The sequence below is a fragment of the Pan paniscus genome, chromosome 22 (assembly GCF_029289425.2).
Source record: "Pan paniscus chromosome 22, NHGRI_mPanPan1-v2.0_pri, whole genome shotgun sequence".
Classification (NCBI taxonomy): Eukaryota; Metazoa; Chordata; class Mammalia; order Primates; family Hominidae; genus Pan; species Pan paniscus.
The window spans coordinates 7,519,329-7,663,507 of NC_073271.2; positions in this window are offsets into that span (position 1 = coordinate 7,519,329).

Genomic DNA, 144,179 nt, shown 5'->3' on the forward strand with positions numbered 1-144,179 from the left:
TGTAAAGAAAATACCAAAAAGTACAGTAAATATATATTACACACCCTATGTAAAATATCACAAACTACACCAAATATATATTATATAATTTACATAAAATATCAAAAGGACACCAAATATACCTTATATACTGAACATGAAATATCAAAAAGTACAGTAAATATATTTCATATATTGTACATATAATATTAACTAAAAGTACACCAAATACATTTTATGTACTGTAAATAAAATATCAAAATACAGTAAATATATATTACATTCAGTACATAAAATATCAAAAAGTACACCAAATATGTGTTATATATACTGTAAAAAAACTATCAAAAACTGCAGTAATTATATTTAATATACTGCACATAAAATATCAAAAATTACACCAAATGTATATTATTTACTGTAAATAAAATATCAAAAAGTACAGTAAATATATCTTACACACCCTATGTAAAATATCACAAAGTACACCAAATATATATTATATAATTTACATAAAATATCAAAAGGACACCAAATATACCTTATATACTGAACATGAAATATCAAAATGTACAGTAAATATATTTCATATATTGTACATATAATATTAACTAAAAGTACACCAAATACATTTTATATACTGTAAATAAAATATCAAAAGTACAGTAAATATATCATACATTCTGTACATAAAATATCAAAAAGTACACCAAATATGTGTTATATATACTGTAAATAAACTATCAAAAACTGCAGTAATTATGTTTAATATACTGTACATAAAATATCAAAAATTACACCAAATGTATATTATTTACTGTAAATAAAATATCAAAAAGTACAGTAAATATATCTTACACACCCTATGTAAAATATCACAATCTACACCAAATATATATTATATAATTAACATAAAATATCAAAAGGACACCAAATATATCTTATATACTGTACATAAAATATCAAAATTACAGTAAATAGATTTCATATATTGTACATATAATGTTAACTAAAAGTACACCAAATACATTTTATATACTGTAAATAAATTATGAAAAATTACAGTAAATATATATTACATACTGTACATAAAATATCAAAAAGTACACAAAATATGTGTTATATATACTGTAAATAAACTATCAAAACTACACTAATTATATTTAATATACTGTACATAAAATATCAAAAATTACACCAAATATATATTATTTACTGTAAAGAAAATACCAAAAAGTACAGTAAATATATATTACACACCCTATGTAAAATATCACAAACTACACCAAATATATATTATATAATTTACATAAAATATCAAAAGGACACCAAATATATCTTATATACTGAACATGAAATATCAAAATGTACAGTAAATATATTTCATATATTGTACATATAATATTAACTAAAAGTACACCAAATACATTTTATATACTGTAAATTAAATATCAAAATGTACAGTAAATATATATTACATTCTGTTCATAAAATATCAAAAAGTACACCAAATTTGTGTTTTATATACTGTAAATAAACTATCAAAAACTGCAGTAATTATATTTAATATACTGTGCATAAAATATCAAAAATTAAACCAAATGTATATTATTTACTGTAAATAAAATATCAAAAAGTACAGTAAATATATCTTACACACCCTATGTAAAATATCACAATCTACACCAAATATATATTATATAATTTACATTAAATATCAAAAGGACACCAAATATATCTTATATACTGTACATAAAATATCAAAATTACAGTAAATATATTTCATATATTGTACATATAATGTTAACTAAAAGTACACCAAATATATTTTATATAGTGTAAATAAAATATCAAAATGTACAGTAAATATATATTACACACCCTATGTAAAATATCACAATCTACACCAAATTTATATTATGTAATTTACATAAAATATCAAAAGGACACCATATATACCTTATATGCTGAACATAAAATATCAAAATGTACCGTATATATATTTCATATATTGTACATATAATATTAACTAAAAGTACACCAAGTACATTTTATATACTGTAAATAAAATATCAAATAGTAGAGTAAATATATATTACATACTGTACATAAAATATCAAAAAGTACACCAAATATGTGTAATATATACTGTAAATAAACTATCAAATCCACAGTAATCATATTCAATGTACTGTATATAAAATATCAAAAATTACACCAAATATAAATTAAATACTGTAAATAAAATATCAAAAAGTACAGTAAATATATACTACACACCCTATGTAAAATATCAAAAATTACACCAAATATATATTATATAATTTACATAGAATATAAAAAGGACACCAAATATATCTTATATATTGTACATAAAATATCAAAAAGTACAGTATATATATTTCATACATTGTACATATATTATTAACTAAAAGTACACCAAATACATTTTGTATACTGAAAATAAAATATCAAAAAGTACAGTAAATCTATATTACATACTGTACATAAAATATCAAAAAGTACACCAAATATGTGTTATATATACTGTAAATAAACTATCAAAAACTACAGTAATTATATTTAATATACTGTACATAAAATATCAAAAATTACACCAAAGGAATGTTATTTACTGTAAATAAAATATCAAAAAGTACAGTAAATATATCTTACACTCCCTATGTAAAATATCACAATCTACACCAAATATATATTATATAATTTACATAAAATATCAAAAGGACACCAAATATATCTTATATAGTGTACATAAAATATCAAAATGTACAGTAAATATATTTCCTATATTGTACATATAATATTAACTGAAAGTACACCAAATACATTTTATATACTGTAAATAAAATATCAAAAATACAGTAAATATATATTACATACTGTACATAAAATATCAAAAAGTACACCAAATATGTGTAATATATACTGTAAATAAACTATCAAAACTACACTAATTATATTTAATATACTGTACATAAAATATCAAAAATTACACCAAATATATATTATTTACTGTAAAGAAAATACAAAAAGTACAGTAAATATATATTACACACCCTATGTAAAATATCACAAACTACACCAAATATATATTATATAATTTACATAAAATATCAAAAGGACACCAAATATACCTTATATACTGAACATGAAATATCAAAAAGTACAGTAAATATATTTCATATATTGTACATATAATATTAACTAAAATTACACCAAATACATTTTATATACTGTAAATAAAATATCAAAATTACAGTAAATATATTTTACTTTCAGTACATAAAATATCAAAAAGTACACCAAATATGTGTTATATATACTGTAAATAAACTATCAAAAACTGCAGTAATTATGTTTAATATACTGTACATAAAATATTAAAAATTACACCAAATGTATATTATTTACTGTAAATAAAATATCAAAAAGTACAGTAAATATATCTTACACACCCTATGTAAAATATCACAATCTACACCAAATATATATTATATAATTTACATAAAATATCAAAAGGACACCAAATATATCTTATATAGTGTACATAAAATATCAAAATGTACAGTAAATATATTTCATATATTGTACATATAATATTAACTAAAAGTACACCAAATACATTTTATATACAGTAAATAAAATATCAAAAAGTACAGTAAATATGTATTACATACTGTACATAAAATATCAAAAAGTACACCATATATGTGTAATATATACTGTAAATAAACTATCAAAAACTACTGTAATTATATTTAATATACTGTACATAAAATATCAAAAATTAAACCAAATGTATATTATATACTGTAAATAAAATATCATCAAGTACAGTAAATATATATTACACACCCTATGTAAAATATCACAAACTTCACCAAATATATATTATAAAATTTACATAAAATATCAAAAGGACACCACTTATATCTTCTATACTGTACATAAAATATCAAAATGTACAGTAAATATATTTCATATATTGTATATATAATATTAACTAAAAGTACACCAAATACATTTTATATACTGTAAATAAATTATCAAGAATTACAGTAAATATATATTACATACTGTATATAAAATATCAAAAAGTACACCATATATGTGTTATATATACTGTAAATAAACTATCAAAGACTACAGTAATTATATTTAATATACTGTACATAAAATATCAAAAATTACACCAAATGTATATTATTTACTGTAAATAAAATATCAAAAATTACAGTAAATATATATTACACACCCTATGTAAAATATCAAAAACTACACCAAATATCTATTATAAAATTCACATAAAATATCAAAAGGACACCAAATATTTATTATATACTGTACATAAAATATCAAAAAGTACAGTAAATATATTTCATATAGTGTACATATAATATTAACTAAAAGTACACCAAATACATTTCATATACTGTAAATAAATTATCAAAAAGTACAGTAAATATATATTACATACTGTACATAAAATATCAAAAAGTACACCAAATATGTGTTATATATACTGTGAATAAACTATCAAATATACAGTAATTATATATAATATACTGTACAAAAAATATCAAAAATTACACCAAATGTATATTATATACTGTAAATAAAATATCAAAAAGTACAGTAAATATATATGGCATACCCTATGTAAAATATCAAAAACTACACCAAATATATATTATATAATTTACAGAAAATATCAAAAGGACACCAAATATATATTCTATACTGTACACAAAATATCAAAAAGTACAGTAAATATATTTCATATATCTTACATATAATATTAACTAAAAGTACACCAAATGCATTTTATATACTGTAAATAAAATATCAAAAATACAGTAAACATATATTACATACTGTACATAAAATATCAAAAAGTACACCAAATATGTGTTATATATACTGTAAATATCAAAAACTACAGTAATCATATTCAATGTACTGTATATAAAATATCAAAAATTACACAAAATATAAATAAAATACTGTAAATAAAATATCAAAAAGGACAGTAAATATATACTACACACCCTATGTAAAATATCAAAAATTACACCAAATATATATTATATAATTTACATAGAATATAAAAAGGACACCAAATATATCTTATATATTGTACATAAAATATCAAAAAGTACAGTATATATATTTAATACATTGTACATATATTATTAACTAAAAGTACACCAAATACATTTTGTATACTGAAAATAAAATATCAAAAAGTACAGTAAATCTATATTACATACTGTACATAAAATATCAAAAAGTACACCAAATATGTGTTATATATACTGTAAATAAACTATCAAAAACTAGAGTAATTATATTTAATGTACTGTACATAAAATATCAAAAATTACACCAAAGGAATGTTATTTACTGTAAATAAAATATCAAAAAGTACAGTAAATATATCTTACACTCCCTATGTAAAATATCACAATCTACACCAAATATATATTATATAATTTACATAAAATATCAAAAGGACACCAAATATTTATTATATACTGTACATAAAATATCAAAATGTACAGTAAATATATTTCCTATATTGTACATATAATATTAACTGAAAGTACACCAAATACATTTTATATACTGTAAATAAAATATCAAAAATACAGTAAATATATATTACATACTGTACATAAAATATCAAAAAGTACACCAAATATGTGTTATATATACTGTGAATAAACTATCAAATATACAGTAATTATATATAATATACTGTACAAAAAATATCAAAAATTACACCAAATGTATATTATATACTGTAAATAAAATATCAAAAAGTACAGTAAATATATATGGCATACACTATGTAAAATATCAAAAACTACACCAAATATATATTATATAATTTACAGAAAATATCAAAAGGACACCAAATATATATTCTATACTGTACACAAAATATCAAAAAGTACAGTAAATATATTTCATATATCTTACATATAATATTAACTAAAAGTACACCAAATGCATTTTATATACTGTAAATAAAATATCAAAAAGTACAGTAAACATAAATTACATACTGTACATAAAATATCAAAAAGTACACCAAATATGTGTTATATATACTGTAAATATCAAAAACTACAGTAATCATATTCAATGTACTGTATATAAAATATCAAAAATTACACCAAATATAAATTAAATACTGTAAATAAAATATCAAAAAGGACAGTAAATATATACTACACACCCTATGTAAAATATCAAAAATTACACCAAATATATATTATATAATTTACATAGAATATAAAAAGGACACCAAATATATCTTATATATTGTACATAAAATATCAAAAAGTACAGTATATATATTTCATACATTGTACATATATTATTAACTAAAAGTACACCAAATACATTTTGTATACTGAAAATAAAATATCAAAAAGTACAGTAAATCTATATTACATAATGTACATAAAATATCAAAAAGCACACCAAATATGTGTTATATATACTGTAAATAAACTATCAAAAACTACAGTAATTATATTTAATATACTGTACATAAAATATCAAAAATTACACCAAAGGAATGTTATTTACTGTAAATAAAATATCAAAAATTACAGTAAATATATATTACACACACTATGTAAAATATCAAAAACTACACCAAATATCTATTATAAAATTCACATAAAATATCAAAAGTACACCAAATATTTATTATATACTGTACATAAAATATCAAAAAGTACAGTAAATATATATTACACACCCTATGTAAAATATCACAAACTACACCAAATATATATTATATAATTTACATAAAATATCAAAAGGAAACCTAATATATCTTCTATACTGTTCATAAAATATCAAAAATTACAGTAAATATATTTAATATATTGTACATATAATATTAACTAAAAGTACACCAAATACATTTTATATACTGTAAATAAATTATCAAAAATTACAGTAAACATATATTACATACTGTACATAAAATATCAAAAAGTACACCAAATATGTGTTATATATACTGTAAATAAACAATCAAAAACTACAGTAATTATATTTAATGTACTGTACATAAAATATCAAAAATTACACCAAATGTATATTATTTACTGTAAATAAAATATCAAAAATTACAGTAAATATATATTACACACCCTATGTAAAATATCAAAAACTACACCAAATATATATTACAAAATTCACATAAAATATCAAAAGGACACCAAATATATCTTATATACTGTACTTAAATTATCAAAAGTACAGTAAATATATTTCATATATTGTACATATAATATTAACTAAAAGTACACCAAATACATTTTATATAGTGTAACTAAAATATCAAAATGTACAGTAAATATATATTACACACGATATGTAAAATATCACAATCTACACCAAATATATATTATATAATTTACATAAAATATCAAAAGGACACCAAATATATCTTATATAGTGTACATAAAATATCAAAATGTACAGTAAATATGTTTCATATATTGTACATATAACATTAACTAAAAGTACACCAAATACATTTTATATACAGTAAATAAAATATCAAAAAGTACAGTAAATATATATTACATACTGTACATAAAATATCAAAAATACACCAAATATGTGTTATATATACTGTAAATATCAAAAACTACAGTAATCATATTCAATGTACTGTATATAAAATATCAAAAATTACACCAAATATAAATTAAATACTGTAAATGAAATATCAAAAAGGACAGTAAATATATACTACACACCCTATGTAAAATATCAAAAATTACACCAAATATATATTATATAATTTACATAGAATATAAAAAGGACACCAAATATATCTTATATATTGTACATAAAATATCAAAAAGTACAGTATATATATTTCATACATTGTACATATATTATTAACTAAAAGTACACCAAATACATTTTGTATACTGAAAATAAAATATCAAAAAGTACAGTAAATCTATATTACATACTGTACATAAAATATCAAAAAGTACACCAAATATGTGTTATATATACTGTAAATAAACTATCAAAAACTACAGTAATTATATTTAATATACTGTACATAAAATATCAAAAATTACACCAAAGGAATGTTATTTACTGTAAATAAAATATCAAAAAGTACAGTAAATATATCTTACACTCCCTATGTAAAATATCACAATCTACACCAAATATATATTATATAATTTACATAAAATATCAAAAGGACACCAAATATATCTTATATAGTGTACATAAAATATCAAAATGTACAGTAAATATATTTCCTATATTGTACATATAATATTAACTGAAAGTACACCAAATACATTTTATATACTGTAAATAAAATATCAAAAATACAATAAATATATATTACATACTGTACATAAAATATCAAAAAGTACACCAAATATGTGTAATATGTACTGTAAATAAACTATCAAAACTACACTAATTATATTTAATATACTGTACATAAAATATCAAAAATTAAACCAAATATATATTATTTACTGTAAAGAAAATACCAAAAAGTACAGTAAATATATATTACACACCCTATGTAAAATATCACAAATTACACCAAATATATATTATATAATTTACATAAAATATCAAAAGGACACCAAATATACCTTATATAGTGAACATGAAATATCAAAAAGTACAGTAAATATATTTCATATATTGTACATATAATATTAACTAAAAGTACACCAAATACATTTTATATACTGTAAATACAATATCAAAATTACAGTAAATATATATTACTTTCAGTACATAAAATATCAAAAAGTACATCAAATATGTGTTATATATACTGTAAATAAACTATCAAAAACTGCAGTAATTATGTTTAATATACTGTACATAAAATATTAAAAATTACACCAAATGTATATTATTTACTGTAAATAAAATATCAAAAAGTACAGTAAATATATCTTACACACCCTATGTAAAATATCACAATCTACACCAAATACATATTATATAATTTACATAAAATATCAAAAGGACACCAAATATATCTTATATAGTGTACATAAAATATCAAAATGTACAGTAAATATATTTCATATATTGTACATATAATATTAACTAAAAGTACACCAAATACATTTTATATACAGTAAATAAAATATCAAAAAGTACAGTAAATATGTATTACATACTGTACATAAAATATCAAAAAGTACACCATATATGTGTAATATATACTGTAAATAAACTATCAAAAACTACTGTAATTATATTTAATATACTGTACATAAAATATCAAAAATTAAACCAAATGTATATTATATACTGTAAATAAAATATCATCAAGTACAGTAAATATATATTACACACCCTATGTAAAATATCACAAACTTCACCAAATATATATTATAAAATTTACATAAAATATCAAAAGGACACCACTTATATCTTCTATACTGTACATAAAATATCAAAATGTACAGTAAATATATTTCATATATTGTATATATAATATTAACTAAAAGTACACCAAATACATTTTATATACTGTAAATAAATTATCAAAAATTACAGTAAATATATATTACATACTGTATATAAAATATCAAAAAGTACACCATATATGTGTTATATATACTGTAAATAAACTGTCAAAGACTACAGAAATTATATTTAATATACTGTACATAAAATATCAAAAATTACACCAAATGTATATTATTTACTGTAAATAAAATATCAAAAATTACAGTAAATATATATTACACACCCTATGTAAAATATCAAAAACTACACCAAATATCTATTATAAAATTCACATAAAATATCAAAAGGACACCAAATATTTATTATATACTGTACATAAAATATCAAAAAGTACAGTAAATATATTTCATATAGTGTACATATAATATTAACTAAAAGTACACCAAATACATTTCATATACTGTAAATAAAATATCAAAAAGTACAGTAAATATATATTACATACTGTACATAAAATATCAAAAAGTACACCAAATATGTGTTATATATACTGTGAATAAACTATCAAATATACAGTAATTATATATAATATACTGTACAAAAATATCAAAAATTACACCAAATGTATATTATATACTGTAAATAAAATATCAAAAAGTACAGTAAATATATATGGCATACACTATGTAAAATATCAAAAACTACACCAAATATATATTATATAATTTACAGAAAATATCAAAAGGACACCAAATATATATTCTATACTGTACACAAAATATCAAAAAGTACAGTAAATATATTTCATATATCTTACATATAATATTAACTAAAAGTACACCAAATGCATTTTATATACTGTAAATAAAATATCAAAAAGTACAGTAAACATAAATTACATACTGTACATAAAATATCAAAAAGTACACCAAATATGTGTTATATATACTGTAAATATCAAAAACTACAGTAATCATATTCAATGTACTGTATATAAAATATCAAAAATTACACCAAATATAAATTAAATACTGTAAATAAAATATCAAAAAGGACAGTAAATATATACTACACACCCTATGTAAAATATCAAAAATTACACCAAATATATATTATATAATTTACATAGAATATAAAAAGGACACCAAATATATCTTATATATTGTACATAAAATATCAAAAAGTACAGTATATATATTTCATACATTGTACATATATTATTAACTAAAAGTACACCAAATACATTTTGTATACTGAAAATAAAATATCAAAAAGTACAGTAAATCTATATTACATACTGTACATAAAATTTCAAAAAGTACACCAAATATGTGTTATATATACTGTAAATAAACTATCAAAAACTACAGTAATTATATTTAATATACTGTACATAAAATATCAAAAATTACACCAAAGGAATGTTATTTACTGTAAATAAAATATCAAAAAGTACAGTAAATATATCTTACACACCCTATGTAAAATATCACAATCTACACCAAATATCTATTATAAAATTCACATAAAATATCAAAAGGACACCAAATATTTATTATATACTGTACATAAAATATCAAAAAGTACAGTAAATATATTTCCTATATTGTACATATAATATTAACTGAAATTACACCAAATACATTTTATATACTGTAAATAAAATATCAAAAATACAGTAAATATATATTACATACTGTACATAAAATATCAAAAAGTACACCAAATATGTGTAATATATACTGTAAATAAACTGTCAAAACTACACTAATTATATTTAATATACTGTACATAAAATATCAAAAATTACACCAAATATATATTATTTACTGTAAAGAAAATACCAAAAAGTACAGTAAATATATCTTACACACCCTATGTAAAATATCACAAACTACACCAAATATATATTATATAATTTACATAAAATATCAAAAGGACACCAAATATACCTTATATACTGAACATGAAATATCAAAAAGTACAGTAAATATATTTCATATATTGTACATATAATATTAACTAAAAGTACACCAAATACATTTTATATACTGTAAATAAAATATCAAAAGTACAGTAAATATATATTACATTCAGTACATAAAATATCAAAAAGTACACCAAATATGTGTTATATATACTGTAAAAAAACTATCAAAAACTGCAGTAATTATATTTAATATACTGCACATAAAATATCAAAAATTACACCAAATGTATATTATTTACTGTAAATAAAATATCAAAAAGTACAGTAAATATATCTTACACACCCTATGTAAAATATCACAAAGTACACCAAATATATATTATATAATTTACATAAAATATCAAAAGGACACCAAATATACCTTATATACTGAACATGAAATATCAAAATGTACAGTAAATATATTTCATATATTGTACATATAATATTAACTAAAAGTACACCAAATACATTTTATATACTGTAAATAAAATATCAAAAATACAGTAAATATATCATACATTCTGTACATAAAATATCAAAAAGTACACCAAATATGTGTTATATATACTGTAAATAAACTATCAAAAACTGCAGTAATTATGTTTAATATACTGTACATAAAATATCAAAAATTACACCAAATGTATATTATTTACTGTAAATAAAATATCAAAAAGTACAGTAAATATATCTTACACACCCTATGTAAAATATCACAATCTACACCAAATATATATTATATAATTAACATAAAATATCAAAAGGACACCAAATATATCTTATATACTGTACATAAAATATCAAAATTACAGTAAATAGATTTCATATATTGTACATATAATGTTAACTAAAAGTACACCAAATACATTTTATATACTGTAAATAAAATATCAAAAAGTACAGTAAATATATATTACACAACCTATGTAAAATATCACAAACTTCACCAAATATATATTATATAATTTACATAAAATATCAAAAGGACACCAAATATATCTTCTATACTGTACATAAAATATCAAAAGGTACAGTAAATATATTTCATATATTGTATATATAATATTAACTAAAAGTACACCAAATACATTTTATATACTGTAAATAAATTATCAAAAATTACAGTAAATATATATTACATACTGTACATAAAATATCAAAAAGTACACAAAATATGTGTTATATATACTGTAAATAAACTATCAAAACTACACTAATTATATTTAATATACTGTACATAAAATATCAAAAATTACACCAAATATATATTATTTACTGTAAAGAAAATACCAAAAAGTACAGTAAATATATATTACACACCCTATGTAAAATATCACAAACTACACAAAATATATATTATATAATTTACATAAAATATCAAAAGGACACCAAATATATCTTATATACTGAACATGAAATATCAAAATGTACAGTAAATATATTTCATATATTGTACATATAATATTAACTAAAAGTACACCAAATACATTTTATATACTGTAAATTAAATATCAAAATGTACAGTAAATATATATTACATTCTGTTCATAAAATATCAAAAAGTACACCAAATTTGTGTTTTATATACTGTAAATAAACTATCAAAAACTGCAGTAATTATATTTAATATACTGTGCATAAAATATCAAAAATTAAACCAAATGTATATTATTTACTGTAAATAAACTATCAAAAAGTACAGTAAATATATCTTACACACCCTATGTAAAATATCACAATCTACACCAAATATATATTATATAATTTACATTAAATATCAAAAGGACACCAAATATATCTTATATACTGTACATAAAATATCAAAATTACAGTAAATATATTTCATATATTGTACATATAATGTTAACTAAAAGTACACCAAATATATTTTATATAGTGTAAATAAAATATCAAAATGTACAGTAAATATATATTACACACCCTATGTAAAATATCACAATCTACACCAAATTTATATTATGTAATTTACATAAAATATCAAAAGGACACCATATATACCTTATATGCTGAACATAAAATATCAAAATGTACCGTATATATATTTCATATATTGTACATATAATATTAACTAAAAGTACACCAAATACATTTTATATACTGTAAATAAAATATCAAATAGTAGAGTAAATATATATTACATACTGTACATAAAATATCAAAAAGTACACCAAATATGTGTAATATATACTGTAAATAAACTATCAAATCCACAGTAATCATATTCAATGTACTGTATATAAAATATCAAAAATTACACCAAATATAAATTAAATACTGTAAATAAAATATCAAAAAGTACAGTAAATATATACTACACACCCTATGTTAAATATCAAAAATTACACCAAATATATATTATATAATTTACATAGAATATAAAAAGGACACCAAATATATCTTATATATTGTACATAAAATATCAAAAAGTACAGTATATATATTTCATACATTGTACATATATTATTAACTAAAAGTACACCAAATACATTTTGTATACTGAAAATAAAATATCAAAAAGTACAGTAAATCTATATTACATACTGTACATAAAATATCAAAAAGTACACCAAATATGTGTTATATATACTGTAAATAAACTATCAAAAACTACAGTAATTATATTTAATATACTGTACATAAAATATCAAAAATTACACCAAAGGAATGTTATTTACTGTAAATAAAATATCAAAAAGTACAGTAAATATATCTTACACTCCCTATGTAAAATATCACAATCTACACCAAATATATATTATATAATTTACATAAAATATCAAAAGGACACCAAATATATCTTATATAGTGTACATAAAATATCAAAATGTACAGTAAATATATTTCCTATATTGTACATATAATATTAACTGAAAGTACACCAAATACATTTTATATACTGTAAATAAAATATCAAAAATACAGTAAATATATATTACATACTGTACATAAAATATCAAAAAGTACACCAAATATGTGTAATATATACTGTAAATTAACTATCAAAACTACATTAATTTTATTTAATATACTGTACATAAAATATCAAAAATTACACCAAATATATATTATTTACTGTAAAGAAAATACCAAAAAGTACAGTAAATATATATTACACACCCTATGTAAAATATCACAAACTACACCAAATATATATTATATAATTTACATAAAATATCAAAAGGACACCAAATATACCTTATATACTGAACATGAAATATCAAAAAGTACAGTAAATATATTTCATATATTGTACATATAATATTAACTAAAAGTACACCAAATACATTTTATATACTGTAAATAAAATATCAAAATTACAGTAAATATATTTTACTTTCAGTACATAAAATATCAAATGTACACCAAATATGTGTTATATATACTGTAAATAAACTATCAAAAACTGCAGTAATTATGTTTAATATACTGTACATAAAATATTAAAAATTACACCAAATGTATATTATTTACTGTAAATAAAATATCAAAAAGTACAGTAAATATATCTTACACACCCTATGTAAAATATCACAATCTACACCAAATATATATTATATAATTTACATAAAATATCAAAAGGACACCAAATATATCTTATATAGTGTACATAAAATATCAAAATGTACAGTAAATATATTTCATATATTGTACATATAATATTAACTAAAAGTACACCAAATACATTTTATATACAGTAAATAAAATATCAAAAAGTACAGTAAATATGTATTACATACTGTACATAAAATATCAAAAAGTACACCATATATGTGTAATATATACTGTAAATAAACTATCAAAAACTACTGTAATTATATTTAATATACTGTACATAAAATATCAAAAATTAAACCAAATGTATATTATATACTGTAAATAAAATATCATCAAGTACAGTAAATATATATTACACACCCTATGTAAAATATCACAAACTTCACCAAATATATATTATAAAATTTACATAAAATATCAAAAGGACACCACTTATATCTTCTATACTGTACATAAAATATCAAAACGTACAGTAAATATATTTCATATATTGTATATATAATATTAACTAAAAGTACACCAAATACATTTTATATACTGTAAATAAATTATCAAGAATTACAGTAAATATATATTACATACTGTATATAAAATATCAAAAAGTACACCATATATGTGTTATATATACTGTAAATAAACTATCAAAGACTACAGTAATTATATTTAATATACTGTACATAAAATATCAAAAATTACACCAAATGTATATTATTTTCTGTAAATAAAATATCAAAAATTACAGTAAATATATATTACACACCCTATGTAAAATATCAAAAACTACACCAAATATCTATTATAAAATTCACATAAAATATCAAAAGGACACCAAATATTTATTATATACTGTACATAAAATATCAAAAAGTACAGTAAATATATTTCATATAGTTTACATATAATATTAACTAAAAGTACACCAAATACATTTCATATACTGTAAATAAAATATCAAAAAGTACAGTAAATATATATTACATACTGTACATAAAATATCAAAAAGTACACCAAATATATGTTATATATACTGTGAATAAACTATCAAATATACAGTAATTATATATAATATACTGTACAAAAAATATCAAAAATTACACCAAATGTATATTATATACTGTAAATAAAATATCAAAAAGTACAGTAAATATATATGGCATACCCTATGTAAAATATCAAAAACTACACCAAATATATATTATATAATTTACAGAAAATATCAAAAGGACACCAAATATATATTCTATACTGTACACAAAATATCAAAAAGTACAGTAAATATATTTCATATATCTTACATATAATATTAACTAAAAGTACACCAAATGCATTTTATATACTGTAAATAAAATATCAAAAATACAGTAAACATATATTACATACTGTACATAAAATATCAAAAAGTACACCAAATATGTGTTATATATACTGTAAATATCAAAAACAACAGTAATCATATTCAATGTACTGTATATAAAATATCAAAAATTACACAAAATATAAATTAAATACTGTAAATAAAATATCAAAAAGGACAGTAAATATATACTACACACCCTATGTAAAATATCAAAAATTACACCAAATATATATTATATAATTTACATAGAATATAAAAAGGACACCAAATATATCTTATATATTGTACATAAAATATCAAAAAGTACAGTATATATATTTCATACATTGTACATATATTATTAACTAAAAGTACACCAAATACATTTTGTATACTGAAAATAAAATATCAAAAAGTACAGTAAATCTATATTACATACTGTACATAAAATATCAAAAAGTACACCAAATATGTGTTATATATACTGTAAATAAACTATCAAAAACTAGAGTAATTATATTTAATGTACTGTACATAAAATATCAAAAATTACACCAAAGGAATGTTATTTACTGTAAATAAAATATCAAAAAGTACAGTAAATATATCTTACACTCCCTATGTAAAATATCACAATCTACACCAAATATATATTATATAATTTACATAAAATATCAAAAGGACACCAAATATTTATTATATACTGTACATAAAATATCAAAATGTACAGTAAATATATTTCCTATATTGTACATATAATATTAACTGAAAGTACACCAAATACATTTTATATACTGTAAATAAAATATCAAAAATACAGTAAATATATATTACATACTGTACATAAAATATCAAAAAGTACACCAAATATGTGTTATATATACTGTGAATAAACTATCAAATATACAGTAATTATATATAATATACTGTACAAAAAATATCAAAAATTACACCAAATGTATATTATATACTGTAAATAAAATATCAAAAAGTACAGTAAATATATATGGCATACACTATGTAAAATATCAAAAACTACACCAAATATATATTATATAATTTACAGAAAATATCAAAAGGACACCAAATATATATTCTATACTGTACACAAAATATCAAAAAGTACAGTAAATATATTTCATATATCTTACATATAATATTAACTAAAAGTACACCAAATGCATTTTATATACTGTAAATAAAATATCAAAAAGTACAGTAAACATAAATTACATACTGTACATAAAATATCAAAAAGTACACCAAATATGTGTTATATATACTGTAAATATCAAAAACTACAGTAATCATATTCAATGTACTGTATATAAAATATCAAAAATTACACCAAATATAAATTAAATACTGTAAATAAAATATCAAAAAGGACAGTAAATATATACTACACACCCTATGTAAAATATCAAAAATTACACCAAATATATATTATATAATTTACATAGAATATAAAAAGGACACCAAATATATCTTATATATTGTACATAAAATATCAAAAAGTACAGTATATATATTTCATACATTGTACATATATTATTAACTAAAAGTACACCAAATACATTTTGTATACTGAAAATAAAATATCAAAAAGTACAGTAAATCTATATTACATACTGTACATAAAATATCAAAAAGTACACCAAATATGTGTTATATATACTGTAAATAAACTATCAAAAACTACAGTAATTATATTTAATATACTGTACATAAAATATCAAAAATTACACCAAAGGAATGTTATTTACTGTAAATAAAATATCAAAAATTACAGTAAATATATATTACACACACTATGTAAAATATCAAAAACTACACCAAATATCTATTATAAAATTCACATAAAATATCAAAAGTACACCAAATATTTATTATATACTGTACATAAAATATCAAAAAGTACAGTAAATATATATTACACACCCTATGTAAAATATCACAAACTACACCAAATATATATTATATAATTGACATAAAATATCAAAAGGAAACCTAATATATCTTCTATACTGTTCATAAAATATCAAAAATTACAGTAAATATATTTAATATATTGTACATATAATATTAACTAAAAGTACACCAAATACATTTTATATACTGTAAATAAATTATCAAAAATTACAGGAAACATATATTACATACTGTACATAAAATATCAAAAAGTACACCAAATATGTGTTATATATACTGTAAATAAACAATCAAAAACTACAGTAATTATATTTAATGTACTGTACATAAAATATCAAAAATTACACCAAATGTATATTATTTACTGTAAATAAAATATCAAAAATTACAGTAAATATATATTACACACCCTATGTAAAATATCAAAAACTACACCAAATATATATTACAAAATTCACATAAAATATCAAAAGGACACCAAATATATCTTATATACTGTACATAAATTATCAAAAGTACAGTAAATATATTTCATATATTGTACATATAATATTAACTAAAAGTACACCAAATACATTTTATATAGTGTAACTAAAATATCAAAATGTACAGTAAATATATATTACACACCATATGTAAAATATCACAATCTACACCAAATATATATTATATAATTTACATAAAATATCAAAAGGACACCAAATATATCTTATATAGTGTACATAAAATATCAAAATGTACAGTAAATATGTTTCATATATTGTACATATAACATTAACTAAAAGTACACCAAATACATTTTATATACAGTAAATAAAATATCAAAAAGTACAGTAAATATATATTACATACTGTACATAAAATATCAAAAATACACCAAATATGTGTTATATATACTGTAAATATCAAAAACTACAGTAATCATATTCAATGTACTGTATATAAAATATCAAAAATTACACCAAATATAAATTAAATACTGTAAATGAAATATCAAAAAGGACAGTAAATATATACTACACACCCTATGTAAAATATCAAAAATTACACCAAATATATATTATATAATTTACATAGAATATAAAAAGGACACCAAATATATCTTATATATTGTACATAAAATATCAAAAAGTACAGTATATATATTTCATACATTGTACATATATTATTAACTAAAAGTACACCAAATACATTTTGTATACTGAAAATAAAATATCAAAAAGTACAGTAAATCTATATTACATACTGTACATAAAATATCAAAAAGTACACCAAATATGTGTTATATATACTGTAAATAAACTATCAAAAACTACAGTAATTATATTTAATATACTGTACATAAAATATCAAAAATTACACCAAAGGAATGTTATTTACTGTAAATAAAATATCAAAAAGTACAGTAAATATATCTTACACTCCCTATGTAAAATATCACAATCTACACCAAATATATATTATATAATTTACATAAAATATCAAAAGGACACCAAATATATCTTATATAGTGTACATAAAATATCAAAATGTACAGTAAATATATTTCCTATATTGTACATATAATATTAACTGAAAGTACACCAAATACATTTTATATACTGTAAATAAAATATCAAAAATACAATAAATATATATTACATACTGTACATAAAATATCAAAAAGTACACCAAATATGTGTAATATATACTGTAAATAAACTATCAATACTACACTAATTATATTTAATATACTGTACATAAAATATCAAAAATTACACCAAATATATATTATTTACTCTAAAGAAAATACCAAAAAGTACAGTAAATATATATTACACACCCTATGTAAAATATCACAAACTACACCAAATATATATTATATAATTTACATAAAATATCAAAAGGACACCAAATATACCTTATATACTGAACATGAAATATCAAAAAGTACAGTAAATATATTTCATATATTGTACATATAATATTAACTAAAAGTACACCAAATACATTTTATATACTGTAAATAAAATATCAAAATTACAGTAAATATATATTACTTTCAGTACATAAAATATCAAAAAGTACACCAAATATGTGTTATATATACTGTAAATAAACTATCAAAAACTGCAGTAATTATGTTTAATATACTGTACATAAAATATTAAAAATTACACGAAATGTATATTATTTACTGTAAATAAAATATCAAAAAGTACAGTAAATATATCTTACACACCCTATGTAAAATATCACAATCTACACCAAATACATATTATATAATTTACATAAAATATCAAAAGGACACCAAATATATCTTATATAGTGTACATAAAATATCAAAATGTACAGTAAATATATTTCATATATTGTACATATAATATTAACTAAAAGTACACCAAATACATTTTATATACAGTAAATAAAATATCAAAAAGTACAGTAAATATGTATTACATACTGTACATAAAATATCAAAAAGTACACCATATATGTGTAATATATACTGTAAATAAACTATCAAAAACTACTGTAATTATATTTAATATACTGTACATAAAATATCAAAAATTAAACCAAATGTATATTATATACTGTAAATAAAATATCATCAAGTACAGTAAATATATATTACACACCCTATGTAAAATATCACAAACTTCACCTAATATATATTATAAAATTTACATAAAATATCAAAAGGACACCACTTATATCTTCTATACTGTACATAAAATATCAAAAAGTACAGTAAATATATTTCATATATTGTACATATAATATTAACTAAAAGTACACCAAATACATTTCATATACTGTAAATAAAATATCAAAAAGTACAGTAAATATATATTACATACTGTACATAAAATATCAAAAAGTACACCAAATATGTGTTATATATACTGTGAATAAACTATCAAATATACAGTAATTATATATAATATACTGTACAAAAAATATCAAAAATTACACCAAATGTATATTATATACTGTAAATAAAATATCAAAAAGTACAGTAAATATATATGGCATACACTATGTAAAATATCAAAAACTACACCAAATATATATTATATAATTTACAGAAAATATCAAAAGGACACCAAATATATATTCTATACTGTACACAAAATATCAAAAAGTACAGTAAATATATTTCATATATCTTACATATAATATTAACTAAAAGTACACCAAATGCATTTTATATACTGTAAATAAAATATCAAAAAGTACAGTAAACATAAATTACATACTGTACATAAAATATCAAAAAGTACACCAAATATGTGTTATATATACTGTAAATATCAAAAACTACAGTAATCATATTCAATGTACTGTATATAAAATATCAAAAATTACACCAAATATAAATTAAATACTGTAAATAAAATATCAAAAAGGACAGTAAATATATACTACACACCCTATGTAAAATATCAAAAATTACACCAAATATATATTATATAATTTACATAGAATATAAAAAGGACACCAAATATATCTTATATATTGTACATAAAATATCAAAAAGTACAGTATATATATTTCATACATTGTACATATATTATTAACTAAAAGTACACCAAATACATTTTGTATACTGAAAATAAAATATCAAAAAGTACAGTAAATCTATATTACATACTGTACATAAAATTTCAAAAAGTACACCAAATATGTGTTATATATACTGTAAATAAACTATCAAAAACTACAGTAATTATATTTAATATACTGTACATAAAATATCAAAAATTACACCAAAGGAATGTTATTTACTGTAAATAAAATATCAAAAAGTACAGTAAATATATCTTACACACCCTATGTAAAATATCACAATCTACACCAAATATCTATTATAAAATTCACATAAAATATCAAAAGGACACCAAATATTTATTATATACTGTACATAAAATATCAAAAAGTACAGTAAATATATTTCCTATATTGTACATATAATATTAACTGAAAGTACACCAAATACATTTTATATACTGTAAATAAAATATCAAAAATACAGTAAATATATATTACATACTGTACATAAAATATCAAAAAGTACACCAAATATGTGTAATATATACTGTAAATAAACTATCAAAACTACACTAATTATATTTAATATACTGTACATAAAATATCAAAAATTACACCAAATATATATTATTTACTGTAAAGAAAATACCAAAAAGTACAGTAAATATATATTACACACCCTATGTAAAATATCACAAACTACACCAAATATATATTATATAATTTACATAAAATATCAAAAGGACACCAAATATACCTTATATACTGAACATGAAATATCAAAAAGTACAGTAAATATATTTCATATATTGTACATATAATATTAACTAAAAGTACACCAAATACATTTTATATACTGTAAATAAAATATCAAAATTACAGTAAATATATATTACTTTCAGTACATAAAATATCAAAAAGTACACCAAATATGTGTTATATATACTGTAAATAAACTATCAAAAACTGCAGTAATTATGTTTAATATACTGTACATAAAATATTAAAAATTACACCAAATGTATATTATTTACTGTAAATAAAATATCAAAAAGTACAGTAAATATATCTTACACACCCTATGTAAAATATCACAATCTACACCAAATACATATTATATAATTTACATAAAATATCAAAAGGACACCAAATATATCTTATATAGTGTACATAAAATATCAAAATGTACAGTAAATATATTTCATATATTGTACATATAATATTAACTAAAAGTACACCAAATACATTTTATATACAGTAAATAAAATATCAAAAAGTACAGTAAATATGTATTACATACTGTACATAAAATATCAAAAAGTACACCATATATGTGTAATATATACTGTAAATAAACTATCAAAAACTACTGTAATTATATTTAATATACTGTACATAAAATATCAAAAATTAAACCAAATGTATATTATATACTGTAAATAAAATATCATCAAGTACAGTAAATATATATTACACACCCTATGTAAAATATCACAAACTTCACCAAATATATATTATAAAATTTACATAAAATATCAAAAGGACACCACTTATATCTTCTATACTGTACATAAAATATCAAAATGTACAGTAAATATATTTCATATATTGTATATATAATATTAACTAAAAGTACACCAAATACATTTTATATACTGTAAATAAATTATCAAAAATTACAGTAAATATATATTACATACTGTATATAAAATATCAAAAAGTACACCATATATGTGTTATATATACTGTAAATAAACTATCAAAGACTACATTAATTATATTTAATATACTGTACATAAAATATCAAAAATTACACCAAATGTATATTATTTACTGTAAATAAAATATCAAAAATTACAGTAAATATATATTACACACCCTATGTAAAATATCAAAAACTACACCAAATATCTATTATAAAATTCACATAAAATATGAAAAGGACACCAAATATTTATTATATACTGTACATAAAATATCAAAATGTACAGTAAATATATTTCATATAGTGTACATATAATATTAACTAAAAGTACACCAAATGCATTTTATATACTGTAAATAAAATATCAAAAAGTACAGTAAACATATATTACATACTGTACATAAAATATCAAAAAGTACACCAAATATGTGTTATATATACTGTAAATATCAAAAACTACAGTAATCATATTCAATGTACTGTATATAAAATATCAAAAATTACACCAAATATAAATTAAATACTGTAAATAAAATATCAAAAAGGACAGTAAATATATACTACACACCCTATGTAAAATATCAAAAATTACACCAAATATATATTATATAATTTACATAGAATATAAAAAGGACACCAAATATATCTTATATATTGTACATAAAATATCAAAAAGTACAGTATATATATTTCATACATTGTACATATATTATTAACTAAAAGTACACCAAATACATTTTGTATACTGAAAATAAAATATCAAAAAGTACAGTAAATCTATATTACATACTGTACATAAAATATCAAAAAGTACACCAAATATGTGTTATATATACTGTAAATAAACTATCAAAAACTACAGTAATTATATTTAATATACTGTACATAAAATATCAAAAATTACACCAAAGGAATGTTATTTACTGTAAATAAAATATCAAAAAGTACAGTAAATATATCTTACACTCCCTATGTAAAATATCACAATCTACACCAAATATATATTATATAATTTACATAAAATATCAAAAGGACACCAAATATATCTTATATAGTGTACATAAAATATCAAAATGTACAGTAAATATATTTCCTATATTGTACATATAATATTAACTGAAAGTACACCAAATACATTTTATATACTGTAAATAAAATATCAAAAATACAATAAATATATATTACATACTGTACATAAAATATCAAAAAGTACACCAAATATGTGTAATATATACTGTAAATAAACTATCAAAACTACACTAATTATATTTAATATACTGTACATAAAATATCAAAAATTACACCAAATATATATTATTTACTGTAAAGAAAATACCAAAAAGTACAGTAAATATATATTACACACCCTATGTAAAATATCACAAACTACACCAAATATATATTATATAATTTACATAAAATATCAAAAGGACACCAAATATACCTTATATACTGAACATGAAATATCAAAAAGTACAGTAAATATATTTCATATATTGTACATATAATATTAACTAAATGTACACCAAATACATTTTATATACTGTAAATAAAATATCAAAATTACAGTAAATATATATTACATTCAGTACATAAAATATCAAAAATTACACCAAATATGTGTTATATATACTGTAAATAAACTATCAAAAACTGCAGTAATTATGTTTAATATACTGTACATAAAATATCAAAAATTACACCAAATGTATATTATTTACTGTAAATAAAATATCAAAAAGTACAGTAAATATATCTTACACACCCTATGTAAAATATCACAATCTACACCAAATATATATTATATAATTTACATAAAATATCAAAAGGACACCAAATATATCTTATATAGTGTATATAAAATATCAAAATGTACAGTAAATATATTTCATATATTGTACATATAATATTAACTAAAAGTACACCAAATACATTTTATATACAGTAAATAAAATATCAAAAAGTACAGTAAATATGTATTACATACTGTACATAAAATATCAAAAAGTACACCATATATGTGTAATATATACTGTAAATAAACTATCAAAAACTACTGTAATTATATTTAATATACTGTACATAAAATATCAAAAATTAAACCAAATGTATATTATATACTGTAAATAAAATATCATCAAGTACAGTAAATATATATTACACACCCTATGTAAAATATCACAAACTTCACCAAATATATATTATAAAATTTACATAAAATATCAAAAGGACACCACTTATATCTTCTATACTGTACATAAAATATCAAAATGTACAGTAAATATATTTCATATATTGTATATATAATATTAACTAAAAGTACACCAAATACATTTTATATACTGTAAATAAATTATCAAAAATTACAGTAAATATATATTACATACTGTATATAAAATATCAAAAAGTACACCATATATGTGTTATATATACTGTAAATAAACTGTCAAAGACTACAGTAATTATATTTAATATACTGTACATAAAATATCAAAAATTACACCAAATGTATATTATTTACTGTAAATAAAATATCAAAAATTACAGTAAATATATATTACACACCCTATGTAAAATATCAAAAACTACACCAAATACCTATTATAAAATTCACATAAAATATCAAAAGGACACCAAATATTTATTATATACTGTACATAAAATATCAAAATGTACAGTAAATATATTTCATATAGTGTATATATAATATTAACTAAAAGTACACCAAATACATTTCATATACTGGAAATAAAATATCAAAAAGTACAGTAAATATATATTACATACTGTACATAAAATATCAAAAAGTACACCAAATATGTGTTATATATACTGTGAATAAACTATCAAATATACAGTAATTATATATAATATACTGTACAAAAAATATCAAAAATTACACCAAATGTATATTATATACTGTAAATAAAATATCAAAAAGTACAGTAAATATATATGGCATACCCTATGTAAAATATCAAAAACTACACCAAATATATATTATATAATTTACAGAAAATATCAAAAGGACACCAAATATATATTCTATACTGTACACAAAATATCAAAAAGTACAGTAAATATATTTCATATAGTGTACATATAATATTAACCAAAAGTACACCAAATGCATTTTATATACTGTAAATAAAATATCAAAAAGTACAGTAAACATATATTACATACTGTACATAAAATATCAAAAAGTACACCAAATATGTGTTATATATACTGTAAATATCAAAAACTACAGTAATCATATTCAATGTACTGTATATAAAATATCAAAAATTACACCAAATATAAATTAAATACTGTAAATAAAATATCAAAAAGGACAGTAAATATATACTACACACCCTATGTAAAATATCAAAAATTACACCAAATATATATTATATAATTTACATAGAATATAAAAAGGACACCAAATATATCTTATTGTACATAAAATATCAAAAAGTACAGTATATATATTTCATACATTGTACATATATTATTAACTAAAAGTACACCAAATACATTTTGTATACTGAAAATAAAATATCAAAAAGTACAGTAAATCTATATTACATACTGTACATAAAATTTCAAAAAGTACACCAAATATGTGTTATATATACTGTAAATAAACTATCAAAAACTACAGTAATTATATTTAATATACTGTACATAAAATATCAAAAATTACACCAAAGGAATGTTATTTACTGTAAATAAAATATCAAAAAGTACAGTAAATATATCTTACACTCCCTATGTAAAATATCACAATCTACACCAAATATATATTATATAATTTACATAAAATATCTAAAGGACACCAAATATATCTTATATAGTGTACATAAAATATCAAAATGTACAGTAAATATATTTCCTATATTGTACATATAATATTAACTGAAAGTACACCAAATACATTTTATATACTGTAAATAAAATATCAAAAATACAGTAAATATATATTACATACTGTACATAAAATATCAAAAAGTACACCAAATATGTGTAATATATACTGTAAATAAACTATCAAAACTACACTAACTATATTTAATATACTGTACATAAAATATCAAAAATTACACCAAATATATATTATTTACTGTAAAGAAAATACCAAAAAGTACAGTAAATATATATTACACACCCTATGTAAAATATCACAAACTACACCAAATATATATTATATAATTTACATAAAATATCAAAAGGACACCAAATATACCTTATATACTGAACATGAAATATCAAAAAGTACAGTAAATATATTTCATATATTGTACATATAATATTAACTAAAAGTACACCAAATACATTTTATATACTGTAAATAAAATATCAAAAGTACAGTAAATATATATTACATTCAGTACATAAAATATCAAAAAGTACACCAAATATGTGTTATATATACTGTAAAAAAACTATCAAAAACTGCAGTAATTATATTTAATATACTGCACATAAAATATCAAAAATTACACCAAATGTATATTATTTACTGTAAATAAAATATCAAAAACTACAGTAAATATATCTTACACACCCTATGTAAAATAACACAAAGTACACCAAATATATATTATATAATTTACATAAAATATCAAAAGGACACCAAATATACCTTATATACTGAACATGAAATATCAAAATGTACAGTAAATATATTTCATATATTGTACATATAATATTAACTAAAAGTACACCAAATACATTTTATATACTGTAAATAAAATATCAAAAGTACAGTAAATATATCATACATTCTGTACATAAAATATCAAAAAGTACACCAAATATGTGTTATATATACTGTAAATAAACTATCAAAAACTGCAGTAATTATGTTTAATATACTGTACATAAAATATCAAAAATTACACCAAATGTATATTATTTACTGTAAATAAAATATCAAAAAGTACAGTAAATATATCTTACACACCCTATGTAAAATATCACAATCTACACCAAATATATATTATATAATTAACATAAAATATCAAAAGGACACCAAATATATCTTATATACTGTACATAAAATATCAAAATTACAGTAAATAGATTTCATATATTGTACATATAATGTTAACTAAAAGTACACCAAATACATTTTATATACTGTAAATAAAATATCAAAAAGTACAGTAAATATATATTACACACCCTATGTAAAATATCACAAACTTCACCAAATATATATTATATAATTTACATAAAATATCAAAAGGACACCAAATATATCTTCTATACTGTACATAAAATATCAAAAGTTACAGTAAATATATTTCATATATTGTATATATAATATTAACTAAAAGTACACCAAATACATTTTATATACTGTAAATAAATTATCAAAAATTACAGTAAATATATATTACATACTGTACATAAAATATCAAAAAGTACACCAAATATGTGTTATATATACTGTAAATAAACTATCAAAACTACACTAATTATATTTAATATACTGTACATAAAATATCAAAAATTACACCAAATATATATTATTTACTGTAAAGAAAATACCAAAAAGTACAGTAAATATATATTACACACCCTATGTAAAATATCACAAACTACACCAAATATATATTATATAATTTACATAAAATATCAAAAGGACACCAAATATATCTTATATACTGAACATGAAATATCAAAATGTACAGTAAATATATTTCATATATTGTACATATAATATTAACTAAAAGGACACCAAATACATTTTATATACTGTAAATTAAATATCAAAATGTACAGTAAATATATATTACATTCTGTTCATAAAATATCAAAAAGTACACCAAATTTGTGTTTTATATACTGTAAATAAACTATCAAAAACTGCAGTAATTATATTTAATATACTGTACATAAAATATCAAAAATTAAACCAAATGTATATTATTTACTGTAAATAAAATATCAAAAAGTACAGTAAATATATCTTACACACCCTATGTAAAATATCACAAAGTACACCAAATATATATTATATAATTTACATAAAATATCAAAAGGACACCAAATATACCTTATATACTGAACATGAAATATCAAAATGTACAGTAAATATATTTCATATATTGTACATATAATATTAACTAAAAGTACAACAAATACATTTTATATACTGTAAATAAAATATCAAAAGTACAGTAAATATATCATACATTCTGTACATAAAATATCAAAAAGTACACCAAATATGTGTTATATATACTGTAAATAAACTATCAAAAACTGCAGTAATTATGTTTAATATACTGTACATAAAATATCAAAAATTACACCAAATGTATATTATTTATTGTAAATAAAATATCAAAAAGTACAGTAAATATATCTTACACACCCTATGTAAAATATCACAATCTACACCAAATATATATTATATAATTTACATAAAATATCAAAAGGACACCAAATATATCTTATATACTGTACATAAAATATCAAAATTACAGTAAATAGATTTCATATATTGTACATATAATGTTAACTAAAAGTACACCAAATACATTTTATATACTGTAAATAAAATATCAAAAAGTACAGTAAATATATATTACACACCCTATGTAAAATATCACAAACTTCACCAAATATATATTATATAATTTACATAAAATATCAAAAGGACACCAAATATATCTTCTATACTGTACATAAAATATCAAAATGTACAGTAAATATATTTCATATATTGTATATATAATATTAACTAAAAGTACACCAAATACATTTTATATACTGTAAATAAATTATCAAAAATTACAGTAAATATATATTACATACTGTACATAAAATATCAAAAAGTACACCAAATATGTGTTATATATACTGTAAATAAACTATCAAAACTACACTAATTATATTTAATATACTGTACATAAAATATCAAAAATTACACCAAATATATATTATTTACTGTAAAGAAAATACCAAAAAGTACAGTAAATATATATTACACATCCTATGTAAAATATCACAAACTACACCAAATATATATTATATAATTTACATAAAATATCAAAAGGACACCAAATATATCTTATATACTGAACATGAAATATCAAAATGTACAGTAAATATATTTCATATATTGTACATATAATATTAACTAAAAGTACACCAAATACATTTTATATACTGTAAATTAAATATCAAAATGTACAGTAAATATATATTACATTCTGTTCATAAAATATCAAAAAGTACACCAAATTTGTGTTTTATATACTGTAAATAAACTATCAAAAACTGCAGTAATTATATTTAATATACTGTACATAAAATATCAAAAATTAAATCAAATGTATATTATTTACTGTAAATAAAATATCAAAAAGTACAGTAAATATATCTTACACACCCTATGTAAAATATCACAATCTACACCAAATATATATTATATAATTTACATTAAATATCAAAAGGACACCAAATATATCTTATATACTGTACATAAAATATCAAAATTACAGTAAATATATTTCATATATTGTACATATAATGTTAACTAAAAGTACACCAAATATATTTTATATAGTGTAAATAAAATATCAAAATGTACAGTAAATATATATTACACACCCTATGTAAAATATCACAATCTACACCAAATTTATATTATGTAATTTCCATAAAATATCAAAAGGACACCATATATACCTTATATGCTGAACATAAAATATCAAAATGTACCGTATATATATTTCATATATTGTACATATAATATTAACTAAAAGTACACCAAATACATTTTATATACAGTAAATAAAATATCAAAAAGTACAGTAAATATGTATTACATACTGTACATAAAATATCAAAAAGTACACCATATATGTGTAATATATACTGTAAATAAACTATCAAAAACTACTGTAATTATATTTAATATACTGTACATAAACTATCAAAAATTAAACCAAATGTATATTATATACTGTAAATAAAATATCATCAAGTACAGTAAATATATATTACACACCCTATGTAAAATATCACAAACTTCACCAAATATATATTATAAAATTTACATAAAATATCAAAAGGACACCACTTATATCTTCTATACTGTACATAAAATACCAAAATGTACAGTAAATATATTTCATATATTGTATATATAATATTAACTAAAAGTACACCAAATACATTTTATATACTGTAAATAAATTATCAAAAATTACAGTAAATATATATTACATAATGTATATAAAATATCAAAAAGTACACCATATATGTGTTATATATACTGTAAATAAACTATCAAAGACTACAGTAAATATATTTAATATACTGTACATAAAATATCAAAAATTACACCAAATGTATATTATTTACTGTAAATAAAATATCAAAAATTACAGTAAATATATATTACACACCCTATGTAAAATATCAAAAACTACACCAAATATCTATTATAAAATTCACATAAAATATCAAAAGGACACCAAATATTTATTATATACTGTACATAAATATCAAAAAGTACAGTAAATATATTTCATATAGTGTACATATAATATTAACTAAAAGTACACCAAATACATTTCATATACTGTAAATAAAATATCAAAAAGTTCAGTAAATATATATTACATACTGTACATAAAATATCAAAAAGTACACCAAATATGTGTTATATATACTGTGAATAAACTATCAAATATACAGTAATTATATATAATATACTGTACAAAAAATATCAAAAATTACACCAAATGTATATTATATACTGTAAATAAAATATCAAAAAGTACAGTAAATATATATGGCATACCCTATGTAAAATATCAAAAACTACACCAAATATATATTATATAATTTACAGAAAATATCAAAAGGACACCAAATATATATTCTATACTGTACACAAAATATCAAAAAGTACAGTAAATATATTTCATATATCTTACATATAATATTAACTAAAAGTACACCAAATGCATTTTATATACTGTAAATAAAATATCAAAAAGTACAGTAAACATATATTACATACTGTACATAAAATATCAAAAAGTACACCAAATATGTGTTATATATACTGTAAATATCAAAAACTACAGTAATCATATTCAATGTACTGTATATAAAATATCAAAAATTACTCCAAATATAAATTAAATACTGTAAATAAAATATCAAAAAGGACAGTAAATATATACTACACACCCTATGTAAAATATCAAAAATTACACCAAATATATATTATATAATTTACATAGAATATAAAAAGGACACCAAATATATCTTATATATTGTACATAAAATATCAAAAAGTACAGTATATATATTTCATACATTGTACATATATTATTAATTAAAGTACACCAAATACATTTTGTATACTGAAAATAAAATATCAAAAAGTACAGTAAATCTATATTACCTACTGTACATAAAATATCAAAAAGTACACCAAATATGTGTTATATATACTGTAAATAAACTATCAAAAACTACAGTAATTATATTTAATATACTGTACATAAAATATCAAAAATTACACCAAAGGAATGTTATTTACTGTAAATAAAATATCAAAAAGTACAGTAAATATATCTTACACTCCCTATGTAAAATATCACAATCTACACCAAATATATATTATATAATTTACATAAAATATCAAAAGGACACCAAATATATCTTATATAGTGTACATAAAATATCAAAATGTACAGTAAACATATTTCCTATATTTTACATATAATATTAACTGAAAGTACACCAAATACATTTTATATACTGTAAATAAAATATCAAAAATACAGTAAATATATATTACATACTGTACATAAAATATCAAAAAGTACACCAAATATGTGTAATATATACTGTAAATAAACTATCAAAACTACACTAATTATATTTAATATACTGTACATAAAATATCAAAAATTACACCAAATATATATTATTTACTGTAAAGAAAATACCAAAAAGTACAGTAAATATATATTACACACCCTATGTAAAATATCACAAACTACACCAAATATATATTATATAATTTACATAAAATATCAAAAGGACACCAAATATACCTTATATACTGAACATGAAATATCAAAAAGTACAGTAAATATATTTCATATATTGTACATATAATATTAACTAAAAGTACACCAAATACATTTTATATACTGTAAATAAAATATCAAAAGTACAGTAAATATATATTACATTCAGTACATAAAATATCAAAAAGTACACCAAATATGTGTTATATATACTGTAAAAAAACTATCAAAAACTGCAGTAATTATATTTAATGTACTGTACATAAAATATCAAAAATTACACCAAATGTATATTATTTACTGTAAATAAAATATCAAAAAGTACAGTAAATATATCTTACACACCCTATGTAAAATATCACAAAGTACACCAAATATATATTATATAATTTACATAAAATATCAAAAGGACACCAAATATACCTTATATACTGAACATGAAATATCAAAATGTACAGTAAATATATTTCATATATTGTACATATAATATTAACTAAAAGTACACCAAATACATTTTATATACTGTAAATAAAATATCAAAAGTACAGTAAGTATATCATACATTCTGTACATAAAATAACAAAAAGTACACCAAATATGTGTTATATATACTGTAAATAAACTATCAAAAACTGCAGTAATTATGTTTAATATACTGTACATAAAATATCAAAAATTACACCAAATGTATATTATTTACTGTAAATAAAATATCAAAAAGTACAGTAAATATATCTTACACACCGTATGTAAAATATCACAATCTACACCAAATATATATTATATAATTTACATAAAATATCAAAAGGACACCAAATATATCTTATATACTGTACATAAAATATCAAAATTACAGTAAATAGATTTCATATATTGTACATATAATGTTAACTAAAAGTACACCAAATACATTTTATACTGTAAATAAAATATCAAAAAGTACAGTAAATATATATTACACACCCTATGTAAAATATCACAAACTTCACCAAATATATATTATATAATTTGCATAAAATATCAAAAGGACACCAAATATATCTTCTATACTGTACATAAAATATCAAAATGTACAGTAAATATATTTCATATATTGTATATATAATATTAACTAAAAGTACACCAAATACATTTTATATACTGTAAATAAATTATCAAAAATTACAGTAAATATATATTACATACTGTACATAAAATATCAAAAAGTACACCAAATATGTGTTATATATACTGTAAATAAACTATCAAAACTACACTAATTATATTTAATATACTGTACATAAAATATCAAAAATTACACCAAATATATATTATTTACTGTAAAGAAAATACGAAAAAGTACAGTAAATATATATTACACACCCTATGTAAAATATCACAAACTACACCAAATATATATTATATAATTTACATAAAATATCAAAAGGACACCAAATATATCTTATATACTGAACATGAAATATCAAAATGTACAGTAAATATATTTCATATATTGTACATATAATATTAACTAAAAGTACACCAAATACATTTTATATACTGTAAATTAAATATCAAAATGTACAGTAAATATATATTACATTCTGTTCATAAAATATCAAAAAGTACACCAAATTTGTGTTTTATATACTGTAAATAAACTATCAAAAACTGCAGTAATTATATTTAATATACTGTACATAAAATATCAAAAATTAAACCAAATGTATATTATTTACTGTAAATAAAATATCAAGAAGTACAGTAAATATATCTTACACACCCTATGTAAAATATCACAATCTACACCAAATATATATTATATAATTTACATTAAATATCAAAAGGACACCAAATATATCTTATATACTGTACATAAAATATCAAAATTACAGTAAATATATTTCATATATTGTACATATAATGTTAACTAAAAGTACACCAAATATATTTTATATAGTGTAAATAAAATATCAAAATGTACAGTAAATATATATTACACACCCTATGTAAAATATCACAATCTACACCAAATTTATATTATGTAATTTCCATAAAATATCAAAAGGACACCATATATACCTTATATGCTGAACATAAAATATCAAAATGTACCGTATATATATTTCATATATTGTACATATAATATTAACTAAAAGTACACCAAATACATTTTATATACTGTAAATAAAATATCAAATAGTAGAGTAAATATATATTACATACTGCACATAAAATATCAAAAAGTACACCAAATATGTGTAATATATACTGTAAATAAACTATCAAATCCACAGTAATTATATATAATATACTGTACATAAAATATCAAAAATTACACCAAATGTATATTATTTACTGTAAATAAAATATCAAAAAGTACAGTAAATATATCTTACACACCCTATGTAAAATATCACAATCTACACCAAATATATATTATATAATTTACATAAAATATCAAAAGGACACCAAATATACCTTATATACTGAACATGAAATATCAAAATGTACAGTAAATATATTTCCTATATTGTACATATAATATTAACTAAAAGTACACCAAATACATTTTATATACTGTAAATAAAATATCAAAAGTTCAGTAAATATATATTACATTCTGTACATAAAATATCAAAAAGTACACCAAATATGTGTTATATATACTGTAAATAAACTATCAAAAACTGCGGTAATTATGTTTAATATACTGTACATAAAATATCAAAAATTACACCAAATGTATACTATTTACTGTAAATAAAATATCAAAAAGTACAGTAAATATATCTTACACACCCTATGTAAAATATCACAATCTACACCAAATATATATTATATAATTTACATAAAATATCAAAAGGACACCAAATATATCTTATATACTGTACATAAAATATCAAAATTACAGTAAATATATTTCATATATTGTACATATAATGTTAACTAAAAGTACACCAAATACATTTTATATACTGTAAATAAAATATCAAAAAGTACAGTAAATATGTATTACACACCCTATGTAAAATATCACAATCTTCACCAAATATATATTATATAATTTACATAAAATATCAAAAGGACACCAAATATATCTTCTATACTGTACATAAAATATCAAAAGGTACAGTAAATATATTTCATATATTGTATATATAATATTAACTAAAAGTACACCAAATAAATTTTCTATACTGTAAATAAATTATCAAAAATTACAGTAAATATATATTACATACTGTACATAAAATATCAAAAAGTACACCAAATATGTGTTATATATACTGTAAATAAACTATCAAAACTACACTAATTATATTTAATATACTGTACATAAAATATCAAAAATTACACCAAATATATATTATTTACTGTAAAGAAAATACCAAAAAGTACAGTAAATATATATTACACACCCTATGTAAAATATCACAAACTACACCAAATATATATTATATGATTTACATAAAATATCAAAAGGACACCAAATATATCTTATATACTGAACATGAAATATCAAAATGTACAGTAAATATATTTCATATATTGTACATATAATATTAACTAAAAGTACACCAAAAACATTTTATATACTGTAAATAAAATATCAAAATGTACAGTAAATATATATTACATTCTGTACATAAAATATCAAAAAGTACACCAAATTTGTGTTTTATATACTGGAAATAAACTATCAAAAACTGCAGTAATTATATTTAATATACTGTACATAAAATATCAAAAATTACACCAAATGTATATTATTTACTGTAAATAAAATATCAAAAAGTACAGTAAATATATCTTACACACCCTATGTAAAATATCACAATCTACACCAAATATATATTATATAATTTACATAAAATATCAAAAGGACACCAAATATATCTTATATAGTGTACATAAAATATCAAAATGTACAGTAAATATATTTCATATATTGTACATATAATATTAACTAAAAGTACACCAAATACATTTTATATACAGTAAATAAAATATCAAAAAGTACAGTAAATATGTATTACATACTGTACATAAAATATCAAAAAGTACACCATATATGTGTAATATATACTGTAAATAAACTATCAAAAACTACTGTAATTATATTTAATATACTGTACATAAAATATCAAAAATTAAACCAAATGTATATTATATACTGTAAATAAAATATCATCAAGTACAGTAAATATATATTACACACCCTATGTAAAATATCACAAACTTCACCAAATATATATTATAAAATTTACATAAAATATCAAAAGGACACCACTTATATCTTCTATACTGTACATAAAATATCAAAATGTACAGTAAATATATTTCATATATTGTATATATAATATTAACTAAAAGTACACCAAATACATTTTATATACTGTAAATAAATTATCAAAAATTACAGTAAATATATATTACATACTGTATATAAAATATCAAAAAGTACACCATATATGTGTTATATATACTGTAAATAAACTATCAAAGACTATAGTAATTATATTTAATATACTGTACATAAAATATCAAAAATTACACCAAATGTATATTATTTACTGTAAATAAAATATCAAAAATTACAGTAAATATATATTACACACCCTATGTAAAATATCAAAAACTACACCAAATATCTATTATAAAATTCACATAAAATATCAAAAGGACACCAAATATTTATTATATACTGTACATAAAATATCAAAAAGTACAGTAAATATATTTCATATAGTGTATATATAATATTAACTAAAAGTACACCAAATACATTTCATATACTGGAAATAAAATATCAAAAAGTACAGTAAATATATATTACATACTGTACATAAAATATCAAAAAGTACACCAAATATGTGTTATATATACTGTGAATAAACTATCAAATATACAGTAATTATATATAATATACTGTACAAAAAATATCAAAAATTACACCAAATGTATATTATATACTGTAAATAAAATATCAAAAAGTACAGTAAATATATATGGCATACCCTATGTAAAATATCAAAAACTACACCAAATATATATTATATAATTTACAGAAAATATCAAAAGGACACCAAATATATATTCTATACTGTATCACAAAATATCAAAAAGTACAGTAAATATATTTCATATATCTTACATATAATATTAACTAAAAGTACACCAAATGCATTTTATATACTGTAAATAAAATATCAAAAAGTACAGTAAACATATATTACATACTGTACATAAAATATCAAGAAGTACACCAAATATGTGTTATATATACTGTAAATATCAAAAACTACAGTAATCATATTCAATGTACTGTATATAAAATATCAAAAATTACACCAAATATAAATTAAATACTGTAAATAAAATATCAAAAAGGACAGTAAATATATACTACACACCCTATGTAAAATATCAAAAATTACACCAAATATATATTATATAATTTACATAGAATATAAAAAGGACACCAAATATATCTTATATATTGTACATAAAATATCAAAAAGTACAGTATATATATTTCATACATTGTACATATATTATTAACTAAAAGTACACCAAATACATTTTGTATACTGAAAATAAAATATCAAAAATTACAGTAAATATATATTACATACTGTACATAAAATATCAAAAAGTACACCAAATATGTGTTATATATACTGTAAATAAACTATCAAAAACTACAGTAATTATATTTAATATACTGTACATAAAATATCAAAAATTACACCAAAGGAATGTTATTTACTGTAAATAAAATATCAAAAAGTACAGTAAATATATCTTACACTCCCTATGTAAAATATCACAATCTACACCAAATATATATTATATAATTTACATAAAATATCAAAAGGACACCAAATATATCTTATATAGTGTACATAAAATATCAAAATGTACAGTAAATATATTTCCTATATTGTACATATAATATTAACTGAAAGTACACCAAATACATTTTATATACTGTAAATAAAATATCAAAAATACAGTAAATATATATTACATACTGTACATAAAATATCAAAATGTACACCAAATATGTGTAATATATACTGTAAATAAACTATCAAAACTACACTAATTATATTTAATATACTGTACATAAAATATCAAAAATTACACCAAATATATATTATTTACTGTAAAGAAAATACCAAAAAGTACAGTAAATATATATTACACACCCTATGTAAAATATCACAAACTACACCAAATATATATTATATAATTTACATAAAATATCAAAAGGACACCAAATATACCTTATATACTGAACATGAAATATCAAAAAGTACAGTAAATATATTTCATATATTGTACATATAATATTAACTAAAAGTACACCAAATACATTTTATGTACTGTAAATAAAATATCAAATGTACAGTAAAAATATATTACATTCAGTACATAAAATATCAAAAAGTACACCAAATATGTGTTATATATACTGTAAATAAACTATCAAAAACTGCAGTAATTATGTTTAATATACTGTACATAAAATATCAAAAATTACACCAAATGTATATTATTTACTGTAAAAAAATATCAAAAAGTACAGTAAATATATCTTACACACCCTATGTAAAATATCACAATCTACACCAAATATATATTATATAATTTAGATAAAATATCAAAAGGACACCAAATATATCTTATATACTGTACATAAAATATCAAAATTACAGTAAATAGATTTCATACATTGTACATATAATGTTAACTAAAAGTACACCAAATACATTTTATATACTGTAAATAAAATATCAAAAAGTACAGTAAATATATATTTCACACCCTATGTAAAATATCACAACCTTCACCAAATATATATTATATAATTTACATAAAATATCAAAAGGACACCAAATATATCTTCTATACTGTACATAAAATATCAAAAGGTACAGTAAATATATTTCATATATTGTATATATAATATTAACTACAAGTACACCAAATACATTTTATATACTGTAAATAAATTATCAAAAATTACAGTAAATATATATTACATACTGTACATAAAATATCAAAAAGTACACCAAATATGTGTTATATATACTGTAAATAAACTATCAAAACTACACTAATTATATTTAATATACTGTACATAAAATATCAAAAATTACACCAAATGTATATTATTTACTGTAAAGAAAATACCAAAAAGTACAGTAAATATATATTACACACCCTATGTAAAATATCACAAACTACACCAAATATATATTATGTAATTTACATAAAATATCCAAAGGACACCAAATATATCTTATATACTGAACATGAAATATCAAAATGTACAGTAAATATATTTCATATATTGTACATATAATATTAACTAAAAGTACACCAAATACATTTTATATACTGTAAATTAAATATCAAAATGTACAGTAAATATATATTACATTCTGTTCATAAAATATCAAATAGTACAACAAATTTGTGTTTTATATAGTGTAAATAAACTATCAAAAACTGCAGTAATTATATTTAATATACTGTACATAAAATATCAAAAATTAAACCAAATGTATATTATTTACTGTAAATAAAATATCAAAAAGTACAGTAAATATATCTTACACACCCTATGTAAAATATCACAATCTACACCAAATATATATTATATAATTTACATTAAATATCAAAAGGACACCAAATATATCTTATATACTGTACATAAAATATCAAAATTACAGTAAATATATTTCATATATTGTACATATAATGTTAACTAAAAGTACACCAAATATATTTTATATAGTGTAAATAAAATGTCAAAATGTACAGTAAATATATATTACACACCCTATGTAAAATATCACAATCTACACCAAATTTATATTATGCAAATTACATAAAATATCAAAAGGACACCATATATACATTATATGCTGAACATAAAATACCAAAATGTACCGTATATATATTTCATATATTGTACATATAATATTAACTAAAAGTACACCAAATACATTTTATATACTGTAAATAAAATATCAAATTGTAGAGTAAATATATATTACATACTGTACATAAAATATCAAAAAGTACACCAAATATGTGTAATATATACTGTAAATAAACTATCAAATCCACAGTAATTATATATAATATACTGTACATAAAATATCAAAAATTACACCAAATGTATATTATTTACTGTAAATAAAATATCAAAAAGTACAGTAAATATATCTTACACACCCTATGTAAAGTATCACAATCTACACCAAATATATATTATATAATTTACATAAAATATGAAAAGGACACCAAATATACCTTATATACTGAACATGAAATATCAAAATGTACAGTAAATAGATTTCATATATTGTACATATAATGTTAACTAAAAGTACACCAAATACATTTTATATACTGTAAATAAAATATCAAAAAGTACAGTAAATATATATTACACACCCTATGTAAAATATCACAAACTTCACCAAATATATATTATATAATTTACAAAAAATATCAAAAGGACACCAAATATATCTTCTATACTGTACATAAAATATCAAAAGGTACAGTAAATATATTTCATATATTGTATATATAATATTAACTAAAAGTACACCAAATACATTTTATATACTGTAAATAAATTATCAAAAATTACAGTAAATATATATTACATACTGTACATAAAATATCAAAAAGTACACCAAATATGTGTTATATATACTGTAAATAAACTATCAAAACTACACTAATTATATTTAATATACTGTACATAAAATATCAAAAATTACACCAAATATATATTATTTACTGTCAGGAAAATACCAAAAAGTACAGTAAATATATATTACACACCCTATGTAAAATATCACAAACTACACCAAATATATATCATAAAATTTACTTAAAATATCAAAAGGACACCAAATATATCTTATATACTGAACATGAAATATCAAAATGTACAGTAAATATATTTCCTATATTGTACATATAATATTAACTAAAAGTACACCAAATACATTTTATATACTGTAAATAAAATATCAAAATGTACAGTAAATATATATTACATTCTGTACATAAAATATCAAAAAGTACACCAAATTTGTGTTTTATATACAGTAAATGAACTATCAAAAACTGCAGTAATTATATTTTATATACTGTATATAAAATATCAAAAATTAAACCAAATGTATATTATTTACTGTGAATAAAATATCAAAAAGTACAGTAAATATATCTTACACACCCTATGTAAAATATCACAATCTACACCAAATATATATTATATAATTTACATAAAATATCAAAAGGACACCAAATATATCTTATATAGTGTACATAAAATATCAAAATGTACAGTAAATATATTTCCTATATTGTACATATAACATTAACTAAAAGTACACCAAATACATTTTATATACTGTAAAAAAAATATCAAAAATACAGTAAATATAAATTACATACTGTACATAAAATATCAATAAGGACACCAAATATGTGTAATATATACTGTAAATAAACTATCAAAAACTACACTAATTATATTTAATATACTGTACATAAAATATCAAAAATTACAACAAATGTATATTATATACTGTAAATAAAATATCAAAAAGTACAGTAGATATATATTACACACCCTATGTAAAATATCACAAACTTCACCAAATATATATTATATAATTTACATAAAATATCAAAAGGACACCAAATATGTCTTCTATACTGTACATAAAATATCAAAATGTACAGTAAATATATTTCATATATTGTATATATAATATTAATTAAAGTACACCAAATACATTTTATATACTGTAAATAAATTATCAAAAATTACAGTAAATATATATTACATATTGTACATAAAATATCAAAAAGTACACCAAGTATGTGTTATATATACTGTAAATAAACAATCAAAACTACACTAATTATATTTAATATACTGTACATAAAATATCAAAAATTACACCAAATATATATTATTTACTGTACAGAAAATACCAAAAAGTACAGTAAATATATATTACACACCCTATGTAAAATATCACAAACTACACCAAATATATGTTATATAATTTACATAAAATATCAAAAGGACAACAAATATATCTTATATACTGAACATGAAATATCAAAATGTACAGTAAATATATTTCATATATTGTACATATAATATTGACTAAAAGTACACCAAATACATTTTATATACTGTAAATAAAATATCAAAAGTACAGTAAATATATATTACATTCTGTACATAAAATATCAAAAAGTACACCAAATTTGTGTTTTATATACTGTAAATAAACTATCAAAAACTGCAGTAATTATATTTAATATACTGTACATAAAATATCAAAAATTAAACCAAATGTATATTATTTACTGTGAATAAAATATCAAAAAGTACAGTAAATATATATTACACACCCTATGTAAAATATCACAATCTACAAGAAATATATATTATATAATTTACATAAAATATCAAAAGGACACCAAATATATATTATATACTGTACATAAAATATCAAAAGTACAGTAAATATATTTCATATATTGTACATATAATATTAACTAAAAGTACACCAAATACATTTTATATACAGTAAATAAGTTATCAAAAATTACAGTAAATATATATTGCATACTGTACATAAAATATCAAAAAGTACACCAAATATGTGTTATATATACTGTAAATAAACTATCAAAACTACACTAATTATATTTAATATACTGTACATAAAATATCAAAAATTACACCAAATATATATTATTTACTGTAAAGAAAATACCAAAAAGTACAGTAAATATATATTACACACGCTATGTAAAATATCACAAACTACACCAAATATATACTATATAATTTACATAAAATATCAAAAGGACACCAAATATATCTTATATACTGAACATGAAATATCAAAATGTACAGTAAATGTATTTCATATATTGTACATATAATATTAACTAAAAGTACACCAAATACATTTTATATACTGTAAATAAATTATCAAAATGTACAGTAAATATATATTACATTCTGTACATAAAATATCAAAAAGTACACCAAATTTGTGTTTTATATACAGTAAATAAACTATCAAAAACTGCAGTAATTATATTTAATATACTGTACATAAAATATCAAAAATTAAACCAAATGTATATTATTTACTGTAAATAAAATATCAAAAAGTACAGTAAATATATATTACACACCCTATGTAACATATCACAATCTACACCAAATATATATTATATAATTTACATAAAATATCAAAAGGACACCAAATATATCTTATATACTGTACATAAAATATCAAAAAGTACAGTAAATATATTTCATATATTGTACATATAATATTAACTAAAAGTACACCAAATACATTTTATATACTGTAAATAAATTATCAAAAATTACAGTAAATCTATATTACATACTGTACAAAAAATATCAAAAAGTACACCAAATATGTGTTATATATACTGTAAATAAACTATTAAAACTACACTAATTATATTAAATATACTGTACATAAAATATAAAAAATTACACCGAATGTATATTATATACTGTAAATAAAATATCAAAAAGTACAATAAATATATATTACACACCCTATGTGAAATATCACAAACTTCACCAAATATATGTTATATAATTTACATAAAATATCAAAAGGACACCAAATATATCTTCTATACTGTACATAAAATATCAAAATGTACAGTAAATATATTTCATATATTGTATATATAATATTAAGTAAAATTACACCAAATTCATTTTATATACTGTAAATAAATTATCAAAAATTACAGTAAATATATATTACATACTGTACATAAAATATCAAAAAGTACACCAAATATGTGTTATATATACTGTAAATAAACTATCAAAACTACACTAATTATATTTAATATACTGTACATTAAATATCAAAAATTACACCAAATATATATTATTTACTGTAAAGAAAATACCAAAAAGTACAGTAAATATATATTACACACCCTATGTAAAATATCACAAACTACACCCAATATATATTATATAATTTACATATAATATAAAAAGGACACCAAATATATCTTATATACTGAACATGAAATATCAAAATGTACAGTAAATATATTTCATATATTGTACATATACTATTAACTAAAAGTACACCAAATACATTTTATATACTGTAAATAAAATATCAAAATGTACAGTAAATATATATTACATTCTGTACATAAAATATCAAAAAGTACACCAAATTTGTGTTTTATATACTGTAAATAAATTATCAAAAACTGCAGTAATTATATTTAATATACTGTACATAAAATATCAAAAAATAAACCAAATGTATATTATTTACTGTAAATCAAATATCAAAAATTACAGTAAATATATCTTACACACCCTATGTAAAATATTACAATCTACACCAAATATATATTATATAATATACATAAAATATCAAAAGGACACCAAATATATCTTCTATACTGTACATAAAATATCAAAATGTACAGTAAATATATTTCATATATTGTACATATAATATTAACTAAAAGTACACCAAATACATTTTATATACTGTAAATAAAATATCAAAAATACAGTAAATGTATATTACATACTGTACATAAAATATCAAAAAGTACACAAAATATGTGTAATATATACTCTAAATAAACTATCAAAAACTACAGTAATTATATTTAATATACTGTACATAAAATATCAAAAATTACACCAAATGTATATTATATACTGTAAATAAAATATCAAAAAGTACAGTAAATATATATTACACACCCTATGTAAAATATCACAAACTTCACCAAATATATATTATATAATTTACATAAAATATCAAAAGGACACCAAATATATCTTCTATACTGTACATAAAATATCCAAATGTACAGTAAATATATTTCATATATTGTATATATAATATTAACTAAAAGTACACCAAATACATTTTATATACTGTATATGAATTATCAAAAATTACAGTAAATATATATTACATACTGTACATAAAATATCAAAAAGTACACCAAATATGTGTTATATATACTGTAAATAAACTATCAAAACTACACTAATTATATTTAATATACTGTACATAAAATATCAAAAATTACACCAAATATATATTATTTACTGTAAAGAAAATACCAAAAAGTACAGTAAATATATATGACACACCCTATGTAAAATATCACAAACTACACCAAATATATATTATATAATTTACGTAAAATATCAAAAGGACACCAAATATATCTTATGTACTGTACATAAAATATCAAAATGTACAGTAAATATATTTCGTATATTGTACATATAATATTAACTGAAAGTACACCAAATACATTTTATCTACTGTAAATAAAATATCAAAAATTACAGTAAATATGTATTACATACTGTACATAAATTATCAAAAAGTACACCAAATATGTGTTATATATACTGTAAATAAACAATCAAAAACTACAATAATTATATTTAATATACTGTACATAAAATATCAAAAATTACACCAAATGTATATTATTTACTGTAAATGAAATATCAAAAATTACAGTAAATATATATTACACACCCTATGGAAAATATCAAAAACTACATCAAATATATATTATAAAATTTACATAAAATATCAAAAGGACTCCAAATATATCTTATATACTGTACATAAAATAGCAAAAAGTACAGTAACTATATTTCATATATTGTACATATAATATTAACTAAAAGTACACCAAATACATTTTATATAGTGTAAATAAAATACCAAAAATTACAGTGAACATATATTACATACTGTACATAAAATATCAAAAAGTACACCAAATATGTGTTATATATACTGTAAGTAAACTATCAAACCTACAGTAATTATGTTTAATATACTGTACATAAAATATCAAAAATTACACCAAATATATAATTTACTGTAAAGAAAATACCAAAAAGTACAGTAAATATATATTACACACCCGATGTAAAATATGACAAACTACACCAAATATATATTATATAATTTACATAAAATATCAAAAGGACACCAAATATACCTTATATACTGAACAAGAAATATCAAAATGTACAGTAAATATATTTCATATATTGTACATATAATATTAACTAAAAGTACACCAAATACATTTCATATACTGTAAATAAAATATCAAAAAGTACAGTAAATATATATTATATTCTGTACATAAAATATCAAAAAATACACCAAATATGTGTTATATATACTGTAAATAAACTATCAAAAACTGCAGTAATTATATTTAATATACTGTACATAAAATATCAAAAATTACACCAAATGTATATTATTTACTGTAAATAAAATATCAAAAAGTACAGTAAATATATCTTACACACCCTATGTAAAATATCACAATCTACAGCAAATATATATCATATAATTTACATAAAATATCAAAAGGACACCAAATATGTGTTATATATACTGTAAATATCAAAAACTACAGTAATCATATTCAATGTACTGTATATAAAATATCAAAAATTACACCAAACATAAATTAAATACTGTAAATAAAATATCAAAAAGGACAGTAAATATATGCTACACACCCTATGTAAAATATCAAATATTACACCAAATATATATTATTTAATTTACATAGAATATAAAAAGACACCAAATATATCTTATATATTGTACATAAAATATCAAAAAGTACAGTAAATATACATTACATAGTTTACATAAAATATCAAAAAGTACACCAAATATGTGTTATATATACTGTAAATAAACTATCAAAAACTACAGTAATTATATTTACTTTACAGTACATAAAATATCAAAAATTACACCAAATGTATATTATATACTGTAAATAAAATATCAAAAAGTACAGTAAATATATATTACACACCCTATGTAAAATATCACAAACTACACCAAATATATATTATATAATTTACATAAAATATCAAAAGGACACCAAATATATCTTCTATACTGTACATAAAATATCAAAAAGTACAGTAAATATATTTCATATATTGTACATATAATATTAACTAAAAGTACACCAAATACATTTTATATACTGTAAATAAAATATCAAAAAGTACAGTAAATATATATTACATTCTGTACATAAAACATCAAAAAGTACACCCAATATGTGTTATATGTACTGTAAATAAACTATCAAAAACTGCAGTAATTATATTTAATATACTGTACATAAAATATCAAAAATTACACCAAATATATATTATTTACTGTCAGGAAAATACCAAAAAGTACAGTAAATATATATTACACACCCTATGTAAAATATCACAATCTACGCCAAATATATATCATATAATTTACAGAAAATATCAAAAGGACAACAAATATATCTTATATACTGTACATAAAATATTAAAATGTACAGTAAATATATTTCATATATTGTACATATAATATTAACTAAAAGTACACCAAATACATTTTATATACTGTAAATAAAATATCAAAAAGTACAGTAAATATATATTACATACTGCACAGAAAATATCAAAAAGTACACCAAATATGTGTTATATATACTGTAAATAAACTATCAAGAACTATAGTAATTATATTTAATATACTGTACATAAAATATCAAAAATTACACCAAATGTATATTATATACTGTAAATAAAATATCAAAAAGTACAGTAAATATACATTACACACCCTATGAAATATCACAAACTACACCAAATATATATTATCTAATTTACATAAAATATCAAGAGGACACCAAATATAACTTCTATACTGTACATAAAATATCAAAAAGTACAGTAAATATATTTCATATATTGTATATATAATATTAACTAAAAGTACACCAAATACATTTTATATACTGTAAATAAATTATCAAAAATTACAGTAAATATATATTACATACTGTACATAAAATATCAAAAAGTAGACCAAATATGTGTTATATATACTGTAAATAAACAATCAAAAACTTCAGTAATTATATTTAATATGCAGTACATAAAATATCAAAAATTACACCAAATGTATAATATTTACTGTAAATAAAATATCAAAAATTACAGTAAATATATATTACACACCCTATGGAAAATATCAAAAACTACACTAAATATATATTATAAAATTCACATAAAATATCAAAAGGACACCAAATATATATTATATACTGTACATAAAATATCAAAAAGAACAGTAAATATATTTCATATATTGTACATATAATATTAACTAAAAGTACACCAAATACATTTCATGTACTGTAAATAAAATATCAAAAAGTTCAGTAAATATATATTACATACTGTACATAAAATATCAAAAAGTACACCAAATATGTGTTATAAATACTGTAAATAAACTATAAAAAACTACAGTAATTATATTTAATATACTGTACATGAAATATCAAAAACTACACCAAATGTAAATTATTTACTGTAAATAAAATATCAAAAAGTACAGTAAATACATATGACATACCCTATGTAAAATATCAAAAGCTACACCAAATATATATTATATAATTTACGTAAAATATCAAAAGGACACAAATTCTATCTTCTATACTGTACAAAAAGTATGAAAAAGTACCGTACATATATTTCATATATTGTATATATAATATTAACGAAAAGAACACCAAATACATTTTATATACTGTAAGTAAATTATCAAAAATTACAGTAAATATATATTACATACTGTACATAAAATATCAAAAACTACACCAAATATGTGTTATATATACTGTAAATAAACTATCAAAAACTACAGTAATTATATTTACTATACTGTTCATAAAATATCAAAAATTACACCAAATGTATATTATATACTGTAAATAAAATATCAAAAAGTACAGTAAATATATATGACACACCCTATGTAAAATATCAAAAACTACACCAAATATATATTATATAATTTACATAAAATAACAAAAGGACACCAAATATATCTTCTATACTGTACACAAAATATCAAAAAGTACAGTAAATATATTTCATATATTGTACATATAATATTAACTAAAAGAACACCTAATACATTTTATATACTCTAAATAAAATATCAAAATTACAGTAAATTTATATTACATACTGTACATAAAACATCAAAAAGTACACCAAATATGTGTTATATATACTTTAAATATCAAAAACTACAGTAATCATATCCAATGTACTGTATATAAAATATCAAAAATTACACCAAATATACATTAAATACTGTAAATAAAATATCAAAAAGGACAGTAAATATATGCTACACACCCTATGTAAAATATCTAAAATTACACCAAATATATATTATATAATTTACATAGAATATAAAAAGGACACCAAATATATCTTATATATTGTACATAAAATATCAAAAAGTACAGTATATATATTTCATACATTGTATATATATTATTAACTAAAAGTACACCAAATACATTTTGTATACTGAAAATAAAATATCAAAAGTACAGTAAATATATATTACATACTGTACAGAAAATATCAAAAAGTACACTATATATGTGTTATATATACTGTAAATAAACTATCAAACACTACAGTAATTATATTTAATATACTGTACATTAAATATCAAAAATTACACCAAATATATATTATATACTGTAAATAAATTATCAAAAAGTACAGTAAGTACACATTACACACCCTATGAAATATCACAAACTACACCAAATATATATTATATAATTTACATAAAATATCAAAAGGACACCAAATATATCTTCTATACTGTACATAAAATATCAAAAAGTACAGTAAATATATTTCATATATTGTATATATAATATTAATTAAAAGTACACCAAACACATTTTATATACTGTAAATAAATTATCAAAAATTACAGTAAATATATATTACATACTGTACATAAAATATCAAAATGTACACCTAATATGTGTTATAAATACTGTAAATAAACAATCAAAAACTACAGTAATTATATTTAATATACTGTACATAAAATATCAAAAATTACACCAAATGTATATTATTTACTGTAAATGAAATATCAAAAATTACAGTAAATATATATTACACACCCTATGGAAAATATCAAAAACTACATCAAATATATATTATAAAATTCACAAAAATATCAAAAGGACACCAAATATATATTATATACTGTACATAAAATATCAAAAAGTACAGTAAATATATTTCATATATTGTACATGTAATATTAACTAAAAGTACACCAAATACATTTTATATACTGTAAATAAAATATCAAAAAGTACAGTAAATATATATTACATAGTGTACATAAAATATCAAAAAGTACTCCAAATATGTGTAATATATACTGTAAATAAACTATCAAAAACTACAGTAATTATATTTACTTTACTGTACATAAAATATCAAAAATTACACCAAATGTATATTATATACTGTAAATAAAATATCAAAAAGTACAGTAAATATATATTACACACCCTATGTAAAATATCACAAACTACACCAAATATATATTATATAATTTACATAAAATATCAAAAGGACACCAAATATATCTTCTATACTGTACAAAAAATATCAAAAAGTACAGTAAATATATTTCATATATTGTACATATAATATTAACTAAAAGTACACCAAATACATTTTATATACTGTAAATAAAATATCAAAAAGTACAGTAAATATATATTACATTCTGTACATAAATCATCAAAAAGTACACCCAATATGTGTTATATGTACTGTAAATAAACTATCAAAAACTGCAGTAATTATATTTAATATACTGTACATAAAATATCAAAAATTACACCAAATGTATACTATTTACTGTAAATAAAATATCAAAAAGTACAGTAAATATATCTTACACACCCTATGTAAAATATCACAATCTACGCCAAATATATATCATATAATTTACAGAAAATATCAAAAGGACAACAAATATATCTTATATACTGTACATAAAATATTAAAATGTACAGTAAATATATTTCATATATTGTACATATAATATTAATTAAAAGTGCACCAAATACATTTTATATACTGTAAATAAAATATCAAAAAGTACAGTAAATATATATTACATACTGTACAAAAATATCAAAAAGTACACCAAATATGTGTTATATATACTGTAAATAAACTATCAAAAACTACAGTAATGATATTTAATATACTGTACATAAAATATCAAAAATTACACCAAATGTATATTATTTACAGTAAATAAAATATCAAAAATTACAGTAAATATATATTACACACCCTATGTAAAATATCAAAAACTACACCAAATATATATTATAAAATTCACCTAAAATATCAAAAGGACACCAAATATATCTTATATACTGTACATAAATTATCAAAAGTACAGTAAATATATTTCATATATTGTACATATAATATTAACTAAAAGTACACCAAATACATTTTATATAGTGTAAATAAAATATCAAAATGTACAGTAAATATATATTACACACCATATGTAAAATATCACAATCTACACCAAATATATATTATATAATTTACATAAAATATCAAAAGGACACCAAATATATCTTATATAGTGTACATAAAATATCAAAATGTACAGTAAATATATTTCATATATTGTACATATAACATTAACTAAAAGTACACCAAATACATTTTATATACAGTAAATAAAATATCAAAAAGTACAGTAAATATATATTACATACTGTACATAAAATATCAAAAATACACCAAATATGTGTTATATATACTGTAAATATCAAAAACTACAGTAATCATATTCAATGTACTGTATATAAAATATCAAAAATTACACCAAATATAAATTAAATACTGTAAATGAAATATCAAAAAGGACAGTAAATATATACTACACACCCTATGTAAAATATCAAAAATTACACCAAATATATATTATATAATTTACATAGAATATAAAAAGGACACCAAATATATCTTATATATTGTACATAAAATATCAAAAAGTACAGTATATATATTTCATACATTGTACATATATTATTAACTAAAAGTACACCAAATACATTTTGTATACTGAAAATAAAATATCAAAAAGTACAGTAAATCTATATTACATACTGTACATAAAATATCAAAAAGTACACCAAATATGTGTTATATATACTGTAAATAAACTATCAAAAACTACAGTAATTATATTTAATATACTGTACATAAAATATCAAAAATTACACCAAAGGAATGTTATTTACTGTAAATAAAATATCAAAAAGTACAGTAAATATATCTTACACTCCCTATGTAAAATATCACAATCTACACCAAATATATATTATATAATTTACATAAAATATCAAAAGGACACCAAATATATCTTATATAGTGTACATAAAATATCAAAATGTACAGTAAATATATTTCCTATATTGTACATATAATATTAACTGAAAGTACACCAAATACATTTTATATACTGTAAATAAAATATCAAAAATACAGTAAATATATATTACATACTGTACATAAAATATCAAAATGTACACCAAATATGTGTAATATATACTGTAAATAAACTATCAAAACTACACTAATTATATTTAATATACTGTACATAAAATATCAAAAATTACACCAAATATATATTATTTACTGTAAAGAAAATACCAAAAAGTACAGTAAATATATATTACACACCCTATGTAAAATATCACAAACTACACCAAATATATATTATATAATTTACATAAAATATCAAAAGGACACCAAATATACCTTACATACTGAACATGAAATATCAAAAAGTACAGTAAATATATTTCATATATTGTACATATAATATTAACTAAAAGTACACCAAATACATTTTATATACTGTAAATAAAATATCAAAATTACAGTAAATATATATTACTTTCAGTACATAAAATATCAAAAAGTACACCAAATATGTGTTATATATACTGTAAATAAACTATCAAAAACTGCAGTAATTATGTTTAATATACTGTACATAAAATATCAAAAATTACACCAAATGTATATTATTTACTGTAAATAAAATATCAAAAAGTACTGTAAATATATCTTACACACCCTATGTAAAATATCACAATCTACACCAAATATATATTATATAATTTACATAAAATATCAAAAGGACACCAAATATATCTTATATAGTGTACATAAAATATCAAAATGTACAGTAAATATATTTCATATATTGTACATATAATATTAACTAAAAGTACACCAAATACATTTTATATACAGTAAATAAAATATCAAAAAGTACAGTAAATATGTATTACATACTGTACATAAAATATCAAGAAGTACACCATATATGTGTAATATATACTGTAAATAAACTATCAAAAACTACTGTAATTATATTTAATATACTGTACATAAAATATCAAAAATTAAACCAAATGTATATTATATACTGTAAATAAAATATCATCAAGTACAGTAAATATATATTACACACCCTATGTAAAATATCACAAACTTCACCAAATATATATTATAAAATTTACATAAAATATCAAAAGGACACCACTTATATCTTCTATACTGTACATAAAATATCAAAATGTACAGTAAATATATTTCATATATTGTATATATAATATTAACTAAAAGTACACCAAATACATTTTATATACTGTAAATAAATTATCAAAAATTACAGTAAATATATATTACATACTGTATATAAAATATCAAAAAGTACACCATATATGTGTTATATATACTGTAAATAAACTATCAAAGACTACAGTAATTATATTTAATATACTGTACATAAAATATCAAAAATTACACCAAATGTATATTATTTACTGTAAATAAAATATCAAAAATTACAGTAAATATATATTACACACCCTATGTAAAATATCAAAAACTACACCAAATATCTATTATAAAATTCACATAAAATATCAAAAGGACACCAAATATTTATTATATACTGTACATAAAATATCAAAAAGTACAGTAAATATATTTCATATAGTGTACATATAATATTAACTAAAAGTACACCAAATACATTTCATATACTGTAAATAAAATATCAAAAATACAGTAAATATATATTACATACTGTACATAAAATATCAAAAAGTACACCAAATATGTGTTATATATACTGTGAATAAACTATCAAATATACAGTAATTATATATAATATACTGTACAAAAAATATCAAAAATTACACCAAAATGTATATTATATACTGTAAATAAAATATCAAAAAGTACAGTAAATATATATGGCATACCCTATGTAAAATATCAAAAAATACACCAAATATATATTATATAATTTACAGAAAATATCAAAAGGACACCAAATATATATTCTATACTGTACACAAAATATCAAAAAGTACAGTAAATATATTTCATATATCTTAAATATAATATTAACTAAAAGTACACCAAATGCATTTTATATACTGTAAATAAAATATCAAAAAGTACAGTAAACATATATTACATACTGTACATAAAATATCAAAAAGTACACCAAATATGTGTTATATATACTGTAAATATCAAAAACTACAGTAATCATATTCAATGTACTGTATATAAAATATCAAAAATTACACCAAATATAAATTAAATACTGTAAATAAAATATCAAAAAGGACAGTAAATATATACTACACACCCTATGTAAAATATCAAAAATTACACCAAATATATATTATATAATTTACATAGAATATAAAAAGGACACCAAATATATCTTATATATTGTACATAAAATATCAAAAAGTACAGTATATATATTTCATACATTGTACATATATTATTAACTAAAAGTACACCAAATACATTTTGTATACTGAAAATAAAATATCAAAAAGTACAGTAAATCTATATTACATACTGTACATAAAATATCAAAAAGTACACCAAATATGTGTTATATATACTGTAAATAAACTATCAAAAACTACAGTAATTATATTTAATATACTGTACATAAAATATCAAAAATTACACCAAAGGAATATTATTTACTGTAAATAAAATATCAAAAAGTACAGTAAATATATCTTACACTCCCTATGTAAAATATCACAATCTACACCAAATATATATTATATAATTTACATAAAATATCAAAAGGACACCAAATATATCTTATATAGTGTACATAAAATATCAAAATGTACAGTAAATATATTTCCTATATTGTACATATAATATTAACTGAAAGTACACCAAATACATTTTATATACTGTAAATAAAATATCAAAAATACAGTAAATATATATTACATACTGTACATAAAATATCAAAATGTACACCAAATATGTGTAATATATACTGTAAATAAACTATCAAAACTACACTAATTATATTTAATATACTGTACATAAAATATCAAAAATTACACCAAATATATATTATTTACTGTAAAGAAAATACCAAAAAGTACAGTAAATATATATTACACACCCTATGTAAAATATCACAAACAACACCAAATATATATTATATAATTTACATAAAATATCAAAAGGACACCAAATATACCTTATATACTGAACATGAAATATCAAAAAGTACAGTAAATATATTTCATATATTGTACATATAATATTAACTAAAAGTACACCAAATACATTTTATATACTGTAAATAAAATATCAAAAGTACAGTAAATATATATTACATTCAGTACATAAAATATCAAAAAGTACACCAAATATGTGTTATATATACTGTAAAAAAACTATCAAAAACTGCAGTAATTATATTTAATATACTGCACATAAAATATCAAAAATTACACCAAATGTATATTATTTACTGTAAATAAAATATCAAAAAGTACACTAAATATATCTTACACACCCTATGTAAAATATCACAAAGTACACCAAATATATATTATATAATTTACATAAAATATCAATAGGACACCAAATATACCTTATATACTGAACATGAAATATCAAAATGTACAGTAAATATATTTCATATATTGTACATATAATATTAACTAAAAGTACACCAAATACATTTTATATACTGTAAATAAAATATCAAAAGTACAGTAAATATATCATACATTCTGTACATAAAATATCAAAAAGTACACCAAATATGTGTTATATATACTATAAATAAACTATCAAAAACTGCAGTAATTATGTTTAATATACTGTACATAAAATATCAAAAATTACACCAAATGTATATTATTTACTGTAAATAAAATATCAAAAAGTACAGTAAATATATCTTACACACCCTATGTAAAATATCACAATCTACACCAAATATATATTATATAATTTACATAAAATATCAAAAGGACACCAAATATATCTTATATACTGTACATAAAATATCAAAATTACAGTAAATAGATTTCATATATTGTACATATAATGTTAACGAAAAGTACACCAAATACATTTTATATACTGTAAATAAAATATCAAAAAGTACAGTAAATATATATTACACACCCTATGTAAAATATCACAAACTTCACCAAATATATATTATATAATTTACATAAAATATCAAAAGGACACCAAATATATCTTCTATACTGTACATAAAATATCAAAATGTACAGTAAATATATTTCATATATTGTATATATAATATTAACTAAAAGTACACCAAATACATTTTATATACTGTAAATAAATTATCAAAAATTACAGTAAATATATATTACATACTGTACATAAAATATCAAAAAGTACACCAAATATGTGTTATATATACTGTAAATAAACTATCAAAACTACACTAATTATATTTAATATACTGTACATAAAATATCAAAAATTACACCAAATATATATTATTTACTGTAAAGAAAATACCAAAAAGTACAGTAAATATATATTACACACCCTATGTAAAATATCACAAACTACACCAAATATATATCATATAATTTACATAAAATACCAAAAGGACACCAAATATATCTTATATACTGAACATGAAATATCAAAATGTACAGTAAATATATTTCATATATTGTACATATAATATTAACTAAAAGTACACCAAATACATTTTATATACTGTAAATTAAATATCAAAATGTACAGTAAATATATATTACATTCTGTTCATAAAATATCAAATAGTACACCAAATTTGTGTTTTATATACTGTAAATAAACTATCAAAAACTGCAGTAATTATATTTAATATACTGTACATAAAATATCAAAAATTAAACCAAATGTATATTATTTACTGTAAATAAAATATCAAAAAGTACAGTAAATATATCTTACACACCCTATGTAAAATATCACAATCTACACCAAATATATATTATATAATTTACATTAAATATCAAAAGGACACCAAATATATCTTATATACAGTACATAAAATATCAAAATTACAGTAAATATATTTCATATATTGTTCATATAATGTTAACTAAAAGTACACCAAATATATTTTATATAGTGTAAATAAAATATCAAAATGTACAGTAAATATATATTACACACCCTATGTAAAATATCACAATCTACACCAAATTTATATTATGTAATTTCCATAAAATATCAAAAGGACACCATATATACCTTATATGCTGAACATAAAATATCAAAATGTACCGTATATATATTTCATATATTGTACATATAATATTAACTAAAAGTACACCAAATACATTTTATATACTGTAAATAAAATATCAAATAGTAGACTAAATATATATTACATACTGTACATAAAATATCAAAAAGTACACCAAATATGTGTAATATATACTGTAAATAAACTATCAAATCCACAGTAATTATATATAATATACTGTACATAAAATATCAAAAATTACACCAAATGTATATTATTTACTGTAAATAAAATATCAAAAAGTACAGTAAATATATCTTACACACCCTATGTAAAATATCACAAAGTACACCAAATATATATTATATAATTTACATAAAATATCAAAAGGACACCAAATATACCTTATATACTGAACATGAAATATCAAAATGTACAGTAAATATATTTCCTATATTGTACATATAATATTAACTAAAAGTACACCAAATACATTTTATATACTGTAAATAAAATATCAAAATTTCAGTAAATATATATTACATTCTGTACATAAAATATCAAAAAGTACACCAAATATGTGTTATATATACTCTAAATAAACTATCAAAAACTGCAGTAATTATGTTTAATATACTGTACATAAAATATCAAAAATTACACCAAATGTATATTATTTACTGTAAATAAAATATCAAAAAGTACAGTAAATATATCTTACACACCCTATGTAAAATATCACAATCTACACCAAATATATATTATATAATTTACATAAAATATCAAAAGGACACCAAATATATCTTATATACTGTACATAAAATATCAAAATTACAGTAAATAGATTTCATATATTGTACATATAATGTTAACTAAAACTACACCAAATACATTTTATATACTGTAAATAAAATATCAAAAAGTACAGTAAATATGTATTACACACCCTATGTAAAATATCACAAACTTCACCAAATATATATTATATAATTTACATAAAATATCAAAAGGACACCAAATATATCTTCTATACTGTACATAAAATATCAAAATGTACAGTAAATATATTTCATATATTGTATGTATAATATTAACTAAAAGTACACCAAATAAATTTTATATACTGTAAAGAAATTATCAAAAATTACAGTAAATATATATTACATACTGTACATAAAATATCAAAAAGTACACCAAATATGTGTTATATATAATGTAAATAAACTATCAAAACTACACTAATTATATTTAATATACTGTACATAAAATATCAAAAATTACACCAAATATATATTATTTACTGTAAAGAAAATACCAAAAAGTACAGTAAATATATATTACACACCCTATGTAAAATATCACAAACTACACCAAATATATATTATATGATTTACATAAAATATCAAAAGGACACCAAATATATCTTATATACTGAACATGAAATATCAAAATGTACAGTAAATATATTTCATATATTGTACATATAATATTAACTAAAAGTACACCAAATACATTTTATATACTGTAAATAAAATATCAAAATGTACAGTAAATATATATTACATTCTGTACATAAAATATCAAAAAGTACACCAAATTTGTGTTTTATATACTGGAAATAAACTATCAAAAACTGCAGTAATTATATTTAATATACTGTACATAAAATATCAAAAATTACACCAAATGTATATTATTTACTGTAAATAAAATATCAAAAAGTACAGTAAATATATCTTACACACCCTATGTAAAATATCACAATCTACACCAAATATATATTATATAATTTACATAAAATATCAAAAGGACACCAAATATATCTTATATAGTGTACATAAAATATCAAAATGTACAGTAAATATATTTCATATATTGTACATATAATATTAACTAAAAGTACACCAAATACATTTTATATACAGTAAATAAAATATCAAAAAGTACAGTAAATATGTATTACATACTGTACATAAAATATCAAAAAGTACACCATATATGTGTAATATATACTGTAAATAAACTATCAAAAACTACTATAATTATATTTAATATACTGTACATAAAATATCAAAAATTAAACCAAATGTATATTATATACTGTAAATAAAATATCATCAAGTACAGTAAATATATATTACACACCCTATGTAAAATATCACAAACTTCACCAAATATATATTATAAAATTTACATAAAATATCAAAAGGACACCACTTATATCTTCTATACTGTACATAAAATATCAAAATGTACAGTAAATATATTTCATATATTGTATATATAATGTTAACTAAAAGTACACCAAATGCATTTTATATACTGTAAATAAATTATCAAAAATTACAGTAAATATATATTACATACTGTATATAAAATATCAAAAAGTACACCATATATGTGTTATATATACTGTAAATAAACTATCAAAGACTATAGTAATTATATTTAATATACTGTACATAAAATATCAAAAATTACACCAAATGTATATTATTTACTGTAAATAAAATATCAAAAATTACAGTAAATATATATTACACACCCTATGTAAAATATCAAAAACTACACCAAATATCTATTATAAAATTCACATAAAATATCAAAAGGACACCAAATATTTATTATATACTGTACATAAAATATCAAAAAGTACAGTAAATATATTTCATATAGTGTACATATAATATTAACTAAAAGTACACCAAATACATTTCATATACTGTAAATAAAATATCAAAAAGTACAGTAAATATATATTACATACTGTACATAAAATATCAAAAAGTACACCAAATATGTGTTATATATACTGTGAATAAACTATCAAATATACAGTAATTATATATAATATACTGTACAAAAAATATCAAAAATTACACCAAATGTATATTATATACTGTAAATAAAATATCAAAAAGTACAGTAAATATATATGGCATACCCTATGTAAAATATCAAAAACTACACCAAATATATATTATATAATTTACAGAAAATATCAAAAGGACACCAAATATATATTCTATACTGTACACAAAATATCAAAAAGTACAGTAAATATATTTCATATATCTTAAATATAATATTAACTAAAAGTACACCAAATGCATTTTATATACTGTAAATAAAATATCAAAAAGTACAGTAGACATATATTACATACTGTACATAAAATATCAAAAAGTACACCAAATATGTGTTATATATACTGTAAATATCAAAAACTACAGTAATCATATTCAATGTACTGTATATAAAATATCAAAAATTACACCAAATATAAATTAAATACTGTAAATAAAATATCAAAAAGGACAGTAAATATATACTACACACCCTATGTAAAATATCAAAAATTACACCAAATATATATTATATAATTTACATAGAATATAAAAAGGACACCAAATATATCTTATATATTGTACATAAAATATCAAAAAGTACAGTATATATATTTCATACATTGTACATATATTATTAACTAAAAGTACACCAAATACATTTTGTATACTGAAAATAAAATATCAAAAAGTACAGTAAATCTATATTACATACTGTACATAAAATATCAAAAAGTACACCAAATATGTGTTATATATACTGTAAATAAACTATCAAAAACTACAGTAATTATATTTAATATACTGTACATAAAATATCAAAAATTACACCAAAGGAATGTTATTTACTGTAAATAAAATATCAAAAAGTACAGTAAATATATCTTACACTCCCTATGTAAAATATCACAATCTACACCAAATATATATTATATAATTTACATAAAATATCAAAAGGACACCAAATATATCTTATATAGTGTACATAAAATATCAAAATGTACAGTAAATATATTTCCTATATTGTACATATAATATTAACTGAAAGTACACCAAATACATTTTATATACTGTAAATAAAATATCAAAAATACAGTAAATATATATTACATACTGTACATAAAATATCAAAAAGTACACCAAATATGTGTAATATATACTGTAAATAAACTATCAAAACTACACTAATTATATTTAATATACTGTACATAAAATATCAAAAATTACACCAAATATATATTATTTACTGTAAAGAAAATACCAAAAAGTACAGTAAATATATATTACACACCCTATGTAAAATATCACAAACAACACCAAATATATATTATATAATTTACATAAAATATCAAAAGGACACCAAATATACCTTATATACTGAACATGAAATATCAAAAAGTACAGTAAATATATTTCATATATTGTACATATAATATTAACTAAAAGTACACCAAATACATTTTATATACTGTAAATAAAATATCAAAAGTACAGTAATTATATATTACATTCAGTACATAAAATATCAAAAAGTACACCAAATATGTGTTATATATACTGTAAAAAAACTATCAAAAACTGCAGTAATTATATTTAATGTAGTGTACATAAAATATCAAAAATTACACCAAATGTATATTATTTACTGTAAATAAAATATCAAAAAGTACAGTAAATATATCTTACACACCCTATGTAAAATATCACAAAGTACACCAAATATATATTATATAATTTACATAAAATATCAAAAGGACACCAAATATACCTTATATACTGAACATGAAATATCAAAATGTACAGTAAATATATTTCATATATTGTACATATAATATTAACTAAAAGTACACCAAATACATTTTATATACTGTAAATAAAATATCAAAAGTACAGTAAGTATATCATACATTCTGTACATAAAATATCAAAAAGTACACCAAATATGTGTTATATATACTGTAAATAAACTATCAAAAACTGCAGTAATTATGTTTAATATACTGTACATAAAATATCAAAAATTACACCAAATGTATATTATTTACTGTAAATAAAATATCAAAAAGTACAGTAAATATATCTTACACACCCTATGTAAAATATCACAATCTACACCAAATATATATTATATAATTTACCTAAAATATCAAAAGGACACCAAATATATCTTATATACTGTACATAAAATATCAAAATTACAGTAAATAGATTTCATATATTGTACATATAATGTTAACGAAAAGTACACCAAATACATTTTATATACTGTAAATAAAATATCAAAAAGTACAGTAAATATATATTACACACCCTATGTAAAATATCACAAACTTCACCAAATATATATTATATAATTTACATAAAATATCAAAAGGACACCAAATATATCTTCTATACTGTACATAAAATATCAAAATGTACAGTAAATATATTTCATATATTGTATATATAATATTAACTAAAAGTACACCAAATACATTTTATATACTGTAAATAAATTATCAAAAATTACAGTAAATATATATTACATACTGTACATAAAATATCAAAAAGTACACCAAATATGTGTTATATATACTGTAAATAAACTATCAAAACTACACTAATTATATTTAATATACTGTACATAAAATATCAAAAATTACACCAAATATATATTATTTACTGTAAAGAAAATACCAAAAAGTACAGTAAATATATATTACACACCCTATGTAAAATATCACAAACTACACCAAATATATATTATATAATTTACATAAAATATCAAAAGGACACCAAATATATCTTATATACTGAACATGAAATATCAAAATGTACAGTAAATATATTTCATATATTGTACATATAATATTAACTAAAAGTACACCAAATACATTTTATATACTGTAAATTAAATATCAAAATGTACAGTAAATATATATTACATTCTGTTCATAAAATATCAAAAAGTACACCAAATTTGTGTTTCATATACTGTAAATAAACTATCAAAAACTGCAGTAATTATATTTAATATACTGTACATAAAATATCAAAAATTAAACCAAATGTATATTATTTACTGTAAATAAAATATCAAAAAGTACAGTAAATATATCTTACACACCCTATGTAAAATATCACAATCTACACCAAATATATGTTATATAATTTACATTAAATATCAAAAGGACACCAAATATATCTTATATACTGTACATAAAATATCAAAATTACAGTAAATATATTTCATATATTGTACATATAATGTTAACTAAAAGTACACCAAATATATTTTATATAGTGTAAATAAAATATCAAAATGTACAGTAAATATATATTACACACCCTATGTAAAATATCACAATCTACACCAAATTTATATTATGTAATTTCCATAAAATATCAAAAGGACACCATATATACCTTATATGCTGAACATAAAATATCAAAATGTACCGTATATATATTTCATATATTGTACATATAATATTAACTAAAAGTACACCAAATACATTTTATATACTGTAAATAAAATATCAAATAGTAGACTAAATATATATTACATACTGTACATAAAATATCAAAAAGTACACCAAATATGTGTAATATATACTGTAAATAAACTATCAAATCCACAGTAATTATATATAATATACTGTACATAAAATATCAAAAATTACACCAAATGTATATTATTTACTGTAAATAAAATATCAAAAAGTACAGTAAATATATCTTACACACCCTATGTAAAATATCACAAAGTACACCAAATATATATTATATAATTTACATAAAATATCAAAAGGACACCAAATATACCTTATATACTGAACATGAAATATCAAAATGTACAGTAAATATATTTCCTATATTGTACATATAATATTAACTAAAAGTACACCAAATACATTTTATATACTGTAAATAAAATATCAAAAGTTCAGTAAATATATATTACATTCTGTACATAAAATATCAAAAAGTACACCAAATATGTGTTATATATACTCTAAATAAACTATCAAAAACTGCAGTAATTATGTTTAATATACTGTACATAAAATATCAAAAATTACACCAAATGTATATTATTTACTGTAAATAAAATATCAAAAAGTACAGTAAATATATCTTACACACCCTATGTAAAATATCACAATCTACACCAAATATATATTATATAATTTACATAAAATATCAAAAGGACACCAAATATATCTTATATACTGTACATAAAATATCAAAATTACAGTAAATAGATTTCATATATTGTACATATAATGTTAACTAAAAGTACACCAAATACATTTTATATACTGTAAATAAAATATCAAAAAGTACAGTAAATATGTATTACACACCCTATGTAAAATATCACAAACTTCACCAAATATATATTATATAATTTACATAAAATATCAAAAGGACACCAAATATATCTTCTATACTGTACATAAAATATCAAAATGTACAGTAAATATATTTCATATATTGTATATATAATATTAACTAAAAGTACACCAAATAAATTTTATATACTGTAAATAAATTATCAAAAATTACAGTAAATATATATTACATACTGTACATAAAATATCAAAAAGTACACCAAATATGTGTTATATATACTGTAAATAAACTATCAAAACTACACTAATTATATTTAATATACTGTACATAAAATATCAAAAATTACACCAAATATATATTATTTACTGTAAAGAAAATACCAAAAAGTACAGTAAATATATATTACACACCCTATGTAAAATATCACAAACTACACCAAATATATATTATATGATTTACATAAAATATCAAAAGGACACCAAATATATCTTATATACTGAACATGAAATATCAAAATGTACAGTAAATATATTTCATATATTGTACATATAATATTAACTAAAAGTACACCAAATACATTTTATATACTGTAAATAAATTATCAAAATGTACAGTAAATATATATTACATTCTGTACATAAAATATCAAAAAGTACACCAAATTTGTGTTTTATATACTGGAAATAAACTATCAAAAACTGCAGTAATTATATTTAATATACTGTACATAAAATATCAAAAATTACACCAAATGTATATTATTTACTGTAAATAAAATATCAAAAAGTACAGTAAATATATCTTACACACCCTATGTAAAATATCACAATCTACACCAAATATATATTATATAATTTACATAAAATATCAAAAGGACACCAAATATATCTTATATAGTGTACATAAAATATCAAAATGTACAGTAAATATATTTCATATATTGTACATATAATATTAACTAAAAGTACACCAAATACATTTTATATACAGTAAATAAAATATCAAAAAGTACAGTAAATATGTATTACATACTGTACATAAAATATCAAAAAGTACACCATATATGTGTAATATATACTGTAAATAAACTATCAAAAACTACTATAATTATATTTAATATACTGTACATAAAATATCAAAAATTAAACCAAATGTATATTATATACTGTAAATAAAATATCATCAAGTACAGTAAATATATATTACACACCCTATGTAAAATATCACAAACTTCACCAAATATATATTATAAAATTTACATAAAATATCAAAAGGACACCACTTATATCTTCTATACTGTACATAAAATATCAAAATGTACAGTAAATATATTTCATATATTGTATATATAATGTTAACTAAAAGTACACCAAATGCATTTTATATACTGTAAATAAATTATCAAAAATTACAGTAAATATATATTACATACTGTATATAAAATATCAAAAAGTACACCATATATGTGTTATATATACTGTAAATAAACTATCAAAGACTATAGTAATTATATTTAATATACTGTACATAAAATATCAAAAATTACACCAAATGTATATTATTTACTGTAAATAAAATATCAAAAATTACAGTAAATATATATTACACACCCTATGTAAAATATCAAAAACTACACCAAATATCTATTATAAAATTCACATAAAATATCAAAAGGACACCAAATATTTATTATATACTGTACATAAAATATCAAAAAGTACAGTAAATATATTTCATATAGTGTACATATAATATTAACTAAAAGTACACCAAATACATTTCATATACTGTAAATAAAATATCAAAAAGTACAGTAAATATATATTACATACTGTACATAAAATATCAAAAAGTACACCAAATATGTGTTATATATACTGTGAATAAACTATCAAATATACAGTAATTATATATAATATACTGTACAAAAAATATCAAAAATTACACCAAATGTATATTATATACTGTAAATAAAATATCAAAAAGTACAGTAAATATATATGGCATACCCTATGTAAAATATCAAAAACTACACCAAATATATATTATATAATTTACAGAAAATATCAAAAGGACACCAAATATATATTCTATACTGTACACAAAATATCAAAAAGTACAGTAAATATATTTCATATATCTTAAATATAATATTAACTAAAAGTACACCAAATGCATTTTATATACTGTAAATAAAATATCAAAAAGTACAGTAGACATATATTACATACTGTACATAAAATATCAAAAAGTACACCAAATATGTGTTATATATACTGTAAATATCAAAAACTACAGTAATCATATTCAATGTACTGTATATAAAATATCAAAAATTACACCAAATATAAATTAAATACTGTAAATAAAATATCAAAAAGGACAGTAAATATATACTACACACCCTATGTAAAATATCAAAAATTACACCAAATATATATTATATAATTTACATAGAATATAAAAAGGACACCAAATATATCTTATATATTGTACATAAAATATCAAAAAGTACAGTATATATATTTAATACATTGTACATATATTATTAACTAAAAGTACACCAAATACATTTTGTATACTGAAAATAAAATATCAAAAAGTACAGTAAATCTATATTACATACTGTACATAAAATATCAAAAAGTACACCAAATATGTGTTATATATACTGTAAATAAACTATCAAAAACTACAGTAATTATATTTAATATACTGTACATAAAATATCAAAAATTACACCAAAGGAATGTTATTTACTGTAAATAAAATATCAAAAAGTACAGTAAATATATCTTACACTCCCTATGTAAAATATCACAATCTACACCAAATATATATTATATAATTTACATAAAATATCAAAAGGACACCAAATATATCTTATATAGTGTACATAAAATATCAAAATGTACAGTAAATATATTTCCTATATTGTACATATAATATTAACTGAAAGTACACCAAATACATTTTATATACTGTAAATAAAATATCAAAAATACAGTAAATATATATTACATACTGTACATAAAATATCAAAAAGTACACCAAATATGTGTAATATATACTGTAAATAAACTATCAAAACTACACTAATTATATTTAATATACTGTACATAAAATATCAAAAATTACACCAAATATATATTATTTACTGTAAAGAAAATACCAAAAAGTACAGTAAATATATATTACACACCCTATGTAAAATATCACAAACTACACCAAATATATATTATATAATTTACATAAAATATCAAAAGGACACCAAATATACCTTATATACTGAACATGAAATATCAAAAAGTACAGTAAATATATTTCATATATTGTACATATAATATTAACTAAAAGTACACCAAATACATTTTATATACTGTAAATAAAATATCAAAAGTGCAGTAAATATATATTACATTCAGTACATAAAATATCAAAAAGTACACCAAATATGTGTTATATATACTGTAAAAAAACTATCAAAAACTGCAGTAATTATATTTAATGTAGTGTACATAAAATATCAAAAATTACACCAAATGTATATTATTTACTGTAAATAAAATATCAAAAAGTACAGTAAATATATCTTACACACCCTATGTAAAATATCACAAAGTACACCAAATATATATTATATAATTTACATAAAATATCAAAAGGACACCAAATATACCTTATATACTGAACATGAAATATCAAAATGTACAGTAAATATATTTCATATATTGTACATATAATATTAACTAAAAGTACACCAAATACATTTTATATACTGTAAATAAAATATCAAAACTACAGTAAGTATATCATACATTCTGTACATAAAATATCAAAAAGTACACCAAATATGTGTTATATATACTGTAAATAAACTATCAAAAACTGCAGTAATTATGTTTAATATACTGTACATAAAATATCAAAAATTACACCAAATGTATATTATTTACTGTAAATAAAATATCAAAAAGTACAGTAAATATATCTTACACACCCTATGTAAAATATCACAATCTACACCAAATATATATTATATAATTTACCTAAAATATCAAAAGGACACCAAATATATCTTATATACTGTACATAAAATATCAAAATTACAGTAAATAGATTTCATATATTGTACATATAATGTTAACTAAAAGTACACCAAATACATTTTATATACTGTAAATAAAATATCAAAAAGTACAGTAAATATATATTACACACCCTATGTAAAATATCACAAACTTCACCAAATATATATTATATAATTTACATAAAATATCAAAAGGACACCAAATATATCTTCTATACTGTACATAAAATATCAAAATGTACAGTAAATATATTTCATATATTGTATATATAATATTAACTAAAAGTACACCAAATACATTTTATATACTGTAAATAAATTATCAAAAATTACAGTAAATATATATTACATACTGTACATAAAATATCAAAAAGTACACCAAATATGTGTTATATATACTGTAAATAAACTATCAAAACTACACTAATTATATTTAATATACTGTACATAAAATATCAAAAATTACACCAAATATATATTATTTACTGTAAAGAAAATACCAAAAAGTACAGTAAATATATATTACACACCCTATGTAAAATATCACAAACTACACCAAATATATATTATATAATTTACATAAAATATCAAAAGGACACCAAATATATCTTATATACTGAACATGAAATATCAAAATGTACAGTAAATATATTTCATATATTGTACATATAATATTAACTAAAAGTACACCAAATACATTTTATATACTGTAAATTAAATATCAAAATGTACAGTAAATATATATTACATTCTGTTCATAAAATATCAAAAAGTACACCAAATTTGTGTTTTATATACTGTAAATAAACTATCAAAAACTGCAGTAATTATATTTAATATACTGTACATAAAATATCAAAAATTAAACCAAATGTATATTATTTACTGTAAATAAAATATCAAAAAGTACAGTAAATATATCTTACACACCCTATGTAAAATATCACAATCTACACCAAATATATGTTATATAATTTACATTAAATATCAAAAGGACACCAAATATATCTTATGTACTGTACATAAAATATCAAAATTACAGTAAATATATTTCATATATTGTACATATAATGTTAACTAAAAGTACACCAAATATATTTTATATAGTGTAAATAAAATATCAAAATGTACAGTAAATATATATTACACACCCTATGTAAAATATCACAATCTACACCAAATTTATATTATGTAATTTACATAAAATATCAAAAGGACACCATATATACATTATATGCTGAACATAAAATATCAAAATGTACCGTATATATATTTCATATATTGTACATATAATATTAACTAAAAGTACACCAAATACATTTTATATACTGTAAATAAAATATCAAATAGTAGAGTAAATATATATTACATACTGTACATAAAATATCAAAAAGTACACCAAATATGTGTAATATATACTGTAAATAAACTATCAAATCCACAGTAATTATATATAATATACTGTACATAAAATATCAAAAATTACACCAAATGTATATTATTTACTGTAAATAAAATATCAAAAAGTACAGTAAATATATCTTACACACCCTATGTAAAATATCACAATCTACACCAAATATATATTATATAATTTACATAAAATATCAAAAGGACACCAAATATACCTTATATACTGAACATGAAATATCAAAATGTACAGTAAATATATTTCCTATATTGTACATATAATATTAACTAAAAGTACACCAAATACATTTTATATACTGTAAATAAAATATCAAAAGTTCAGTAAATATATATTACATTCTGTACATAAAATATCAAAAAGTACACCAAATATGTGTTATATATACTGTAAATAAACTATCAAAAACTGCAGTAATTATGTTTAATATACTGTACATAAAATATCAAAAATTACACCAAATGTATATTATTTACTGTAAATAAAATATCAAAAAGTACAGTAAATATATCTTACACACCCTATGTAAAATATCACAATCTACACCAAATATATATTATATAATTTACATAAAATATCACAAGGACACCAAATATATCTTATATACTGTACATAAAATATCAAAATTACAGTAAATATATTTCATATATTGTACATATAATGTTAACTAAAAGTACACCAAATACATTTTATATACTGTAAATAAAATATCAAAAAGTACAGTAAATATGTATTACACACCCTATGTAAAATATCACAAACTTCACCAAATATATATTATATAATTTACCTAAAATATCAAAAGGACACCAACTATATCTTCTATACTGTACATAAAATATCAAAATGTACAGTAAATATATTTCATATATTGTATATATAATATTAACTAAAAGTACACCAAATAAATTTTATATACTGTAAATAAATTATCAAAAATTACAGTAAATATATATTACATACTGTACATAAAATATCAAAATGTACACCAAATATGTGTTATATATACTGTAAATAAACAATCAAAACTACACTAATTATATTTAATATACTGTACATAAAATATCAAAAATTACACCAAATATATATTATTTACTGTAAAGAAAATACCAAAAAGTACAGTAAATATATATTACACACCCTATGTAAAATATCACAAACTACACCAAATATATATTATATGATTTACATAAAATATCAAAAGGACACCAAATATATCTTATATAATGAACATGAAATATCAAAATGTACAGTAAATATATTTCATATATTGTACATATAATATTAACTAAAAGTACACCAACTACATTTTATATACTGTAAATAAAATATCAAAATTACAGTAAATATCTATTACTTTCAGTACATAAAATATCAAAAATTACACCAAATATGTGTTATATATACTGTAAATAAACTATCAAAAACTGCAGTAATTATGTTTAATATACTGTACATAAAATATCAAAAATTACACCAAATGTATATTATTTACTGTAAATAAAATATCAAAAAGTACTGTAAATATATCTTACACACCCTATGTAAAATATCACAATCTACACCAAATATATATTATATAATTTACATAAAATATCAAAAGGACACCAAATATATCTTATATAGTGTACATAAAATATCAAAATGTACAGTAAATATATTTCATATATTGTACATATAATATTAACTAAAAGTACACCAAATACATTTTATATACAGTAAATAAAATATCAAAAAGTACAGTAAATATGTATTACATACTGTACATAAAATATCAAAAAGTACAACAAATATGTGTTATATATACTGTAAATAAACCATCAAAAACTACAGTAATTATATTTAATATACTGTACATAAAATATCAAAAATTACACCAAAGGAATGTTATTTACTGTAAATAAAATATCAAAAAGTACAGTAAATATATCTTACACTCCCTATGTAAAATATCACAATCTACACCAAATATATATTATATAATTTACATAAAATATCAAAAGGACACCAAATATATCTTATATAGTGTACATAAAATATCAAAATGTACAGTAAATATATTTCCTATATTGTACATATAATATTAACTGAAAGTACACCAAATACATTTTATATACTGTAAATAAAATATCAAAAATACAGTAAATATATATTACATACTGTACATAAAATATCAAAAAGTACACCAAATATGTGTAATATATACTGTAAATAAACTATCAAAACTACACTAATTATATTTAATATACTGTACATAAAATATCAAAAATTACACCAAATATATATTATTTACTGTAAAGAAAATACCAAAAAGTACAGTAAATATATATTACACACCCTATGTAAAATATCACAAACTACACCAAATATATATTATATAATTTACATAAAATATCAAAAGGACACCAAATATACCTTATATACGGAACATGAAATATCAAAAAGTACAGTAAATATATTTCATATATTGTACATATAATATTAACTAAAAGTACACCAAATACATTTTATGTACTGTAAATAAAATATCAAAAGTACAGTAAATATATATTACATTCAGTACATAAAATATCAGAAAGTACACCAAATATGTGTTATATATACTGTAAAAAAACTATCAAAAACTGCAGTAATTATATTTAATGTACTGTACATAAAATATCAAAAATTAAACCAAATGTATATTATTTACTGTAAATAAAATATCAAAAAGTACAGTAAATATATCTTACACACCCTATGTAAAATATCACAAAGTACACCAAATATATATTATATAATTTACATAAAATATCAAAAGGACACCAAATATACCTTATATACTGAACATGAAATATCAAAATGTACAGTAAATATATTTCATATATTGTACATATAATATTAACTAAAAGTACACCAAATACATTTTATATACTGTAAATAAAATATCAAAAGTACAGTAAGTATATCATACATTCTGTACATAAAATATCAAAAGTACACCAAATATGTGTTATATATACTGTAAATAAACTATCAAAAACTGCAGTAATTATGTTTAATATACTGTACATAAAATATCAAAAATTACACCAAATGTATATTATTTACTGTAAATAAAATATCAAAAAGTACAGTAAATATATCTTACACACCCTATGTAAAATATCACAATCTACACCAAATATATATTATATAATTTACATAAAATATCAAAAGGACACCAAATATATCTTATATACTGTACATAAAATATCAAAATTACAGTAAATAGATTTCATATATTGTACATATAATGTTAACTAAAAGTACACCAAATACATTTTATATACTGTAAATAAAATATCAAAAAGTACAGTAAATATATATTACATACTGTACATAAAATATCAAAAAGTACACCAAATATGTGTTATATATACTGTAAATAAACTATCAAAAACTACAGTAATGATATTTAATATACTGTACATAAAATATCAAAAATTACACCAAATGTATATTATTTACTGTAAATAATATATCAAAAATTACAGTAAATATATATTACACACCCTATGTAAAATATCAAAAACTACACCAAATATATATTATAAAATTCACATAAAATATCAAAAGGACACCAAATATATCTTATATACTGTACATAAATTATCAAAAGGACAGTAAATATATTTCATATATTGTACATATAATATTAACTAAAAGTACACCAAATACATTTTATATAGTGTAAATAAAATATCAAAATGTACAGTAAATATATATTACACACCATATGTAAAATATCACAATCTACACCAAATATATATTATATAATTTACATAAAATATCAAAAGGACACCAAATATATCTTATATAGTGTACATAAAATATCAAAATGTACAGTAAATATATTTCATATATTGTACATATAACATTAACTAAAAGTACACCAAATACATTTTATATACAGTAAATAAAATATCAAAAAGTACAGTAAATATATATTACATACTGTACATAAAATATCAAAAATACACCAAATATGTGTTATATATACTGTAAATATCAAAAACTACAGTAATCATATTCAATGTACTGTATATAAAATATCAAAAATTACACCAAATATAAATTAAATACTGTAAATGAAATATCAAAAAGGACAGTAAATATATACTACACACCCTATGTAAAATATGAAAAATTACACCAAATATATATTATATAATTTACATAGAATATAAAAAGGACACCAAATATATCTTATATATTGTACATAAAATATCAAAAAGTACAGTATATATATTTCATACATTGTACATATATTATTAACTAAAAGTACACCAAATACATTTTGTATACTGAAAATAAAATATCAAAAAGTACAGTAAATCTATATTACATACTGTACATAAAATATCAAAAAGTACACCAAATATGTGTTATATATACTGTAAATAAACTATCAAAAACTACAGTAATTATATTTAATATACTGTACATAAAATATCAAAAATTACACCAAAGGAATGTTATTTACTGTAAATAAAATATCAAAAAGTACAGTAAATATATCTTACACTCCCTATGTAAAATATCACAATCTACACCAAATATATATTATATAATTTACATAAAATATCAAAAGGACACCAAATATATCTTATATAGTGTACATAAAATATCAAAATGTACAGTAAATATATTTCCTATATTGTACATATAATATTAACTGAAAGTACACCAAATACATTTTATATACTGTAAATAAAATATCAAAAATACAGTAAATATATATTACATACTGTACATAAAATATCAAAAAGTACACCAAATATGTGTAATATATACTGTAAATAAACTATCAAAACTACACTAATTATATTTAATATACTGTACATAAAATATCAAAAATTACACCAAATATATATTATTTACTGTAAAGAAAACACCAAAAAGTACAGTAAATATATATTACACACCCTATGTAAAATATCACAAACTACACCAAATATATATTATATAATTTATATAAAATATCAAAAGGACACCAAATATACCTTATATACTGAACATGAAATATCAAAAAGTACAGTAAATATATTTCATATATTGTACATATAATATTAACTAAAAGTACACCAACTACATTTTATATACTGTAAATAAAATATCAAAATTACAGTAAATATATATTACTTTCAGTACATAAAATATCAAAAAGTACACCAAATATGTGTTATATATACTGTAAATAAACTATCAAAAACTGCAGTAATTATGTTTAATATACTGTACATAAAATATCAAAAATTACACCAAATGTATATTATTTACTGTAAATAAAATATCAAAAAGTACTGTAAATATATCTTACACACCCTAAGTAAAATATCACAATCTACACCAAATATATATTATATAATTTACATAAAATATCAAAAGGACACCAAATATATCTTATATAGTGTACATAAAATATCAAAATGTACAGTAAATATATTTCATATATTGTACATATAATATTAACTAAAAGTACACCAAATACATTTTATATACAGTAAATAAAATATCAAAAAGTACAGTAAATATGTATTACATACTGTACATAAAATATCAAGAAGTACACCATATATGTGTAATATATACTGTAAATAAACTATCAAAAACTACTGTAATTATATTTAATATACTGTACATAAAATATCAAAAATTAAACCAAATCTATATTATATACTGTAAATAAAATATCATCAAGTACAGTAAATATATATTACACACCCTATGTAAAATATCACAAACTTCACCAAATATATATTATAAAATTTACATAAAATATCAAAAGGACACCACTTATATCTTCTATACTGTACATAAAATATCAAAATGTACAGTAAATATATTTCATATATTGTATATATAATATTAACTAAAAGTACACCAAATACATTTTATATACTGTAAATAAATTATCAAAAATTACAGTAAATATATATTACATACTGTATATAAAATATCAAAAAGTACACCATATATGTGTTATATATTCTGTAAATAAACTATCAAAGACTACAGTAATTATATTTAATATACTGTACATAAAATATCAAAAATTACACCAAATGTATATTATTTACTGTAAATAAAATATCAAAAATTACAGTAAATATATATTACACACCCTATGTAAAATATCAAAAACTACACCAAATATCTATTATAAAATTCACATAAAATATCAAAAGGACACCAAATATTTATTATATACTGTACATAAAATATCAAAAAGTACAGTAAATATATTTCATATAGTGTACATATAATATTAACTAAAAGTACACCAAATACATTTCATATACTGTAAATAAAATATCAAAAATACAGTAAATATATATTACATACTGTACATAAAATATCAAAAAGTACACCAAATATGTGTTATATATACTGTGAATAAACTATCAAATATACAGTAATTATATATAATATACTGTACAAAAAATATCAAAAATTACACCAAAATGTATATTATATACTGTAAATAAAATATCAAAAAGTACAGTAAATATATATGGCATACCCTATGTAAAATATCAAAAAATACACCAAATATATATTATATAATTTACAGAAAATATCAAAAGGACACCAAATATATATTCTATACTGTACACAAAATATCAAAAAGTACAGTAAATATATTTCATATATCTTAAATATAATATTAACTAAAAGTACACCAAATGCATTTTATATACTGTAAATAAAATATCAAAAAGTACAGTAAACATATATTACATACTGTACATAAAATATCAAAAAGTACACCAAATATGTGTTATATATACTGTAAATATCAAAAACTACAGTAATCATATTCAATGTACTGTATATAAAATATCAAAAATTACACCAAATATAAATTAAATACTGTAAATAAAATATCAAAAAGGACAGTAAATATATACTACACACCCTATGTAAAATATCAAAAATTACACCAAATATATATTATATAATTTACATAGAATATAAAAAGGACACCAAATATATCTTATATATTGTACATAAAATATCAAAAAGTACAGTATATATATTTCATACATTGTACATATATTATTAACTAAAAGTACACCAAATACATTTTGTATACTGAAAATAAAATATCAAAAAGTACAGTAAATCTATATTACATACTGTACATAAAATATCAAAAAGTACACCAAATATGTGTTATATATACTGTAAATAAACTATCAAAAACTACAGTAATTATATTTAATATACTGTACATAAAATATCAAAAATTACACCAAAGGAATATTATTTACTGTAAATAAAATATCAAAAAGTACAGTAAATATATCTTACACTCCCTATGTAAAATATCACAATCTACACCAAATATATATTATATAATTTACATAAAATATCAAAAGGACACCAAATATATCTTATATAGTGTACATAAAATATCAAAATGTACAGTAAATATATTTCCTATATTGTACATATAATATTAACTGAAAGTACACCAAATACATTTTATATACTGTAAATAAAATATCAAAAATACAGTAAATATATATTACATACTGTACATAAAATATCAAAAAGTACACCAAATATGTGTAATATATACTGTAAATAAACTATCAAAACTACACTAATTATATTTAATATACTGTACATAAAATATCAAAAATTACACCAAATATATATTATTTACTGTAAAGAAAATACCAAAAAGTACAGTAAATATATATTACACACCCTATGTAAAATATCACAAACAACACCAAATATATATTATATAATTTACATAAAATATCAAAAGGACACCAAATATACCTTATATACTGAACATGAAATATCAAAAAGTACAGTAAATATATTTCATATATTGTACATATAATATTAACTAAAAGTACACCAAATACATTTTATATACTGTAAATAAAATATCAAAAGTACAGTAAATATATATTACATTCAGTACATAAAATATCAAAAAGTACACCAAATATGTGTTATATATACTGTAAAAAAACTATCAAAAACTGCAGTAATTATATTTAATATACTGCACATAAAATATCAAAAATTACACCAAATGTATATTATTTACTGTAAATAAAATATCAAAAAGTACACTAAATATATCTTACACACCCTATGTAAAATATCACAAAGTACACCAAATATATATTATATAATTTACATAAAATATCAATAGGACACCAAATATACCTTATATACTGAACATGAAATATCAAAATGTACAGTAAATATATTTCATATATTGTACATATAATATTAACTAAAAGTACACCAAATACATTTTATATACTGTAAATAAAATATCAAAAGTACAGTAAATATATCATACATTCTGTACATAAAATATCCAAAAATACACCAAATATGTGTTATATATACTATAAATAAACTATCAAAAACTGCAGTAATTATGTTTAATATACTGTACATAAAATATCAAAAATTACACCAAATGTATATTATTTACTGTAAATAAAATATCAAAAAGTACAGTAAATATATCTTACACACCCTATGTAAAATATCACAATCTACACCAAATATATATTATATAATTTACATAAAATATCAAAAGGACACCAAATATATCTTATATACTGTACATAAAATATCAAAATTACAGTAAATAGATTTCATATATTGTACATATAATGTTAACGAAAAGTACACCAAATACATTTTATATACTGTAAATAAAATATCAAAAAGTACAGTAAATATATATTACACACCCTATGTAAAATATCACAAACTTCACCAAATATATATTATATAATTTACATAAAATATCAAAAGGACACCAAATATATCTTCTATACTGTACATAAAATATCAAAATGTACAGTAAATATATTTCATATATTGTATATATAATATTAACTAAAAGTACACCAAATACATTTTATATACTGTAAATAAATTATCAAAAATTACAGTAAATATATATTACATACTGTACATAAAATATCAAAAAGTACACCAAATATGTGTTATATATACTGTAAATAAACTATCAAAACTACACTAATTATATTTAATATACTGCACATAAAATATCAAAAATTACACCAAATATATATTATTTACTGTAAAGAAAATACCAAAAAGTACAGTAAATATATATTACACACCCTATGTAAAATATCACAAACTACACCAAATATATATTATATAATTTACATAAAATACCAAAAGGACACCAAATATATCTTATATACTGAACATGAAATATCAAAATGTACAGTAAATATATTTCATATATTGTACATATAATATTAACTAAAAGTACACCAAATACATTTTATATACTGTAAATTAAATATCAAAATGTACAGTAAATATATATTACATTCTGTTCATAAAATATCAAAAAGTACACCAAATTTGTGTTTTATATACTGTAAATAAACTATCAAAAACTGCAGTAATTATATTTAATATACTGTACATAAAATATCAAAAATTAAACCAAATGTATATTATTTACTGTAAATAAAATATCAAAAAGTATAGTAAATATATCTTACACACCCTATGTAAAATATCACAATCTACACCAAATATATATTATATAATTTACATTAAATATCAAAAGGACACCAAATATATCTTATATACAGTACATAAAATATCAAAATTACAGTAAATATATTTCATATATTGTACATATAATGTTAACTAAAAGTACACCAAATATATTTTATATAGTGTAAATAAAATATCAAAATGTACAGTAAATATATATTACACACCCTATGTAAAATATCACAATCTACACCAAATTTATATTATGTAATTTCCATAAAATATCAAAAGGACACCATATATACCTTATATGCTGAACATAAAATATCAAAATGTACCGTATATATATTTCATATATTGTACATATAATATTAACTAAAAGTACACCAAATACATTTTATATACTGTAAATAAAATATCAAATAGTAGACTAAATATATATTACATACTGTACATAAAATATCAAAAAGTACACCAAATATGTGTAATATATACTGTAAATAAACTATCAAATCCACAGTAATTATATATAATATACTGTACATAAAATATCAAAAATTACACCAAATGTATATTATTTACTGTAAATAAAATATCAAAAAGTACAGTAAATATATCTTACACACCCTATGTAAAATATCACAAAGTACACCAAATATATATTATATAATTTACATAAAATATCAAAAGGACACCAAATATACCTTATATACTGAACATGAAATATCAAAATGTACAGTAAATATATTTCCTATATTGTACATATAATATTAACTAAAAGTACACCAAATACATTTTATATACTGTAAATAAAATATCAAAAGTTCAGTAAATATATATTACATTCTGTACATAAAATATCAAAAAGTACACCAAATATGTGTTATATATACTCTAAATAAACTATCAAAAACTGCAGTAATTATGTTTAATATACTGTACATAAAATATCAAAAATTACACCAAATGTATATTATTTACTGTAAATAAAATATCAAAAAGTACAGTAAATATATCTTACACACCCTATGTAAAATATCACAATCTACACCAAATATATATTATATAATTTACATAAAATATCAAAAGGACACCAAATATATCTTATATACTGTACATAAAATATCAAAATTACAGTAAATAGATTTCATATATTGTACATATAATGTTAACTAAAAGTACACCAAATACATTTTATATACTGTAAATAAAATATCAAAAAGTACAGTAAATATGTATTACACACCCTATGTAAAATATCACAAACTTCACCAAATATATATTATATAATTTACATAAAATATCAAAAGGACACCAAATATATCTTCTATACTGTACATAAAATATCAAAATGTACAGTAAATATATTTCATATATTGTATATATAATATTAACTAAAAGTACACCAAATAAATTTTATATACTGTAAATAAATTATCAAAAATTACAGTAAATATATATTACATACTGTACATAAAATATCAAAAAGTACACCAAATATGTGTTATATATACTGTAAATAAACTATCAAAACTACACTAATTATATTTAATATACTGTACATAAAATATCAAAAATTACACCAAATATATATTATTTACTGTAAAGAAAATACCAAAAAGTACAGTAAATATATATTACACACCCTATGTAAAATATCACAAACTACACCAAATATATATTATATGATTTACATAAAATATCAAAAGGACACCAAATATATCTTATATACTGAACATGAAATATCAAAATGTACAGTAAATATATTTCATATATTGTACATATAATATTAACTAAAAGTACACCAAATACATTTTATATACTGTAAATAAAATATCAAAATGTACAGTAAATATATATTACATTCTGTACATAAAATATCAAAAAGTACACCAAATTTGTGTTTTATATACTGGAAATAAACTATCAAAAACTGCAGTAATTATATTTAATATACTGTACATAAAATATCAAAAATTACACCAAATGTATATTATTTACTGTAAATAAAATATCAAAAAGTACAGTAAATATATCTTACACACCCTATGTAAAATATCACAATCTACACCAAATATATATTATATAATTTACATAAAATATCAAAAGGACACCAAATATATCTTATATAGTGTACATAAAATATCAAAATGTACAGTAAATATATTTCATATATTGTACATATAATATTAACTAAAAGTACACCAAATACATTTTATATACAGTAAATAAAATATCAAAAAGTACAGTAAATATGTATTACATACTGTACATAAAATATCAAAAAGTACACCATATATGTGTAATATATACTGTAAATAAACTATCAAAAACTACTATAATTATATTTAATATACTGTACATAAAATATCAAAAATTAAACCAAATGTATATTATATACTGTAAATAAAATATCATCAAGTACAGTAAATATATATTACACACCCTATGTAAAATATCACAAACTTCACCAAATATATATTATAAAATTTACATAAAATATCAAAAGGACACCACTTATATCTTCTATACTGTACATAAAATATCAAAATGTACAGTAAATATATTTCATATATTGTATATATAATGTTAACTAAAAGTACACCAAATGCATTTTATATACTGTAAATAAATTATCAAAAATTACAGTAAATATATATTACATACTGTATATAAAATATCAAAAAGTACACCATATATGTGTTATATATACTGTAAATAAACTATCAAAGACTATAGTAATTATATTTAATATACTGTACATAAAATATCAAAAATTACACCAAATGTATATTATTTACTGTAAATAAAATATCAAAAATTACAGTAAATATATATTACACACCCTATGTAAAATATCAAAAACTACACCAAATATCTATTATAAAATTCACATAAAATATCAAAAGGACACCAAATATTTATTATATACTGTACATAAAATATCAAAAAGTACAGTAAATATATTTCATATAGTGTACATATAATATTAACTAAAAGTACACCAAATACATTTCATATACTGTAAATAAAATATCAAAAAGTACAGTAAATATATATTACATACTGTACATAAAATATCAAAAAGTACACCAAATATGTGTTATATATACTGTGAATAAACTATCAAATATACAGTAATTATATATAATATACTGTACAAAAAATATCAAAAATTACACCAAATGTATATTATATACTGTAAATAAAATATCAAAAAGTACAGTAAATATATATGGCATACCCTATGTAAAATATCAAAAACTACACCAAATATATATTATATAATTTACAGAAAATATCAAAAGGACACCAAATATATATTCTATACTGTACACAAAATATCAAAAAGTACAGTAAATATATTTCATATATCTTAAATATAATATTAACTAAAAGTACACCAAATGCATTTTATATACTGTAAATAAAATATCAAAAAGTACAGTAGACATATATTACATACTGTACATAAAATATCAAAAAGTACACCAAATATGTGTTATATATACTGTAAATATCAAAAACTACAGTAATCATATTCAATGTACTGTATATAAAATATCAAAAATTACACCAAATATAAACTAAATACTGTAAATAAAATATCAAAAAGGACAGTAAATATATACTACACACCCTATGTAAAATATCAAAAATTACACCAAATATATATTATATAATTTACATAGAATATAAAAAGGACACCAAATATATCTTATATATTGTACATAAAATATCAAAAAGTACAGTATATATATTTCATACATTGTACATATATTATTAACTAAAAGTACACCAAATACATTTTGTATACTGAAAATAAAATATCAAAAAGTACAGTAAATCTATATTACATACTGTACATAAAATATCAAAAAGTACACCAAATATGTGTTATATATACTGTAAATAAACTATCAAAAACTACAGTAATTATATTTAATATACTGTACATAAAATATCAAAAATTACACCAAAGGAATGTTATTTACTGTAAATAAAATATCAAAAAGTACAGTAAATATATCTTACACTCCCTATGTAAAATATCACAATCTACACCAAATATATATTATATAATTTACATAAAATATCAAAAGGACACCAAATATATCTTATATAGTGTACATAAAATATCAAAATGTACAGTAAATATATTTCCTATATTGTACATATAATATTAACTGAAAGTACACCAAATACATTTTATATACTGTAAATAAAATATCAAAAATACAGTAAATATATATTACATACTGTACATAAAATATCAAAAAGTACACCAAATATGTGTAATATATACTGTAAATAAACTATCAAAACTACACTAATTATATTTAATATACTGTACATAAAATATCAAAAATTACACCAAATATATATTATTTACTGTAAAGAAAATACCAAAAAGTACAGTAAATATATATTACACACCCTATGTAAAATATCACAAACAACACCAAATATATATTATATAATTTACATAAAATATCAAAAGGACACCAAATATACCTTATATACTGAACATGAAATATCAAAATGTACAGTAAATATATTTCATATATTGTACATATAATATTAACTAAAAGTACACCAAATACATTTTATATACTGTAAATAAAATATCAAAAGTACAGTAAATATATATTACATTCAGTACATAAAATATCAAAAAGTACACCAAATATGTGTTATATATACTGTAAAAAAACTATCAAAAACTGCAGTAATTATATTTAATGTAGTGTACATAAAATATCAAAAATTACACCAAATGTATATTATTTACTGTAAATAAAATATCAAAAAGTACAGTAAATATATCTTACACACCCTATGTAAAATATCACAAAGTACACCAAATATATATTATATAATTTACATAAAATATCAAAAGGACACCAAATATACCTTATATACTGAACATGAAATATCAAAATGTACAGTAAATATATTTCATATATTGTACATATAATATTAACTAAAAGTACACCAAATACATTTTATATACTGTAAATAAAATATCAAAAGTACAGTAAGTATATCATACATTCTGTACATAAAATATCAAAAAGTACACCAAATATGTGTTATATATACTGTAAATAAACTATCAAAAACTGCAGTAATTATGTTTAATATACTGTACATAAAATATCAAAAATTACACCAAATGTATATTATTTACTGTAAATAAAATATCAAAAAGTACAGTAAATATATCTTACACACCCTATGTAAAATATCACAATCTACACCAAATATATATTTTATAATTTACCTAAAATATCAAAAGGACACCAAATATATCTTATATACTGTACATAAAATATCAAAATTACAGTAAATAGATTTCATATATTGTACATATAATGTTAACGAAAAGTACACCAAATACATTTTATATACTGTAAATAAAATATCAAAAAGTACAGTAAATATATATTACACACCCTATGTAAAATATCACAAACTTCACCAAATATATATTATATAATTTACATAAAATATCAAAAGGACACCAAATATATCTTCTATACTGTACATAAAATATCAAAATGTACAGTAAATATATTTCATATATTGTATATATAATATTAACTAAAAGTACACCAAATACATTTTATATACTGTAAATAAATTATCAAAAATTACAGTAAATATATATTACATACTGTACATAAAATATCAAAAAGTACACCAAATATGTGTTATATATACTGTAAATAAACTATCAAAACTACACTAATTTTATTTAATATACTGTACATAAAATATCAAAAATTACACCAAATATATATTATTTACTGTAAAGAAAATACCAAAAAGTACAGTAAATATATATTACACACCCTATGTAAAATATCACAAACTACACCAAATATATATTATATAATTTACATAAAATATCAAAAGGACACCAAATATATCTTATATACTGAACATGAAATATCAAAATGTACAGTAAATATATTTCATATATTGTACATATAATATTAACTAAAAGTACACCAAATACATTTTATTTACTGTAAATTAAATATCAAAATGTACAGTAAATATATATTACATTCTGTTCATAAAATATCAAAAAGTACACCAAATTTGTGTTTTATATACTGTAAATAAACTATCAAAAACTGCAGTAATTATATTTAATATACTGTACATAAAATATCAAAAATTAAACCAAATGTATATTATTTACTGTAAATAAAATATCAAAAAGTACAGTAAATATATCTTACACACCCTATGTAAAATATCACAATCTACACCAAATATATGTTATATAATTTACATTAAATATCAAAAGGACACCAAATATATCTTATATACTGTACATAAAATATCAAAATTACAGTAAATATATTTCATATATTGTACATATAATGTTAACTAAAAGTACACCAAATATATTTTATATAGTGTAAATAAAATATCAAAATGTACAGTAAATATATATTACACACCCTATGTAAAATATCACAATCTACACCAAATTTATATTATGTAATTTCCATAAAATATCAAAAGGACACCATATATACCTTATATGCTGAACATAAAATATCAAAATGTACCGTATATATATTTCATATATTGTACATATAATATTAACTAAAAGTACACCAAATACATTTTATATACTGTAAATAAAATATCAAATAGTAGACTAAATATATATTACATACTGTACATAAAATATCAAAAAGTACACCAAATATGTGTAATATATACTGTAAATAAACTATCAAATCCACAGTAATTATATATAATATACTGTACATAAAATATCAAAAATTACACCAAATGTATATTATTCACTGTAAATAAAATATCAAAAAGTACAGTAAATATATCTTACACACCCTATGTAACATATCACAAAGTACACCAAATATATATTATATAATTTACATAAAATATCAAAAGGACACCAAATATACCTTATATACTGAACATGAAATATCAAAATGTACAGTAAATATATTTCCTATATTGTACATATAATATTAACTAAAAGTACACCAAATACATTTTATATACTGTAAATAAAATATCAAAAGTTCAGTAAATATATATTACATTCTGTACATAAAATATCAAAAAGTACACCAAATATGTGTTATATATACTCTAAATAAACTATCAAAAACTGCAGTAATTATGTTTAATATACTGTACATAAAATATCAAAAATTACACCAAATGTATATTATTTACTGTAAATAAAATATCAAAAAGTACAGTAAATATATCTTACACACCCTATGTAAAATATCACAATCTACACCAAATATATATTATATAATTTACATAAAATATCAAAAGGACACCAAATATATCTTATATACTGTACATAAAATATCAAAATTACAGTAAATAGATTTCATATATTGTACATATAATGTTAACTAAAAGTACACCAAATACATTTTATATACTGTAAATAAAATATCAAAAAGTACAGTAAATATGTATTACACACCCTATGTAAAATATCACAAACTTCACCAAATATATATTATATAATTTACCTAAAATATCAAAAGGACACCAACTATATCTTCTATACTGTACATAAAATATCAAAATGTACAGTAAATATATTTCATATATTGTATATATAATATTAACTAAAAGTACACCAAATAAATTTTATATACTGTAAATAAATTATCAAAAATTACAGTAAATATATATTACATACTGTACATAAAATATCAAAAAGTACACCAAATATGTGTTATATATACTGTAAATAAACAATCAAAACTACACTAATTATATTTAATATACTGTACATAAAATATCAAAAATTACACCAAATATATATTATTTACTGTAAAGAAAATACCAAAAAGTACAGTAAATATATATTACACACCCTATGTAAAATATCACAAACTACACCAAATATATATTATATGATTTACATAAAATATCAAAAGGACACCAAATATATCTTATATACTGAACATGAAATATCAAAAAGTACAGTAAATATATTTCATATATTGTACATATAATATTAACTAAAAGTACACCAAATACATTTTATGTACTGTAAATAAAATATCAAAAGTACAGTAAATATATATTACATTCAGTACATAAAATATCAAAAAGTACACCAAATATGTGTTATATATACTGTAAAAAAACTATCAAAAACTGCAGTAATTATATTTAATGTACTGTACATAAAATATCAAAAATTAAACCAAATGTATATTATTTACTGTAAATAAAATATCAAAAAGTACAGTAAATATATCTTACACACCCTATGTAAAATATCACAAAGTACACCAAATATATATTATATAATTTACATAAAATATCAAAAGGACACCAAATATACCTTATATACTGAACATGAAATATCAAAATGTACAGTAAATATATTTCATATATTGTACATATAATATTAACTAAAAGTACACCAAATACATTTTATATACTGTAAATAAAATATCAAAAGTACAGTAAGTATATCATACATTCTCTACATAAAATATCAAAAAGTACACCAAATATGTGTTATATATACTGTAAATAAACTATCAAAAACTGCAGTAATTATGTTTAATATACTGTACATAAAATATCAAAAATTACACCAAATGTATATTATTTACTGTAAATAAAATATCAAAAAGTACAGTAAATATATCTTACACACCCTATGTAAAATATCACAATCTACACCAAATATATATTATATAATTTACATAAAATATCAAAAGGACACCAAATATATCTTATATACTGTACATAAAATATCAAAATTACAGTAAATAGATTTCATATATTGTACATATAATGTTAACTAAAAGTACACCAAATACATTTTATATACTGTAAATAAAATATCAAAAAGTACAGTAAATATATATTACACGCCCTATGTAAAATATCACAAACTTCACCAAATATATATTATATAATTTACATAAAATATCAAAAGGACACCAAATATATCTTCTATACTGTACATAAAATATCAAAATGTACAGTAAATATATTTCATATATTGTATATATAATATTAACTAAAAGTACACCAAATACATTTTATATACTGTAAATAAATTATCAAAAATTACAGTAAATATATATTACATACTGTACATAAAATATCAAAAATTACACCAAAGGAATGTTATTTACTGTAAATAAAATATCAAAAAGTACAGTAAATATATCTTACACTCCCTATGTAAAATATCACAATCTACACCAAATATATATTATATAATTTACATAAAATATCAAAAGGACACCAAATATATCTTATATAGTGTACATAAAATATCAAAATGTACAGTAAATATATTTCCTATATTGTACATATAATATTAACTGAAAGTACACCAAATACATTTTATATACTGTAAATAAAATATCAAAAATACAGTAAATATATATTACATACTGTACATAAAATATCAAAAAGTACACCAAATATGTGTAATATATACTGTAAATAAACTATCAAAACTACACTAATTATATTTAATATACTGTACATAAAATATCAAAAATTACACCAAATATATATTATTTACTGTAAAGAAAATACCAAAAAGTACAGTAAATATATATTACACACCCTATGTAAAATATCACAAACTACACCAAATATATATTATATAATTTACATAAAATATCAAAAGGACACCAAATATACCTTATATACTGAACATGAAATATCAAAAAGTACAGTAAATATATTTCATATATTGTACATATAATATTAACTAAAAGTACACCAAATACATTTTATGTACTGTAAATAAAATATCAAAAGTACAGTAAATATATATTACATTCAGTACATAAAATATCAAAAAGTACACCAAATATGTGTTATATATACTGTAAAAAAACTATCAAAAACTGCAGTAATTATATTTAATGTACTGTACATAAAATATCAAAAATTAAACCAAATGTATATTATTTACTGTAAATAAAATATCAAAAAGTACAGTAAATATATCTTACACACCCTATGTAAAATATCACAAAGTACACCAAATATATATTATATAATTTACATAAAATATCAAAAGGACACCAAATATACCTTATATACTGAACATGAAATATCAAAATGTACAGTAAATATATTTCATATATTGTACATATAATATTAACTAAAAGTACACCAAATACATTTTATATACTGTAAATAAAATATCAAAAGTACAGTAAGTATATCATACATTCTCTACATAAAATATCAAAAAGTACACCAAATATGTGTTATATATACTGTAAATAAACTATCAAAAACTGCAGTAATTATGTTTAATATACTGTAGATAAAATATCAAAAATTACACCAAATGTATATTATTTACTGTAAATAAAATATCAAAAAGTACAGTAAATATATCTTACACACCCTATGTAAAATATCACAATCTACACCAAATATATATTATATAATTTACATAAAATATCAAAAGGACACCAAATATATCTTATATACTGTACATAAAATATCAAAATTACAGTAAATAGATTTCATATATTGTACATATAATGTTAACTAAAAGTACACCAAATACATTTTATATACTGTAAATAAAATATCAAAAAGTACAGTAAATATATATTACACACCCTATGTAAAATATCACAAACTTCACCAAATATATATTATATAATTTACATAAAATATCAAAAGGACACCAAATATATCTTCTATACTGTACATAAAATATCAAAATGTACAGTAAATATATTTCATATATTGTATATATAATATTAACTAAAAGTACACCAAATACATTTTATATACTGTAAATAAATTATCAAAAATTACAGTAAATATATATTACATACTGTACATAAAATATCAAAAAGTACACCAAATATGTGTTATATATACTGTAAATAAACTATCAAAACTACACTAATTATATTTAATATACTGTACATAAAATATCAAAAATTACACCAAATATATATTATTTACTGTAAAGAAAATACCAAAAAGTACAGTAAATATATATTACACACCCTATGTAAAATATCACAAACTACACCAAATATATATTATATAATTTACATAAAATATCAAAAGGACACCAAATATATCTTATATAGTGAACATGAAATATCAAAATGTACAGTAAATATATTTCATATATTGTACATATAATATTAACTAAAAGGACACCAAATACATTTTATATACTGTAAATTAAATATCAAAATGTACAGTAAATATATATTACATTCTGTTCATAAAATATCAAAAAGTACACCAAATTTGTGTTTTATATACTGTAAATAAACTATCAAAAACTGCAGTAATTATATTTAATATACTGTACATAAAATATCAAAAATTAAACCAAATGTATATTATTTACTGTAAATAAAATATCAAAAAGTACAGTAAATATATCTTACACACCCTATGTAAAATATCACAAAGTACACCAAATATATATTATATAATTTACATAAAATGTCAAAAGGACACCAAATATACGTTATATACTGAACATGAAATATCAAAATGTACAGTAAATATATTTCATATATTGTACATATAATATTAACTAAAAGTACACCAAATACATTTTATATACTGTAAATAAAATATCAAAAGTACAGTAAATATATCATACATTCTGTACATAAAATATCAAAAAGTACACCAAATATGTGTTATATATACTGTAAATAAACTATCAAAAACTGCAGTAATTATGTTTAATATACTGTACATAAAATATCAAAAATTACACCAAATGTATATTATTTACTGTAAATAAAATATCAAAAAGTACAGTAAATATATCTTACACACCCTATGTATAAATATCACAATCTACACCAAATATATATTATATAAATTACATAAAATATCAAAAGGACACCAAATATATCTTATATACTGTACATAAAATATCAAAATTACAGTAAATAGATTTCATATATTGTACATATAATGTTAACTAAAAGTACACCAAATACATTTTATATACTGTAAATGAAATATCAAAAAGTACAGTAAATATATATTACACACCCTATGTAAAATATCTCAAACTTCACCAAATATATATTATATAATTTACATAAAATATCAAAAGGACACCAAATATATCTTCTATACTGTACATAAAATATCAAAATATACAGTAAATATATTTCATATATTGTATATATAATATTAACTAAAAGTACACCAAATACATTTTATATACTGTAAATAAATTATCAAAAATTATAGTAAATATATATTACATACTGTACATAAAATATCAAAAAGTACACCAAATATGTGTTATATATACTGTAAATAAACTATCAAAACTACACTAATTATATTTAATATACTGTACATAATATATCAAAAATTACACCAAATGTATATTATTTACTGTAAAGAAAATACCAAAAAGTATAGTAAATATATATTACACACCCTATGTAAAATATCACAAACTACACCAAATATATATTATATGATTTACATAAAATATCAAAAGGACACCAAATATATCTTATATACTGAACATGAAATATCAAAATGTACAGTAAATATATTTCATATATTGTACATATAATATTAACTAAAAGTACACCAAATACATTTTATATACTGTAAATTAAATATCAAAATGTACAGTAAATATATATTACATTCTGTTCATAAAATATCAAATAGTACAACAAATTTGTGTTTTATATACTGTAAATAAACTATCAAAAACTGCAGTAATTATATTTAATATACTGTACATAAAATATCAAAAATTAAACCAAATGTATATTATTTACTGTAAATAAAATATCAAAAAGTACAGTAAATATATCTTACACACCCTATGTAAAATATCACAATCTACACCAAATATATATTATATAATTTACATTAAATATCAAAAGGACACCAAATATATCTTATATACTGTACATAAAATATCAAAATTACAGTAAATATATTTCATATATTGTACATATAATGTTAACTAAAAGTACACCAAATATATTTTATATAGTGTAAATAAAATGTCAAAATGTACAGTAAATATATATTACACACCCTATGTAAAATATCACAATCTACACCAAATTTATATTATGCAATTTACATAAAATATCAAAAGGACACCATATATACCTTATATGCTGAACATAAAATATCAAAATGTACCGTATATATATTTCATATATTGTACATATAATATTAACTAAAAGTACACCAAATACATTTTATATACTGTAAATAAAATATCAAATAGTAGAGTAAATATATATTACATACTGTACATAAAATATCAAAAAGTACACCAAATATGTGTAATATATACTGTAAATAAACTATCAAATCCACAGTAATTATATATAATATACTGTACATAAAATATCAAAAATTACACCAAATGTATATTATTTACTGTAAATAAAATATCAAAAAGTACAGTAAATATATCTTACACACCCTATGTAAAGTATCACAATCTATACCAAATATATATTATATAATTTACATAAAATATCAAAAGGACACCAAATATACCTTATATACTAAACATGAAATATCAAAATGTACAGTAAATATATTTCCTATATTGTACATATAATATTAACTAAAAGTACACCAAATACATTTTATATACTGTAAATAAAATATCAAAATTTCAGTAAATATATATTACATTCTGTACATAAAATATCAAAAAGTACACCAAATATGTGTTATATATACTGTAAATAAACTATCAAAAACTGCAGTAATTATGTTTAATATACTGTACATAAAATATCAAAAATTACACCAAATGTATATTATTTACTGTAAATAAAATATCAAAAAGTACAGTAAATATATCTTACACACCCTATGTAAAATATCACAATCTACACCAAATATATATTATATAATTTACATAAAATATCAAAAGGACACCAAATATATCTTATATACTGTACATAAAATATCAAAATTACAGTAAATAGATTTCATATATTGTACATATAATGTTAACTAAAAGTACACCAAATACATTTTATATACTGTAAATAAAATATCAAAAAGTACAGTAAATATATATTACACACCCTATGTAAAATATCACAAACTTCACCAAATATATATTATATAATTTACATAAAATATCAAAAGGACACCAAATATATCTTCTATACTGTACATAAAATATCAAAAGGTACAGTAAATATATTTCATATATTGTATATATAATATTAACTAAAAGTACACCAAATAAATTTTATATACTGTAAATAAATTATCAAAAATTACAGTAAATATATATTACATACTGTACATAAAATATCAAAAAGTACACCAAATATGTGTTATATATACTGTAAATAAACTATCAAAACTACACTAATTATATTTAATATACTGTACATAAAATATCAAAAATTAAACCAAATATATATTATTTACTGTAAAGAAAATACCAAAAAGTACAGTAAATATATATTACACACCCTATGTAAAATATCACAAACTACACCAAATATATATTATATGATTTACATAAAATATCAAAAGGACACCAAATATATCTTATATACTGAACATGAAATATCAAAATGTACAGTAAATATATTTCATATATTGTACATATAATATTAACTAAAAGTACACCAAATACATTTTATATACTGTAAATAAAATATCAAAATGTACAGTAAATATATATTACATTCTGTACATAAAATATCAAAAAGTACACCAAATTTGTGTTTTATATACTAGAAATAAACTATCAAAACTGCAGTAATTATATTTAATATACTGTACATAAAATATCAAAAATTACACCAAATGTATACTATTTACCGTAAATAAAATATCAAAAAGTACAGTAAATATATTTTACACACCCTATGTAAAATATCACAATCTACACCAAATATATATTATATAATTTACATAAAATATCAAAAGGACACCAAATATATCTTATATACTGTACATAAAATATCAAAATTACAGTAAATGTATTTCATATATTGTACATATAATGTTAACTAAAAGTACACCAAATACATTTTATATACTGTAAATAAAATATCAAAAAGTACAGTAAATATATATTACACACCCTATGTAAAATATCACAAACTTCACCAAATATATATTATATAATTTACATAAAACATCAAAAGGACACCAAATATATCTTCTATACTGTGCATAAAGTATCAAAATGTACAGTAAATATATTTCATATATTGTATATATAATATTAACTAAAAGTACACCAAATACATTTTATATAGTGTAAATAAATTATCAAAAATTACAGTAAATATATATTACATACTGTACATAAAATATCAAAAAGTACACCAAATATGTGTTATATATACTGTAAATAAACTATCAAAACTACACTAATTATATTTAATATACTGTACATAAAATATCAAAAATTACACCAAATATATATTATTTACTGTAAAGAAAATACCAAAAAGTACAGCAAATATATATTACACACCCTATGTAAAATATCACAAACTACACCAAATATATATTATATAATTTACATAAAATATCAAAAGGACACCAAATATATCTTATATACTGAACATGAAATATCAAAATGTACAGTAAATATATTTCATAGATTGTACATATAATATTAACTAAAAGTACACCAAATACATTTTATATAGTGTAAATAAAATATCAAAATGTACAGTAAATATATATTACATTCTGTACATAAAATATAAAAAAGTACTCCAAATTTGTGTTTTATATACTGTAAATAAACTATCAAAAACTGCAGTAATTATATTTAATATACTGTACAGTAAATATCAAAAATTACACCAAATGTATATTATTTACTGTAAATAAAATATCAAAAAGTACAGTAAATATATCTTACACACCCTATGTAAAATATCACAATCTACACCAAATATATATTATATAATTTACATAAAATATCAAAAGGACACCAAGTATATCTTATATAGTGTAGGTAAAATATCAAAATGTACAGTAAATATATTAGCTATATTGTACATATAATATTAACTAAAAGTACACCAAATACATTTTATATACTGTAAATAAAATATCAAAAATACAGTAAATATATATTACATACTGTACATAAAATATCAAAATGTACACCAAATATGTGTAATATATAATGTAAATAAACTATCAAAAACTACAGTAAATATATTGAATTTACTGTATATAAAATATCAAAAATTACACCAAATGTATATTATATACTGTAAATAAAATATCAAAAAGTACAGTAAATATATATTACACACCCTATGTAAAATATCACAAACTTCACCAAATATATATTATATAATTTACAAAAAATATCAAAAAGACACCAAATATATCTTCTATACTGTACATAAAATATCAAAATGTACAGTAAATATATTTCATATATTGTATATATAATATTAACTAAAAGTACACCAAATACATTTTATATACTGTAAATAAATTATCAAAAATTACAGTAAATATATATTACATACTGTACATAAAATATCAAAAAGTACACCAAATATGTGTTATATATACTGTAAATAAACTATCAAAACTACACTAATTATATTTAATATACTGTACATAAAATATCAAAAATTACACCAAATATATATTATTTACTGTCAGGAAAATACCAAAAAGAACAGTAAATATATATTACACACCCTATGTAAAATATCACAAACTACACCAAATATATATCATATAATTTACTTAAAATATCAAAAGGACACCAAATATATCTTATATACTGAACATGAAATATCAAAATGTACAGTAAATATATTTCCTATATTGTACATATAATATTAACTAAAAGTACACCAAATACATTTTATATACTGTAAATAAAATATCAAAATGTACAGTAAATATATATTACATTCTGTACATAAAATATCAAAAAGTACACCAAATTTGTGTTTTATATACTGTAAATGAACTATCAAAAACTGCAGTAATTATATTTTATATACTGTATATAAAATATCAAAAATTAAACCAAATGTATATTATTTACTGTGAATAAAATATCAAAAAGTACAGTAAATATATCTTACACACCCTATGTAAAATATCACAATCTACACCAAATATATATTATATAATTTACATAAAATATCAAAAGGACACCAAATATATCTTATATAGTGTACATAAAATATCAAAATGTACAGTAAATATATTTCCTATATTGTACATATAACATTAACTAAAAGTACACCAAATACATTTTATATACTGTAAATAAAATATCAAAAATACAGTAAATATAAATTACATACTGTACATAAAATATCAATAAGTACACCAAATATGTGTAATATATACTGTAAATAAACTATCAAAAACTACAGTAATTATATTTAATATACTGTACATAAAATATCAAAAATTACACCAAATGTATATTATATACAGTAAATAAAATATCAAAAAGTACAGTAAATATATATTACACACCCTATGTAAAATATCACAAACTTCACCAAATATATATTATATAATTTACATAAAATATCAAAAGGACACCAAATATGTCTTCTATACTGTACATAAAATATCAAAATGTACAGTAAATATATTTCATATATTGTATATATAATATTAACTAAAAGTACACCAAATACATTTTATATACTGTAAATAAATTATCAAAAATTACAGTAAATATATATTACTTATTGTACATAAAATATCAAAAAGTACACCAAGTATGTGTTATATATAGTGTAAATAAACAATCAAAACTACACTAATTATATTTAATATACTGTACATAAAATATCAAAAATTACACCAAATATATATTATTTACTGTACAGAAAATACCAAAAAGTACAGTAAATATATATTACACACCCTATGTAAAATATCACAAACTACACCAAATATATGTTATATAATTTACATAAAATATCAAAAGGACAACAAATATATCTTATATACTGAACATGAAATATCAAAATGTACAGTAAATATATTTCATATATTGTATATATAATATTAACTAAAAGTACACCAAATACATTTTATATACTGTAAATAAAATATCAAAAGGACAGTAAATATATATTACATTCTGTACATAAAATATCAAAAGGTACACCAAATTTGTGTTTTATATAATGTAAATAAACTATCAAAAACTGCAGTAATTATATTTAATATACTGTACATAAAATATCAAAAATTAAACCAAATGTATATTATTTACTGTGAATAAAATATCAAAAAGTACAGTAAATATATATTACACACCCTATGTAAAATATCACAATCTACAAGAAATATATATTATATAATTTACATAAAATATCAAAAGGACACCAAATATATATTATATACTGTACATAAAATATCAAAAGTACAGTAAATATATTTCATATATTGTACATATAATATTAACTAAAAGTACACCAAATACATTTTATATACAGTAAATAAATTATCAAAAATTACAGTAAATATATATTGCATACTGTACATAAAATATCAAAAAGTACACCAAATATGTGTTATATATACTGTAAATAAACTATCAAAACTACACTAATTATATTTAATATACTGTACATAAAATATCAAAAATTACACCAAATATATATTATTTACTGTAAAGAAAATACCAAAAAGTACAGTAAATATATATTACACACCCTATGTAAAATATCACAAACTTCACCAAATATATATTATATAATTTACATAAAATATCAAAAGGACACCAAATATATCTTCTATACTGTACATAAAATATCAAAATGTACAGTAAATATATTTCATATATTGTATATATAATATTAACTAAAAGTACAACAAATACATTTTATATACTGTAAATAAATTATCAAAAATTACAGTAAATATATATTACATACTGTACATAAAATATCAAAAAGTACACCATATATGTGTAATATATACTGTAAATAAACTATCAAAAACTACTGTAATTATATTTAATATACTGTACATAAAATATCAAAAATTAAACCAAATGTATATTATATACTGTAAATAAAATATCATCAAGTACAGTAAATATATATTACACACCCTATGTAAAATATCACAAACTTCACCAAATATATATTATAAAATTTACATAAAATATCAAAAGGACACCACTTATATCTTCTATACTGTACATAAACTATCAAAATGTACAGTAAATATATTTCATATATTGTATATATAATATTAACTAAAAGTACACCAAATACATTTTATATACTGTAAATAAATTATCAAAAATTACAGTAAATATATATTACATACTGTATATAAAATATCAAAAAGTACACCATATATGTGTTATATATACTGTAAATAAACTATCAAAGACTACAGTAATTATATTTAATATACTGTACATAAAATATCAAAAATTACACCAAATGTATATTATTTACTGTAAATAAAATATCAAAAATTACAGTAAATATATATTACACACCCTATGTAAAATATCAAAAACTACACCAAATATCTATTATAAAATTCACATAAAATATCAAAAGGACACCAAATATATCTTATATACTGAACATGAAATATCAAAATGTACAGTAAATATATTTCATATATTGTACATATAATATTAACTAAAAGTACACCAAATACATTTTATATACTGTAAATTAAATATCAAAATGTACAGTAAATATATATTACATTCTGTTCATAAAATATCAAAAAGTACACCAAATTTGTGTTTTATATACTGTAAATAAACTATCAAAAACTGCAGTAATTATATTTAATATACTGTACATAAAATATCAAAAATTAAACCAAATGTATATTATTTACTGTAAATAAAATATCAAAAAGTACAGTAAATATATCTTACACACCCTATGTAAAATATCACAATCTACACCAAATATATATTATATAATTTACATAAAATATCAAAAGGACACCAAATATATCTTATATACTGTACATAAAATATCAAAATTACAGTAAATAGATTTCATATATTGTACATATAATGTTAACTAAAAGTACACCAAATACATTTTATATACTGTAAATAAAATATCAAAAAGTACAGTAAATATATATTACACACCCTATGAAAAATATCACAAACTTCACCAAATATATATTATATAATTTACATAAAATATCAAAAGGACACCAAATATATCTTCTATACTGTACATAAAATATCAAAATGTACAGTAAATATATTTCATATATTGTATATATAATATTAACTAAAAGTACACCAAATACATTTTATATACTGTAAATAAATTATCAAAAATTACAGTAAATATATATTACATACTGTACATAAAATATCAAAAAGTACACCAAATATGTGTTATATATACTGTAAATAAACTATCAAAAACTGCAGTAATTATATTTAATATACTGTACATAAAATATCAAAAATTAAACCAAATGTATGTTATTTACTGTAAATAAAATATCAAAAAGTACAGTAAATATATCTTACACACCCTATGTAAAATATCACAATCTACACCAAATATATATTATATAATTTACATTAAATATCAAAAGGACACCAAATATATCTTATATACAGTACATAAAATATCAAAATTACAGTAAATATATTTCATATATTGTACATATAATGTTAACTAAAAGTACACCAAATATATTTTATATAGTGTAAATAAAATATCAAAATGTACAGTAAATATATATTACACACCCTATGTAAAATATCACAATCTACACCAAATTTATATTATGTAATTTCAATAAAATATCAAAAGGACACCATATATACCTTATATGCTGAACATAAAATATCAAAATGTACCGTATATATATTTCATATATTGTACATATAATATTAACTAAAAGTACACCAAATACATTTTATATACTGTAAATAAAATATCAAATAGTAGAGTAAATATATATTACATACTGTACATAAAATATCAAAAAGTACACCAAATATGTGTAATATATACTGTAAATAAACTATCAAATCCACAGTAATTATATATAATATACTGTACATAAAATATCAAAAATTACACCAAATGTATATTATTTACTGTAAATAAAATATCAAAAAGTACAGTAAATATATCTTACACACCCTATGTAAAATATCACAATCTACACCAAATATATATTATATAATTTACATAAAATATCAAAAGGACACCAAATATATCTTATATACTGTACATAAATATCAAAATTACAGTAAATATATTTCATATATTGTACATATAATGTTAACTAAAAGTACACCAAATACATTTTATATACTGTAAATAAAATATCAAAAAGTACAGTAAATATGTATTACACACCATATGTAAAATATCACAAACTTCACCAAATATATATTATATAATTTACATAAAATATCAAAAGGACACCAAATATATCTTCTATACTGTACATAAAATATCAAAATGTACAGTAAATATATTTCATATGTTGTATATATAATATTAACTAAAAGTACACCAAATAAATTTTATATACTGTAAATAAATTATCAAAAATTACAGTAAATATATATTACATACTGTACATAAAATATCAAAAAGTACACCAAATATGTGTTATATATACTGTAAATAAACTATCAAAACTACACTAATTATATTTAATATACTGTACATAAAATATCAAAAATTACACCAAATATATATTATTTACTGTAAAGAAAATACCAAAAAGTACAGTAAATATATATTACACACCCTATGTAAAATATCACAAACTACACCAAATATATATTATATGATTTACATAAAATATCAAAAGGACACCAAATATATCTTATATACTGAACATGAAATATCAAAATGTACAGTAAATATATTTCATATATTGTACATATAATATTAACTAAAAGTACACCAAATACATTTTATATACTGTAAATAAAATATCAAAATGTACAGTAAATATATATTACATTCTGTACATAAAATATCAAAAAGTACACCAAATTTGTGTTTTATATACTGGAAATAAACTATCAAAAACTGCAGTAATTACATTTAATATACTGTACATAAAATATCAAAAATTACACCAAATGTATATTATTTACTGTAAATAAAATATCAAAAAGTACAGTAAATATATCTTACACACCCTATGTAAAATATCACAATCTACACCAAATATATATTATATAATTTACATAAAATATCAAAAGGACACCAAATATATCTTATATAGTGTACATAAAATATCAAAATGTACAGTAAATATATTTCATATATTGTACATATAATATTAACTAAAAGTACACCAAATACATTTTATATACAGTAAATAAAATACCAAAAAGTACAGTAAATATGTATTACATACTGTACATAAAATATCAAAAAGTACACCATATATGTGTAATATATACTGTAAATAAACTATCAAAAACTACTGTAATTATATTTAATATACTGTACATAAAATATCAAAAATTAAACCAAATGTATACTATATACTGTAAATAAAATATCATCAAGTACAGTAAATATATATTACACACCCTATGTAAAATATCACAAACTTCACCAAATATATATTATAAAATTTACATAAAATATCAAAAGGACACCACTTATATCTTCTATACTGTACATAAAATATCAAAATGTACAGTAAATATATTTCATATATTGTATATATAATGTTAACTAAAAGTACACCAAATACATTTTATATACTGTAAATAAATTATCAAAAATTACAGTAAATATATATTACATACTGTGTATAAAATATCAAAAAGTACACCATATATGTGTTATATATACTGTAAATAAACTATCAAAGACTATAGTAATTATATTTAATATACTGTACATAAAATATCAAAAATTACAGCAAATGTATATTATTTACTGTAAATAAAATATCAAAAATTACAGTAAATATATATTACACACCCTATGTAAAATATCAAAAACTACACCAAATATCTATTATAAAATTCACATAAAATATCAAAAGGACACCAAATATTTATTATATACTGTACATAAAATATCAAAATGTACAGTAAATATATTTCATATAGTGTACATATAATATTAACTAAAAGTACACCAAATACATTTCATATACTGTAAATAAAATATCAAAAAGTACAGTAAATATATATTACATACTGTACATAAAATATCAAAAAGTACACCAAATATGTGTTATATATACTGTGAATAAACTATCAAATATACAGTAATTATATATAATATACTGTACAAAAAATATCAAAAATTACACCAAATGTATATTATATACTGTAAATAAAATATCAAAAAGTACAGTAAATATATATGGCATACCCTATGTAAAATATCAAAAACTACACCAAATATATATTATATAATTTACAGAAAATATCAAAAGGACACCAAATATATATTCTATACTGTACACAAAATATCAAAAAGTACAGTAAATATATTTCATATATCTTACATATAATATTAACTAAAAGTACACCAAATGCATTTTATATACTGTAAATAAAATATCAAAAAGTACAGTAAACATATATTACATACTGTACATAAAATATCAAAAAGTACACCAAATATGTGTTATATATACTGTAAATATCAAAAACTACAGTAATCATATTCAATGTACTGTATATAAAATATCAAAAATTACACCAAATATAAATTAAATACTGTAAATAAAATATCAAAAAGGACAGTAAATATATACTACACACCCTATGTAAAATATCAAAAATTACACCAAATATATATTATATAATTTACATAGAATATAAAAAGGACACCAAATATATCTTATATATTGTACATAAAATATCAAAAAGTACAGTATATATATTTCATACATTGTACATATATTATTAACTAAAAGTACACCAAATACATTTTGTATACTGAAAATAAAATATCAAAAATACAGTAAATCTATATTACATACTGTACATAAAATATCAAAAAGTACACCAAATATGTGTTATATATACTGTAAATAAACTATCAAAAACTACAGTAATTATATTTAATATACTGTACATAAAATATCAAAAATTACACCAAAGGAATGTTATTTACTGTAAATAAAATATCAAAAAGTACAGTAAATATATCTTACACTCCCTATGTAAAATATCACAATCTACACCAAATACATATTATATAATTTACATAAAATATCAAAAGGACACCAAATATATCTTATATAGTGTACATAAAATATCAAAATGTACAGTAAATATATTTCCTATATTGTACATATAATATTAACTGAAAGTACACCAAATACATTTTATATACTGTAAATAAAATATCAAAAATACAGTAAATATATATTACATACTGTACATAAAATATCAAAAAGTAGACCAAATATGTGTAATATATACTGTAAATAAACTATCAAAACTACACTAATTATATTTAATATACTGTACATAAAATATCAAAAATTACACCAAATATATATTATTTACTGTAAAGAAAATACCAAAAAGTACAGTAAATATATATTACACACCCTATGTAAAATATCACAAACTACACCAAATATATATTATATAATTTACATAAAATATCAAAAGGACACCAAATATACCTTATATACTGAACATGAAATATCAAAAAGTACAGTAAATATATTTCATATATTGTACATATAATATTAACTAAAAGTACACCAAATACATTTTATGTACGGTAAATAAAATATCAAAAGTACAGTAAATATATATTACATTCAGTACATAAAATATCAAAAAGTACACCAAATATGTGTTATATATACTGTAAAAAAACTATCAAAAACTGCAGTAATTATATTTAATGTACTGTACATAAAATATCAAAAATTACACCAAATGTATATTATTTACTGTAAATAAAATATCAAAAAGTACAGTAAATATATCTTACACACCCTATGTAAAATATCACAAAGTACACCAAATATATATTATATAATTTACATAAAATATCAAAAGGACACCAAATATACCTTATATACTGAACATGAAATATCAAAATGTACAGTAAATATATTTCATATATTGTACATATAATATTAACTAAAAGTACACCAAATACATTTTATATACTGTAAATAAAATATCAAAAGTACAGTAAGTATATCATACATTCTGTACATAAAATATCAAAAAGTACACCAAATATGTGTTATATATACTGTAAATAAACTATCAAAAACTGCAGTAATTATGTTTAATATACTGTACATAAAATATCAAAAATTACACCAAATGTATATTATTTACTGTAAATAAAATATCAAAAAGTACAGTAAATATATCTTACACACCCTATGTAAAATATCACAATCTACACCAAATATATATTATATAATTTACATAAAATATCAAAAGGACACCAAATATATCTTATATACTGTACATAAAATATCAAAATTACAGTAAATAGATTTCATATATTGTACATATAATGTTAACTAAAAGTACACCAAATACATTTTATATACTGGAAATAAAATATCAAAAAGTACAGTAAATATATATTACACACCCTATGTAAAATATCACAAACTTCACCAAATATATATTATATAATTTACATAAAATATCAAAAGGACACCAAATATATCTTCTATACTGTACATAAAATATCAAAATGTACAGTAAATATATTTCATATATTGTATATATAATATTAACTAAAAGTACACCAAATACATTTTATATACTGTAAATAAAATATCAAAAATTACAGTAAATATATATTACATACTGTACATAAAATATCAAAAAGTACACCAAATATGTGTTATATATACTGTAAATAAACTATCAAAACTACACTAATTATATTTAATATACTGTACATAAAATATCAAAAATTACACCAAATATATATTATTTACTGTAAAGAAAATAGCAAAAAGTACAGTAAATATATATTACACACCCTATGTAAAATATCACAAACTACACCAAATATATATTATATAATTTACATAAAATATCAAAAGGACACCAAATATATCTTATATACTGAACATGAAATATCAAAATGTACAGTAAATATATTTCATATATTGTACATATAATATTAACTAAAAGTACACCAAATACATTTTATATACTGTAAATAAAATATCAAAATGTATAGTAAATATATATTACATTCTGTACATAAAATATCAAAAAGTACACCAAATTTGTGTTTTATATACTGGAAATAAACTATCAAAAACTGCAGTAATTATATTTAATATACTGTACATAAAATATCAAAAATTACACCAAATGTATATTATTTACTGTAAATAAAATATCAAAAAGTACAGTAAATATATCTTACACACCCTATGTAAAATATCACAATCTACACCAAATATATATTATATAATTTACATAAAATATCAAAAGGACACCAAATATATCTTATATAGTGTACATAAAATATCAAAATGTACAGTAAATATATTTCATATATTGTACATATAATATTAACTAAAAGTACACCAAATACATTTTATATACAGTAAATAAAATACCAAAAAGTACAGTAAATATGTATTACATACTGTACATAAAATATCAAAAAGTACACCATATATCTGTAATATATACTGTAAATAAACTATCAAAAACTACTGTAATTATATTTAATATACTGTACATAAAATATCAAAAATTAAACCAAATGTATATTATATACTGTAAATAAAATATCATCAAGTACAGTAAATATATATTACACACCCTATGTAAAATATCACAAACTTCACCAAATATATATTATAAAATTTACATAAAATATCAAAAGGACACCACTTATATCTTCTATACTGTACATAAAATATCAAAATGTACAGTAAATATATTTCATATATTGTATATATAATGTTAACTAAAAGTACACCAAATACATTTTATATACTGTAAATAAATTATTAAAAATTACAGTAAATATATATTACATACTGTGTATAAAATATCAAAAAGTACACCATATATGTGTTATATATACTGTAAATAAACTATCAAAGACTATAGTAATTATATTTAATATACTGTACATAAAATATCAAAAATTACACCAAATGTATATTATTTACTGTAAATAAAATATCAAAAATTACAGTAAATATATATTACACACCCTATGTAAAATATCAAAAACTACACCAAATATCTATTATAAAATTCACATAAAATATCAAAAGGACACCAAATATTTATTATATACTGTACATAAAATATCAAAAAGTACAGTAAATATATTTCATATAGTGTACATATAATATTAACTAAAAGTACACCAAATACATTTCATATACTGTAAATAAAATATCAAAAATTACAGTAAATATATATTACATACTGTACATAAAATATCAAAAAGTACACCAAATATGTGTTATATATACTGTGAATAAACTATCAAATATACAGTAATTATATATAATATACTGTACAAAAAATATCAAAAATTACACCAAATGTATATTATATACTGTAAATAAAATATCAAAAAGTACAGTAAATATATATGGCATACCCTATGTAAAATATCAAAAACTACACCAAATATATATTATATAATTTACAGAAAATATCAAAAGGACACCAAATATATATTCTATACTGTACACAAAATATCAAAAAGTACAGTAAATATATTTCATATATCTTACATATAATATTAACTAAAAGTACACCAAATGCATTTTATATACTGTAAATAAAATATCAAAAAGTACAGTAAACATATATTACATACTGTACATAAAATATCAAAAAGTACACCAAATATGTGTTATATATACTGTAAATATCAAAAACTACAGTAATCATATTCAATGTACTGTATATAAAATATCAAAAATTACACCAAATATAAATTAAATACTGTAAATAAAATATCAAAAAGGACAGTAAATATATACTACACACCCTATGTAAAATATCAAAAATTACACCAAATATATATTATATAATTTACATAGAATATAAAAAGGACACCAAATATATCTTATATATTGTACATAAAATATCAAAAAGTACAGTATATATATTTCATACATTGTACATATATTATTAACTAAAAGTACACCAAATACATTTTGTATACTGAAAATAAAATATCAAAAAGTACAGTAAATCTATATCACATACTGTACATAAAATATCAAAAAGTACACCAAATATGTGTTATATATACTGTAAATAAACTATCAAAAACTACAGTAATTATATTTAATATACTGTACATAAAATATCAAAAATTACACGAAAGGAATGTTATTTACTGTAAATAAAATATCAAAAAGTACAGTAAATATATCTTACACTCCCTATGTAAAATATCACAATCTACACCAAATATATATTATATAATTTACATAAAATATCAAAAGGACACCAAATATATCTTATATAATGTACATAAAATATCAAAATGTACAGTAAATATATTTCCTATATTGTACATATAATATTAACTGAAAGTACACCAAATACATTTTATATACTGTAAATAAAATATCAAAAATACAGTAAATATATATTACATACTGTACATAAAATATCAAAAAGTACACCAAATATGTGTAATATATACTGTAAATAAACTATCAAAACTACACTAATTATATTTAATATACTGTACATAAAATATCAAAAATTACACCAAATATATATTATTTACTGTAAAGAAAATACCAAAAAGTACAGTAAATATATATTACACACCCTATGTAAAATATCACAAACTACACCAAATATATATTATATAATTTACATAAAATATCAAAAGGACACCAAATATACCTTATATACTGAACATGAAATATCAAAAAGTACAGTAAATATATTTCATATATTGTACATATAATATTAACTAAAAGTACACCAAATACATTTTATATACTGTAAATAAAATATCAAAAGTGCAGTAAATATATATTACATTCAGTACATAAAATATCAAAAAGTACACCAAATATGTGTTATATATACTGTAAAAAAACTATCAAAAACTGCAGTAATTATATTTAATGTAGTGTACATAAAATATCAAAAATTACACCAAATGTATATTATTTACTGTAAATAAAATATCAAAAAGTACAGTAAATATATCTTACACACCCTATGTAAAATATCACAAAGTACACCAAATATATATTATATAATTTACATAAAATATCAAAAGGACACCAAATATACCTTATATACTGAACATGAAATATCAAAATGTACAGTAAATATATTTCATATATTGTACATATAATATTAACTAAAAGTACACCAAATACATTTTATATACTGTAAATAAAATATCAAAAGTACAGTAAGTATATCATACATTCTGTACATAAAATATCAAAAAGTACACCAAATATGTGTTATATATACTGTAAATAAACTATCAAAAACTGCAGTAATTATGTTTAATATACTGTACATAAAATATCAAAAATTACACCAAATGTATATTATTTACTGTAAATAAAATATCAAAAAGTACAGTAAATATATCTTACACACCCTATGTAAAATATCACAATCTACACCAAATATATATTATATAATTTACATAAAATATCAAAAGGACACCAAATATATCTTATATACTGTACATAAAATATCAAAATTACAGTAAATAGATTTCATATATTGTACATATAATGTTAACTAAAAGTACACCAAATACATTTTATATACTGTAAATAAAATATCAAAAAGTACAGTAAATATATATTACACACCCTATGTAAAATATCACAAACTTCACCAAATATATATTATATAATTTACATAAAATATCAAAAGGACACCAAATATATCTTCTATACTGTACATAAAATATCAAAATGTACAGTAAATATATTTCATATATTGTATATATAATATTAACTAAAAGTACACCAAATACATTTTATATACTGTAAATAAAATATCAAAAATTACAGTAAATATATATTACATACTGTACATAAAATATCAAAAAGTACACCAAATATGTGTTATATATACTGTAAATAAACTATCAAAACTACACTAATTATATTTAATATACTGTACATAAAATATCAAAAATTACACCAAATATATACTATTTACTGTAAAGAAAATACCAAAAAGTACAGTAAATATATATTACACACCCTATGTAAAATATCACAAACTACACCAAATATATATTATATAATTTACATAAAATATCAAAAGGACACCAAATATATCTTATATACTGAACATGAAATATCAAAATGTACAGTAAATATATTTCATATATTGTACATATAATATTAACTAAAAGTACACCAAATACATTTTATATACTGTAAATTAAATATCAAAATGTACATTAAATATATATTACATTCTGTTCATAAAATATCAAAAAGTACACCAAATTTGTGTTTTATATGCTGTAAATAAACTATCAAAAACTGCAGTAATTATATTTAATATACTGTACATAAAATATCAAAAATTAAACCAAATGTATATTATTTACTGTAAATAAAATATCAAAAATACAGTAAATATATCTTACACACCCTATGTAATATATCACAATCTACACCAAATATATATTATATAATTTACATTAAATATCAAAAGGACACCAAATATATCTTATATACTGTACATAAAATATCAAAATTACAGTAAATATATTTCATATATTGTACATATAATGTTAACTAAAAGTACACCAAATATATTTTATATAGTGTAAATAAAATATCAAAATGTACAGTAAATATATATTACACACCCTATGTAAAATATCACAATCTACACCAAATTTATATTATGTAATTTACATAAAATATCAAAAGGACACCATATATACATTATATGCTGAACATAAAATATCAAAATGTACCGTATATATATTTCATATATTGTACATATAATATTAACTAAAAGTACACCAAATACATTTTATATACTGTAAATAAAATATCAAATAGTAGAGTAAATATATATTACATACTGTACATAAAATATCAAAAAGTACACCAAATATGTGTAATATATACTGTAAATAAACTATCAAATCCACAGTAATTATATATAATATACTGTACATAAAATATCAAAAATTACACCAAATGTATATTATTTACTGTAAATAAAATACCAAAAAGTACAGTAAATATATCTTACACACCCTATGTAAAATATCACAATCTACACCAAATATATATTATATAATTTACATAAAATATCAAAAGGACACCAAATATACCTTATATACTGAACATGAAATATCAAAATGTACAGTAAATATATTTCCTATATTGTACATATAATATTAACTAAAAGTACACCAAATACATTTTATATACTGTAAATAAAATATCAAAAGTTCAGTAAATATATATTACATTCTGTACATAAAATATCAAAAAGTACACCAAATATGTGTTATATATACTGTAAATAAACTATCAAAAACTGCAGTAATTATGTTTAATATACTGTACATAAAATATCAAAAATTACACCAAATGTATATTATTTACTGTAAATAAAATATCAAAAAGTACAGTAAATATATCTTACACACCCTATGTAAAATATCACAATCTACACCAAATATATATTATATAATTTACATAAAATATCACAAGGACACCAAATATATCTTATATACTGTACATAAATTATCAAAATTACAGTAAATATATTTCATATATTGTACATATAATGTTAACTAAAAGTACACCAAATACATTTTATATACTGTAAATAAAATATCAAAAAGTACAGTAAATATGTATTACACACCCTATGTAAAATATCACAAACTTCACCAAATATATATTATATAATTTACATAAAATATCAAAAGGACACCAAATATATCTTCTATACTGTACATAAAATATCAAAATGTACAGTAAATATATTTCATATATTGTATATATAATATTAACTAAAAGTACACCAAATAAATTTTATATACCGTAAATAAATTATCAAAAATTACAGTAAATATATATTACATACTGTACATAAAATATCAAAAAGTACACCAAATATGTGTTATATATACTGTAAATAAACTATCAAAACTACACTAATTATATTTAATATACTGTACATAAAATATCAAAAATTACACCAAATATATATTATTTACTGTAAAGAAAATACCAAAAAGTACAGTAAATATATATTACACACCCTATGTAAAATATCACAAACTACACCAAATATATATTATATGATTTACATAAAATATCAAAAGGACACCAAATATATCTTATATACTGAACATGAAATATCAAAATGTACAGTAAATATATTTCATATATTGTACATATAATATTAACTAAAAGTACACCAAATACATTTTATATACTGTAAATAAAATATCAAAATGTACAGTAAATATATATTACATTCTGTACATAAAATATCAAAAAGTACACCAAATTTGTGTTTTATATACTGGAAATAAACTATCAAAAACTGCAGTAACTATATTTAATATACTGTACATAAAATATCAAAAATTACACCAAATATATATTATTTACTGTAAATAAAATATCAAAAAGTACAGTAAATATATCTTACACACCCTATGTAAAATATCACAATCTACACCAAATATATATTATATAATTTACATAAAATATCAAAAGGACACCAAATATATCTTATATAATGTACATAAAATATCAAAATGTACAGTAAATATATTTCATATATTGTACATATAATATTAACTAAAAGTACACCAAATACATTTTATATACAGTAAATAAAATATCAAAAAGTGCAGTAAATATGTATTACATACTGTACACAAAATATCAAAAAGTACACCATATATGTGTAATATATACTGTAAATAAAGTATCAAAAACTACTGTAATTATATTTAATATACTGTACATAAAATATCAAAAATTAAACCAAATGTATATTATATACTGTAAATAAAATATCATCAAGTACAGTAAATATATATTACACACCCTATGTAAAATATCACAAACTTCACCAAATATATATTATAAAATTTACATAAAATATCAAAAGGACACAACTTATATCTTCTATACTGTACATAAAATATCAAAATGTACAGTAAATATATTTCATATATTGTATATATAATATTAACTAAAAGTACACCAAATACATTTTATATACTGTAAATAAATTATCAAAAATTACAGTAAATATATATTACATACTGTGTATAAAATATCAAAAAGTACACCATATATGTGTTATATATACTGTAAATAAACTATCAAAGACTATAGTAATTATATTTAATATACTGTACATAAAATATCAAAAATTACACCAAATGTATACTATTTACTGTAAATAAAATATCAAAAATTACAGTAAATATATATTACACACCCTATGTAAAATATCAAAAACTACACCAAATATCTATTATAAAATTCACATAAAATATCAAAAGGACACCAAATATTTATTATATAGTGTACATAAAATATCAAAAAGTACAGTAAATATATTTCATATAGTGTACATATAATATTAACTAAAAGTACACCAAATACACTTCATATACTGTAAATAAAATATCAAAAAGTACAGTAAATATATATTACATACTGTACATAAAATATCAAAAAGTACACCAAATATGTGTTATATATACTGTGAATAAACTATCAAATATACAGTAATTATATATAATATACTGTACAAAAAATATCAAAAATTACACCAAATGTATATTATATACTGTAAATAAAATATCAAAAAGTACAGTAAATATATATGGCATACCCTATGTAAAATATCAAAAACTACACCAAATATATATTATATAATTTACAGAAAATATCAAAAGGACACCAAATATATATTCTATACTGTACAAAAAATATCAAAAAGTACAGTAAATATATTTCATACATCTTACATATAATATTAACTAAAAGTACACCAAATGCATTTTATATACTGTAAATAAAATATCAAAAAGTACAGTAAACATATATTACATACTGTACATAAAATATCAAAAAGTACACCAAATACGTGTTATATATACTGTAAATATCAAAAACTACAGTAATCATATTCAATGTACTGTATATAAAATATCAAAAATTACACCAAATATAAATTAAATACTGTAAATAAAATATCAAAAAGGACAGTAAATATATACTACACACCCTATGTAAAATATCAAAAATTACACCAAATATATATTATATAATTTACATAGAATATAAAAAGGACACCAAATATATCTTATATATTGTACATAAAATATCAAAAAGTACAGTATATATATTTCATACATTGTACATATATTATTAACTAAAAGTACACCAAATACATTTTGTATACTGAAAATAAAATATCAAAAAGTACAGTAAATCTATATTACATACTGTACATAAAATATCAAAAAGTACACCAAATATGTGTTATATATACTGTAAATAAACTATCAAAAACTACAGTAATTATATTTAATATACTGTACATAAAATATCAAAAATTACACCAAAGGAATGTTATTTACTGTAAATAAAATATCAAAAAGTACAGTAAATATATCTTACACTCCCTATGTAAAATATCACAATCTACACCAAATATATATTATATAATTTACATAAAATATCAAAAGGACACCAAATATATCTTATATAGTGTACATAAAATATCAAAATGTACAGTAAATATATTTCCTATATAGTACATATAATATTAACTGAAAGTACACCAAATACATTTTATATACTGTAAATAAAATATCAAAAATACAGTAAATATATATTACATACTGTACATAAAATATCAAAAAGTACACCAAATATGTGTAATATATACTGTAAATAAACTATCAAAACTACACTAATTATATTTAATATACTGTACATAAAATATCAAAAATTACACCAAATATATATTATTTACTGTAAAGAAAATACCAAAAAGTACAGTAAATATATATTACACACCCTATGTAAAACATCACAAACTACACCAAATATATATTATATAATTTACATAAAATATCAAAAGGACACCAAATATACCTTATATACTGAACATGAAATATCAAAAAGTACAGTAAATATATTTCATATATTGTACATATAATATTAACTAAAAGTACACCAAATACATTTTATATACTGTAAATAAAATATCAAAAGTACAGTAAGTATATCATACATTCTGTACATAAAATATCAAAAAGTACACCAAATATGTGTTATATATACTGTAAATAAACTATCAAAAACTGCAGTAATTATGTTTAATATACTGTACATAAAATATCAAAAATTACACCAAATGTATATTATTTACTGTAAATAAAATATCAAAAAGTACAGTAAATATATCTTACACACCCTATGTAAAATATCACAATCTACACCAAATATATATTATATAATTTACATAAAATATCAAAAGGACACCAAATATATCTTATATACTGTACATAAAATATCAAAATTACAGTAAATAGATTTCATATATTGTACATATAATGTTAACTAAAAGTACACCAAATACATTTTATATACTGTAAATAAAATATCAAAAAGTACAGTAAATATATATTACACACCCTATGTAAAATATCACAAACTTCACCAAATATATATTATATAATTTACATAAAATATCAAAAGGACACCAAATATATCTTCTATACTGTACATAAAATATCAAAATGTACAGTAAATATATTTCCTATATTGTACATATAATATTAACTAAAAGTACACCAAATACATTTTATATACTGTAAATAAAATATCAAAAGTTCAGTAAATATATATTACATTCTGTACATAAAATATCAAAAAGTACACCAAATATGTGTTATATATACTGTAAATAAACTATCAAAAACTGCAGTAATTATGTTTAATATACTGTACATAAAATATCAAAAATTACACCAAATGTATATTATTTACTGTAAATAAAATATCAAAAAGTACAGTAAATATATCTTACACACCCTATGTAAAATATCACAATCTACACCAAATATATATTATATAATTTACATAAAATATCAAAAGGACACCAAATATATCTTATATAGTGTACATAAAATATCAAAATGTACAGTAAATATATTTCATATATTGTACATATAATATTAACTAAAAGTACACCAAATACATTTTATATACAGTAAATAAAATATCAAAAAGTGCAGTAAATATGTATTACATACTGTACACAAAATATCAAAAAGTACACCATATATGTGTAATATATACTGTAAATAAACTATCAAAAACTACTGTAATTATATTTAATATACTGTACATAAAATATCAAAAATTAAACCAAATGTATATTATATACTGTAAATAAAATATCATCAAGTACAGTAAATATATATTACACACCCTATGTAAAATATCACAAACTTCACCAAATATATATTATAAAATTTACATAAAATATCAAAAGGACACAACTTATATCTTCTATACTGTACATAAAATATCAAAATGTACAGTAAATATATTTCATATATTGTATATATAATATTAACTAAAAGTACACCAAATACATTTTATATACTGTAAATAAATTATCAAAAATTACAGTAAATATATATTACATACTGTGTATAAAATATCAAAAAGTACACCATATATGTGTTATATATACTGTAAATAAACTATCAAAGACTATAGTAATTATATTTAATATACTGTACATAAAATATCAAAAATTACACCAAATGTATACTATTTACTGTAAATAAAATATCAAAAATTACAGTAAATATATATTACACACCCTATGTAAAATATCAAAAACTACACCAAATATCTATTATAAAATTCACATAAAATATCAAAAGGACACCAAATATTTATTATATAGTGTACATAAAATATCAAAAAGTACAGTAAATATATTTCATATAGTGTACATATAATATTAACTAAAAGTACACCAAATACACTTCATATACTGTAAATAAAATATCAAAAATTACAGTAAATATATATTACATACTGTACATAAAATATCAAAAAGTACACCAAATATGTGTTATATATACTGTGAATAAACTATCAAATATACAGTAATTATATATAATATACTGTACAAAAAATATCAAAAATTACACCAAATGTATATTATATACTCTAAATAAAATATCAAAAAGTACAGTAAATATATATGGCATACCCTATGTAAAATATCAAAAACTACACCAAATATATATTATATAATTTACAGAAAATATCAAAAGGACACCAAATATATATTCTATACTGTACAAAAAATATCAAAAAGTACAGTAAATATATTTCATACATCTTACATATAATATTAACTAAAAGTACACCAAATGCATTTTATATACTGTAAATAAAATATCAAAAAGTACAGTAAACATATATTACATACTGTACATAAAATATCAAAAAGTACACCAAATATGTGTTATATATACTGTAAATATCAAAAACTACAGTAATCATATTCAATGTACTGTATATAAAATATCAAAAATTACACCAAATATAAATTAAATACTGTAAATAAAATATCAAAAAGGACAGTAAATATATACTACACACCCTATGTAAAATATCAAAAATTACACCAAATATATATTATATAATTTACATAGAATATAAAAAGGACACCAAATATATCTTATATATTGTACATAAAATATCAAAAAGTACAGTATATATATTTCATACATTGTACATATATTATTAACTAAAAGTACACCAAATACATTTTGTATACTGAAAATAAAATATCAAAAAGTACAGTAAATCTATATTACATACTGTACATAAAATATCAAAAAGTACACCAAATATGTGTTATATATACTGTAAATAAACTATCAAAAACTACAGTAATTATATTTAATATACTGTACATAAAATATCAAAAATTACACCAAAGGAATGTTATTTACTGTAAATAAAATATCAAAAAGTACAGTAAATATATCTTACACTCCCTATGTAAAATATCACAATCTACACCAAATATATATTATATAATTTACATAAAATATCAAAAGGACACCAAATATATCTTATATAGTGTACATAAAATATCAAAATGTACAGTAAATATATTTCCTATATAGTACATATAATATTAACTGAAAGTACACCAAATACATTTTATATACTGTAAATAAAATAACAAAAATACAGTAAATATATATTACATACTGTACATAAAATATCAAAAAGTACACCAAATATGTGTAATATATACTGTAAATAAACTATCAAAACTACACTAATTATATTTAATATACTGTACATAAAATATCAAAAATTACACCAAATATATATTATTTACTGTAAAGAAAATACCAAAAAGTACAGTAAATATATATTACACACCCTATGTAAAACATCACAAACTACACCAAATATATATTATATAATTTACATAAAATATCAAAAGGACACCAAATATACCTTATATACTGAACATGAAATATCAAAAAGTACAGTAAATATATTTCATATATTGTACATATAATATTAACTAAAAGTACACCAAATACATTTTATATACTGTAAATAAAATATCAAAAGTACAGTAAGTATATCATACATTCTGTACATAAAATATCAAAAAGTACACCAAATATGTGTTATATATACTGTAAATAAACTATCAAAAACTGCAGTAATTATGTTTAATATACTGTACATAAAATATCAAAAATTACACCAAATGTATATTATTTACTGTAAATAAAATATCAAAAAGTACAGTAAATATATCTTACACACCCTATGTAAAATATCACAATCTACACCAAATATATATTATATAATTTACATAAAATATCAAAAGGACACCAAATATATCTTATATACTGTACATAAAATATCAAAATTACAGTAAATAGATTTCATATATTGTACATATAATGTTAACTAAAAGTACACCAAATACATTTTATATACTGTAAATAAAATATCAAAAAGTACAGTAAATATATATTACACACCCTATGTAAAATATCACAAACTTCACCAAATATATATTATATAATTTACATAAAATATCAAAAGGACACCAAATATATCTTCTATACTGTACATAAAATATCAAAATGTACAGTAAATATATTTCCTATATTGTACATATAATATTAACTAAAAGTACACCAAATACATTTTATATACTGTAAATAAAATATCAAAAGTTCAGTAAATATATATTACATTCTGTACATAAAATATCAAAAAGTACACTAAATATGTGTTATATATACTGTAAATAAACTATCAAAAACTGCAGTAATTATGTTTAATATACTGTACATAAAATATCAAAAATTACACCAAATGTATATTATTTACTGTAAATAAAATATCAAAAAGTACAGTAAATATATCTTACACACCCTATGTAAAATATCACAATCTACACCAAATATATATTATATAATTTACATAAAATATCAAAAGGACACCAAATATATCTTATATAGTGTACATAAAATATCAAAATGTACAGTAAATATATTTCATATATTGTACATATAATATTAACTAAAAGTACACCAAATACATTTTATATACAGTAAATAAAATATCAAAAAGTGCAGTAAATATGTATTACATACTGTACACAAAATATCAAAAAGTACACCATATATGTGTAATATATACTGTAAATAAACTATCAAAAACTACTGTAATTATATTTAATATACTGTACATAAAATATCAAAAATTAAACCAAATGTATATTATATACTGTAAATAAAATATCATCAAGTACAGTAAATATATATTACACACCCTATGTAAAATATCACAAACTTCACCAAATATATATTATAAAATTTACATAAAATATCAAAAGGACACAACTTATATCTTCTATACTGTACATAAAATATCAAAATGTACAGTAAATATATTTCATATATTGTATATATAATATTAACTAAAAGTACACCAAATACATTTTATATACTGTAAATAAATTATCAAAAATTACAGTAAATATATATTACATACTGTGTATAAAATATCAAAAAGTACACCATATATGTGTTATATATACTGTAAATAAACTATCAAAGACTATAGTAATTATATTTAATATACTGTACATAAAATATCAAAAATTACACCAAATGTATACTATTTACTGTAAATAAAATATCAAAAATTACAGTAAATATATATTACACACCCTATGTAAAATATCAAAAACTACACCAAATATCTATTATAAAATTCACATAAAATATCAAAAGGACACCAAATATTTATTATATAGTGTACATAAAATATCAAAAAGTACAGTAAATATATTTCATATAGTGTACATATAATATTAACTAAAAGTACACCAAATACACTTCATATACTGTAAATAAAATATCAAAAAGTACAGTAAATATATATTACATACTGTACATAAAATATCAAAAAGTACACCAAATATGTGTTATATATACTGTGAATAAACTATCAAATATACAGTAATTATATATAATATACTGTACAAAAAATATCAAAAATTACACCAAATGTATATTATATACTGTAAATAAAATATCAAAAAGTACAGTAAATATATATGGCATACCCTATGTAAAATATCAAAAACTACACCAAATATATATTATATAATTTACAGAAAATATCAAAAGGACACCAAATATATATTCTATACTGTACAAAAAATATCAAAAAGTACAGTAAATATATTTCATACATCTTACATATAATATTAACTAAAAGTACACCAAATGCATTTTATATACTGTAAATAAAATATCAAAAAGTACAGTAAACATATATTACATACTGTACATAAAATATCAAAAAGTACACCAAATATGTGTTATATATACTGTAAATATCAAAAACTACAGTAATCATATTCAATGTACTGTATATAAAATATCAAAAATTACACCAAATATAAATTAAATACTGTAAATAAAATATCAAAAAGGACAGTAAATATATACTACACACCCTATGTAAAATATCAAAAATTACACCAAATATATATTATATAATTTACATAGAATATAAAAAGGACACCAAATATATCTTATATATTGTACATAAAATATCAAAAAGTACAGTATATATATTTCATACATTGTACATATATTATTAACTAAAAGTACACCAAATACATTTTGTATACTGAAAATAAAATATCAAAAAGTACAGTAAATCTATATTACATACTGTACATAAAATATCAAAAAGTACACCAAATATGTGTTATATATACTGTAAATAAACTATCAAAAACTACAGTAATTATATTTAATATACTGTACATAAAATATCAAAAATTACACCAAAGGAATGTTATTTACTGTAAATAAAATATCAAAAAGTACAGTAAATATATCTTACACTCCCTATGTAAAATATCACAATCTACACCAAATATATATTATATAATTTACATAAAATATCAAAAGGACACCAAATATATCTTATATAGTGTACATAAAATATCAAAATGTACAGTAAATATATTTCCTATATAGTACATATAATATTAACTGAAAGTACACCAAATACATTTTATATACTGTAAATAAAATATCAAAAATACAGTAAATATGTATTACATACTGTACATAAAATATCAAAAAGTACACCAAATATGTGTAATATATACTGTAAATAAACTATCAAAACTACACTAATTATATTTAATATACTGTACATAAAATATCAAAAATTACACCAAATATATATTATTTACTGTAAAGAAAATACCAAAAAGTACAGTAAATATATATTACACACCCTATGTAAAACATCACAAACTACACCAAATATATATTATATAATTTACATAAAATATCAAAAGGACACCAAATATACCTTATATACTGAACATGAAATATCAAAAAGTACAGTAAATATATTTCATATATTGTACATATAATATTAACTAAAAGTACACCAAATACATTTTATGTACGGTAAATAAAATATCAAAAGTACAGTAAATATATATTACATTCAGTACATAAAATATCAAAAAGTACACCAAATATGTGTTATATATACTGTAAAAAAACTATCAAAAACTGCAGTAATTATATTTAATGTACTGTACATAAAATATCAAAAATTACACCAAATGTATATTATTTACTGTAAATAAAATATCAAAAAGTACAGTAAATATATCTTACACACCCTATGTAAAATATCACAAAGTACACCAAATATATATTATATAATTTACATAAAATATCAAAAGGACACCAAATATACCTTATATACTGAACATGAAATATCAAAATGTACAGTAAATATATTTCATATATTGTACATATAATATTAACTAAAAGTACACCAAATACATTTTATATACTGTAAATAAAATATCAAAAGTACAGTAAGTATATCATACATTCTGTACATAAAATATCAAAAAGTACACCAAATATGTGTTATATATACTGTAAATAAACTATCAAAAACTGCAGTAATTATGTTTAATATACTGTACATAAAATATCAAAAATTACACCAAATGTATATTATTTACTGTAAATAAAATATCAAAAAGTACAGTAAATATATCTTACACACCCTATGTAAAATATCACAATCTACACCAAATATATATTATATAATTTACATAAAATATCAAAAGGACACCAAATATATCTTATATACTGTACATAAAATATCAAAATTACAGTAAATAGATTTCATATATTGTACATATAATGTTAACTAAAAGTACACCAAATACATTTTATATACTGTAAATAAAATATCAAAAAGTACAGTAAATATATATTACACACCCTATGTAAAATATCACAAACTTCACCAAATATATATTATATAATTTACATAAAATATCAAAAGGACACCAAATATATCTTCTATACTGTACATAAAATATCAAAAGGTACAGTAAATATATTTCATATATTGTATGTATAATATTAACTAAAAGTACACCAAATACATTTTATATACTGTAAATAAATTATCAAAAATTACAGTAAATATATATTACATACTGTACATAAAATATCAAAAAGTACACCAAATATGTGTTATATATACTGTAAATAAACTATCAAAACTACACTAATTATATTTAATATACTGTACATAAAATATCAAAAATTACACCAAATATATATTATTTACTGTAAAGAAAATACCAAAAAGTACAGTAAATATATATTACACACCCTATGTAAAATATCACAAACTACACCAAATATATATTATATAATTTACATAAAATATCAAAAGGACACCAAGTATATCTTATATACTGAACATGAAATATCAAAATGTACAGTAAATATATTTCATATATTGTACATATAATATTAACTAAAAGGACACCAAATACATTTTATATACTGTAAATTAAATATCAAAATGTACAGTAAATATATATTACATTCTGTTCATAAAATATCAAAAAGTACACCAAATTTGTGTTTTATATACTGTAAATAAACTATCAAAAACTGCAGTAATTATATTTAATATACTGTACATAAAATATCAAAAATTAAACCAAATGTATATTATTTACTGTAAATAAAATATCAAAAAGTACAGTAAATATATCTTACACACCCTATGTAAAATATCACAATCTACACCAAATATATATTATATAATTTACATAAAATGTCAAAAGGACACCAAATATACCTTATATACTGAACATGAAATATCAAAATGTACAGTAAATATATTTCATATATTGTACTTATAATATTAACTAAAAGTACACCAAATACATTTTATATACTGTAAATAAAATATCAAAAGTACAGTAAATATATCATACATTCTGTACATAAAATATCAAAAAGTACACCAAATATGTGTTATATATACTGTAAATAAACTATCAAAAACTGCAGTAATTATGTTTAATATACTGTACATAAAATATCAAAAATTACACCAAATGTATATTATTTACTGTAAATAAAATATCAAAAAGTACAGTAAATATATCTTACACACCCTATGTAAAATATCACAATCTACACCAAATATATATTATATAAATTACATAAAATATCAAAAGGACACCAAATATATCTTATATACTGTACATAAAATATCTAAATTACAGTAAATAGATTTCATATATTGTACATATAATGTTAACTAAAAGTACACCAAATACATTTTATATACTGTAAATAAAATATCAAAAAGTACAGTAAATATATATTACACACCCTATGTAAAATATCACAAACTTCACCAAATATATATTATATAATTTACATAAAATATCAAAAGGACACCAAATATATCTTCTATACTGTACATAAAATATCAAAATATACAGTAAATATATTTCATATATTGTATATATAATATTAACTATAAGTACACCAAATACATTTTATATACTGTAAATAAATTATCAAAAATTACAGTAAATATATATTACATACTGTACATAAAATATCAAAAAGTACACCAAATATGTGTTATATATACTGTAAATAAACTATCAAAACTACACTAATTATATTTAATATACTGTACATAAAATATCAAAAATTACACCAAATGTATATTATTTACTGTAAAGAAAATACCAAAAAGTATAGTAAATATATATTACACACCCTATGTAAAATATCACAAACTACACCAAATATATATTATATAATTTACATAAAATATCAAAAGGACACCAAATATATCTTATATACTGAACATGAAATATCAAAATGTACAGTAAATATATTTCATATATTGTACATATAATATTAACTAAAAGTACACCAAATACATTTTATATACTGTAAATTAAATATCAAAATGTACAGTAAATATATATTACATTCTGTTCATAAAATATCAAATAGTACAACAAATTTGTGTTTTATATACTGTAAATAAACTATCAAAAACTGCAGTAATTATATTTAATATACTGTACATAAAATATCAAAAATTAAACCAAATGTATATTATTTACTGTAAATAAAATATCAAAAAGTACAGTAAATATATCTTACACACCCTATGTAAAATATCACAATCTACACCAAATATATATTATATAATTTACATTAAATATCAAAAGGACACCAAATATATCTTATATACTGTACATAAAATATCAAAATTACAGTAAATATATTTCATACATTGTACATATAATGTTAACTAAAAGTACACCAAATATATTTTATAAAGTGTAAATAAAATGTCAAAATGTACAGTAAATATATATTACACACCCTATGTAAAATATCACAATCTACACCAAATTCATATTATGCAATTTACATAAAATATCAAAAGGGCACCATATATACCTTATATGCTGAACATAAAATATCAAAATGTACCGTATATATATTTCATATATTGTACATATAATATTAACTAAAAGTACACCAAATACATTTTATATACTGTAAATAAAATATCAAATTGTAGAGTAAATATATATTACATACTGTACATAAAATATCAAAAAGTACACCAAATATGTGTAATATATACTGTAAATAAACTATCAAATCCACAGTAATTATATATAATATACTGTACATAAAATATCAAAAATTACACCAAATGTATATTATTTACTGTAAATAAAATATCAAAAAGTACAGTAAATATATCTTACACACCCTATGTAAAGTATCACAATCTACACCAAATATATATTATATAATTTACATAAAATATCAAAAGGACACCAAATATACCTTATATACTGAACATGAAATATCAAAATGTACAGTAAATATATTTCCTATATTGTACATATAATATTAACTAAAAGTACACCAAATACATTTTATATACTGTAAATAAAATATCAAAAGTTCAGTAAATATATATTACATTCTGTACATAAAATATCAAAAAGTACACCAAATATGTGTTATATATACTGTAAATAAACTATCAAAAACTGCAGTAATTATGTTTAATATACTGTACATAAAATATCAAAAATTACACCAAATGTATATTATTTACTGTAAATAAAATATCAAAAAGTACAGTAAATATATCTTACACACCCTATGTAAAATATCACAATCTACACCAAATATATATTATATAATTTACATAAAATATCAAAAGGACACCAAATATATCTTATATACTGTACATAAAATATCAAAATTACAGTAAATATATTTCATATATTGTACATATAATGTTAACTAAAAGTACACCAAATACATTTTATATACTGTAAATAAAATATCAAAAAGCACAGTAAATATATATTACACACCCTATGTAAAATATCACAAACTTCACCAAATATATATTATATAATTTACATAAAATATCAAAAGGACACCAAATATATCTTCTATACTGTACATAAAATATCAAAATGTACAGTAAATATATTTCATATATTGTATGTATAATATTAACTAAAAGTACACCAAATACATTTTATATACTGTAAATAAATTATCAAAAATTACAGTAAATATATATTACATACTGTACATAAAATATCAAAAAGTACACCAAATATGTGTTATATATACTGTAAATAAACTATCAAAACTACACTAATTATATTTAATATACTGTACATAAAATATCAAAAATTACACCAAATATATATTTTTTACTGTAAAGAAAATACCAAAAAGTACAGTAAATATATATTACACACCCTATGTAAAATATCACAAACTACACCAAATATATATTATATGATTTACATAAAATATCAAAAGGACACCAAATATATCTTATATACTGAACATGAAATATCAAAATGTACAGTAAATATATTTCATATATTGTACATATAATATTAACTAAAAGTACACCAAATACATTTTATATACTGTAAATAAAATATCAAAATGTACAGTAAATATATATTACATTCTGTACATAAAATATAAAAAAGTACACCAAATTTGTGTTTTATATACTAGAAATAAACTATCAAAACTGCAGTAATTATCTTTAATATACTGTACATAAAATATCAAAAATTACACCAAATGTATATTATTTACCGTAAATAAAATATCAAAATGTACAGTAAATATATTTTACACACCCTATGTAAAATATCACAATCTACACCAAATATATATTATATAATTTACATAAAATATCAAAAGGACACCAAATATATCTTATATACTGTACATAAAATATCAAAATTACAGTAAATGTATTTCATATATTGTACATATAATGTTAACTAAAAGTACACCAAATACATTTTATATACTGTAAATAAAATATCAAAATGTACAGTAAATATATATTACACACCCTATGTAAAATATCACAAACTTCACCAAATATATATTATATAATTTACATAAAATATCAAAAGGACACCAAATATATCTTCTATACTGTGCATAAAGTATCAAAATGTACAGTAAATATATTTCATATATTGTATATATAATATTAACTAAAAGTACACCAAATACATTTTATATACTGTAAATAAATTATCAAAAATTACAGTAAATATATATTACATACTGTACATAAAATATCAAAAAGTACACCAAATATGTGTTATATATACTGTAAATAAACTATCAAAACTACACTAATTATATTTAATATACTGTACATAAAATATCAAAAATTACACCAAATATATATTATTTACTGTAAAGAAAATACCAAAAAGTACAGCAAATATATATTACACACCCTATGTAAAATATCACAAACTACACCAAATATATATTATATAATTTACATAAAATATCAAAAGGACACCAAATATATCTTATATACTGAACATGAAATATCAAAATGTACAGTAAATATATTTCATAGATTGTACATATAATATTAACTAAAAGTACACCAAATACATTTTATATAGTGTAAATAAAATATCAAAATGTACAGTAAATATATATTACATTCTGTACATAAAATATCAAAAAGTACTCCAAATTTGTGTTTTATATACTGTAAATAAACTATCAAAAACTGCAGTAATTATATTTAATATACTGTACATTAAATATCAAAAATTAAACCAAATGTATATTATTTACTGTAAATAAAATATCAAAAAGTACAGTAAATATATCTTACACACCCTATGTAAAATATCACAATCTACACCAAATATATATTATATAATTTACATAAAATATCAAAAGGACACCAAGTATATCTTATATAGTGTAGATAAAATATCAAAATGTACAGTAAATATATTTCCTATATTGTACATATAACATTAACTAAAAGTATACCAAATACATTTTATATACTGTAAATAAAATATCAAAAAGTACAGTAAATATAAATTACATTCTGTACATAAAATATAAATAAGTACACCAAATATGTGTAATATATACTGTAAATAAACTATCAAAAACTACAGTAATTATATTTAATATACTGTACATAAAATATCAAAAATTACACCAAATGTATATTATATACTGTAAATAAAATATCAAAAAGTACAGTAAATATATATTACACACCCTATGTAAAATATCACAAACTTCACCAAATATATATTATATAATTTACATAAAATATCAAAAGGACACCAAATATGTCTTCTATACTGTACATAAAATATCAAAATGTACAGTAAATATATTTCATATATTGTATATATAATATTAACTAAAAGTACACCAAATACATTTTATATACTGTAAATAAATTATCAAAAATTACAGTAAATATATATTACATATTGTACATAAAATATCAAAAAGTACACCAAGTATGTGTTATATATACTGTAAATAAACAATCAAAACTACACTAATTATATTTAATATACTGTACATAAAATATCAAAAATTACACCAAATATATATTATTTACTGTACAGAAAATACCAAAAAGTACAGTAAATATATATTACACACCCTATGTAAAATATCACAAACTACACCAAATATATGTTATATAATTTACATAAAATATCAAAAGGACAACAAATATATCTTATATACTGAACATGAAATATCAAAATGTACAGTAAATATATTTCATATATTGTACATATAATATTAACTAAAAGTACACCAAATACATTTTATATACTGTAAATAAAATATCGAAAGTACAGTAAATATATATTACATTCTGTACATAAAATATCAAAAAGTACACCAAATTTGTGTTTTATATACTGTAAATAAACTATCAAAAACTGCAGTAATTATATTTAATATACTGTACATAAAATATCAAAAATTAAACCAAATGTATATTATTTACTGTGAATAAAATATCAAAAAGTACAGTAAATATATATTACACACCCTATGTAAAATATCACAATCTACAAGAAATATATATTATATAATTTACATAAAATATCAAAAGGACACCAAATATATATTATATACTGTACATAAAATATCAAAAGTACAGTAAATATATTTCATATATTGTACATATAATATTAACTAAAAGTACACCAAATACATTTTATATACAGTAAATAAATTATCAAAAATTACAGTAAATATATATTGCATACTGTACATAAAATATCAAAAAGTACACCAAATATGTGTTATATATACTGTAAATAAACTATCAAAACTACACTAATTATATTTAATATACTGTACATAAAATATCAAAAACTGCACCAAATGTATATTATTTACTGTAAATAAAATATCAAAAAGTACAGTAAATATATATTACACACGCTATGTAAAATATCACAAACTACACCAAATATATACTATATAATTTACATAAAATATCAAAAGGACACCAAATATATCTTATATACTGAACATGAAATATCAAAATGTACAGTAAATGTATTTCATATATTGTACATATAATATTAATTAAAAGTACACCAAATACATTTTATATACTGTAAATAAATTATCAAAATGTACAGTAAATATATATTACATTCTATACATAAAATATCAAAAAGTACACCAAATTTGTGTTTTATATACTGTAAATAAACTATCAAAAACTGCAGTAATTATATTTAATATACTGTACATAAAATATCAAAAATTAAACCAAATGTATATTATTTACTGTAAATAAAATATCAAAAAGTACAGTAAATATATATTACACACCCTATGTAAAATATCACAATCTACACCAAATATATATTATATAATTTACATAAAATATCAAAAGGACACCAAATATATCTTATATACTGTACATAAAATATCAAAAAGTACAGTAAATATATTTCATATATTGTACATATAATATTAACTAAAAGTACACCAAATACATTTTATATACTGTAAATAAATTATCAAAAATTACAGTAAGTATATATTACGTACTGTACATAAAATATCAAAAAGCACACCAAATATGTGTTATATATACTGTAAATAAACTATCAAAACTACACTAATTATATTTAATATACTGTACATAAAATATCAAAAATTAAACCAAATGTATATTATTTACTGTAAATAAAATACCAAAAAGTACAGTAAATATATATTACACATCCTATGTAAAATATCACAAACTACACCAAATATATATTATATAATTTACATAAAATATAAAAAGGACACCAAATATATCTTATATACTGAACATGAAATATCAAAATGTACAGTAAATATATTTCATATATTGTACATATACTATTAACTAAAAGTACACCAAATACATTTTATATACTGTAAATAAAATATCAAAATGTACAGTAAATATATATTACATTCTGTACATAAAATATCAAAAAGTACACCAAATTTGTGTTTTATATACTGTAAATAAACTATCAAAAACTGCAGTAATTATATTTAATATACTGTACATAAAATATCAAAAATTAAACCAAATGTATATTATTTACTGTAAATCAAATATCAAATTTACAGTAAATATATCTTACACACCCTATGTAAAATATCACAATCTACACCAAATATATATTATATAATATACATAAAATATCAAAAGGACACCAAATATATCTTCTATACTGTACATAAAATATCAAAATGTACAGTAAATATATTTCATATATTGTACATATAATATTAACTAAAAGTACACCAAATACATTTTATATACTGTAAATAAAATATCAAAAATACAGTAAATATATATTACATACTGTACATAAAATATCAAAAAGTACACCAAATATGTGTTATATATACTGTAAATAAACTATCAAAAACTACAGTAATTATATTTAACATACTGTACATAAAATATCAAAAATTACACCAAATGTATATTATTTACTGTAAATAAAATATCAAAAAGTACAGTAAATATATATTACACACCGTATGTAAAATATCACAATCTACACCAAATATATATTATATAATTTACATAAAATATCAAAAGGACACCAAATATATCTTATATACTGTACATAAAATATCAAAAAGTACAGTAAATATATTTCATATATTGTACATATAATATTAACTAAAAGTACACCAAATACATTTTATATACTGTAAATAAATTATCAAAAATTACAGTAAGTATATATTACGTACTGTACATAAAATATCAAAAAGTACACCAAATATGTGTTATATATACTGTAAATAAACTATCAAAACTACACTAATTATATTTAATATACTGTACATAAAATATCAAAAATTAAACCAAATGTATATTATTTACTGTAAATAAAATACCAAAAAGTACAGTAAATATATATTACACATCCTATGTAAAATATCACAAACTACACCAAATATATATTATATAATTTACATAAAATATAAAAAGGACACCAAATATATCTTATATACTGAACATGAAATATCAAAATGTACAGTAAATATATTTCATATATTGTACATATACTATTAACTAAAAGTACACCAAATACATTTTATATACTGTAAATAAAATATCAAAATGTACAGTAAATATATATTACATTCTGTACATAAAATATCAAAAAGTACACCAAATTTGTGTTTTATATACTGTAAATAAACTATCAAAAACTGCAGTAATTATATTTAATATACTGTATATAAAATATCAAAAATTAAACCAAATGTATATTATTTACTGTAAATCAAATATCAAATTTACAGTAAATATATCTTACACACCCTATGTAAAATATCACAATCTACACCAAATATATATTATATAATATACATAAAATATCAAAAGGACACCAAATATATCTTCTATACTGTACATAAAATATCAAAATGTACAGTAAATATATTTCATATATTGTACATATAATATTAACTAAAAGTACACCAAATACATTTTAAATACTGTAAATAAAATATCAAAAATACAGTAAATATATATTACATACTGTACATAAAATATCAAAAAGTACACCAAATATGTGTTATATATACTGTAAATAAACTATCAAAAACTACAGTAATTATATTTAACATACTGTACATAAAATATCAAAAATTACACCAAATGTATATTATTTACTGTAAATAAAATATCAAAAAGTACAGTAAATATATATTACACACCGTATGTAAAATATCACAATCTACACCAAATATATATTATATAATTTACATAAAATATCAAAAGGACACCAAATATATCTTATATACTGTACATAAAATATCAAAAAGTACAGTAAATATATTTCATATATTGTACATATAATATTAACTAAAAGTACACCAAATACATTTTATATACTGTAAATAAATTATCAAAAATTACAGTAAGTATATATTACGTACTGTACATAAAATATCAAAAAGTACACCAAATATGTGTTATATATACTGTAAATAAACTATCAAAACTACACTAATTATATTTAATATACTGTACATAAAATATCAAAAATTAAACCAAATGTATATTATTTACTGTAAATAAAATACCAAAAAGTACAGTAAATATATATTACACATCCTATGTAAAATATCACAAACTACACCAAATATATATTATATAATTTACATAAAATATAAAAAGGACACCAAATATATCTTATATACTGAACATGAAATATCAAAATGTACAGTAAATATATTTCATATATTGTACATATACTATTAACTAAAAGTACACCAAATACATTTTATATACTGTAAATAAAATATCAAAATGTACAGTAAATATATATTACATTCTGTACATAAAATATCAAAAAGTACACCAAATTTGTGTTTTATATACTGTAAATAAACTATCAAAAACTGCAGTAATTATATTTAATATACTGTACATAAAATATCAAAAATTAAACCAAATGTATATTATTTACTGTAAATCAAATATCAAATTTACAGTAAATATATCTTACACACCCTATGTAAAATATCACAATCTACACCAAATATATATTATATAATATACATAAAATATCAAAAGGACACCAAATATATCTTCTATACTGTACATAAAATATCAAAATGTACAGTAAATATATTTCATATATTGTACATATAATATTAACTAAAAGTACACCAAATACATTTTATATACTGTAAATAAAATATCAAAAATACAGTAAATATATATTACATACTGTACATAAAATATCAAAAAGTACACCAAATATGTGTTATATATACTGTAAATAAACTATCAAAAACTACAGTAATTATATTTAACATACTGTACATAAAATATCAAAAATTACACCAAATGTATATTATTTACTGTAAATAAAATATCAAAAAGTACAGTAAATATATATTACACACCGTATGTAAAATATCACAATCTACACCAAATATATATTATATAATTTACATAAAATATCAAAAGGACACCAAATATATCTTATATACTGTACATAAAATATCAAAAAGTACAGTAAATATATTTCATATATTGTACATATAATATTAACTAAAAGTACACCAAATACATTTTATATACTGTAAATAAATTATCAAAAATTACAGTAAGTATATATTACGTACTGTACATAAAATATCAAAAAGTACACCAAATATGTGTTATATATACTGTAAATAAACTATCAAAACTACACTAATTATATTTAATATACTGTACATAAAATATCAAAAATTAAACCAAATGTATATTATTTACTGTAAATAAAATACCAAAAAGTACAGTAAATATATATTACACATCCTATGTAAAATATCACAAACTACACCAAATATATATTATATAATTTACATAAAATATAAAAAGGACACCAAATATATCTTATATACTGAACATGAAATATCAAAATGTACAGTAAATATATTTCATATATTGTACATATACTATTAACTAAAAGTACACCAAATACATTTTATATACTGTAAATAAAATATCAAAATGTACAGTAAATATATATTACATTCTGTACATAAAATATCAAAAAGTACACCAAATTTGTGTTTTATATACTGTAAATAAACTATCAAAAACTGCAGTAATTATATTTAATATACTGTACATAAAATATCAAAAATTAAACCAAATGTATATTATTTACTGTAAATCAAATATCAAATTTACAGTAAATATATCTTACACACCCTATGTAAAATATCACAATCTACACCAAATATATATTATATAATATACATAAAATATCAAAAGGACACCAAATATATCTTCTATACTGTACATAAAATATCAAAATGTACAGTAAATATATTTCATATATTGTACATATAATATTAACTAAAAGTACACCAAATACATTTTATATACTGTAAATAAAATATCAAAAATACAGTAAATATATATTACATACTGTACATAAAATATCAAAAAGTACACCAAATATGTGTTATATATACTGTAAATAAACTATCAAAAACTACAGTAATTATATTTAACATACTGTACATAAAATATCAAAAATTACACCAAATGTATATTATTTACTGTAAATAAAATATCAAAAAGTACAGTAAATATATATTACACACCGTATGTAAAATATCACAATCTACACCAAATATATATTATATAATTTACATAAAATATCAAAATGACACAAAATATATCTTATATACTGTACATAAAATATCAAAAAGTACAGTAAATATATTTCATATATTGTACATATAATATTAACTAAAAGTACACCAAATACATTTTATATACTGTAAATAAATTATCAAAAATTACAGTAAGTATATATTACGTACTGTACATAAAATATCAAAAAGTACACCAAATATGTGTTATATATACTGTAAATAAACTATCAAAACTACACTAATTATATTTAATATACTGTACATAAAATATCAAAAATTAAACCAAATGTATATTATTTACTGTAAATAAAATACCAAAAAGTACAGTAAATATATATTACACATCCTATGTAAAATATCACAAACTACACCAAATATATATTATATAATTTACATAAAATATAAAAAGGACACCAAATATATCTTATATACTGAACATGAAATATCAAAATGTACAGTAAATATATTTCATATATTGTACATATACTATTAACTAAAAGTACACCAAATACATTTTATATACTGTAAATAAAATATCAAAATGTACAGTAAATATATATTACATTCTGTACATAAAATATCAAAAAGTACACCAAATTTGTGTTTTATATACTGTAAATAAACTATCAAAAACTGCAGTAATTATATTTAATATACTGTACATAAAATATCAAAAATTAAACCAAATGTATATTATTTACTGTAAATCAAATATCAAATTTACAGTAAATATATCTTACACACCCTATGTAAAATATCACAATCTACACCAAATATATATTATATAATATACATAAAATATCAAAAGGACACCAAATATATCTTCTATACTGTACATAAAATATCAAAATGTACAGTAAATATATTTCATATATTGTACATATAATATTAACTAAAAGTACACCAAATACATTTTATATACTGTAAATAAAATATCAAAAATACAGTAAATATATATTACATACTGTACATAAAATATCAAAAAGTACACCAAATATGTGTTATATATACTGTAAATAAACTATCAAAAACTACAGTAATTATATTTAACATACTGTACATAAAATATCAAAAATTACACCAAATGTATATTATTTACTGTAAATAAAATATCAAAAAGTACAGTAAATATATATTACACACCGTATGTAAAATATCACAATCTACACCAAATATATATTATATAATTTACATAAAATATCAAAAGGACACCAAATATATCTTATATACTGTACATAAAATATCAAAAAGTACAGTAAATATATTTCATATATTGTACATATAATATTAACTAAAAGTACACCAAATACATTTTATATACTGTAAATAAATTATCAAAAATTACAGTAAGTATATATTACGTACTGTACATAAAATATCAAAAAGTACACCAAATATGTGTTATATATACTGTAAATAAACTATCAAAACTACACTAATTATATTTAATATACTGTACATAAAATATCAAAAATTAAACCAAATGTATATTATTTACTGTAAATAAAATACCAAAAAGTACAGTAAATATATATTACACATCCTATGTAAAATATCACAAACTACACCAAATATATATTATATAATTTACATAAAATATAAAAAGGACACCAAATATATCTTATATACTGAACATGAAATATCAAAATGTACAGTAAATATATTTCATATATTGTACATATACTATTAACTAAAAGTACACCAAATACATTTTATATACTGTAAATAAAATATCAAAATGTACAGTAAATATATATTACATTCTGTACATAAAATATCAAAAAGTACACCAAATTTGTGTTTTATATACTGTAAATAAACTATCAAAAACTGCAGTAATTATATTTAATATACTGTACATAAAATATCAAAAATTAAACCAAATGTATATTATTTACTGTAAATCAAATATCAAATTTACAGTAAATATATCTTACACACCCTATGTAAAATATCACAATCTACACCAAATATATATTATATAATATACATAAAATATCAAAAGGACACCAAATATATCTTCTATACTGTACATAAAATATCAAAATGTACAGTAAATATATTTCATATATTGTACATATAATATTAACTAAAAGTACACCAAATACATTTTATATACTGTAAATAAAATATCAAAAATACAGTAAATATATATTACATACTGTACATAAAATATCAAAAAGTACACCAAATATGTGTTATATATACTGTAAATAAACTATCAAAAACTACAGTAATTATATTTAACATACTGTACATAAAATATCAAAAATTACACCAAATGTATATTATTTACTGTAAATAAAATATCAAAAAGTACAGTAAATATATATTACACACCGTATGTAAAATATCACAATCTACACCAAATATATATTATATAATTTACATAAAATATCAAAAGGACACCAAATATATCTTATATACTGTACATAAAATATCAAAAAGTACAGTAAATATATTTCATATATTGTACATATAATATTAACTAAAAGTACACCAAATACATTTTATATACTGTAAATAAATTATCAAAAATTACAGTAAGTATATATTACGTACTGTACATAAAATATCAAAAAGTACACCAAATATGTGTTATATATACTGTAAATAAACTATCAAAACTACACTAATTATATTTAATATACTGTACATAAAATATCAAAAATTAAACCAAATGTATATTATTTACTGTAAATAAAATACCAAAAAGTACAGTAAATATATATTACACATCCTATGTAAAATATCACAAACTACACCAAATATATATTATATAATTTACATAAAATATAAAAAGGACACCAAATATATCTTATATACTGAACATGAAATATCAAAATGTACAGTAAATATATTTCATATATTGTACATATACTATTAACTAAAAGTACACCAAATACATTTTATATACTGTAAATAAAATATCAAAATGTACAGTAAATATATATTACATTCTGTACATAAAATATCAAAAAGTACACCAAATTTGTGTTTTATATACTGTAAATAAACTATCAAAAACTGCAGTAATTATATTTAATATACTGTACATAAAATATCAAAAATTAAACCAAATGTATATTATTTACTGTAAATCAAATATCAAATTTACAGTAAATATATCTTACACACCCTATGTAAAATATCACAATCTACACCAAATATATATTATATAATATACATAAAATATCAAAAGGACACCAAATATATCTTCTATACTGTACATAAAATATCAAAATGTACAGTAAATATATTTCATATATTGTACATATAATATTAACTAAAAGTACACCAAATACATTTTATATACTGTAAATAAAATATCAAAAATACAGTAAATATATATTACATACTGTACATAAAATATCAAAAAGTACACCAAATATGTGTTATATATACTGTAAATAAACTATCAAAAACTACAGTAATTATATTTAACATACTGTACATAAAATATCAAAAATTACACCAAATGTATATTATTTACTGTAAATAAAATATCAAAAAGTACAGTAAATATATATTACACACCGTATGTAAAATATCACAATCTACACCAAATATATATTATATAATTTACATAAAATATCAAAAGGACACCAAATATATCTTATATACTGTACATAAAATATCAAAAAGTACAGTAAATATATTTCATATATTGTACATATAATATTAACTAAAAGTACACCAAATACATTTTATATACTGTAAATAAATTATCAAAAATTACAGTAAGTATATATTACGTACTGTACATAAAATATCAAAAAGTACACCAAATATGTGTTATATATACTGTAAATAAACTATCAAAACTACACTAATTATATTTAATATACTGTACATAAAATATCAAAAATTAAACCAAATGTATATTATTTACTGTAAATAAAATACCAAAAAGTACAGTAAATATATATTACACATCCTATGTAAAATATCACAAACTACACCAAATATATATTATATAATTTACATAAAATATAAAAAGGACACCAAATATATCTTATATACTGAACATGAAATATCAAAATGTAGAGTAAATATATTTCATATATTGTACATATACTATTAACTAAAAGTACACCAAATACATTTTATATACTGTAAATAAAATATCAAAATGTACAGTAAATATATATTACATTCTGTACATAAAATATCAAAAAGTACACCAAATTTGTGTTTTATATACTGTAAATAAACTATCAAAAACTGCAGTAATTATATTTAATATACTGTACATAAAATATCAAAAATTAAACCAAATGTATATTATTTACTGTAAATCAAATATCAAATTTACAGTAAATATATCTTACACACCCTATGTAAAATATCACAATCTACACCAAATATATATTATATAATATACATAAAATATCAAAAGGACACCAAATATATCTTCTATACTGTACATAAAATATCAAAATATACAGTAAATATATTTCATATATTGTACATATAATATTAACTAAAAGTACACCAAATACATTTTATATACTGTAAATAAAATATCAAAAATACAGTAAATATATATTACATACTGTACATAAAATATCAAAAAGTACACCAAATATGTGTTATATATACTGTAAATAAACTATCAAAAACTACAGTAATTATATTTAACATACTGTACATAAAATATCAAAAATTACACCAAATGTATATTATTTACTGTAAATAAAATATCAAAAAGAACAGTAAATATATATTACACACCGTATGTAAAATATCACAATCTACACCAAATATATATTATATAATTTACATAAAATATCAAAAGGACACCAAATATATCTTATATACTGTACATAAAATATCAAAAAGTACAGTAAATATATTTCATATATTGTACATATAATATTAACTAAAAGTACACCAAATACATTTTATATACTGTAAATAAATTATCAAAAATTACAGTAAGTATATATTACGTACTGTACATAAAATATCAAAAAGTACACCATATATGTGTTATATATACTGTAAATAAACTATCAAACCTACAGTAATTATGTTTAATATACTGTACATAAAATATCAAAAATTACACCAAATATATAATTTACTGTAAATAAAATACCAAAAAGTACAGTAAATATATATTACACATCCTATGTAAAATATCACAAACTACACCAAATATATATTATATAATTTACATAAAATATAAAAAGGACACCAAATATATCTTATATACTGAACAAGAAATATCAAAATGTACAGTAAATATATTTCATATATTGTACATATAATATTAACTAAAAGTACACCAAATACATTTCATATACTGTAAATAAAGTATCAAAAAATACAGTAAATATATATTACATTCTGTACATAAAATATCAAAAAATACACCAAATATGTGTTATATATACTGTAAATAAACTATCAAAAACTGCAGTAATTATATTTAATATACTGTACATAAAATATCAAAAATTACACCAAATGTATATTATTTACTGTAAATAAAATATCAAAAAGTACAGTAAATATATCTTACACACCCTATGTAAAATATCACAATCTACAGCAAATATATATTATATACTTTACATAAAATATCAAAAGGACACCAAATATGTGTTATATATACTGTAAATATCAAAAACTACAGTAATCATATTCAATGTACTGTATATAAAATATCAAAAATTACACCAAACATAAATTAAATACTGTAAATAAAATATCAAAAAGGACAGTAAATATATACTACACACCCTATGTAAAATATCAAATATTACACCAAATATATATTATTTAATTTACATAGAATATAAAAAGGACACCAAATATATCTTATATATTGTACATAAAATATCAAAAAGTTCAATATATATATTTCATTCATTGTACATATATTATTAACTAAAAGTACACCAAATACATTTTTTATACTGAAAATAAAATATCAAAATGTACAGTAAATATATATTACATACTGTACAGAAAATATCAAAAAGTACACCAAATATGTGTTATATATACTGTAAATAAACTATCAATAACTATAGTAATTATATTTAATATACTGTACATAAAATATCAAAAATTACACCAAATGTATATTATATACTGTAAATAAATTATCAAAAAGTACAGTAAATATACATTACACACCCTATGAAATATCACAAACTACACCAAATATATATTATCTAATTTACATAAAATATCAAGAGGACACCAAATATAACTTCTATACTGTACATAAAATATCAAAAAGTACAGTAAATATATTTCATATATTGTATATATAATATTAACTAAAAGTACACCAAATACATTTTATATACTGTAAATAAATTATCAAAAATTACAGTAAATATATATTACATACTGTACATAAAATATCAAAAAGTAGACCAAATATGTGTTATATATACTGTAAATAAACAATCAAAAACTTCAGTAATTATATTTAATATACTGTACATAAAATATCAAAAATTACACCAAATGTATAATATTTACTGTAAATAAAATATCAAAAATTACAGTAAATATATATTACACACCCTATGGAAAATATCAAAAACTACACTAAATATATATTATAAAATTCACATAAAATATCAAAAGGACACCAAATATATATTATATACTGTACATAAAATATCAAAAAGAACAGTAAATATCTTTCATATATTGTACATATAATATTAACTAAAAGTACACCAAATACATTTCATGTACTGTAAATAAAATATCAAAAAGTACAGTAAATATATATTACATACTGTACATAAAATATCAAAAAGTACACCAAATATGTGTTATAAATACTGTAAATAAACTATAAAAAACTACAGTAATTATATTTAATATACTGTACATGAAATATCAAAAACTACACCAAATGTAAATTATTTACTGTAAATAAAATATCAAAAAGTTCAGTAAATACATATGACATACCCTATGTAAAATATCAAAAGCTACACCAAATATATATTATATAATTTACGTAAAATATCAAAAGGACACAAATTCTATCTTCTATACTGTACAAAAAATATGAAAAAGTACAGTAAATATATTTCATATATTGTATATATAATATTAACGAAAAGAACACCAAATACATTTTATATACTGTAAGTAAATTATCAAAAATTACAGTAAATATATATTACATACTGTACATAAAATATCAAAAACTACACCAAATATGTGTTATATATACTGTAAATAAACTATCAAAAACTACAGTAATTATATTTACTATACTGTTCATAAAATATCAAAAATTACACCAAATGTATATTATATACTGTAAATAAAATATCAAAAAGTACAGTAAATATATATGACACACCCTATGTAAAATATCAAAAACTACACCAAATATATATTATATAATTTACATAAAATAACAAAAGGACACCAAATATATCTTCTATACTGTACACAAAATATCAAAAAGTACAGTAAATATATTTCATATATTGTACATATAATATTAACTAAAAGTACACCTAATACATTTTATATACTCTAAATAAAATATCAAAATTACAGTAAATTTATATTACATACTGTACATAAAACATCAAAAAGTACACCAAATATGTGTTATATATACTGTAAATATCAAAAACTACAGTAATCATATCCAATGTACTGTATATAAAATATCAAAAATTAC